General features: G+C 42.4%; 1 protein-coding gene across 1 annotated transcript; it reads right to left on the bottom strand.

Annotated features, from left to right (window-relative positions):
- Positions 1-8,878: 8,878 nt before the first annotated feature.
- Positions 8,879-84,966, bottom strand: mtmr9 (myotubularin related protein 9). Its single transcript, XM_084313980.1, has 11 exons — positions 84,932-84,966; positions 78,421-78,605; positions 77,113-77,221; positions 76,037-76,162; positions 64,046-64,219; positions 48,123-48,340; positions 47,095-47,256; positions 45,708-45,849; positions 37,538-37,758; positions 36,051-36,202; positions 8,879-9,114 (listed from the first exon to the last, which is right to left on the bottom strand). The coding sequence occupies exons 2-11, from the start codon at positions 78,600-78,602 to the stop codon at positions 8,951-8,953; spliced, it is 1,650 nt and encodes a 549-aa protein (XP_084170106.1). The 5' UTR covers positions 78,603-78,605; positions 84,932-84,966; the 3' UTR covers positions 8,879-8,950.
- Between the last annotated feature and the right edge of the window lie 35,568 nt (positions 84,967-120,534).

Below are 120,534 nucleotides of genomic sequence, written 5' to 3'. Positions count from 1 at the left end.
GTATATTGTATGGTAACTCAGTTACTTCTATTCTGCATCGAACATTGTACATATGTCTATACTGAACACTGTGACCTCTATTTCTACTTCTATTTTACATGCTATACTATTTTATTTCATACTTATCTTGTCTAGCACAGTCTCTGGAGCGTAACAGTAAGAAGCATTTTGTATGAAAGTATTCTGTACTTCTGTATGACAACTATTAAAGAAACTTGAAACTTGAACTGATTTAACCTGATTCAAGATTCTCAAGATTCAAGAGATTTATTGTGGGGCGGCTTTGGCTCAGGGGTAGAGCGGGTCGTCCAATGATCGAAGGGTTGGTGGTTCGAATCCCGCTCAAGCCCATGTCCATCCCATTGCCGTTGTGTCCTTGGGCAAGACACTTAACCTACTTGCCTCGTATGAATGTGTATGCATGTGAATGAATGTTGGTGGTGGTCGGAGGGGCCGTAGGCGATGATTATTCGCCACGCTTCCGTGAGTCTGCCTCAGGGCAGCTCTGGCTGCAATTGTAGCTTACCACCACCGGTATGACTGTGTATGAACGAATAATGGACTCTGTAAGCGCTCTGGGGTCACTGGGGTGTCATGAAGAGCGCTATATAAATCCAATCCATTATTATTATTATTAGTCACATACATACACGATACATAGTGTAGTGAAATGAGGGTGGCCATGCCAATAATCTTTTTGATTGTGCAATAAAATACAAATAGAATAAAATAGATAATAGACATGATAAAGGGTACTAAGATCAAATATAATACAATGCTAAGATTAAGAATTAAAGGTAGAGTCCTATATACACTACTATACAATATACAGTTATGCTATATGTAACTGTACTAACTATACAAAAACAGTTATGTTTTTTAAAGTGACCTTTGCTTTTTCCTAAAGTGACCTGTAGTGTGTTTGTGTGTGAGAGAGTGCAGGATGTGTGCTTGTGTGTGGAGAGATCAGTGTTCAGGGTCAACAGATGTCTGTTGTCAGTCTACTGTATGGTAAATCTATGTCTGAACTGTACTTGTCCAATGTGATTGTATACGTCTACTGTATACAGGACGACCTGTTTAAATAAAGGACAAAAAGAAGAAAACAATTTGGAATATTGTAACTGATGACTATGACATTGTTTAATTTTGATATATAAAAAAGAAGCAGGGCTATAACACTGACGAAGGAATAAGAATTCCAAAACATGTTTGTTTCAGGCTGCCATTAAATACTTGAACCTGAGTGCTGGTCCAGCTTCCCTGCTTCTTTTTTATATATCACTTAATGGGATTTCAGCACCCAGTGTCGGATTTTGTGAGCGCGGTCTATCTTGACAATTGTTTAATTTTGAAAATACATTTAAGGCAAATGTATTAATTACTGATAAACGAGTTGAAGGAGTCAATGTTAACTCACAATTTATATTCTTGATAGTTTGAAATTATGAAAATAGCATTGTTTTAGTGAGCATGTACAATGATGAGCACAAGAGTGTCGCACAATGAGCACAAAAAAATCTGTCTTTGTACAGTCAACTTTTAATGGCTTTCATATTAAGTCATCTTAAGTTTTAAACAATAACAATCTGGAGATCAGTGATAATACAAAAGAAAACATTTCAACTTGAATAATTTTTAATCATTTCTTTCATTACACAGATCAGATGAGCACAATGAGAGAAAGTCACAAGAAGGATATTTACCATGACAGTACCGACCTTTATAGAAGCTTTGTACACATTGATCAGGTAAAAAAAAAAGATTGGCCTTGAGGTTAGTACTTAACATATTGCCAATATGAAAAACTAGTTTTACACATAATGACACTGCGTAATCTCACAACTAAAGCCATCATGTATTCATGCATATCAAGGGAACAGGTGACCATTGGGTCACGAGAAGCAGGCCAGAAGCAGGCCAGAAGCAGGCCAGACGCACAATGCAGAGAATGTACACGGCAAGCCCTCGGAATAATATGGAACCCTCCCCTTTACATAATAGTTTAAAGTACCGATTCTATAATGCCATCAAATAGCGATCTCTTGGTAAAAGAGCCTCAGTCTCTTGGTATTGCACTTTATTTACATTTCTTTGTTTTTAGTCTTGATGTGTGGGTTGTAGTTAAGTGGGGGATACAGGGGGAGTTGCTACAGTATTGCTGGGCCACAACTCAGGCTCCGCCAAGAGAGGTCTGGAGAAATTCACTGTATAATAAGTTACTGTAGCTATATTGCAAAAAAACAAAACAATTATATATATTAGGGATGTTCGATATTGGCTTTTTTTTTACCGATATACCGATATTGTCCAACTCTTAACACTTTGGGTGCCGGAAAACGCTTAAACACGTCATTCCCGGCCATGCTCAAGTTGCCGAAGACGCTTTACAGCGTCTTTAATATCAATATTTCAAAAATCTGGGATCGGATTCATATTTCCCCTCCGCTGGCCTGAGATCCACCAGGAGGACCCACTGAGCTCTCTGGCGGTTCAGGAGCGCCATCTGGTGGCCGATCGGCGCAATCGCTTAACAGGAAGTGCCGTAGAGGTTGTGCTGGTCGGCCGTATTACTTCCGGGCACTCGCTATAGGTCCCGGGACTCGATCTCGACACACTACATAGCGATCGATTGCCAATAACTCGATAAACAACATGATTTGGACGTATATACCATTATACAAGCTGGAGATGGACCGGGTAAATCGACATCCCATAATGGTAAAATTTCTACTCTACGATGATCGCCCAACGGCGCGCGGAGACTGGGGTGAGTTTTAGCGTGTAAAATTACCGTCTTCGATACTAACTGCTATTATCAACATTTGACCCACATTAGATGATTGGTATAACGCTGCCCACGGAATTATAAACGCCCCCTAGCCCATCCGGTCAACATCAGATGATGTGTAGTAACTTCTAGAAGTAAGTCTAGTTGGAATTTTTTATATCGCGCTGATTGCCATAAAACTGTATTGCATCATCAATATAATGTATTTGGGGCTATAGATCACGTTCTGGAGAAAGCTGCAGAAAGAGATGAAAACATACTTATACATTAGACCATACTTTACTATGAATATGTGAATGAAAAAGTTTAACGTTGCTACACAATGAACAATACATATAGGACTTTGAATGGGCCCTAATAATGGCAATGTAGCAATAGAATTTAAAAAGTTATAGCCCTGCAAAGAAGGGGACTTTCTCTATAGACAAATAGAGCCGGCAACCTACGGTTGATAATTAATTTAACCCATGGCAGCCAAAGTGTTAATAACCAATACCGATATATGCGGGGTCCCCCATAATAATTAACGTTACATATCTCTTGTCTTGTCGTGGAATTAACACACATTATGCATACTTTTGACAATAAATAAAATATGAATTTGTTCTTACTTGCTTGCCTGGGTAAATAAAGGTTAAATAATTTTTTTTTTTTTTTTTTTTAAACAGATACCGATCATTTCCGATATTACATTTTAATGCTCATATCGGCCGATAATATTGGTAGGCCGATAATATCAGACATCCCTAATATATATAGCTATATAGTAACTTATTATACTGTGAATTTCTCTGAGGTGTGGCCAGACATCAGACCAAAACAACACATGTAAACAAAGCCCAATACCAAGAGAGGCTCTTTAGCCCAGAGGTCAGAGGTCACTGTTAGATGGCGTTACAGATTCTACCTTTAGCCTAGAGGTCACTGTTAGACGGCGTTACAGATTCTACCTTTAGCCCAGAGGTCACTGTTAGATGGCGTTACAGATTCTACCTTTAGCCTAGAGGTCACTGTTAGACGGCGTTACAGATTCTACCTTTAGCCTAGAGGTCACTGTTAGACGGCGTTACAGATTCTACCTTTAGCCCAGAGGTCACTGTTAGACGGCGTTACAGACTCTACCTAAAGGGACACTTCCCAGTATTTTCTCTGGATACGCGACTTGGCCGCAGCTCTTCCCGTTTTGACATTTAAGAATAAAAAATGAATCAAATCATGAGTCTGCTTTTAATTCTTTTTTTTACTTTAGCATGGTTGTTGTCACCCTTGGATTTAACTGAAGCCACCAGCCAGGAAAACTACAGTCAAGCGCAACAAGTCCCATCTCCACAGCCTGAATCACAAAGCAAGACAGATAGAAATCAAGAATAAAGACAGTAGTATTAAGTTGAGAAATATTCTCAAATATACTTTTCCAAGAATCAGTGCTTTGTGGATACAAATTTCTCACAATAACTACCCTCTCCAGTCTCTCAAGGATGACTTGTAGAACGAACTACTCTCCATTCTCTCAAGGATGACTTGTAGAACTACTCTCCATTCTCTCAAGGATGACTTGTACTCTCCATTCTCTCAAGGATGACTTGTACTCTCCATTCTCTCAAGGATGACTTGTACTCTCCAGTCTCTCAAGGATGACTTGTACTCTCCAGTCTCTCAAGGATGACTTGTACTCTCCATTCTCTCAAGGATGACTTGTACTCTCCAGTCTCTCAAGGATGACTTGCACTCTCCAGTCTCTCAAGGATGACGTATTGTGATGCTTTCTTGATAGAACTGCACTATGGGAAGCTAATGTCTATACATGAATGGTAATGAACCGAGACCTTTCAACTTAACAGGAGCAGAATTGACAGTATATCACATTGCTCTGAGAATATCTCTAGTCTCTTAAAGTCTCTATTGAAGTGCTATGGTTACATTTGCAGAAATGCCATGACTTGTTATTGTATGGCTCTTTCCTGAACCTTCACTGTGATGTTGAGCCAAATAATAAATGATGGCAATTGTGGAATGGATATTTTATCAAAACTTTACACAAATCTTTTACGATTTGAAGAAGAAAAAAAAGCTGGAAAACCAGTAGCTCAAACACTTAAAGGACCAAACCAGTATTTTTGACATGTGGGTTCCAAGTCATAACTTTTCACCCCCCCCCCCCCCCCCCCCCCTTTCCCGTTACTGAAAAAGTTATTTTCTCCCGATTCACTACTGCTATAGGCCTTCAGTATCTGAAAATGTCTTGGAACACTAACATTTTGGGGAAATACACTTAATATATATTTGATCTCTGTGTCAGTTTTGTAGTTGTTGGAGGCTAGCTGCTCCCTACTGCTTCCAGTCCTTGTGCTAAGCTAGGCTAGCTGCTCCCAACGGCTTCCAGTCCTTGTGCTAAGCTAGGCTAGCAGGCACCTGGACCTCTCTCTGGGGCTACTGGAAACACACAGATGAAAGTTGATATCCATATTTTCCGACACTGGGGAAGAATAAATGTTCCTTTAAACATCAAAAACACTGGTACGGTCCTTAGTGTAGAGTTAAGACAAATCAAGGTGTAGATAAAGAGAAATATTACTTTGGATGCAAGCAGTTGTGAACAACGTATCTCACACACCCAACATTTTAGATGTTTGTTTTGTCTACGTTATAGATTTAGTTTAAATCACACATTCTATGAACAAAAGATTTAACATGGAAATATCCGTGTATATTATAAAAAAGTATATTGTTAAAAACTAAACACAAGCAAGTTAATTGATATGATGTAGTATGTAAGTGCATTTGTTACACGATTGCATCAATGAACCTCCTGTTTCTTCCGTTCATTATATACATGCTCTCTACATCAATTAAGCTCAAATAAACAGAAACAGCGATACACTGATATATCGACAGACAATCTGCTGATACAGGCTTTTTAAAAAACACAATCGGCATGAGTCCCAATGTATCTTTACAGCCGATACTCGGTCGGTTGTAGAATTGGCATCTTTGTGACCCACATACAGCTAGCGTTATGCTTGATGAACAAGTGAAGAAAATAATAAAAAGCATATTCCTAATTACTAATTAGTGCTAAAAAAAGAAAAGAAAGTGTCTTTAATGCAATATTCAACTTTGAAAAACGTATCTCAACATGGGAATGAAACTCAGTTATTACTAGAACACAACTACCCCAGACATTAGTAATTACTTGCTTTCATTTTGAAAACCTAGTGTATAAATTACAAGTCAGACACATATAAATTACAGCAATGTGGAACCTGACAATATTTGTGATTTTTGTGATTAAAAAAGGAAACTGATGGCCGCTGTTTTTTTTTAAAGAGGAAAGAAAAGGGATTCATTTGGACACACAAAATGACCGCATGAAGGTCAAAATTGGATAAAAAAAATATCCAACCTGATTATTAAGATGAAAACATTGAACTCAATCTCTTTTGGGGGAACAACAGTGGAAACGGGTTCCTTTAATAATGCTGCCCGTGAGGAAACTGGATGTGCAGGTTGGAACTTTTTCCGTAAAAAATTCTCCTTTGCCCACAATCATAATTCCACTTGTTTGCCACGATCAATAACACGATTTGGGGACGAGAACAAGATGCCTGAATGCCAGTGGTACCCAGCATGTTTCCCCAAGGGCAGCTACAGGATCGCTCAGGAGCTCACACTAAAGGAGTAAAAAAAATTGGAATGTAGAGTCTACAGAATCAACAGCAAACCCAAGCGGGTGTCAAAATATGCAGAATCAGAATCACAACGGAAGGGGCCTCCTTCCTACTCGATGCATCGTGGCTATGATGATGATGATGATGATGGTGTAAAAGCCTGCCCGCCCACACGGAGCTGCTAATATCACTTCAACATGGGGCGAAGTCACGCGCTGCCCGCCGGTACTGTACAGGTTGCCATGGTTACCCATGCATTAGCGAGTCAGTGTCAAAGTAAATCAGACCGGTTTAGAGACGCTCACCGTCGCGAACGTCAGAGCTGACCAATAGTTTCTCTCTAAAACGTACGGTAGATCCAGTGCCCAGTGCCCACGGACAATTATGTGTCCAGAATAAACATAGTGCTGTGGTGATGGGCTGAAAGAATGCATCTGGGCAGCCTCTACGCAGTGTGCATCGACTGAGCGAATGCTGGAAAGTACGAGGCGAGTGGCGTTGGAAGGACAATACCAGTGTATTTGACATGTGGGTCCAAAGTTATTCATGCCTCGATATACAATTGATGGAAGGAGGAAAGAAGAAATGGAATTCTTCCTCAGATACTGTATTATATCAAGAGTGGGAGAAAACAAAACTTGACGGGAAAAAAGTTAATGATAAAGAGGTTAGCGTTACATTTGATCCACATGTGGTGATCTCCACGGGTGTACGGCTCCGTTCACACTGCAGGCCTCAGTGCTCAATTCTGATCTAATGCTCAGATCAGGCAGATTCTTTTTGTTTAGCGGTTCACATTATTAAAAAAAAATAAAAAATGTGGCCAACATCAGATTCCAGTGTGAACCGTTTACGCTCCTAAACTGAGCCGCATGTGCAAATGAACAATAACGAAGACGGACGTTAAACACGGAGGACACTGAGGTCACAGTTTATAGTTTCATTTAAAAAAATGTATGAGTGGTGGAAGAAGCCAGCGAATTCTTAAGCAGATGATAACGGGTTCGAGGAGGAGAGGAAAGAGAGACGTTTCTTCTTTCAATATGCTTTCAAACACGGACCGGTTATGATACGTTTCCTCAAGTTTTGCTTGTACAGAAGTGTCACCCTGAAATCTGATTCGGGACAGTGTTGCCTGCGGTGTGAACGTAAGAATTAAGATTTCATTTTCAGACACACTGGAAGCCTATGGCACTGGAATACATAAAAAAATAAAAATAAAGAAATGTAATGACACGACGAAGCCCCATGTTGGATTGACATGTTAGTTTACACATGTACAGTACAGAGTACAGTACAGAGTCCAGGTTTCTTTACGTTAGACATCGATTCAGAATCACAGCAACAATGAACCACATGTCAAGAACACGGGTCCTTTAACAAGGCTTTAGCAGCTGTCAGGACAGGTGTTAACAGTAGCCAAGTAGCTATGTGCCCGTGTACAGTATGTTGCCTGTTGTACGCGCATGGATACACACTGACAGCCAGCTGATTTGTGACACAAGGAGAGACGTTTGGCTTTTAGTGGTGTTCTAAGGAACGACCACGTTGTTTCCATCTCCGCCCCTCTCCCTGCGCTCTGGCAGGACGTCCCGTATCCACGTACTCCACACAAGCCAGGGAACCTCTCTGTCTGTCTTTTAATGAGGCCTACTGCAAACACATTGAAAAATGTACTTCAGCTTCCTCCTGACCTACGCATCGAGGACATCGTTTCAACCCACTGCCTGCTGTATAAACCGTGTGCTCGATAACGGCGTGGTATGATTGAAAAAGTCATCGAACATGAGCTCGGCGGGGCAAATTCCATCTGGTTTTCAGAAATACAACCGTAATGTAACAATGTAGAATATAATGAAAGCAAAAAACTAAAAGAAAAACTTTGGCCACATGTGGTTAGTTGGAATATATATTCTGAAATGATTGAATTGAAGGAGAAATTAATTTGACCCCCTAACTTTGAAGCCAAAAACAGGGTCGGCATTTATCTTTTTCTCGTTACCGCTCTCTTGCTCTCTACCTCTCTTCTGTCCTGCCTCCCTCTCAGGTCCCCTCCTCTGTCTCTCCAGGCCCTCTCCTCCGTCTCGCCCCCCTCCTCCAGGCCCTCTCCTCCGTCTCGCCCCCCTCCTCCAGGCCCTCTCCTCCGTCTCGCCCCCCTCCTCCAGGCCCTCTCCTCCGTCTCGCCCCCCTCCTCCAGGCCCTCTCCTCCGTCTCGCCTCCCTCCTCCAGGTCCTCTCCTCCGTCTCGCCTCCCTCTCCAGGCCCTCTCCTCCGTCTCGCCTCCCTCTCCAGGCCCTCTCCTCCGTCTCGCCCCCCTCCTCCAGGCCCTCTCCTCCGTATCGCCTTCCTCTCCAGGTCCTCTCCTCCATCTCGCCCCCCTCCTCCAGGCCCTCTCCTCCGTCTCGCCTCCCTCCTCCAGGTCCTCTCCTCCGTCTCGCCTCCCTCCTCCAGGCCCTCTCCTCCGTCTCGCCCCCCTCTCCGGGTCCCCTCCTCTAGGGCGTCTGCAGTAGCGGGTCTTCGGTCTCCAGCTGGGCCAGTTGCCTGCGCAGGCTGTTAACCTTGTTCTGCAGCTCCTTGTTATACTGGATAACGTGACTCATCTCGTCGTAGGCCTCGTCCAGACACCTGGAGGTGCGGTTCCAGCGTAGAAACACTCCTGGGGACCACAGGGATCAAAGGTCATCACTTGTTGACCAAGTCACGAAGTTAAACCTAGAACTTTCCAAGTTATATTTAAAGCCAGTCTGTTGACGACTAGCACTGGCCATCATTTCACTGATTGCTTTAGTATAGACCACCGCAACACTTCCAGGATTCTGAAATCATGGGAGAGAGAGCGGGGGGAGAAAATTAATGAATGTGGATGAGAGCCTTGACATTAAGTGGTTGTAGCTACGGCTGTGGGGAGACATGATCCAATATACTTGTATACGCCCTAGTCTCCTGAATACGGAGCGACCAATTCCAAGTCGATCGGCACTTTCTCGGCCGAGCTATAGTCACTTTTGCGCACCTACTCCCAAACTACGCATGCGCAGATTGAGTCTAAGTTCATCAATCTGCGCATACAAAGTTCAGGAGTAGGTGGGAAAAAGCTACTATAGCTCGGCCGAGAAAGTGTCGATCGACTTGGGATTGGTCGCGCCGTATTCAGGAGACTAGGGCGTATACAAGTATATTCGATCATGTCTCCCCCACAGCCGTAGCTACAACCACGTCAAGGCTCTCATCAACATTCATTAATTTTCTCCCCCCGCTCTCTCCTCCATGAGCTCAATGTAACGCGGACGTGCAGAGGTCTATTGAGAAACGTGGCATGTGCTGCATCCTCTCATCAGGCTCCAACACAATTCAACAGGGCCTCGAGTGTTTTAGCTTTCCAAAAACCATGATACATTGTCTATTTCTAAAACAGGAAGCTCACAGTATAATCAAATGTGTCTTTCATATGTTTGACTGGAGGAAAAGATTGTTTGCGATTATACCGTTAGCTTCGTGTTTTGGACATGCGTTGTGGTTTTTGAAGGCTAAAACATTTGCACCATTGTACAGGGTTGTCAAATGACGCGCACTTGTCAAATGACACGCACTTGTCAAATGATGCCCTGAGCTGACCTTTGTCCCGACTCTAGCGTCAGAATGTTATGAAGTGGACGGCAATTTTGGATAATCAAGCTGTTTTTACACACATTACAAAAACACTTTCTACAAACTCATTTTCCGTGGGATTTCTATAACCTATGGACTGTATATAAGACCTCAGGCTATGGAACCGTTATGTTGTCCAGCTCCTACCTCTCACCTGGAACCCAAAAACAGGAATCTGGCGACAAGTCAACATAAAAGTAAGAAAATATATTGAATGTTGAATTAATAGCGTGTTTTGCGTGCGATTGATATCGCAACTGGGATCGTTCCAAAGCAAATAAGTCAACACGTGAATGCAGCGTGACGTGAATGCATAGGGGAATAGGAGCGAGTGTTTTAATGCAACTGATCTCCATTTTGACGCAAATGCAAATACATGAGAATCGTCGTCATTTAGAAATTAGAGATCACATATGTCTATGAATCGAGATCGCAATTTTGTTTTACCATTAATCGTGCAGCCCTAGGTGAAGGTACCCTTTCAGTCCCTTGAAAAGTAACTCCAGGGACTAAGAAGTTCTGGGTACTTTGGGTGGAAAAAACGGAAACCTTAAATACCTTCCGATCCTGTATTTCAAGGTAATTTGCTTTGGTTGAGCGACAGCTATTAACCTCAGTGAGGCTGGATGATCTAGTTTTATGATCCAGAGAATACCAGCGCTGCTGTGCAAAGACACATTAACATTCCATATGTCTCGAGCAGCGGCCGTAAAAACTGCAGCCCACATACGTACAGGAAGGAAGAGCCCATGACTGGAGCCGTAAACACCACCGACCCAGTTCTGACCCGTGTAGAAAGAAAATACACGGGCTAAACTTAACTTATGCATGTTATAGACTAAACTAATAGGATTCAGTGATTTGTCCCTGGTTGACACAGGATATATGCTGAGGATATAATAATTTATAGCTTTTTTTTTTTTAAACTTTGACCAGTCAGCTGGTTCTTTTTAGCGTTTATCGCTTTTTCTGGTCAAGCATGACCGACAGAAACAGGTTGAATAGGATATAGATCGGGGGAAAGACACTGAGAAAATACGGCGAGTCCGGGAGTCGAACTCGTGTACCCCAGATCCGTGACGCGCACGGTTGTCCCCGACGCCGAAATAGCGCCGAGATACGCGGTGAGCTACTGGAGCTCCCCTAATTTATAGCTTTTATAATACATAAGCTTCAGCACTGAAAAGGCTGCCCACAAAGTTTTTTCTTGTGTATATAGACACATAATCAAAACCAGTCAACAACGATGACTGACCGAGTAAGACGGAAGCTGACCCTAATTTATAAAAAGTTAAACTGTTTAGATGCGAAGCAAATGAAACTGTGTTTAGATGCGAAGCACCCCTATGATTGGCAATATCACTCCCCTGCTTCACTCACTCACTCGCTCACTCTTAGCCACTCTGCTCCAAGTGGCAGCTCACGTGCATGCCTCATTGTGTAAGACCAGTAGGGATGGGTACCGAATCCGGTACTTTTAAGATTATAGACCGAATCACTTCGGTACTACCAAGTACCGATTCACATACAGTATATATATATATATATATATTAGGGATGTCCGATATTATCATTAAAATGTGATATCGGAAAATATCGGTATCGGTTTTCAAATGTATTTGATTTTTTTTACATTTCTATAGAAATGATGTCCGATATTATCGGCCTACCGATATTATCGGCCGATAGGCATTAAAATGTGATATCGGTTGATATCAGTATCGGAAATTAAGAGTTGGACAATATCGGTATAAGTAAAAAAGCCAATATCGAGCATCCCTAATATATATATATATACCGTATATAGATCCGATGACGTCAAGTTTCGTTTACCGCGAAAAGAAACCTATGAAGTGTGCCGCACGTTCACGCACACAATACACGCTTACCTAGAATTTGACTTTTGAATTAATGAATGAAAAAGTTTATTTTTGAACATGTATTTTTTTTTTTCTTAAATAAAAAAAACATTAAAAAAATTTAAATAAAGGAATTATAAACAAAAAGTCAAGAGCAATGCATTTAGTTAGCAGACATGTCCAAAAAAGGAGTAGAATTCTACTTGATTCAACAACAAAGCAGTCGAGGCAATGGCAAGCCGAAAACAGTCACAAGTGTGGTTACACTTTACAAAGCTAGATGCAGATGAAACGCTCGCTGCAATATTATATAAAAATTAGTGCTGTCAAACGATTAAAATATTTACCTCGATTAATCGCATGATTGTCCATAGTTAACTCGCGATTAATCGCAAATTAATCTTTTTTTTTTTACCTTAAACAGATCTTTTTCAAGTTCCAAGTTTTAATACTCTTATCAACATGTGAGTCAACAAATGCTTGCTTTGTGCAGCCATTTAACACAAAAGGATGACCCTCATGCATTGCAAATTTGCATCAAATTCAAAACAGAGTGATACACAAAATAACTTAAAAGAAAATAATAATTTAAAACAATGAATAAAGTGTGCATGAAATAATAGGGGAAAGAAAACGTTAGGAACTTGTTACATTCACCCACACAAGGGCTGATTAATCACACACCCCCCTCTCTCCCTCACACACACACTCTCCCAGCTCTTTTTCTCTTTTGCCCCTTCCTCATCTCTCTCACCCCCCTCTCTCTCTATATCTCACACACACACACACACACTTCAGAAAAAAACATAGTATCAATGAGAGCATCAATAATATATAAGCAAAGGAAACAATATAAGCACCTGAGTGAAGTCTAGTAATTTTTTTTTTTTTTTTTTAGTTAATCTTGAGTTAAAGAAATTAGTGGCATTAATAGAATCGGGAGTTAACGCGATATTAACGCGATATATTTGACAGCCTTAATATAAATATATATATTAACAAATTGTTTTAAATAAATAATAATGATAATAAATCATTTGAAGTTTGGACTCATCTTTTACAACTGAGGTAGGTAGATTACATTATTTTTTAGAGACTAAAGTAACAGAAAAAGGTACCGTCGGGTACCGGTATCGATTCACAGGTACTGGTATCGGTTCAAATGTGAACGGTACCCAACCCTAAAGACCAGTTTGACGCTTTGCATCTATGGACACTGTGGGCTAGATCCACAAAGAATGGATTGCACGGTGCTAGTTGCACCCTTACTTACAATTCATTATGAATTGAAAATGGGAGACCCTGATGTAAACAAGACGAAAGTCTTTCTCTGCTCTGCATCCCCTTAACAATTGTGTCTATTGAGCCGTACTGTATTGTACCCATTTTGCAATCTGTTAATAAAATTGTCATTCAATCAATTAGGGCTGACCCCTATTAGTAGATTAGTCGACTAATCGGTCGAAAGGAGCCGTAGTCGACTGCCAACCTCTTAGTCGAATAAAAAAAAATAATAATACGATTTTTTATAAAGAATTTATATTTTTTTTATCATTCTTTCCAAAAGAAAATAGGCCTCTAACGCTAATGGCACGCATACCAGAGGCTAACTGCCTACGAAAACAGGCACAGCGGCACTGAAAGAGGATTTCCCCCATCTAATGAACACACTAGACTAGACAAATATCAAGATGTATCCATCAGTGGACCAATTGCATGATTTTGCAGAGGACAAGAAGCCTTCAGTCGACTCCTTCAGACATTAAGCCCCACAGCCCAAATGGAATGATAAAAAATACAAAATTAAAAATTTTTTTTTTTTTTTTTTTTTTTTTTTGCCAATCATAGTTGACCATCCAAATCCTTAGTCGGGGACAGCCCTACAATCAATCAATCTGCGCGGTAGCCCTGTGTGTCCTTGTTTCAATATGTCTGATGTCTGTTTTTGCAGCGTATGGGAGACAGGTTGGTGGGTGGGGAGGGTATTACTGTTGTTGTTTTGGTCTATTTATCCTTGGAATATTATTTTTAAAAGTATTAATAAAATAATATGTTTGCAAAAAACACATGTGACACATCCAGTCCGTGCCGGAGGTGACAGCAGATTGCAGTGATTTATGGAACTCCTTTTTTACGCTCTCCTGATCAATGCTGTTAAAAAAAAAAAAAAAAAAAAGAGCAGCACGCCTCCACAATGAAGAGAAAAATGCTCACATGCAAACAGAAAAAGAGCCATAAATGAAATCAGCCTGGCTAGAGCAGGACAGGAAGACGCCGTTTCCAGAAACGTCATGCCTGCCCCGATAGTCCCCCTATTTATGCCGACCTACTAGGTTTCTGGACTTTCCCACAGGATGCTCACAGGAGTCCATGAGCTCCTCTGAGTAACAGGAGTCGAGGCAGACGTGCTACATTCCTTACACACCGTCACATGTGTTCCAACCCATATGGAATGTGGGCGTGGCTTTTACTCCTATACGCGTCGAGGCACGCGTGAACCTACTAACCCCCGCCAGCCGTCCAGATGGAGCTCACCGCCAGGACCGTCTGAACTTAACCTATCCTCTAAGGGCTTTTCTTTTTCTGACACTGAGCTGATGCAAGAATCTGCTGAACTTGCCGTTTTTTCCTTCAAAGACCCCCCCCCCCCCCCGGCAATTCCCCAAAACCGTCCCTAAAGTGCCTAACCTATAGAAGAGAAACAGAGAGAACTGAAAACCTTTCCCCCAAGAAAACGTTTTAGGATAGGGACTTTTGAGGAAGGATTTAGGAGGTTTTAGGATGTTTGTTTATTTTAGCCGAATTGCCAAAAAAAAGGAACCTTTCAGTACCTCAGTAAGTTCTGAGATGAGTTCTTGTCCCTGTTCCTGTCATGGTTTGGGACATGGTGTGTGGGAGGGGTCCCTGTCCCCCCTGCTTTACCATTGACATTTATTCCCCTGCTCTCTCTCTCTTTATGTTATGTCTCTTGCTCTCATCCCTTTCTCTCCTTCTCCCTCCCTCTTCCATTCTTGTTCCTTGGTCTAGTTTAGTTATTTTCATATGTATCATGTTTTCTCTTGTCTTGGTTCAGTGTATTTATATTTCCCTGTTTAGTCTGGTTGTTTACTTGTTGGTCATGTATTGCGTTTATCTCGTCTAGGTCTAGCCCTCTTGTATCATGTTCCATGTATTGTGTCCCTGGTCTAGTTTCCATAGTTGTAGTCCTTTTGTTTCCTGAAGTTCTTTGTATTCCGTTTCCCTCCCAGGTGGTATGGTATGGTTTATTTCTTAATCCCAGAGGGGAAACATGGTTTGCCACCAGAGCGAATACAAATACAAACATGAAACAGTTACATGATACAATACAACACAGTAGGAGAGCCTCTCAACACAGTGCTATCGGTGTTAGTTAAAAAATTTAACCGCAGCAGGAACAAAGGACCTTCTCAATCGCTCAGTAGAGCATTTTCTGTCCAGTCCTTGTGGTGTCATCGTCTTCTGTCAAATGTTTGCCGTTCGAAGTTCACTCATGTCATTTCCTCTACTCCATAGTATTTTTGTTGATACCGTGTTTTGGTTTGGTCATCAGCAAGTTACCTTTTGTTTTTCCTGTGCTTGTATTTTTTGTCCTTGGACTTTGTGGTTTGGATTTTTGAACTTTAAATCCACATAAACACCCGTGGTAACTTGAACCATGAAGGTTGGGAAAAGCTAATAAAAAGGTGACCGTTACACTGCCTATGTCATTTAGCATTTCACTCTCTCTCCCCCTCTACATTCAATGATTTAAAGTAGCCAAACGTTTCACTATAAAAACTAACTGGATAGTTGATAATAAACATTTTATTTCATTAGCTGAAATATTCTAAAATCATTAAGTCTGCTATAAGCCATTCTCCCTTTCTGTGTGTGTGTGTGTGTGTGTGTGTGTGTGTGTGTGTGTGTGTGTGTGTGTGTGTGTGTGTGTGTGTGTGTGTGTGTGTGTGTATGTCCCATCTCTGGTCTTTGGAAAGACCAGATGAGGTCAGAGGAGTTTGATAAGGATAAGGATGGCCAGATAATGTTGATATTTAAACCAAAAAATATCTAATACATAATAAATGTATACATAATCATGAAACATAAAAAAAAAATTGTTGTAGGGAGGGGTTTTAGTTTGTGTGATAACAATGTTGACATTGAGAAGTTTAGACTTGACTTCCGGTTTAGCATCAGCATGTAACGGTCGCATTGGTTACAGCTCCTCACCCGTTTTTTTTTTTTTTTTTTTTTTTGCTTCAAAAACCACTTTTTACAACACCAATGTGTTTAAACCTCGACGTATATATTAACTGAGATCTTCAACTAACTATATCGACTGAAAGAATCAAGATGACAACAAGGAGAGAAACAGAAAAGAAACGCGCAACCAAACTAACTCCAGAGAATCCGCCGGTGGATACGAGCTCCGTGCGGGAATTGGCAGGAGAGATTGAGAGAAAAACAGCTGATATTGCCACTTCTTCCATCGTCCCAGCCACCTCATCCGATATAGAGTCTCTTGCTGAGCTAATAAAGATCTTAACCGATAAGGTTGATATGATCGGCGCTAAGGTTGAGAAGGTTGATGCTAAGGTTGACGCTATCAAAGAATCTATCGAATCCAAAATCGAAGATTTGAAAGCAGCAGCTGCAGTACAAACCGAACGCACTACTGTAGTTGAAGCCACCTTGGTTGAACACACACGGAGATTCATTAGGGGCGATGAGGCTTTACATGACGGCATCGGGGAACTAACGGAGAAGATAGATGAGGTCAACGGGAAGCTAACGGATACGATAGTTGATAACAACGAGAAGCTAACAGCTAAGATATTCGAAATGGAACGTCATTCCTGTAGATTTAATATCCGTATAGTAGGACTGGATGAATCAGTTGACTGCACAAACGACTCGTTCGCGACAGTGTTAGCTTAAATTCTAGGACCAGATATCCTCTCTACAACACCTATAGTGGATCAGCGCTACAGAATTGGCATCCGAGACAGCACCAACAATAAAGCGAGAGTGATTATTGCTAGCCTACGTCAAACTGGAATAAGAGATACGATTATCCGGGCGGCACGAAAGAAGAGGGGAAATCTGCAATACAACGAGAAACCAGTGTATTTCTACGAGGATTTCTGCCGCGAGGTAGTATCCCTACGAGCCCGTTACAAGACAGTGATGTCTCGTCTTTTTGAGAAGAGGTTCCCACCTACACTATGCTACCCTGCGAGTCTTTCCATCATGGATAAAAATGGAATAAGGGTAAAGCTTTCCTCGCCTGAAGACGCCGAGGAGTACATGAGGGACCCACTACGCGGAGGAGGCTAAGTCTTATTCTTCTTTTAAATTTTTTGATTACTTCGTTATAACTTGGACACCAAAAGCGGCATCAAACAAGCTTTGATGACATTGATGTAGAGATAGTGTAACTGAGGGGTACAATTCCCTGACTGTATTGATAAGTATGGTATTATTAAACCACTACCGCTTGTACTTTAACTTCTGGCCATCCAGTACATGATATAGATATGATGAACACTTTCCCACCTGATGAAACGAAGTCCACACAAATGTATAAATCGAATATTTTATATAGCAAAGGGTATATACAACGTTCACTTAATGACATTTATGATTTGAAATGCACTTGTAAGGCAAATGAGTATTCGTAGGTAAATCAACATTGAATGTCCAATCTCTGGTTACGCAGGGAGCAAGTATACAACCTGGTTCTTTAGGGAACTATAGCGATGGTACTTAAATGATTATAGCTGGATACACTAAAGGGGGGGGGGGTCCCGCTGGTTGTAAGACAGTAGGGGGGGTTAGGAGAGCCGCTGGCGGTATCCCATCTGGCCGACGATTTCTTGGGAGAATTCAGAGTGCTGAACACGGTGCCCACAGAACCTCGGTCCGCAGATGAATACAGCTGGGCCCTCTGATGGACGGTAGCTGCCGGTCCACAACGAAGAGACGTGAGGCGACCTCACTCGGGGTAGAGCGCCGTCTCACCTGGACTCCTCTCGGGGGGGTAGTTCCAACACTCAGCAGTGTTGGCCGTTATCCATGGAATAATCAAAGCACCCAAAGCATGTAGATAATCCAAGCCGTGGAAGGCTCGCCGTCGTCCGGGTAAAGTAATCCAATGTACAGGTCCACTCGTACTGGCCCGGAGCTCCTCGGATGCAAGCACCACACGTGGTCTGCCCAGCCTGGTTAAGACTCCAGATAACGTCAGGAACGATGGGGGTACTGCTCACTTTATAACTCTAACCGAACGATGCACCATACATAATAGACTATTATTAACTTAATAGAAATACGTCCCACTCGACGGTATAGTGCCAAACTATGACAATTCAACTATTAATCCACACGATGTCTCAATGCCTATTCTGAGGCCAAATAGGCCATACTGCACCACACGTGCGTCGTGGGTGAGGCTTCACGTCTGTTACTAGGTTGGAGGGTAAAGGACTAATGGACTAAAAGAAAGTTCTACTTTACTTGCGCCATATATATATGCGCTGTGAACAAATAGTACCATTCGTATTTCGCCAGACGTATTCCTACGCGGAACCGGGCTTGTAACGACATGTTTGTCGGCACGATTGAACTTGAACCAAGGGGCATGGCTGCTGGCGCCAGGTTCTCGTCCAATTGTAGAATGAAACTATTATGGGCTGTTAGTAGACTAAAGGGATATTCAGTGCATATTGTACAAGGAATATACAGGGGATATCAAACGATATACAAATACTATTAAATATATATCCATAAATAAATATATATATTCGGTTTAATCTGATCCTTCACAACAGATAGGTTAATATGTGACGCTAGATTCTATATGATTGTAAAGGTTCGCTGTTTGGGCCCGCTAGATTTATGGGTTTTATGAAAGTCATGCTATGTTGTTGACATTTTGGAATACTCTGGACTTTTTCAACGCTCTGTCATATTGGAATATTCTGGAATAATATCACACTATGGCAGGGGTGGCCAACCAGTCAGAGACTAAGAGCCACAAAAATTACTGTGGTACCACAAAGAGCCACACCATATACCAGCGTTTCTCAACTTTTTTTTCAGTCACGGCACCCTTCATGTGTTTATAGGTCTCACCCTCTGGCCTCTGAAGTTGCTAATGTCTTTTTTATTTGGGCCTCACAGGGTTAAAAGTACCCTGTGAGACCCACGGTTGCAAAATTACAAAATCACTTCAGCCATTTAAAAAAATTATGTTTATTTAAAAAATGTTAAAGGGGAACTATTTTACTATTTATTTCACTATTTGGGCACTTTTACACAATTCCTGTGAGTCTATGGAACACCTAGGTTTTTTTCAAAAAAAATGCATTGTTTTGTATTTCTAATCAAGTACTAAAAACCGCATTTTTCTACCTCAAGATCTTAAGCCGTTTTGAGGCTGGGCTCCAACCACTGTGTGGCCTGGTGCCAACTGCCACATCAACTGCCACATTATTATGCAGCTGAGAAATCTCAGATATGCACATTTTCAGATGACTCAGTTCAGTGAGGGTGAATATTGTGAGAGGAGAATTGGAAGAATTCACCAATATGAGAATTAGAGACATATATCATATTAATATAAGTCCACATAGCTAAGAAACAATGGTAAACACTGAAAAAAGCCATTTATAAGATAGTTCCCCTTTAAGCACATGTATAGTCAATTGGTCCTGTTGTTCAGCCTCACAATGCTATTTGATAGTAAATGTGTTTATATGTCCCACCCTCTGGCCTCTGAAGTTGCTAATTTCTTTTTAATTTGGGCCTCACAGGGTTAACCTCTTAAGCCCGAGATATACAGTAAAAGTGTATATTTTCAGCATTACGTTTGTTTACCAATTATTTTAACTGTTATTAGTGAAATATAAGATTATAGAAATCTCAGGGCATTGAGTCGGAAACCGGCGCATATTGACAGGAGGAAGTGGCACAGCCAAAAGTGAGTGTAGTCTTTTGAAGGAAGAGACTCAGGGCTTTCAAATTTCGAAAAACTACCCTACCCAGCTCACACCAGCCCCTGTCAATCATCTGACTTCTGGATTTACTTTTTAATTTCTCTTATTTTTTGGGATTATCTCCCACAAACCTGAACGTTATTGCCATAAAACAGAACGCAGTTAGTTTCTCTACCTTTCTGTGAACGTCTTGCAAAAAACGGTGTTGCAATATGATGAAAAATGGTGGAGAAATTTACATTATAAAAAAGATGGCAGAATTCAGTACTGTATCTACAAAACCTTCTGTTTAATCATCTTCCCTTTATTCATTTGCTTAGATTTTTCAGGTCTGGTCAATTTTAGCATGGTGTTATTTACAGTCAAAGATAAAACATTTTTTTAAATAGAATTGATATTCTCCTTTGGTTCATTACAATTTACTCAAGCCTAGTAACAGACACACTATTTCTGACACTGATCCATATATGTCCCTAGATTCAGATACCAAGAACATGCAAATGGACCATTTAAAAAAAAATTGTAAATGTTTATTCTACGTCCTTATGGAATGAGTGACATAAAAAAATTTTTTTTTAAAAAAAAGTAAAAAAAAGTAAAAAAAAAGAAAAAGAAAAACGTTTTAATTTTTTTTTTTTTATGGATAGAAGAGCCGCACATTGACGGGCAAAGAGCCGCATGCGGCTCGCGAGCTGCGGGTTGGCCACCCCTGCACTATGGCATGCAGAAAGCCCTGGAACATAAAGAACAATTTGTAACCATACACAAGAATCATATCTGGAAGAACAACAACCTTTACAATGAAATACTGCCCACCCCTGTTTGGGGGACGAACTGCATACACGTATTTAAAACCTTCATTTTCATCTAGGTGTTTAAGTTTGGCAAAGTCAGATTAAGATTTAAACAAATGCTCTCTATTTTTTGAGGTTTCTATAATTTAGTTCTATACATCTTTCTTATTCTTCGGTGTGTTTTAATTTATACATGTTAGTATAAGGTTTAAGTGAATATACTATGATATTTGAGGCATATTCTTTATTTTTATTTTATTATTTTAACGGGAGAATGGCTAAACCACGGGTGACATTCTATTAAGGTAGAATTAAGAGTTTTAGATCCTATGGCAATTTGCATAGGAAAGTTAAGGATAAATGGCTCATTCTGGGCTGACCGGTCGTGTAAGGGAGGGAGGGGGGCGGGGAATAGGGGATTATATGTATATATGTATGTTTTCAGGCTCGGCTCTCAACAGGACCTCAATAATTGGATATATATCTATTGTGAATTGGTACTCCATACGAATTATACACAAGAATACAACAACATGTTTAGATTATGGCTAGTTTGAATATAATGATTTGGAATACTGGGGGACTAAACAAACAACATAAACGCAAAAGCGTGCTTACACTGATGAAAAACAAACAGGTTGATGTGGCTTTTTTAAGCGAAACGCACTTATTAGTGGATGACAATGTAATGCTAGCGGACAAAATATATCATAACATTAGCTACTCATCTTTTGGAACGAGATCCCGTGGGGTTGCTATAGTCGCGAAACGGAAGTTGAATATTGAATTGCTGGACGTATGGTCTGATGTGGATGGTCGAGTAACCATAGCTAAAATAAAATACAGTAACAGGAAAATCACGTTGGTAGCGGCATATGCCCCAAATCTTTACGACGCCAACTTCTACGCTACACTCACTAGAGCAATGTTGAACCTTCCCGAATATTCATTTATAATTGGCACGGATTTTAATGCTATTTGGGATCCCGTGATGGATCAATCTAATCCCACAATTTTTTTTTTTTTTTATATATATATCCTTTTCCCCCTCCATTTTCCTCCGATTTTCTCCCATCCCAATGTTAGTCGTATGCCAATTCCCAATCCCTTCCTGGTCGCTGCGCACTTACCCCCCACAGTCAGATCATCTGGGAGAGTGGAGGCTATCACGTGCTTCCTCCGACACACGTCCAGCCAATCAACCGCTTCTTTTCACCTGGCAGCGCGGATCCTCCCTGAGAGGGCGTAGCGTGTGGAAGGATCACACTATCCCACTCAGGTCCTATCCGCGCTTAGCAGGCGCCCCGACCGAACTGTAGGAGTCGCTGTTTACAACGACCCGGACCCACCCCGCCAGCTTCTCCCACCCTCTAATACTGCCAATTGTATTAGTGTGAACGGCCAGCCAAGCTGGTGACAACCCCGGAGCTGTGAGATGGATTCGAACAGGCGAATCCAGCTCACAACTCCGGGGTTGGTGACGAACGCAATCTCCGCTACGCCACCTAACCGCCTTAATCCCACCATTTCTAATTATCAGAAACATGCATCTAATGCACTAAAGCAGTGGTCACCAACCCGTCGATCTTGATCGACTGGTCGATCTTTGAGACTGTCCCTGTAGATCTTTCCATGAATTTTTTTTTTTTTTTTAGATCTTACCCTGAGAGTCCACATTACAGTTCTACTTTTGTTTTGATGTGAAAAGTGATGCTGCACTTAGCACTGACTGAGAAAGTACACATACAGTTCTACTTTTGTTTTGATGTGAAAATTATGCTGCACTTAGCACTGACTGCACTTAGCACTGACTGAGAAAGTAAACATTACAGTTCTACTTTTGTTTTGATGTGAAAAGTGATGCTGCACTTAGCACTGACTGAGAAAGTACACATTACAGTTCTACTTTATAAAATGCTAATTGTAAATATGTTTGTCAATGTTAATAATATGAGAAAGTCCACATTACAGTTCTACTTTTGTTTTGATGTGAAAAGTGATGCTGCATAAGATGACTGCACTTAGCACTGACTGAGAAAGTACATAATAGTTCTACTTTGACGTTTTAATGTTGGACCAAAGCATTGCATGTAATTAGAATACAGGCAAATAAAAGTCATTTAGTTTAAAGTACAATCTTGGCTGTCTTTTTCTCTCAACGCTTCAATAGGTAGATCTTGCCTTCACCAAAAAAAAAGTGATCTTGGGCTTAAAAAGGTTGGTGACCACTGCACTAAAGGATTGGGCCAAGAATATAGGTGTAAATGACCTATGGCGATTACTCAACCCAAATGGCCCGAGAGTACTCTTTTCGCTCTGCAAGACACAAGACATTTTCCAGAATAGATTATGTTTTTGCATCCCCAAGACTATTTGATAATTATGACGTGGAAATGGTGCCCAATGCACCATCAGATCACAGCTATTTACTCCTGAAAGGTTCATTTGGTAGACTGTCATCCCGAGCCCCAAGATGGCGATTTAACTCGACACTGCTGAAAAACAATGCATTATACAATTCAAAGTTGAACTTATTAAATTCCTGCGGAGTAATGCGGATTCGGTACAGGACCCCAGAACGTTATGGATGACGGTAAAGGGTTTATATCAAGGATTACACAACAGGCTTTGCCTCCAACCTACGCAAGAATCGTTGTTCAAAATTGGTAGAGCTGGAAACGCTTTACTCGTCGTTATTCTCCTCTTTACAATACAACTACTCGGTTCAATTGGAGTCTCAAATTAATGTGTTAAAAAAGAGATTAACTCCATTTTAAGACAACAGTCTGAATTTCAAATACGTAGCACAAGACAACATTATTACTTTCATGGTTCTAAACCAAGTCACCTACTAGCTATGAAGATACGATCCAACGCAACATTTGCAGATATCCCTACTATTAAGGACCAACAAGGACTTGTTACAGACCACAAAAAGATTTACGAGACTTTCAAAGAGTTTTACTCCAACTTGTACAAATCAGAAATGGTTTTCGATCAAAATAAACTGGATACATTTCTTAATCAAATTAACCTACCAAAACTCTCAATGGAAGACGCTAAACAGTTAGATACACCTATTACATTAGAGGAACTTAGGGAGGCTATATCTGAAATGCAAATTGGTAAGGCTCCTGATTGGGATGGTATACCACCAGAACTGTACCTCTCATGTTGGGATGTAATTGGACCCCTATTACTCGATTACACAACATCATATTACCGTAGTTTATATGCGGACGACGTAATATTGTTCATGCAAAACCCTACCACCTCACTGCCACACCTTCTCAAGTTGATTGATGATTTTGGCAATCTATCGGGATTTAGGATAAATTGGCCAAAGTCTGCCTTCCTCCCACTCAATGTCTCTGCGAAGACTACAATCCTTCCAGAAAAAATACCAATGGTAAAACACTTCAGATGTTTAGGAGTTGAGGTATTCCCTACTATAAGCCAAACGGTGAAGTACAATTACACAAAATTCCAAGATAAGATCAAATACGACTTTGACAGGTGGTCCAAACTTAAAAACTCAGTACAGGCCCGAGTATCAATAGTTAAGATGGATGTTTTACCTAGAATCAACTTCATTAGCTCAATGTTACCGTTACCCCCTCCTGATGGTTACTGGAAAAAATTACACTCCACCGCATATACATTTATTTGGAATAACAAACCTCCACGAATAAAAAGATCCACTGCACAGAGAAACAAAGCCGACGGAGGTTTAGCATTTCCAGACTTTTACCATTATTTTAAAGCGTACTCTTTAAGACCACTGACAACCTGGTTTGACTCCCAAGCATCTGTATCCTGGAGAAACTTAGAAGAAAATATAGTAGCACCACACAGACTGCAGGACATAGTATACACTATATTATCAATTAAGCAATGCAAATTGAAATTTGGCCCCCTTATTACACATGTGATCCGGATATGGCGTGAAACACACAAAAAATATTCTAACCAACATAAATGACATAGCCATACTCCCCTATTCAATAACAATGCACTCCTTATTGGAAAACGACCTATCAGATACCCCAAATGTGAAAAGCAGGGCATACATACATTGGGAGATGTTTTCAACAAACAGGGTTTTTGTAGCCATCAAGATATACATAACAAATTGAACCTCACCAGTTCCACATATTATTTTTACGCACAGTTATTGGAATGTTTGAAGGCTCATGGAGTCCCATTAAGGATACCAATTGAGCACCACAGATATCACAAATTCTTCTATGAAAGAGAGACATCGAGAGGCTTCGTATCTGATTTTTATCATCACTTACTAACGTCTTCGTATGGAATCCTTCCCCTAGACTCAGTCTGGAGGAGGGATATACCAGACTTGGAAATAGATTTTGATTGGCAAGAAGTCTGGGCAAACGTTCGAATTGCGTCACGCAACCCGGAGCATCAACAAATTAATCTTAATTATATTCATAGGACATACCCGACTCCTATAAGATTGAACAGAATGGGACTTAGACAAGATTCTCTATGTTCCTTATGTACAAATGGGGATGAGGGTACATTTATGCACATGTATTGGGATTGCCCACCGGTTAAGATATTCTGGGAAGAAGTGACCCAGCAATTATCAGAATTCTTATTTCTGAACATACCTGTACACCCCTCTGTATTGCTGTTGAATGATGTTTTCAGTTTGCAGCCCCTATACAGCTAAATAGACTAGTTTTATCCGGTCTCACAGCTGCTAAAAAGCTGATAGCATCACGATGGATTCAACCGGATAAAATGTGCCGGAAGGTATGGGTTCTTACCTATCTCAATGTGATTTATCTAGAGATATCTACAGCAAGAATTTTAGGTGTCAGTGGAACCAACATTGCAATCTGGTTACAAGTGGTGGAGAGAATAAAGGCTAGCATACAGGGTACAAAATAGTTACACGCCCAGCGCCACAGGCGTGTAGATTTAATGTTTGGCCGTCATAAATTAAGGCCTGGGCGCCATCTGGCGGCCAACAAAATCCACTGCATGGGTCGGCATTAATATGATGCAGGGAGTAGCCTCCAGCTGAGCGGGAGAAATGTTGTGGGAGCGGGCGGAAGTTGCCCAATCTGGAACAATCTCCGGGGCTGCAGCTGGACCCTATTGGATGCGGGCGTGGTGAGTTGAAACGAAAGTGAAACTGTGTGTGTGTGTGTGTGTGTGTGTCACGTGTCCGTTCTAATGTTTACAAACAATGAACCTTTAAATGTAAATGAGATGCGCTCTGCTCACAAGATCAAGTTTGTAATATGAGACGCACATGAGGTCTGTCTTCATCCGTTCTTTAGCCTACAAAAAAACCCTGCAATCGCGTTTTTGATTGTGCTCTGATATTTAATTTTGCATTTGATTTGACCAAATATGTGGAGGCATATTCCCGGAGTAGCTCCCCCGGGTCCCCCCTCAAAATTAAGAAAAACAGGCGACAACATTAACGTTGACGAGTCCGTTGCTACCACCAGCACCACCGATAACACTGCACCTGCTACTAGCGTCGGTGTAGTTAGGAAATTTAGCCAGAAATGGTACACATCTGATTCCGGGAAACTACAAGAATGGCTTAAATTTGAGGGGGGGGGTAATGTTTTGTATACCATGTCGTGCCAAAGCACCGAATAAAAGAAAACGAAATTAATTTGTCATCGGGACGTCGGTGATGAAACTGGAAGCCATCAAAAGCCACGAGACGTCACGCTGTCACAGGGACTGCTCTGTTAGATACAAAGCACAGTCTACTCCGCTCCTGGCTGCTCCGACTGTACGACTGTTGACCAAGCTGTCAGAGTCGACTCTGGCTAAAATGCGGATACTATTCCGTAACGCCCACGCTATAGCGAAAAAATCAAGACCATACAGGGACTTCGCCTGGATGTGCGAGTAAGTTTATTGTGTTTTTTTTATAACGTTAGTCCAGCATGTTCATATAGGTGTGTCGGCTTTCACTTTCAGCTAATTATGGTTGTAAAGCCTACCCAGTGGAATGCATGATCACCAAGACAAAAACATTTCTCAATTAAATGATCAGAGAATTAATTTAGAATGGTAATTCAAACTTGATATGAAAATGTTACAATTAACTATAATTTGAATATTCAATAAAGGCCAATGTATGTACATTTGTATCTTAATATTGTTTAAAATTATGCTAATATTCCTTATGTTGTTTATGATATTAATTGAAAATAGCATACGAGAGTATTATATAGTAATAATAACACATGGCGATATACTAAAAAGCAATTTATAATTTTTGGCTGGTAAAAAATCTGGATGGCTGGTAGTTTTTAAAATCTACCAGCCAAATGGCTGGTAAGTCAAAAAGTTAAGTTTGTTCCCTGCGTAGCATATGAATTGTAGTGCCTGGTTAGAAACGAATGAAAATGGATGGATTATCCAAGTGGGGGTCCGGGGGGGGAGAGCGAGCAAGAGCATATGTATGTATTAGATAGCAAGTATTAGGTACCGTACTTTTCGGACTATAAGCCGCGGCTTTTCCCCCAATTTTTCGACCGTGCGGCTTATATAACGGTGCGGCTTATATGTGACTCGACGTGATCAAACCCGAAAATGTAAAAATCTAAATATTGCTTTTTTGACTGCATTGAAATGTTATTTATCTGTTCCCTTATTTGCTAAACTTAATACAACTTGTAAATGAGTTAATTCTTGTTATTTGTCCGACAGTATTGTGTCCCAATGCTAATTACATATGGTAATTAAACATTAAAACACCTGCGGCTTATAGTCCAGTGCGGCTTATATATGTACACATCATTCAATTTAGCTGCTGCGGCTTATACACATCATTCAATTTAGCTGCTGCGGCTTATAGTCAGGTGCGGCTTATAGTGCGAAAAGTACGGTATATATCTCGTAAACTACATTTATATTGATTCAAATGGAATGTATAGTCCTGTGATTTACATTGGATGTTTACTGTTAATGCTTGTGTGTCTAATTTTATGTTATGTTTAAAAAATTATAAAATTAAATACAAAAAAAAGAAGGTTAACCCTTTCACTACATACAGTTAACTGTAGTGTGGCAGTGAAAGGGTTAACCTTCTGTAGTGTGTTAGTGAAAGGGCTAAGAGGACTATATGTGGAACCATTCCGTTGGTCATGGAAACACCCGTGGGATCCCGTGAGCTCAGCTCGACGGCACGGGACGCCATGGCACCACGTCTTTACCACCCATGCCCACTCTGAATCCTGAACTTCAAACATCAGTTCATACCTGGTACTGTTCCCATCCATCACTTTTAATGAACAGTATAGTCTTTAGAGACCATTAGTTAGAGAGACCCAACATGCTTCCATGTGTCAAAAATACAGAAAACTAAAGTTGCTTTTTCTGGTGTGATTTCTGTGATGTTTGATGTTACACATGGCTAAAATACCGATATCCTATTCTAGCCTGGTATATAAATACCAGTATCGTTGCATCCCTAATTCAGCCAAACATTTTAACGAGAACCCCGCGTACCAGAGTAATGAGAAACTAGCCAAAGCCTGGTTACCATGAGTTTTAACAATAGTGGTTTATCTGACCGGGTTCAATTACTTTTATCCATTTGTTTGTTTTTCAATCTTTTTATTTGCTTTGTATCATCAGTTATGTCCAGTCACCAGTTTTCTATATGGAAACGTAGAAGAAAAGTCAGCTTGCCGAAAAGCTCCCGTTCAGTTCATTCATTGCTGCATAAGAGATCATTTCATGTCTATTCTATTCTACTACTTATTACACTGCACTATTGCACTATTTTGCTCCGTTTATTCCATCTTATTCTATTATTGTCTATTTTTAAAACTGAATCAAACCATAAACAAGGTGGCCTGTTGGGATGTTAGATCCTAATGTGAAAAAGCTGTGTCTGCACTTTATGTGCTCATTTTATGCCTGTCTTTTTTTCTGTTGTGAAGCACTTTGAGCTGCAGTTTCTGTATGAAAGGTGCTATACAAATAAAGTTGTATATTATTATTCTTCATATGTCAACTTAATGATTATATTATAAATTTACCCTGCGTTTGATAAAAACAGGACAATAAATTATGAAGGGGTTCATGTGCCACTCTATCCTCTCTCTCCCGGATGAGTCTGGATCAGTCTCGCTACAGAAGAATAACTGTGCCAAGGAGCTAAGATTAGCATTTATCTACACACCCGGCGGTAAGTGGGAACCGGCAGTGATCCGCTCCTGCTGCCCTGCCGGAGTCATGCATGCTCGGGTGTCAGTGAGCGGGGAGACCTGGGGGTGCGACCTATAATAAGACAAACCAACTTAACGGCTGCATCACCTGCCAAGACCAGCCGTCTTGAAGCAGGAGAATCAATAGCTGCTGGGAAGAGGAGGAGGAGCTTAGTGGAGTGATGCTGTCATTATGGTCATATTGTGCTGCAGGTTTGTGAAGTGATACTGCCATATGGTCATACTGTGCTGTACAGGGATGCCCCCTCTTCCTGGATTAATCAGTCAGTTTGGTCTGGCCTGTTAGTTGATGAGTGTTGTTTTCTGGTGATGAATGATATTATATTATATTATAAGGGAAAATTACAAGACAAAAAGAAGCAAACATCTGCACACTGAGAAACTCCCTTCACTCTTGTGAAGAAGAACTACACAACTCAAAACATCAAACTACACAACTCAAAACATCAAGAAGAGCCGTTGGTCATGGAAACACTTGAACCTATGCGCTCAGCTTGACGGCACGGGATGCCACAGTACTTTCCAGCGGTGGAAAGGTGCCAAAAGCTAATCCAAATAAAGTCTAGTAGGGACGCAACGGTACCACGTTTTTACTACCAATTAGGCCTGTCCCGACTAAGGATTTGTATAGTGCAGTCCGAGTGACCAAAGAAGAACCCGAGTCCGAGTCGAGTCCCCATTACCCGAGTCCGAGTCATCAAGGTCGAGTCCACTCCACTCTGGCTGTCAAAGAGCTGACGTACAAATAAAAAACAGTCTACAGTCATTCGTTTTGACTATTTAGTAAATGTGACTAAAATGGATGCAGCACCAGCAAAAGTTCCCTCTGTGTTTTTTTTTTTTTATTATTTTTTGTATCATTCCATTTGGGCTGTGGGGGTGCTTAATGTCTGAAGGAGTCGACTGAAGGCTTCTTGTCCTCTGCAAAAGCATGCAATTGGTCCACTGATGGATACATCTTGATATTTGTCTAGTCTAGTGTGTTCATTAGATGGGTGAAATCCTCTTTCAGTGCCTCTGTGCCTGTTTTCGTAGGCAGTTAGCCTCTGGTATGCATGCCATTAGCGTTAGCCACGCTTCTAGGCCTCTTTTCTTTTGGAAAGAATGATTAAAAAAAAAAATTGTAAATAGTTTTTATTTTATTTTTTTGTATTCGACTAAGAGGTTGGCTAGTCGACTACGGCCCCTTTCGACCGATTAGTCGACTAATCGACTAATAGGGGTCAGCCCTAGTAGCTAGTAGTAGAGTAGTAGAAGAACCGTCCGACTACATGCCAGCTGGACCGGCTACCTTCCCCACTCCTCCAGACCATAGCACCAGACATCCTCCCATTCCTAACTGCAACCATCAACTCCTCACTCAACTCGGGGATGGTCCCCACCTCCCTAAAACAAGCCAGAGTCACGCCCCTCATAAAAAAAACATCCCTGAACCCTACCGTCATAGGCAACTACCGTCCTGTCTCTCTTCTCTCCTTCCTTTCTAAAACACTTGAACGTGCTGTATCCAACCAACTTACTGCTTATCTCTTACAGAATGACCTCCTAGACCCTAATCAGTCAGGCTTCAGAACTGGTCACTCCACAGAGACAGCCCTCATTGCGGTCACAGAGGCACTTCACTTAGCAAAAGCGAAAGGCCTCTCCTCTGTCCTGATTCTCCTAGATCTATCTGCAGCCTTCGACACAGTCAACCACCAGATCCTTCTCGCGGCCCTCGCAGGAATGGGAGTGGCTGGCTCTGGTTGTCATGGTTGTCATCATACCTCAATGACCGCTCCTACCAAGTGTCATGGAGAGGGACCCTGTCGGCCACCCGCCCCCTGCGGACGGGTGTCCCCCAGGGCTCGGTTTTAGGACCCCTTCTCTTCTCCCTCTACACTAAATCACTGGGTAACATTATCATGTCTCATGGCTTCTCCTACCACTGTTATGCCGACGATACATAACTCTTCCTCTCCTTCCCTCCCTCAGATATCCACGTCTCTGAGCGGATCTCGGCCTGTCTGTCCGACATCTCCGCCTGGATGACGACCAACCACCTCAAACTGAACCTAAGCAAAACAGAATTGCTCCACCTGCCGGCCAAATCCTCCCCCCTGACCGACCTTTCCATCACAGTCGAGAATGCAGCTGTGACCGCGTCCCCGACCGCCAAGAACCTTGGTGTTGTCCTCGACGACCAGTTGAACTTCTCTGCTCACATCGCAGCGACAACCAGAACCTGCCGATTCCTCCTGAGCAACGTCAGAAGGATCCGCCCCTACCTGACAAAATAAGCCACCCAACTCCTCGTCCAATCAACAGTCATCTCCCGCCTCGACTACTGCAACGCACTGCTCGCTGGCCTCCCGGCCACTGCCACTAAGCCTCTTCAACTCATTCAGAACGCAGCGGCCCGCCTGATCTCAAACCTACCGAAGTCGGCCCATGTCACCCCACTTCTTAGGGACCTGCACTGGCTCCCCATTGCTGCACGAATCCGCTTCAAGGCCCTCGACCTAGCATACCGTGCGGCAAAGGGAACTGCTCCCACCTACCTCCGGTCAATGGTCTCTAACTACACACCCTCAAGACCCCTACGCTCTGCATCTTCTGGCCGCCTCAGATCTACTCCTATCCAAGCTCCGGGAGGGTCATCAAGGAGAAGTCGCCTATTCTCAATCCTTGCCCCACAATGGTGGAATGAACTACCCACCCCAGTTAGGACAGCCGAAACACGTCCAATCTTTCGCCGTCGACTAAAGACGCACTTCTTCAACCATTATCTGAATTAAAAAAAGAAAAAAAGAAAAAAAAATCTAACCCTAACTAACCTTACTGTCATGCACTTGTCCTAATAAACTAACCTACACTGTAGCACTCAACACTTTGATGAACATTGTTACTCAGCTGATAAGAGTTGTGCCCTTCCTGATGGCTTGTCGTACAGAACTTGTAAGTCGCTTTGGATAAAAGCGTCAGCTAAATGACTAAATGTAAATGTAGAGGCAAGGTATTTACTTAGATGACTTAGTTGCAAAGTGCATAACAGTAAAAGACACTACGATGGTTAGTGTTTATCTTTGTCTCTTTCCGATATTGATTGAAGAGATGTGTTTTAGTCGCTGGTGGACATTAGCCGGGTTTCAGCCGTTCTGTGGTTTCAGCTGTTCTGTGGTGGGAAGTTCATTCAGCCATTGTGGAGCAAGGATTGTATGCTTTGTATTATATGCTGGCTCCCCCAAAATGCCAAGTAATTGTAGAAAAATGTATTCCCGCACACACAGGAACCAGCATGGACCACCTCTCCAGTAGGACGTGCAGACAGAGGTGATCCATGTGTGCACGCCTTAGGGCCCGCGTCCACCTAGCGCATATTTCTCTGTGAAACATGCTGGCAGTGCGCCGGCAGAGCTGGCATGAAGCGCATCTTGTAGATGACAGAAAGAAATCTACAGCCATGCCGCGGTTTTGCACATATTATAGCATATTTGAATAACTTTATTGTATATTAATTATATATATAGTTATTGCCTGACACCACAGTTCGCCCTTTGCTTTTTATTAGCTTTTTAGTAGTGTATTCGTGTAGTTATTATTATTAGTTTTGTCGCGAATCTCAATGGTCTGTGGGAGACAGCCAGACAGGCAGGCAGCTCCGGTGTCAGGTTACAAACAGAGTGGTAGATATGAATGGCTGTGATTGGTTGTCTGAAAATGAGCTCAGCGCCTCGCTCTGAAAGTTGAGAAAGTTTCAACTTTCGGCCGCACAAAAAAGCTGAGAAAAGAAGCCGACGGCAGCGCACTTCCTAGAGGCTCCCCATTGGAATACATTGAAAACAGATGCGTTCAGTCAGAAATATGCGCCAAGTGGACGCGGGCCCTTAGTGCTCTATTCTCATCTATTGCTCAGATCAGATTTATTTTTGTTTGTCTGTTCACTTTAAAATCAGATACAAATCTGATTTTTTTTCCATAAACAATGTGAACGCAGTCTGATCACGTCGGAATTCATGCAAACTTTACGTCACTAGTCTAGATTGACACTCGCCACAATTCTGCGGGGGTCACATGGTGAACACAAAGTGGAGGGACAGTGAGGTGTTATTATTTGGGGCGATACTTCTATACAAGCAGGTTCTGCGATGGGTTCTTGTCCCTGTTCCTCATTAGACGGATCCAAGCAGCCAGCGTTGAATCAGGAGATTAAATAATTGAATATGATCAATGCTGCCCCCCTCTGGCCAAACTGCATAATGACTGTATCAACAATGATGAAATATTGAGAGGAAATCATCATGAATGATTCAAGTAAAAGATGAGCGCTTTAGTGTGCCATATTCAAGGTAATTGCATTTCTCCGACTGAGCCATTAATTGTGCAGTTCTTCTGACTCCAGACTCCTTCAGTGTTTAAAAGGAACCATCATAAAGCTTTTACAACGTGCTAGAAGGGTCATTCATACTTTTACTACCACACTACCAGATGGTTAGCCCTTTCACTGTCACACTACAGACGGTTAACCTTAAACTACCCCACTACAGACGGTTAGTGCCCGTCTTTTTTCTGTTGTGAAGCACTTTGAGTTGCAGTTTCTGTATGAAAGGTGCTATACAAATAACGTTTATTATTATTATCCCTAGGTGTCATCACCTGTAGCCACTATGATAGTGAAATACCCATCTCTAGGTGTCACCATCTGTAGCCACTATGATAGTTTATTTGTTTTGTTTATTGTTATTCGCACTTACAAACATACATTCTGGAATAAAATAAGTAAAAGCAGAACAGTTAAAATGTGCAGGAAAGGTAAAAAAAAAAGCAAGGGCTTATAAGCGACCTCCCCTCTTAAACCTATATAGGATAACTACACACAAACCCCCCCCCCCCCCACATTATGCACAAACACACATGCGCATATCCCTCTCTCATACACACAGATACATACAATACAGCATTATCCAACTATTATAATGTTGGGGGAAAAAATAAAAAAGACTTTACACAAATACACATGGATACTATAGACTACAGGATCTGTAGTTCTTTTTTAAGCTTACTTTTAAATATATTTAAAGTGGAACATGTTTCTATTAGATTTTGTATGTCAGTCCACATCACTGCACCTTGATAAACAAATGAGAATTTGGCAACAGAGGTCCTACAGAAAGGAATGCGTAAGTCTTTATTTCTTCTTGTGAGATGTGCATGATAATGAGAATTAAACTCAAAATAAGTTTTAAAAAGTTTTGGCAAGGATAAAGGAAGACCAATTACTTTGTACATAAGAACCCCTGTTTGATACTTGTTGACCTCATAAATTGTGAGTAGTTGCAGTTGTTTAAATAATGGTTTGGTTGGGGCTAAATAAGAAGAGTTGGTTGCAAAGGATTTCTGAGCTCTATGGATTGTTTGTAAGTAAGATGGGTAAGTGCTGGCCCAAATTATATTGCAGTAAGAGATGTGAGGATAAATTAAACGGTAATACAAAGTTAGTAATGTGCTATTTTTTTATTGTTTTTTAACCCTTTTTATAATGCCCAACGATTTTGAAACCTTCTTGCAAACAATTTCACAATGATTCTTAAAGCAGAGTTTCTCATCTCTCGTCTCCCCCACTCATGGAACGGCATGTCCGTATAATACTAGTCTTTTAGATAACGCTAAGCTAGCTGTGCAACAAACCTTTCGCAGTAACGTTAGCGAAGAGGCTGGATAGAGAGGCTGGATACAGGACGTTAGCAGAGAGGCTGGATACAGAGGCTGGATACAGGACGTTAGCAGAGAGGCTGGAAACAGGACGTTAGCAGAGAGGCTGGATACAGGACGTTAGCAGAGAGGCTGGATACAGAGGCTGGATAATTCATGGGTCAGTTCTATGCAAATCTTTACCTTACTACCTCTAACGCATTGTAATTTAGAACTGAAGACCATTTCCACTGCGTTAAGAGCGATGCGCTGCTCTGTTAGGCCGCCTCGACTCATTACATCATCACCGATTATTGTATTGTAAATTAGGGCTATTTTCTATTGAACTATTTTATTGCACTGCAGTACTGCATCGTTTTACTGTCTATTCTATTATACTAACAATTTTATCTATTCAATTTTATTACAGTCTATTTTAAAACCGAATCAAACCGTAAACAGAGAGGCCTATTGGGATGTTAGATCCTAATGTGAAAAACTGATATGCCTTACCTTGCTGCTATCTTTTTATGCTGGTTTTATATGTCTGTAACCAATGAATAATATGTTTTATATGTCTGCACTTTATGCACTGCTCATTTTATGCTTGTCTTTTTTTACGGCTGTGAAGCACTTTGAGCTGACATTTTTGAGCTGCATGAAATGAGGTGGGTGGTCCTTGGTGTCAGCTCCGTTTTCGATCATGGAGCTTAGTCATTAACTCTCGTTTCACACCTAAACAGTCCACTCACATTACATGTATGTGACAACATTTTAGGCAATAAATAGGCCATGCAGTTGCTGGATTTTAATTAGGGGTTCAAGCTCCTTCAGCATTGGTTTTGCAAATTCCTGTGAGATGGTAAATGGTAGCAACAAGTTGTGTATAAATCAGGGTTTCCACAGACATTGCTAAATGAAATTCAAGGACTTTCCAAGCACTATTTTTCATTTTCAAGGATGTCACTCAAAGGATACAATTCACTTTTAAATGCTGTTTTTAAGCAGCTTCTTGGCCTGCTTGCCAGCTAGAGCATCACATGCAAAGAAATGAGGAAAACCTCTTGATTCAGAACAATTTGATCATGGATGAACAAAACTGATTGGTTGATTTGAATTTCAAGGACTTTTTAAGCACCCTGTTAAAAATGTGCTGTTTAAGGAATTCCAGGGCCTCTACCTTTTTTTGGTAAAAAATCTAGCACTTTAAGCACTTCAAGGACCTTGTGCGAACCCTGGTGTGTGTGTCAGGGGAAATAAACAACAAACAAGTGGCATTATTCTCCCCGTCTCTTGAGTGTACCGAGTTGGTTTCCGAAGCCAAGGGGGGGATAGCACTCTCAATGCTGTGCTACACACCACCTTTTTTATGCGATTCCATCATTCTCACCTTCCCACAGCAGCAGGCTCTGAGGGGCGACGGAGGGCCAGATGACCAGACTGTTGGCCTCGTAGAGTGGGTTGGACAGACGCTCCAGCTCCTGAGGGCGGTTCACCCACGACCAGAGAGACACCGTCTTCTCAGGCAGAGACAGCCGGGCCCTGAAGCAGGAGGGAGGAGAGGGTTAACCAAACTATTCTGGTGATGATGCAGCCAGGGCCACATATTTTCAGCAGTGTGTAATTTTCCCCCTCTTACTGCAAACATTTAAAATGATTTAAAAAAAAAAAAAGAAAAAAAAAAAGCTTCTCGTCTCCACTTCTGACGAATAAGCTTTTACACAGTATCCATTATACTTCTGACAAAGTAGAGTATTGATATATTTTGTGAAACATGTTATGCCTTCTTGGATTTGTGGGGCTGAGCACATTACACAATGCGGATGCACAAGCTCTCCAGTATGTGTGGACGCAAGGCATGCGTGGGATAGACATCGACTGGTGCGGGGACAAGCCTATACGGACATGTGCTGAGCAAAGTTTCAATAAGCAACAAAACAAGCCAAGCTCCCGACTGGTTTGTCTTTCTTTGCTCTGCCAGTCTTTCTTCGGTCTAATCTCTACAGTAGGGATAGGCACGAGTCATGTGTTCCCAGATCCAGTGCTTGCATTACCATTTGTAATAATCACATTACCTCCACTCTGTCTGCAGCAGGTCTCTCACGTCCGTATCGATAAGTCTATGAACACTACGCAAAGTGGGACATGTTGTCGGTACAATTTGGCGATGCGCAAACACGAACCGCTGTTCTCATCTTTAAAATAACGCTAAGCTAACAAACTTTTCACGGTAACGTTCAAGTGTACTATATGCTCCACAGCTTCCAACTTTAACTTACACCTCGCGGTTTTCAGAGCGAGATTTCAAAAGGGAGTTTTTGGACGTATTTGGTGGTAACCCAAAAGAAAAGAAGCCCATCCCTACTCTGCCATAGATATATATAACTAGATGGTGCAAGGCGGAGTCTCCAGCGGCCATCTTGCCACAGGCAGCACGCCCACTCATAACATGAATGTCTATGGTGCATCATGTACTATTGAAATAACCATAGCTTGCTTTTTTTAACCGATTTACAAACGGTTTGGTTTATTACAAACGTTATTAACGTGGCTATGATTCAGGATGCTTGGACATGTTGAAATCATTTTCACACTAAAGTCCATTATAAGTATGCAGTATGACAACTACATCTCCGACGTTTATATCAAACCAAACCGTTTGAAAATTGGTTGATAATCGAGCAAGCTATGGTTATTTCAATAGTACACGTGCACCATAGACGTTCATGTTACGAGTGGGCGTGCTGCCTGTGGCAAGATGGCCACCATGTGGCAACGTCAGTCTCCATTGGCCAGCAGCGCGGGTGAGTCATCTAGCCTTTATATATATATACGTCTATGTACTCTACGGCCAGTATACGGCCCTACGAGACTGACCTCTCGGCTGCACCATTACCGATGAAGGTGCCGAACTGCGAGGCGTAGCAGTGCTCGAACAGGAGCACCAGGAAGTGCTCGCTGAACTGGAAGGAGCAGGGGAACTGCCGCAGGATCTGCCACACGCAGTCCAGGAAGAGCAGGAAGACCGGAGCCTCGCAGCGGGGCTTGCTGTTGGAGTAGGCCGACTGGGCGCAGCGCTGCTGGAACGGGTGTCCCGCCTGGGTGGGGGTCACGGGGGGGGGGGGGGGGGGGGGGGCAGGAGGGGGGGAAGAGGTCAGGACCCGTGTTTGTTATTAGGGTCGTCAGTTGTCGCCCAAGAATACCATTCGGACTATGAATAGGAAATAAGATTACATTTTTTAATTAATATTAACCCTTTTCACTACCACACTACCAAATGGTTAACCCTTTCACTGCCACATGACAAAGGGTTAAAACCCTTTCACAACCACACACACTACAGAAGGTTAACCCTTTCACTACCACACTACAGACGGTTAACCGTCTGTAGTGTGGTAGTGAAAGGTTAACCTTCAGTAGTGTGGTAGTGAAAGGTTAACCGTCTGTAGTGTGGTAGTGAAAGGTTAACCGTCTGTAGTGTGGTAGTGAAAGGTTAACCGTCTGTAGTGTGGTAGTGAAAGGTTAACCGTCTGTAGTGTGGTAGTGAAAGGTTAACCGTCTGTAGTGTGATAGTGAAAGGTTAACCGTCTGTAGTGTGGTAGTGAAAGGGTTAACCGTCTGTAGTGTGGTAGTGAAAGGTTAACCGTCTGTAGTGTGGTAGTGAAGGGTTAACCGTCTGTAGTGTGGTAGTGAAAGGTTAACCTTCAGTAGTGTGGTAGTGAAAGGTTAACCTTCAGTAGTGTGGTAGTGAAAGGTTAACCTTCTGTAGTGTGGTAGTGAAAGGTTAACCGTCTGTAGTGTGGTAGTGAAAGGGTTAAATGATACAAATTTACATGTTATTATTACCACATCGAAGTAGGGCTGTCCCCGACTAAGGATTTGTATAGTCGACTTGTAGTCGCCGAAATTAGCTGATAGTCGACTATATAAAAAAAAAATAATAATATTAAAATATTATATATATTTTTTTCATTTGGGCTGTGGGGGGTGCTTAAACACTTTGGCTGCCGGAGGTTAAATTCATGATATACCATCTGTTGCCAGCTCTATTTGTCTATGGATAAGTTCCCCTTCTTTGCAGGGCTATAACCTTTTAAATCCTATTGCTAGATTGCCATTATTAGGGCCCATTCAAAGTCCTATATGTATTGTTCATTGTGTAGCAACATAAAACTTTTTCATTCACATATTCATAGTAAAATATGGTCTAATGTATAAGTATGTTTTCATCTCTTTCTGCAGCTTTCTCCAGAACGTGATCTATAGCCCCAAATGCATTATATTGATGATGAAATACAGTTTGATGGCAATCGGCGCGATATAATAAAATTTCAATTGGACGTACTTCTAGAAGTTTCTACGTATCATCTGATGTTGACCGGATGGGCGGGGGATCGTTTATAATTCCGTGGGCAGCGTTATATCATTCATCTAGTGTGGGTCATATGTTCATCAGAGCAGTTTATATCGAACACGTTCAAAAATAACGCTGAATCTTACCGTATCTTCCTCGCGCCGTTGGACGATCAGCGTGGTGTAGACCGTTTTCGATTATGGGATGTTTATCCAGATGAACCATTTTCAGGTTGTATAATGGTATATACGTCCAAATCATGTTGTTTATCGAGTTATTGGCAACAGATCGCTGTGTGTTGTGACGAGCTCGAGTCCCGGGACATGTACAGAGTGCCCGGAAGTGGTGTGGGTGAATAGCACATCGTCCAAGTGGCTTCCTGTTGGGCGATTGCGCCGATCGGCCACCAGATGGCGCTCTTGAACCGCTGGAGGGTTCGGTGGGGCTTTTTGGTGGGTCTCAGGCCAGCGGATGGGAAATATGAATCCGATCACAGATTTTTGAAATATTGATATCAAAGATGAGTTACGGCGTCTTCGGCACCTTGAGCATGGCGGGGAAGGACGCCTAAAAACGTCTTCTGGCAGTTAAAGTGTTAATGTCTGAAGGAGTCGACTGAAGGCTTCTTGTCCTCTGCGAAAGCATGCAATTGGTCCACTGATACATCTTGATATTTGTCTAGTCTAGTGTGTTCAACAGATGGGTGAAATCCTCTTTCAGTGCATTATATATTTTTTTGTGTGCATTCGACTAAGAGGTTGGCAGTCGACTACGGCTCCTTTCGACCGATTAGTCGACTATTCGACTAATGGGGGTCAGCCCTACATCGAAGCAGGTGTAAAATGCTTACAATTAGCACGTTCACTGTGTTTTGCATTTGCCGCTATGGGTAGTACCAATAGGAAACGATCAGTAGGTCGTTGGGCGGTGCTTTGCAACACCTGCAACATTCCAGCAAATCTTTCCAAAATCACAAAAAACCAAAGTGATGCATGTTGTTTTTTTCTTCTTTTTTGAGAAAGAGATATTGAATAATGAATAGAGACAGAAGCGTCATGCAGGTCCCCAATGGTTTGATTACTATTTCCCATCAAGGAAAAGATATTGTTCCATATTTATCACAACTTGCTCGGAGGCGCGTTGCCGTGTACGAATGTCCATTTTATATACCATAAACTTTTATTAATTTGATCTAGCTCAGAGACAGCCCGTTCTATCTAGCACTTCTTGTACACCAATACATTATTCTATATGTATGCTGGTGTAAGTATGTTGATCTTAAAAAGGTAATTTATTCTGTTTAAATAAATATTATGTTTTCCGTTGTATTGGTTTGCCATCTTGTGGACATAATGCGCAATAATAGATATAAATTTTTTTTATTTTTTTTAAGTAATAGTCTAATGTAATTTTTGGAAAATTTTGCTCTACTGTACTGAAAATAGCTCTGAGCACCAGCATCTGTGCTTTGAGACATTGTCCAAGCGGCAAAAGCACAATTTTATGCCAAAATGGATAAGAAAATTACTTGGTAGTGCATCAGTTACTTTTAATTTTCATACATGATCTCTGATTTTAATGTTTAGAAGAGAAGTCAAGAAGTATTGACTTAATTGTTGCGGGGCTCAGGAATAATATATGCATTCTTAAAACCAACCTTCCATCTGCTGAAGTTTACATGGCCACATGACCTCACCTGCTCCGACCGCTACGTTAGTGCTCCTATTCATAAGACGCTTCATGAATATGTTCCCGGGTGAGGTCAGAAATGTAAGATCTCTCTGTAAGCCGAGTTGGGTCACGCACCCCTGTTCACTTTTGACCAAGAGAAGCTTATCTTAGCCAACGCTCCTGCAGGACATGGACCTAACCGTAAATAACAAAATAGCATTTGACAACGACAGGTATATTGCACGGTATATGTGTCTAAAAGCAACTGTGTTACTTCAGCCTAATAGTGTCCTTCAGACTCTCAGTCCTTGAAATGTGCTATATACTGTCGAGTATCGTCATGGCTCCTCCCACCTATATACTGTCGAGTATCGTCATGGCTCCTCCCACCTATATACTGTAGTATCGTCATGACTCCTCCCACCTATATACTGTCGAGTATCGTCATGGCTCCTCCCACCTATATACTGTAGTATCGTCATGACTCCTCCCACCTATATACTGTCGAGTGTCGTCATGGCTCCCACCTAAATACTGTTGAGTATCCTCATGGCTCCTCCCACCTATATACTGTTGAGTATCGTCATGGCTCCTCCCACCTATATACTGTTGAGTGTCGTCATGGCTCCTCCCACCTATATACTGTTGAGTGTCATCATGGCTCCTCCCACCTATATACTGTCGAGTATCGTCATGGCTCCTCCCACCTATATACTGTTGAGTATCGTCATGGCTCCTCCCACCTATATACTGTTGAGTATCGTCATGGCTCCTCCCACCTATAAACTGTTGAGTATCGTCATGGCTCCTCCCACCTATATACTGTTGAGTATCATCATGGCTCCTCCCACCTATATACTGTCGAGTATCGTCATGGCTCCTCCCACCTATATACTGTAGAGTATCGTCATGGCTCCTCCCACCTATATACTGGTGAGTATCGTCATGGCTCCTCCCACCTATATACTGCCGGGTATTGTCATGGCTCCTCCCACCTATAAACTGTTGAGTATCGTCATGGCTCCTCCCACCTATATACTGTTGAGTGTCATCATGGCTCCTCCCACCTATAAACTGTTGAGTATCGTCATGGATCCTCCCACCTATAAACTGTTGAGTATCATCATGGCTCCTCCCACCTATATACTGTTGAGTGTCATCATGGCTCCTCCCACCTATATACTGTTGAGTATCGTCATGGCTCCTCCCACCTATAAACTGTTGAGTATCGCCATGGCTCCTCCCACCTATAAACTGTTGAGTATCGTCATGGCTCCTCCCACCTATATACTGTTGAGTATCGTCATGGCTCCTCCCACCTATATACTGTTGAGTATCGTCATGGCTCCTCCCACCTATAAACTGTTGAGTATCGTCATGGCTCCTCCCACCTATATACTGTTGAGTATCGTCATGGCTCCCACCTAGAAGGTCTAGGTTCAGTTGTTGCTGCACCGGTTGTGTGAAATAGCCTTCTTCATAATGTTAGATCTGCAGAATTCATTGAAAATTTTGGGATTTTAAAACCCATTTTTACTTAATAGCTTTTAAGTGTGTCCGACGGACCCCAAGCTCGTCCTTTGTTTGTTTGTTTGTTTGCGGTTTACTTTTATTTATTAATTTATCTTTCTCCATTTAGTTTTCTGTTCCGTCTGTGTGCGTCTTTTTATTTTTCATGTTTATGTAAAGCACTTTGGACCTAGAATGGGTGTTCGTAGGCATGCTATAGTTGGTAATAAATATTTCCCCCATACGGCATGTACACCTACATTTTATGTCGTCTCTTGTGGCCTTTTCAGGGTGTGTGTGAGTCACACAAGTGCTTTCATGCAGTTTGTGGTTTTCACTGAGATTGATGTGCTTTAGCGTACAGAAGTTGTTTCCAATAGAAAACGCTAGCGTTTACCGTTAGGTAGTCCACAATTCGAAAACACAACTTTGACTGTGCAACCAGAAGTCTGGAAATCATGTCATTAACTCACAGCATCGGATGGAGACGACATGCTGACAAACTGACTAGTTGTTTCATCCTTATTCCACAAAACATTCTCTCAGAGACGGGTCCCTTCTTCCTCGTCTTCCTGTGCTAGACTACAGCACAATGAAGCAACTCCCAAGTCTTCACACTCAAGTCCCTAGTCAAGACTGGCAATTCCCAAGTCGAGGCGGGCAAGTCTCAAGTGTTGAAACGTTGGGTTTCGAGTCCTAAACAAGTACCTGCTCATACCTGTACCTCCCCCCATACCACATACCTGTACCTCCCCCCATGCCACATACCTGTTACCTCCCCCATACCACATACCTGTACCTCCCCCATGCCACATACCTGTACCTCCCCCATGCCACATACCTGTACCTCCCCCATGCCACATACCTGTACCTCCCCCCATGCCACATACCTGTACCTCCCCCCATGCCACATACCTGTACCTCCCCCATGCCACATACCTGTACCTCCCCCCATGCCACATACCTGTTACCTCCCCCATACCACATACCTGTACCTCCCCCATGCCACATACCTGTACCTCCCCCCATGCCACATACCTGTTACCTCCCCCATACCACATACCTGTACCTCCCCCCATGCCACATACCTGTACCTCCCCCCATGCCACATACCTGTACCTCCCCCCATGCCACATACCTGTACCTCCCCCATGCCACATACCTGTACCTCCCCCCATGCCACATACCTGTTACCTCCCCCATACCACATACCTGTACCTCCCCCCATGCCACATACCTGTACCTCCCCCATACCACATACCTGTACCTCCCCCATGCCACATACCTGTACCTCCCCCATACCACATACCTGTACCTCCCCCATGCCACATACCTGTACCTCCCCCCATGCCACATACCTGTACCTCCCCCCATGCCACATACCTGTACCTCCCCCATGCCACATACCTGTACCTCCCCCATGCCACATACCTGTACCTCCCCCATGCCACATACCTGTACCTCCCCCCATGCCACATACCTGTACCTCCCCCCATGCCACATACCTGTACCTCCCCCCATGCCACATACCTGTACCTCCCCCCATGCCACATACCTGTACCTCCCCCCATGCCACATACCTGTACCTCCCCCATACCACATACCTGTACCTCCCCCCATGCCACATACCTGTACCTCCCCCATGCCACATACCTGTACCTCCCCCATGCCACATACCTGTACCTCCCCCCATGCCACATACCTGTTACCTCCCCCATACCACATACCTGTACCTCCCCCATGCCACATACCTGTACCTCCCCCCATGCCACATACCTGTTACCTCCCCCATACCACATACCTGTACCTCCCCCCATGCCACATACCTGTACCTCCCCCCATGCCACATACCTGTACCTCCCCCATGCCACATACCTGTACCTCCCCCCATGCCACATACCTGTACCTCCCCCATACCACATACCTGTACCTCCCCCATGCCACATACCTGTACCTCCCCCATGCCACATACCTGTACCTCCCCCATACCACATACCTGTACCTCCCCCATGCCACATACCTGTACCTCCCCCCATGCCACATACCTGTACCTCCCCCCATGCCACATACCTGTACCTCCCCCATGCCACATACCTGTACCTCCCCCATGCCACATACCTGTACCTCCCCCATGCCACATACCTGTACCTCCCCCCATGCCACATACCTGTACCTCCCCCCATGCCACATACCTGTACCTCCCCCCATGCCACATACCTGTACCTCCCCCCATGCCACATACCTGTACCTCCCCCCATGCCACATACCTGTACCTCCCCCATACCACATACCTGTACCTCCCCCCATGCCACATACCTGTACCTCCCCCATGCCACATACCTGTACCTCCCCCCATGCCACATACCTGTACCTCCCCCATGCCACATACCTGTACCTCCCCCCATGCCACATACCTGTACCTCCCCCATGCCACATACCTGTACCTCCCCCCATGCCACATACCTGTACCTCCCCCCATGCCACATACCTGTACCTCCCCCCATGCCACATACCTGTACCTCCCCCCATGCCACATACCTGTACCTCCCCCCATGCCACATACCTGTACCTCCCCCATGCCACATACCTGTACCTCCCCCCATGCCACATACCTGTACCTCCCCCCATGCCACATACCTGTACCTCCCCCCATGCCACATACCTGTACCTCCCCCCATGCCACATACCTGTACCTCCCCCCATGCCACATACCTGTACCTCCCCCCATGCCACATACCTGTACCTCCCCCCATGCCACATACCTGTACCTCCCCCATGCCACATACCTGTACCTCCCCCAATGCCACATACCTGTACCTCCCCCCATGCCACATACCTGTACCTCCCCCCATGCCACATACCTGTACCTCCCCCCATGCCACATACCTGTACCTCCCCCCATGCCACATACCTGTACCTCCCCCCATGCCACATACCTGTACCTCCCCCATGCCACATACCTGTACCTCCCCCCATGCCACATACCTGTACCTCCCCCCATGCCACATACCTGTACCTCCCCCCATGCCACATACCTGTACCTCCCCCCATGCCACATACCTGTACCTCCCCCCATGCCACATACCTGTTACCTCCCCCCATGCCACATACCTGTACCTCCCCCCATACCACATACCTGTACCTCCCCCCATGCCACATACCTGTACCTCCCCCCATGCCACATACCTGTACCTCCCCCATGCCACATACCTGTACCTCCCCCCATGCCACATACCTGTACCTCCCCCCATGCCACATACCTGTACCTCCCCCCATGCCACATACCTGTACCTCCCCCATGCCACATACCTGTACCTCCCCCCATGCCACATACCTGTACCTCCCCCCATGCCACATACCTGTACCTCCCCCCATGCCACATACCTGTACCTCCCCCCATGCCACATAACTGTACCTCCCCCCATGCCACATACCTGTACCTCCCCCATGCCACTATGACGCCTGCATTTCCCCAAAGGGATCATTAAAAGGAACATCTCATCTAAAACTGACCTGAAGCCACTCGCGCTCCACCAGGGCCTGGAAGCCTCGGACGGTCCTGCAGGCCGGGTCCAGGATGATCTGGGCCAGGGAGGTGACCTGTAGGGTGGAGTCCGTCCCCTCCGTGCCGTGGACCAGCACCGACGCTACCTCCCTGAAAACACAACACACACAGTCTTATGGACCAGCACCGACGCTACCTCCCTGAAAACACACAACACACAGTCTTATGGACCAGCACCGACGCTACCTCCCTGAAAACACACAACACACACAGTCTTATGGACCAGCAGCACCGACGCTACCTCCCTGAAAACACAACACACACAGTCTTATGGACCAGCAGCACCGACGCTACCTCCCTGAAAACACAACACACAGTCTTATGGACCAGCAGCACCGACGCTACCTCCCTGAAAACACAACACACAGTCTTATGGACCAGCAGCACCGACGCTACCTCCCTGAAAACACAACACACAGTCTTATGGACCAGCAGCACCGACGCTACCTCCCTGAAAACACAACACATGAACACACACAGTCTTATCAGAATGAAAACAAGTTTGCCAGTGCCTTACAGGTCGGTGTTCAGTTAATTATATTGTTTACACGGTTTATTTTTTTCTCATATTTTTATATTCAGATACAATTGTATTGCCTATATTTATGTCTACTAGAGCTAGAAGCCATCCTGGAGAAGCCCTCCCACCCACTCTATGAGGAGCTCGCCAGAATGAAGAGGACGTTCAGCTGAAGACTCACCCCCCCCAGTTACTTCTGGATAATGACAGTCCATTTTATTTTCCTTGTCGCCATGGTAACGGCTAACGCCAAAATCACTATTGGAATGTTTTCTACAGCAGCACGAGAAATAAGCCTAAAGAAATATGAATCAAACATTCATTTTGAAAGTTAGTTCTTCTCAGACAGAGTTGTTCACCACATTCAACCACCGTATTGAAACGGCACGTGGGAAGAATGAATCTTCAATTATTCGCTGATAATTATTACTAATGAAGCTTCGAAGCCCAAATGCCTAAAATGGTAATCGGCGGAAGCCCTAGAAATTGCCAATTTCTCACAATTTCAGTTGTGATCAGTTGTATCGACATCATCATATCCAAGCCTTGCTTCTTGATTCAGCGCATAGTCTGTCGAAATCCCCATTTACTAGTTAACCCTTTCACTAGCACACTACCAAACAGTTAACCCTTTCACTGCGACAATACAGAAGGTTAACCCTTTCACTGTCACATGACAAAAGGGTTAACCGTCTGTAGTGTGGTAGTGAAAGGTTAAGCTTCTGTAGCGTGGTAGGGAAAGGGTTAAACCCCTCCAAGAGATATTCCGTTTCCATGGCGACAGAGTGGTGGGCGTCCCGTCCCCCCTCGCTGACCTGTCGATGCACTGCGCGGCCAGGCAGGCGGTGGTGAGGATCTCCTTGACGTGGGTCTGCCAGTTGGAGGCCTCCAGTTTGCTGAGCCAGCGGTCCATGCTGTGGGACTGGTCGTTACACGCCTCCACCAGCTTGACCAGACTGTCCTGGAGGACGTTAGACCTAAAGAACGCACAGAATGACGCAATATATTAAAAGAGATGGTAAACTATTAGCTGCGGTTAAATCTCGATGTAGTACCACCAGGCGGCCAGTAGAGGGCAGCAAAGACACCAAGTACTTTTTAAGTACTGAAATCAGTACAGTTACTTCCGGATAATGACAACAGTCATTTTCTTTTTGCAAAGCTTAGCTTTATACTTTAGACTTATAGCACATGCATGAGCCTGGTCTCTTTTGAAAGATAACATTCTGAAGTTACTCATGCAAAAAAGGAAAATCACTTTTAGTGCTAATGAAATAGAGTAACAGCAGAGGTTTGAACTTGAGTTGAACTTGTGTAATCACATTTTTCTTTAGTGGTTGCCAGATTCCAGATTCCATTATTCCAGCATAGAGGTATGAGCTGGAAAACACTGCGGTTCCATAGCCTGAAGGCTCATGTAGTACAGGTCCAAATTTGATATAAATCTGTTCAGACATAAAACAGTGTCCCAAAGAAATAAGTTCCAAAATGCTCCGTGGCCATCCACCACCACCACCGTGCGTTCTGAAGTCCGAGTCACAACTAATTTTGGCTCATCAACTTTCACATACTTCCACGTGGGGTATCGTTGGAAGCGGACACTCGTTGGCTACAGCGCTGACCAATCATTTTCAGCTGTGATTGGTCAGTTCTCGAGCGTATACAGTCCGACGTGGTCATTTGACGCACGGCCTGTAAAAAGACTATCGATTGATCTATTTGTGCAACGTTAAATAAATCTGATCGGGGTTAACAGGGTAAGAAATTATAGAATTATCCTTTAAGAAAGAGGGTCCCACTCATAGAATTAAAATCTGTGTTCAAATTCAACGGTCCAGCCCACCTCTCAATAGCCTTGTGGATCCTCTTCCACTGCGGGTAGTTGGCCTCGGACTCCAAGCCTCCACCACGGGCCTTGGCCTGCTGGGCCAGGTTGATGGTTCGCGTGTCGATGATGTAGCCACGTTTTCCCGGCCTCAGTGTGGCATTGATGAGCTTTTCATCCTCCTTGCAACGCCGCCCGTTGGTGCCCGTCAGGGGCTGTCCGGATCGCATCATCACCTAAGGACAGGGTTAAGAGGGTTTCTCAGTAGGGGGCGACTGGGGAGAGTCGAGTTAAGGAACATGCCGACATTATGGGAAACGTGGTTACCATCTTCTACAGAGTCAGACCAGAAGATAGATGCCAATTAACTCTGTGTGTTCAGTAGAAAACTATCCAGCTGGAAGCTAGTCTAGCGCAAATGAATGAAAGCGGATATGGACCTAGGTGTGTTTTTGTATTAGGCTAGCTGGTCCGTATCCCCTTCCGTCGACACAGGCACACAAACACCACATATCGTAGCCATTCTAGAGATGCCCATTCTAAGCACCTAGAAATCCTAATAAATGGAGGAAAAATAATATGATATATATAGTGCTGAAAATATACACTTTGACTGCCGTTTTGATAGGGTTAGGGTATTTTCTCTTGGCCACATTTGAAAAAGAAAACGCAACATTAATGAACACTGACTGTATTGATCCATTTATAGCGTGAAATACATCTCGGCCCGATATCCGGGCCCGTCAGGCTTAAGGGGTTAATATTAGGGATGTCCAATATTATCGGCCTACCGATATTGGCATTAAAATGTGATATCGGAAAATATCTGTATCGGTTTTTAATTTTTTTTTAATAACATTTCTTTTGTATTTTATTTTTTTATTATTTTTTAAACAAACACATAAACAAACATGACAACACAAGATTAGATATACAAGCATTAATTAACAGTGCACATCCAATGAAATCACCCTTTAGATAAATGTCTTATACAAGATATACCCCTAATACCTGCTATCTACATATCTGCTACATATGCTCTAGCTCGTACCCCCCCCACCCTGGACCCCCCAATGGATAATCCATCCATTATCATTCGCTCCTAACCAGACCCTACCATTATATGCTAGCTTTTATTCTCTCCACCACTTCTAACCACATTGACATTTTGGATTCATTGAGACCCAAAATTCTTGCTGTAGATATTTCTAGATAAATCACATCGAGATATGTAAGAATCCAGACCTTCCGGCACATTTTTTCAGGTTGAAACCATCGTGATGCTATCAGCTTTTTAGCCACTGTGATACCAGATAAAACCAATCTCTTTAGCTGTATAGATACTGCACACTCAAAAACATCATTCAGCAGTAATACAGAGGGGTGTACAGGTATATTCAGAGTTAAGAGATTTGATAATTGCTGGGTAACTTTTTTCCAGAATATCTCAACTGGGGCAGTCCCAGTACATGTGCATAAATGTCCCCTCGTCCCCATTTGTACATAAGGAGCATTTGGAGTCTTGTTTTAGACCCATTCTGTTCAGTCTTATAGGAGTCAAGTATGTCCTATGAATATAGTTAAGATTGATTTGTTGATGGTCCGGGTTCCTTGATGCAAGTCGAACATTTGCCCAGGCTTCTTGCCAATCAAAATCTGGTGTACAATTGGTATCCTTAATGGAACACTGTGAGCCTTCAAACATAACAATAACTGTGCGTAAAAAGAATATGTGGAGCCGGTGAGATACATTTTTTTGTGTATTTCATCATAACTACAAATACTCTGTTTGTTGAAAACATCTCCTAATGTATGTATGCCTTGCTTTTCCCATCTAGGGAATCTTATAGGTCGTTTTCCAAACAGGAGTGCATTGTTATTGAATAAGGGAGTATGATTATGCCATTTATGTGGGTTCGAATATTTTTTGGAGGGGGTAACGGTAGCATTGAGCTAATGAAGTTGATTCTAGGTAGGACATCCATCTTAACTATTGAAACCCGTGCCTGTACTGAGTTTTTAAGTTTTGACCACCCGTCAAAGTCGTATTTTATTTTATTTTGGATTTCTATGTAATTGTGTTTCACCGTTTGGCTTATGGTAGGGAATACTTCAACTCCCAAACATCTAAAGTGTTTAACCATTGGTATTTCTTCTGGAAGACTTGTATTTTTTGCAGGGGCGTTCAGTGGAAGGAAAGCCGACTTTGGCCAATTTATCTTAAATCCCGATAGGTCGCCAAAGTCATCAATCAACTTGAGAAGATGAGGCATTGCGGTGTTAGGGTTTTGCATGAACAGTATTACGTCGTCCGCATATAAACTAATTTTGTGTTGTGTGCCCTTGATTACGATTGGTTCTATGAGTTGGGATTGTCTTATATATTGTGCTAAAGGTTCTAGTGATAAATCGAATAGTCCGGGACTAAGAGGGCAACCCTGTCTAGAAGAGCGTGATACCGGAAAGATTTCGGAGGTGATTATACCTGTTGTAATCATGGCCGATGGGTCTTTGTATAATACTTTAATCATATCAATGAATCCTTTTCCTAACCCCATCCTTTCTAATACTGCCCATAGATACGACCATTCCAACCTATCAAAAGCTTTCATTGCATCCAGGGACAGCATCGCCTTAGGTGTGGTGTCGTCCTTGCTGGCATCTAGTACGTATAGTAGTTGTCTTATGTTATCAGTGATCAAGCGGCCTCTTATGAAGCCAGTTTGATCCGGATGAACTAAAGACGTCATATGCTTTTGAAGTCTGATGGCTAATACCTTAGAGTACAGTTTGATATCGGTTCCGAGGAGGCTTAAGGGTCTGTAACTACCGCACTCTGTGGGGTCTTTGTCTTTTTTAAGGACTGTTATGAGTGCAATATTGTCGTTCTTATGAAATTTCCCCTCCTTGATTGAGTATAAAATCATATTAAGTAATAGGGGTCCAATTATGTCCCAGCATGAGAGGTACATTTCTGGCGGGATACCGTCTCTTCCAGGAGCCCTACCACTTTGCATTTCGGATATGGCCTTCCTGAGTTCCTCTAGTGTGATAGGTGTTTCTAACTGTTTAGCGTCATCCTCTGAAAGTTTGGAGAGGTTAATTTGATTAAGATATGTGTCCATTTTGTTTTGATCGAAGGTCGTTTCTGATTTATACAAGTTGGAGTAGAACTCTTTGAATGTCGCGTTTATTTTTTTGGTGTCTGTTACAAGTCCTTGTTGTGCTTTAATGGTAGTTATATCTGCACATTTTGCGTTAACTCTTAATCGCATAGCTAGTAGGTGACTTGGTTTGGAACCTTGAGAGTAATGCTATTGTCTTGTGCTACGTATTTGTACTTCAGATTGTTGTTTATAAATGGCGTTAATCTCTATTTTTAGTAAATTAACTTGAGATTCCAGTCGAATCGAGTCGTTGTATTGTAAAGAAGTAAATAACGTAGAGTAAAGCGTTTCCAGTTCCGCCAGTTTTGAGCATCGATTCTTGCATATTTGAGGAAAAGCTATCAGTGAAATCCTTGATCATTCCCTTTACCGACATCCATAATATTCTAGGGTCCGGCACCGATTTCACATTCTCTAGTAGGAATACTGAAAGAGCTTCTTTGAGTTGTGTAATGAATTCCTTGTTATTCAGCAGTGTCGTGTTAAATCGCCATCTTGGGGCTCGGGATTATAGTATACCAAATGATCCTTTTAGGAGTAAATAACAGTGATCTGATAATGCATTGGGTACCATCTCCACTTCATAGTTATCAAATAGTCTCGGGGTTGCGAAAACATAATCTATTCTGGAAAGTGTTTTATGTCTTACTGATCGACAGGAGTACTTCCGGGTCGTGGGGTTGAGTGATCGCCATAGATCATTTACACCTGTATTCTTCGACCAATCCTTTAACGCATTAGATGCATTTTTTTGTTCGTTGGAAAAGTTGGGATAAGATTTATCCAACCCAGGATCCCAAATGGCATTAAAATCCGCACCAATTATAAATGAGTATTCTGGAAGGTCTAACATTTTCCTAGTGAGTGCAGTGTAGAAATTAGTTTCGTATAGATTTGGGGCATATACCGCTACCAACGCTATTTTCCTATTCTTATGTATAATCTTAGCTATGGTTATCCGACCATCTGCATCAGACCATACTCCCTTCAATTCAATATTCAATTTCCGTTTCACGACTATAGCAACTCGATCCAAAGGAAGAGTGACTAATGTTATGGTATGTGTTGTCCGCTAACGTAGCTTTGTCTCCCACTAAAATGTGCGTTTCGCTTGAGAGCCACATCAACCTGTTTGTTTTTCATCAATGTGAGCATGCTTTTGCGTTTATGTTGATTATTTATTCCACCAGTATTCCAGATCATTATATTCAAACTAGCCATAATCTATACATATTGATTTGTATTTGTTGGTAATACTTTTGGAGTGCGAATTCACAATGGATTTACATCCCACTGTTGAGGTCCCGTTGAGAGCCGAGCATAAAAACATACATATATACAAATAAACCCCTGATCCCCCCTCCCTTACAGAGTCGTACAAGGTACCTATTTGATACCTCCTTCGCGTACAACTTCTTCCTTTCCTGCACCTCCGGTCAGCCCAGAATGAGCAATTTATCCTAAGCTTTCCTATGTATACCATAGAATCTATACTTTTAATTCTAATTTAATAGAATGTCACCTGTGACCAAGCCTCTCTCCCGTTAATGTAATTAAACAAAATGAAAAATATACCTCAATTAGTATACTCATTTAAATTTTTTTTTTTTTTTTTTTTAAACCTTCTACTAACATTTATTGGTTAGAACATTTCAGAATAAAGAAATAAAGAATAAGAAATAATGATGTTTAGAATTAGATATCGAAACCCATATAATCCGGGAATATCTACTTAATTTTTTTTTTTTTTTAAATAACTTTGAATGTTTACACATCTAAACGACAAGGAGATTTTAAAATACTTGTATGCAGATCGTCCCCAGTCATGAGTGATCATTAATCTGCTATGGTGGTCATTGTTCTTCACATCTATTTCATGACCAAGTCTCATATCGTTGTTATTTCCCGGGGCCATCATTGAAAAAGGCATTGTATTCCAGAGTGCTGTCAGCCGCTCATGACTTGCAGATTGTTGTTATAATGTTCCAGTACATTCTTCGTGCCATAGAACAATAACAATCCAGTGTATTCCAGAATATTCCATTATGACTCATAGCCTTCAAGGAAAAAAAGGGAATAGAAAATTCTAGAATGTTCCAAAATAGTCGGTATCAATCATGACCTGCATATTACCATGAATCTATATATATATATATATGGTGTTTAGCGTTTTATATCAAATTACTTATCCCTCAATGTTGTCAAAAGCTTGTATGATGCCGTTTTTGATGTCCATACAATTGCAAAGTTATCCATGAAAGATGAATCTTGTCATCCACTTTTTATATTCTTCATGTAGTCTTCTGCCGCCTCAAGCGAACGTAGCACGAATCTCCTTCCCTCCCCCTCCACAATGGAAAGAATGGCTGGATACCGTAGAATGGGGTGGAGACCTTTCTCATATAGACAATGTACTACATCCTTGTAGCGGCCCCGTAGAGTTATGGCATCTTTGCACATGTCCTCATAGAACCACACTTTCCCTTTGTATATCAGTTTTCCCCATTTCTTGTGTGATTCCCTGATAATCATGTCTCTTGTTACAGTTTCCCGTAAACTAGCAATGATCACTCTTTCCTTGTTGTTGTTGTTGTAGTTTACGGTAGGGCTGGGCGATATGGAAAAAAATCATATTGCGATAACGATATGATAATGTTATCATATTTCTCGATATCGATAATTATCGAATTGTTATAATTAGACGACTACTATACGTACTAGATGCCAGCAAGGACGACACCACACCTAAGGCGATGCTGTCCCTGGATGCAATGAAAGGTTTTGATAGGTTGGAATGGTCATATCTATGGGCAGTATTAGAAAGGATGGGGTTAGGAAAAGGATTCATTGATATGATTAAAGTATTATACAAAGACCCATCGGCCATGATTACAACAGGTATAATCACCTCCGAAATCTTTCCGGTATCACGCTCTTCTAGACAGGGTTGCCCTTAGTCCCGGACTATTCGATTTATCACTAGAACCTTTAGCACAATATATAAGACAATCCCAACTCATAGAACCAATCGTAATCAAGGGCACACAACACAAAATTAGTTTATATGCGGACGACGTAATACTGTTCATGCAAAACCGACAAGGTTAATGATATCGCTAGAGCTGTGGAGAGAGCCGAAGCTAATGCTATCGCATTTACCGTAATTCCTCTAATAGTAACCCCGGCTTGTATTTGTTTCAACTGTAGCGGGTACCAGGCTTGTATTAGGAGGAGGCCTGTATAAGAGGGAGGCCTATATTTCAAATTTTCAAACGGATCATAATGAATAAATCAACATTTTGTGTCAGTTTGAACCCAGTAAAATGTACTGGGTTCATTTATTGAAACCAAGTACTGTATGAAATAGTAAACAGTGCAATTACAGGTGGTCACTGGTCATTTCAACGTTTTCAAAGTGAAATCAAGTAACTAGCTCAGTATGCAGCTCAGTATATTAGTAACCCGGCTTGTATTAGGAGGCCGGCTTATAATTGCTTAGCTCAAGAGCGCACCCGGCCATTAATAGAGACCCGGCTTGTATTTGAGACCCGGTTACTATTAGAGGAATTACGGTAAGTTAGCTATAGAGGCTAAACTTGTTGACATCAATGCACAGGCTGTAGTACAATCCGATCGCATAACGGCGGTTGCAAATACTGTGAACGAATACTCACTGAAACAAGAGGAGAAGAATAAGGAACTATTTGAGACTATCGCCGTAGTATCGAAGGAGACTCAACTGGGAGACAAACGGCTTTGGCAGATGATCCAGGACAACAAGGAGGAAAACTTGGTCAAACTGCTCGAAATCGAACGTCACGCCCGCAGATTTAACCTCCGTATAGTGGGTTTGGATGAATCAGTCGATTGCACAGATGCCAAGTTTGCTGCAGTGCTAGTCGAAATTCTAGGTCCTGAAATCCTACCTACGGAACAGATAGTGGACAAACGCTACAGAATTGGCACCGTAAACTAGGGCTGGGCGATATAACGATAAATATCGCGATATATTTTAATAATCGATATTGAATATCGAAATTAAAAATATTTTTTTTTTTTTTTTTTGTGACCTGCAACAGGTCAGTTTTAAAACCAGAGACAGTGGACAGACATGTCTTTCTTGCCTGCAACTTAAAGTAATGCGCCAAAAGATCGAAAATAAACTAGCAGAGCCAGAACTGTTCAACTCCCCTGGAGCCACAGCCAGCAGAGAAGCCGGTTTACTTTAGCTTTTAAACCAGCTGCAGCCTGAGAACTGGAGTGTGAGGGGATGTAACACTAAAGATGGCGGCAATGACAAAGAATTGCTGCAAAATAAACATACATCTGTTGTTAAAAAATAATTATCGAATTGTTATAATTTTTTGTATGTTTATTTTGCAGCAATTCTTTGTCATTGCCGCCATCTTTAGTGTTACATCCCCTCACACTCCAGTTCTCAGGCTGCAGCTGGTTTAAAAGCTAAAGTAAACCGGCTTCTCTGCTGGCTGTGGCTCCAGGGGAGTTGAACAGTTCTGGCTCTGCTAGTTTATTTTCGATCTTTTGGCGCTTTTTTGGTGGACAAACCACAGCACATGTGCACTGTGACTCGTGACTGGAGACTAGTTCTGCTAGCACACATAGCCTACTGTGTACAGACGGTTTCAAACTGTATTTTAAATTAGAAAGCAAACAAAATAAATGGACAAGAGAAAAATAAATCTCAATTTGGTCAGTATTGTCATTTGGACAAGCAAAGCCATTACTTTAAGTTGCAGGCAAGAAAGACATGTCTGTCCACTGTCTCTGGTTTTAAAACTGCCCTGTTGCAGGTCACAAAAAAAACGATTATTTTTTATTTCGATATTCGATATCGATTATTAAAAAATATCACGATATTTATCGTTATCGTTATATCGCCCAGCCCTAGTTTACGGTGCCAATTCTGTAGCGTTTGTCCACTATCTGTTCCGTAGGTAGGATTTCAGGACCTAGAATTTCGACTAGCACTGCAGCAAACTTGGCATCTGTGCAATCGACTGATTCATCCAAACCCACTATACGGAGGTTAAATCTGCGGGCGTGACGTTAGATTTCGAGCAGTTTGACCAAGTTTTCCTCCTTGTTGTCCTGGATCATCTGCCAAAGCCGTTTGTCTCCCAGTTGAGTCTCCTTCGATACTACGGCGATAGTCTCAAATAGTTCCTTATTCTTCTCCTCTTGTTTCAGTGAGTATTCGTTCACAGTATTTGCAACCGCCGTTATGCGATCGGATTGTACTACAGCCTGTGCATTGATGTCAACAAGTTTAGCCTCTATAGCTAACTTAAATGCAATAGCATTAGCTTCGGCTCTCTCCACAGCTCTAGCGATATCATTAACCTTGTCGGTTAAGATCTTTATCATAGCTGTCAGCGTTTTGAAGTCGGGTGAAGTACTCTCCATGACTGTCTCGGCTGAGGTCATAGGAATGTTGGAATCCATGCGATTGTCAGGCTTTTTGTTCTCAGTAGCGTCTGCCTTTCCCTTCCCTGTGGAGCGTGTCACCGCACCGTCTACCGTTGGAGTATCTGCTTCATGGCTTTTTGTGTTATCTTTCTTTCCTGGCATGCTGCGTTTACTGTTAGTTGAAGGTCTTAGTTAATATATACGTCGAGGTTTAAACACATTAGTGTTGTATAAAGTAGGTTTTTAAGCGAAATTAACAAAAACTGGAGCGGAGCTTGTGACAAATGCGACTGTCACATACTGTCGTCAAACCGGAAGTTTTGAAGTTTTAATAACATTTCTATAACCTTTATTTACCCAGGCAAGCAAGTAAGAACAAATTCTGATTTTATTTATTGTCAAAAGTATGCATAATGTTATGTTAATTCCACAACAAGACATATGTAATGTTAATTACCTGAAATTATTCTATTTTTGGGGGGGGGGGAACCCTGCATATATCGGTATCGGTTGATATCGGTATCAGAAATTAAGAGTTGGACAATATCGGTATATGTAAAAAAGCCAATATCGAGCATCCCTAGTTAATATATAATAAAAAGATAATAATATAAACTCGAGCTTCCGGTATAGGATGTGGTAGACGTGTTTCTCCACGCTGCAACTCCCCAACTTTACAAACCTATGCTAAAAAGCCTCATTGATACTTTATTATTATTTTTTTTTTTTACTTTCTTTCTTCGGATATTTTGCTACTAATGAATTTTTGGCTGTGACAGGCATAATGGCATCGAAATGGCCAAAGAACAAGGACACTAGGGACGCGGATCTACCATTCACAAACGACGAGCCGACGGATTTGACGAGCATTGCCATACAAATTCAGAACCTCACGCTCGAATTCAGAGTCTCCGCCGCCTCGGCCGACTCCAAACTAGATAACCTCCAGTTATCCGTGGCTGACCATGCCAAGCGTCTGACATCCTTGGAGGATGGACTTAATACATGGTCCGATAGGATGGTGAGCTTAGAGGCTAGGTGTTTGACTCTGGAGGAGAGCAACGCCAAACTGAAGAACAAGCTTATCGATGTTGAGTCGCGTGGCCGTCGGTCAAACAAACATAGGGCTAGACGAGTCTATCCAAAGCGACCGACCCAATGATTTTTTTGCCGAGGTGCTGGTGGAAATTCTGGGCAAGGAAGTGCTTGCTACACCACCCGAACTTGATCGCTGCCACAGGGCGCTGACGGCCAGACCAGCCCCTGGCTCCAGGCCCCGGGCGGTGATCGCCTGCCTACACCGCTTCAGAACCAAGGAGATTATTATTCGGGAGGCTCGGAAGAGGAGAGGTTCGCTGACCTACAGGGGGAAACCTGTGCTAATCTTCGAGGACTACTGCCCCGAAGTGTTGGAACAACGCTCCCGCTACCGAGATGTTATGGGATCCCTCTACCAGCAGGGATATAAACCATCCTTATGGTACCCAGCGAGACTCTTCATCAAAGACAAAGACGGCGCAAAAAGACATCTTGCTTCACCTAAGGAAGCTACAGACTTTCTGAAGAAACAACACACATCGACTCCAGCAGAGTGAAACTTTGGGTAACACACCGAGCACCACGACTCTATAGTTATATCTCCGTGCTTTCATCCTTAGACGGCTAAAGTTGGGACATATGTCGCCGGGGAGCCTCTTCTCTCATTTAATTTTTTTTTCTTTTTTGCTCGTTTTGTTTACAACGTTATATGGATAATTGTATCTGCTATTTGCCGTGGTACTAGCGCTATGCTCTCCGTTCCAAGTAAATTGTACATTTGTATTTACTCTGAGCTATGCTTATCGATATTATTTAAATTTTGTATTGCTTTTGTGCATGACACGGTTTATCCTACCCATGTCTACTTTGGGTAACACACTAAACATCACGACTGTCTGTCTATCTCCGTGCTTAGATGGGTGATGTTGGGACATTGTGTGTCGCTCGGGAACATCGCCCGTATTATTATTTTTGTTTTGTTTTGTTTATTTATAATAGTTTCCACTGCAAATCGTGCATTTTGTTTACTCTAAGCTATGCTTATCGATATGATTTCTATTTTGTATTGCTCCTGTGCGTGACGCGGATTTATCGTCTTGTTTATCATGGAGGTATATATATATCTATGATATTTATGACCGTCGCCGAGTTGCTCCTGCTTACTTATTTCATGAATGGGGGTCTTGTAATTTCATTGGCCATGCTCTTTCACTATAGTTAAACGTCACGCCCAGCACCTGGCTGCGTCGGTGACCAGACGCGTCACTATCTGCTCATTTACATGTTGAACTCTGAACTCGCTGTGATGGCGGACGAACTCATGCACATCGCCCCCACCCGGTGCGGCAAACTAATTGCACTACCCCCAAACTGCAGGCAAAGGTTTGATTGATTGGTTGGAGGTTTTGCTGGCGGTTTGCAGAGTGGGTACAATGCAGTATGGCCCAATGGTTGTTGATGGGATGCAGAACAGATAAGGACTGGTCTTGTTTACATCAGGGCCCCCCTTTTTCTTTTTCTTTTTCTTTTTCAATCTTAATTCATAATATTTGTTACATGCAGATATATAGTGCTGTGGCAACCATACATTTATGACATACAGGAGAATACATACATTTGAGGGGGAGGAAACTGTACATTGGCAGGTACCCTCTGCTCTGAGTTTTAAGAGCATACTTTAAGAAATAACAGACTAATAGTCAATGTTGCGCCCTCCCCAGTTTGCAGGATGTGCTGCCCATTGGTTATCATTCAGTTGTGGGTGTGTGTGTCGACTTGTTTAAACTTAATTAAACCACTACGGTTTAACAATAATGATAATAATTATTATTATTGATATTATTATTATTATTATTATTATTATTATTATTATTATTATTATTATTATTATTATTATTATTATTATTATTATTATTATTATTATTATTATTATTTTTTCTCCTCTCTACCTTTTAGAGGCATTTAATTATACTTTTTTTTGTTACTGTTGTGGGAGCGTGGCGTGTAGCCACTGAGAAGGAAGTCTGCTTTTTACCTGGCTGTTTGCATTTTAGTTTGCAGACGACCAGGTGGGATGCAGCTTAATCTCCGGATAGGAGAAGTTATAGTAGTGGGGGGGAGGGGGGAGGGAATGGGGGATTGTGTTTTTTGTTTTTCTTTTCAGTCGACTCGCTCTGTTTTATTTTTGTTTTCACGCTCACGCTCGGTACTCAATGGAACCTTAACAAGTGAATATGTATCTATTATAGTTTTCTACTCCAAACGAATTACATTCAACCAGACTGCATCCCTTTTAGACTATGGCTAATTTGAATATCCTGATCTGGAATACAGGGGGTCTCAATATACCACATAAACGCACAATTGTACTAACGTGGCTAAAGAGGAAGCAAGTGGATCTGGCTTTGCTGAGTGAAACTCATCTTTTATTGGCGGATAATGCAAAATTGGCAAATAAATTTTATCATAACATAAGTTCTTCTTCTTTTGGCACCAAGACCCGAGGGGTAGCCATAGTGGCGAAGAAAAATTTGAATATTAAACTGTTAGATGTGTGGTCTGATGCAAATGGTCGAATCACTATTGCTAAAATAGAATGCTCTAACCGGAAAATTGCGCTGATTTCTGCATACGCCCCTAATTTGTATGACGCTAACTTTTATGCTGCACTAACTTCAGCTATGTTGAAACTACCTGATTACTCTTTAATAGTAGGAGCTGATTTTAATGCAGTTTGGGATCCATTGATCGATAGATCCAATCACACGGAAAACTCTGATCAGAAGCAAGCTACCACAGCCCTACAGGCCTGGTCTAAGGACACAGGGGTAATTGATATGTGGCGTTTGCTCAACCCATCTGCGAGGGATTACTCCTTCTTCTCGTCGAGACATAAGACCTCTTCCAGAATTGATTATGTTTTTTCTTCCCCACATCTCTTTGATAGCTTTGATGTTGACTTAGTGCCCATAGCACTCTCAGACCACAAAGGTATCCTCCTCAAAGGTTCACTCAGTAAAATAACATCCCGTGCCCCTAGATGGCGTTTTAACTCAACACTTCTGAAAAACGGAGAGTTTAACTTGCAATTTAAAGAGAAGCTCACTGAATTCCTACAGTTTAATGTTGGCTCTGTACAGGACCCCAGAATCCTATGGAATTCGGTTAAGGGATTTATCAGAAGTAACACTACTCTCTTTGCATCTAATCTCCGCAAGGGACGTCTCTCCAAGCTAGAGGAACTGGAAAAGCTTCAAGCCATGTTGATCTCTTCCTTGCAGCACAACTACTCTAATCGACTGGAGCTTCAAATTAAGGTAGTGAAAAAAGAGATTAACTCTATTTTAAGACAACAATCTGAATTTCAGATGCACAGAACAAGACAGCACTACTACTTTCACGCCTCCAGGCCTAGTCACCTATTAGCTATGAAGATACGTGCCAGTGAGCAATTTGCGGATATCCCTTCCATTAAGAACCAACAGGGGGAGGTAACCACCAACCCAAAAAAGATTAATGATACATTTCGTTGTTTTTATTCCAATCTGTACAAGTCAGAGGTGGTCTTTGATCATACCAAGCTGGAGGATTTTCTTGATCAAATCAATCTACCAGAGATCTCAGAAGATAGTGCTAGGTTGTTAGCTGCACCTATCACGCTGGTTGAACTTAGAGAGGCGATTGCGGATATGCAACGGGGCAAGGCTCCCGGATGGGACGGCATTCCACCGGAACTCTATCTTGCATTCTGGGATGTACTCGGCCCCTTATTACTCTCAATGATCTTACACTCAATCAAAGAGGGCAATTTTTCTAGAGATGTCAATATGGCGCTTATATCTGTTTTACTCAAGAAGGATAAGGACCCCACCGAATGTGGCAGCTACAGGCCCCTAAGTCTCCTCGGAGCCGATCTTAAGCTATATGCCAAGGTTCTAGCCACCAGACTTCAAAAGCACATGACATCTCTAGTTCACCCTGATCAGACCGGCTTCATAAGAGGCCGCCTGGTTACTGACAACATCAGACGGTTACTGCACGTGATCAATGCCAGCAAGGATATTGCAGCCCCTACAGCGGTCATATCCTTGGACGCAATGAAGGCATTTGACAGATTGGAGTGGTCTTAACGGGAAAGTTCTGTTCGCCACTCTTCTCTGTCTCGCGTTCTTCTAGACAGGGTTGTCCTCTTAGTCCCGGACTCTTCGCTTTATCCCTCGAACCCCTAGCTCAATACATAAGACAATCCCAAATTATGTCTCCTATTTCAATTCAGGGCACACATCATCATATTAGCTTATACGCAGATGATGTACTCCTGTTTATGCAAAATCCCTCCATCTCTCTACCTCATCTGCTCGGCGTGATAGATGAATTCGGCAGCCTGTCCGGCTTTAAGATCAACTGGCCAAAATCTGCTTTTCTTCCACTTAATGAGCCTGCGAAGGCTACCATCTTACCGGCAAACATGCTTATGGTGGAGCACTTTAAATGTCTCGGGATTGAAATATTCCCCACTATAGGCCAGACGGTAAGGTATAATTACTCCAGCTTGGGTGACAGGATTACGAATGACTTTAACAGATGGTCCAAATTAAAAAATTCATTACAGGCCCGTGCATCAATAATTAAAATGAATATTTTACCCAGAATTAACTTTATCAGCTCCATGCTCCCGTTACCTCCTCCTGTTGGTTACTGGCAGAAATTGCACTCTGCCTCGTATAAATTCGTTTGGAACAATAAACGCCCGCGCTTGAAGAGATCAACTGCCCAAAGGAGTAAACTCGATGGGGGCTTAGCATTTCCAGACTTTAAATATTATTTTCAGGCTTTCTCTCTGAGACCTTTGATCACTTGGTTTGATGCTCAAGCAGCTGTATCTTGGCGACCATTGGAGGAGAAGTTGGTGTCCCCATATAGACTTCAGGATATTGTGTATACCAACATATCAATTAAACAATGTAAATTAAGATTTGGCCCTTTAATCACACATGTGATCCAAACTTGGCGTGACACTCAGAAAGTGGGTACAAACCGCCATCAATGGCACACGCATTCCCCTCTATTTAATAACAATCTTCTCCTTATTGAACAACAACCTATTAGGTACCCTAGATGGGAAAAGAAAGGTATCCACACATTGGGGGATATCTTTGATAACTCTGGCCTCCGATCTTTCCAGGATATATCCAACGGATATGATCTCCCCGGAACCTCCTTTTTCTTTTATTTACAAATAAGAGCAGCTCTGAAGGCTCATGGCGTGCCATGGGATGCTCCACTAGTGCATCACCGCTTTCACAAGTTCTTTTATGACAAGGAGACATCGAGAGGCTTTGTCTCTGACTTTTATCGCCATTTACTCATGACCTCGTATAAAGAGCTCCCCCTGGATACGATTTGGAGAAAGGATGTTCCGGAGTTGGATGTAGATTTTGATTGGGATGCAGTCTGGGAAAATGTTCGGTTATCCTCACACAACCCAGATCACCAACAGATTCATCTGAATTTTATTCACAGGACTTATTTAACCCCTAGACGATTGAATTCAATGGGTCTCAGACCTGACTCTCTGTGTACCTTGTGTCCAAGTGGCGCCACAGGTACATTTATGCATATGTACTGGGAATGCCCTCCTGTTGTGATTTTTTGGGAAAATGTTACATATCAGCTCTCAGACATTTTCTCTCTAACCATACCTGTATCTCCTTCTGTACTATTACTGAATGATCTCTCTAAATTACCGACCTCTATACAGGTGAAAAAACTAATTTTGGCCGGCCTCACAGCCGCAAAAAAATTGATTGCCTCACGTTGGTTTCATCCAGATAGACTCTGTCCAAAGGTATGGTTTCTCACCTACCTTGACGTGATCTATTTGGAGATATCCACGGCACGTGTTATAGGGGTTAGGGAATCTGATATCGTAATTTGGTTGGCTACAGTGGCAAAGTTGAGGGAACGCATATAAGTTTGGAAATGTTTGTTTAGATTCTTGTTTTTTTTTTTTTTTTTTTTTTTGCTGAGTATTGTGATGTATTATGAGTGTGACTCATGTTGAGGTCCTGGGGTGAGCGGGGGGAGGGGGGGGGGGGGGAAGAGAACGAGCGAGTGTCCATGTTAGGATGATCACTGTACAGTTGTATCAGTAGTTGTCTTGTCATGTGGTGTTGAGTAAGTCTTTTTATGTATTGTTGTTGTTGTATTGTGATATGTTTTGTTTCATGTTGGAAAAAAGAAAAGAAAATAAAAATATTTGATCAAAAAAAAATAATATAAACTCAATTTCCCATGATGCTCTCTCACCATGGCGTTCTTCTTGTGGTAGTAGCTGAGGACCGGGAAGCGACCGCCGTGACGGAACGTGGCCACTTTCCTCAGGGTGTCGTCGTCGATGTCTCTGGGCACGGCCACCAGCGGCGGGTACGACGGGCACAGGCTGAAGTCCTTGTTGACCTCGCTCAGCCTCCACTCGTCTGTCTGGGAGGAAGGGACAGTGTTGGGTAGTGTTGTCAAAAATATAGATTTTTCGATACATATCGATTCTGAATATTTAAAAAACTGTCTCAATACTAATTTCCCGCAATATCGATATTTAATTATTCATATTTAAAAAACACACACACACACACGTGCATTCAGTTAAGTTGGAATATGACTGTAATACAAACAGTTCAGTTTTGTCAGGTACAGATTACAGTGTTTACTTAATTTCTAAGATTATATCATTTAGTTATTTTTAAATGTGTGATCTAAAGATAAACAAAGGGTTTTAAAAGTGTTCTATTTATCTTCTCTTATAGTACCAGAGAGAAGCTGAGGAGAATCAACCGGCAGCAAAAGCTAAATTTATAAAAAAAAAGAATATATGAATCTATTTTTTTATTTTATTTAATTCTTTACATTTTAAGATTGAACCTTTTCCCCGTGGTATCGAAAATGGTATTGAATATCGATACTTTTCAAGGTATCGTATCGAAGTTCGAAATTCCAGTATCGTGACAACACTTCCACTCATTTACAGCACAGACTCAATAAACCACTCAGCCATCCGTTTTGCCACCGTATAAATTGATAGGCTGGTCCTCCCTCCACACCAAGCGACTTCATCACTGGCTTCTACTTATTTATAAGATTCTGCTAGGAAAGAAGAGACACCGGGTTCGACTCCGGCTGTCGGCGTTGCCTCCGGCTTGGGCCGGCCGTCATACTAACTCAATTGGCGGAGTTAGCGGGTGGGAAGTCGATGGGTGGTAATCTGGACGTTGTGGACAGCGACTCCTACAGGTCGGTTGGGGGACGCCTGCACAGCAGAGACAGGAAGCAGCAGGGGTAGTGTGAGCCTCCCACACGTTACACCTCGCCAATGAGAGTCCGCGCTGGCAGGTGAAAAGATGCGACAGGCTGCCTCCTCGTGTATCGGAGGGGACACGTGATGCAAGGCTTCTATCCTCCCTACGACCGACCAGTGGGGGGCATATGCGAGCAACGTTCAAGACAGGGGAGGGGAGAATTGGCACAATGGAATTGGGATGGGAGAAAAATAGAAAAAGGGGAGAAAAGGTGGATAATAAAAAAAAAAAAATCTGTTAGGAAAGACACCGAAATACCTCTCCGGCCTCCTGCACCTTTCCCGTAACAACTACAATCACTTCATCAATTCCCACACTGGTCTTTGGCCAGAATTCCTTTCATTTTGCTGCTGTAAATGACTGGAACTCTCTTCAAAACTCCCTTGAACTTTCATCACGTGGAACATTCTCAAGCGACCACATCACTTCCATCATTGCATCACTTCCGTCCTTTCACGTGTTTAAGCAGGAACTGCAACGGTCACTAGCTGACTGATGCACATGTCGATTCCCCTTCTCCTCTCTGTGGGGTAGGTGGTGACGTCAGCACAACACGCATCACCAGGACGGGAGCATGTCTATGTTCCCCGGGTCCTATGTTCCTCAGGTCCTATGTTCCCCAGGTCCTATGTTCCCCAGGTCCTATGTTCCCCAGGTCCTATGTTCCCCAGGTCCTATGTTCCCCAGGTCCTATGTTCCCCAGGTCCTATGTTCCCCAGGTCCTATGTTCCCCAGGTCCTATGTTCCCCAGGTCCTATGTTCCCCAGGTCAGGTCCTATGTTCCCCAGGTCCTATGTTCCCCAGGTCAGGTCCTATGTTCCTCAGGTCCTATGTTCCCCAGGTCAGGTCCTATGTTCCTCAGGTCCTATGTTCCCCAGGTCATATGTTCCCCAGGTCCTATGTTCCCCAGGTCCTATGTTCCCCGGGTCCTATGTTCCCCGGGTCTTATGTTCCCCAGGTCCTATGTTCCCCAGGTCCTATGTTCCCCAGGTCCTATGTTCCCCAGGTCCTATGTTCCCCAGGTCCTATGTTCCCCAGGTCCTATGTTCCCCAGGTCCTATGTTCCTCAGGTCCTATGTTCCCCAGGTCCTATGTTCCCCAGGTCCTATGTTCCCCAGGTTCTATGTTCCCCAGGTCCTATGTTCCCCAGGTCCTATGTTCCCCAGGTCCTATGTTCCCCTGGTCCTATGTTCCCCAGGTCCTATGTTCCCCAGGTCCTATGTTCCCCAGGTCCTATGTTCCCCAGGTCCTATGTTCCCCAGGTCCTATGTTCCCCCAGGTCCTATGTTCCCCGGGTCCTATGTTCCCCAGGTCCTATGTTCCCCAGGTCCTATGTTCAGGTCCTATGTTCCCCAGGTCCTATGTTCCCCAGGTCCTATGTTCCCCGGTAGCGATAGATAGTCGGTTATGCTTAGAGTTTATCTTTAGAGCAGGGCGATAGACCACCAGCCCTGATTCCAAACTCTAACATTAACCAACTTCGAAAGAGTCGCCAAGCTTAACCAGTTCGAAACAATTAATACAAATTAATACAATTTCCAATCAACCAATCAATCAATCGGGGAACCTAGAACCTGGGGAACATAGGACCTGGGGAACATAGAACCTGGGGAACATAGAGCCCGGGGAACATAGAGCCCGGGGAACATAGAACCCGGGGAACATAGAACCCGGGGAACATGGAGCCCGGGGAACATGGAGCCCGGGGAACATAGAGCCCGGGGAACATAGAACCCGGGGAACATAGAACCTGGGGAACATAGAACCCGGGGAACATAGAACCCGGGGAACATGGGGATGACCCCACCAGGACTGAGCTGCCAGCCATGGACATCCTCTACACACAGAGGTGCAGAAGGAAAACCGGGGAACATTCTCAGAGACCACGATCACGCCAGTCGCAAACTTTTCACTCGACTACCGTGTGGCAAACGGTACGGGAGCATCGGCACAAGAAGAGACGGCTGTTTCCCCAACGAGTCACAAGACTCCTGAACAAGGACAAGAACAGGAGAGAGCCCTTTTAAAAAACTCTTGAACACACACACACCTCAAACTCTTGAACACACACACACCTCAAACTCTTGAACACACACACACCTCAAACTCTTGAACACACACACACCTCAAACTCTTGAACACACACACACACCTCAAACTCTTGAACACACACACACCTCAAACTCTTGAACACACACACCTCAAACTCTTGAACACACACACACCTCAAACTCTTGAATACACACACACACCTCAAACTCTTGAACACACACACACCTCAAACTCTTGAACACACACACACACCTCAAGCTCTTGAACACACACACACCTCAAACTCTTGAACACACACACACCTCAAACTCTTGAACACACACACACCTCAAACTCTTGAACACACACACCTCAAACTCTTGAACACACACACACCTCAAACTCTTGAACACACACACACCTCAAACTCTTGAACACACACACCTCAAACTCTTGAACACACACACACCTCAAACTCTTGAACACACACACACACTTCAAACTCTTGAACACACACACCTCAAACTCTTGAACACACATAAGGCACATGCACTCTGCACCTTAACCCTTTCACTGCCACACGACAGAAGGTTATCCCTTTACTATCACACAACCGACGGCGATGCTCCATCATTAGCACTTTTACGCAAGACACTTTCTGTATAAACTGACTATTTTATTATATCTTACCTCATTTAGATATTTTATTTATCGTACTACTACTACTTATTGTTCTTAGACACACACACACACACTGCACCTTACCATGCACATACACTACACGCAAGACAATTTCTGTAAATATTTGTATCTTACCTTATTTTATTTTGATCTTACTACTACTACTACTTTGTTACCACTCTTGTATTCATTGCTGTTTCTTAATTGTGCACTGTTGAGTCTGAGCTCAAAACACAAGAATTGCATTACCTGCAATGCCCCTGTATTTGACTAATAAAATAACTTGAACTCTATATATTACACACCTGCAGTTCAGGGACGTGCACAGGACTTTAGAGGGGCAGGTGCTCAAAGGCTGAAAAGGGCACTATACCTGTGTGTGTTTTAACCGAGCGCCCGTAGTGCGCAAGCCCGATTTTTAAGGGCCCTTTTCGGGCGGAGGGGCCCCCTTTTAATGCTTTTTGGGGGGTTTTGGTGATCAAATATTGAACTATAATAATCAGTGCAGGAGCTCACTTATCCTTGAAAGACACTTTTATCACTGACTTAAAAGGCCCATACATCTACATAAATGTTCAGGGGGGAGGGAATAAGTGCTTACCCTACAGACCCCAAGAAGTGCTGTATATTCTGTATTGTTTAATATAAATGCATTTTTTATTCCAATCACGATTTGTATTTGAGATTCCCAAATCCCATCGGACTTGACTTCTTTGTAGAGTTGTTCCGATACCGATACCGGTATCGGAAATGCCGCCGATACTGCCTAAAATGCTAGTATCGGTATCGGCGAGTACACGTAAATTCTAGCCTCCGATCCCATGATGTAATTTATCTCCTGCCGAGTCCTGCGGAGAGTGAGGATTATAAAATGAACATGTTTTAAAGTGTGATGCTGTGTCATTTTAACAGCAGATACACTTTCTTAAATTCCATTGTCCCCGACAGTGCGGTGTGACGGGGAGCTCGGACGGGAATCGGGATGTGTTTGGCTGGTGTTATGATAGCATTAGCTGGAAAGATAGCTAGTTGGAACAACATCCGCTTTTAACGTTACATCAAATCAGATGATCGCCTGTCCTTTCTCCAGGACCTAACACTGTCCGTGACCGTCTATCAACAATAATGCACCCACGGTGAATTGTATTTAAGTTAAGTAGCTACGGACTAGCGTTAGCTGACTATTACTAACGTTATCTTAATGTCACTGCGGGAAGGCGAGCTAGGTCAGTTAGCTTAGCTTGATAACGTTACCGTGTCTAAAGTTGGTGCTATTCACATAATCCAGCAATAATGGCTGCAGACCTGCAAGCAAAGTACAGCAAGTGCCAAAGGATAAGAGTCTGAGGCGGAGTTTCAAAAGAGAATGTTGAATATTTATTTTGCATCAAAAACCACAACATGAACGTTCCATCTGCCACTAGCTTACAGACTGAATAGGGTATATCTGCAGAGCCACTGAGTAGCGAGTGCAACACCGTTTAATGTCCGTGTGGATCATTGGAGTAGGGTATATCTGCAGTGCTGCAGCCCATACTCATTGATTAATGATACTAATACAAATCTATACAATCACCTGTTGTTGAATAAATACCATACGTTCTAGTTATTACTAAAAAACAGTATAACAGTATCTGAAAAAAGAAAAAAAAAAAAAGTATAATTTATATAATTTTTTTTTTTATGCACTGGTATCGGATAAATATTGGTATCGGCCGATACCCAAAGCTTAGGTATCGGAATCGGATCGGAAAGGGAAAAATGGTATCGGAACATCTCTACTTCTTTGTGTCCCTCAGTGAGTGTAATACCAGCATTCAACTGTATGGGCCACAGCGGTTTCTATCATCATCATCATCACCACCCACGCTATGCATAAAATATATAGGTCCGCGGAGAGGCACGCTGAGGAGGCCGTGCAAACTGCAATGGAATATGGGGCATCGCTCTCTTTACCTAATATTTTGATTCTATCCTGACATTTTTCAGTTGGAAGGGCAGTCTATATGCGTAATGGTAAAAAAAAAAAAAAAAAAAAAAGGCAATTTTTTTATGAGGCTCAAAAAGGCAGGTGCTCAAGCACCCCTTGGGCTCTATGTGTGCACGTGCCTGCTGCAGCTGTCACCCAGCCTTTTAACTGTAATTTGACTGTTCTGCTTCATGTAGTATGTAATTTCATTTGGTTGTTTGTTTGATGTGTTTTAACTATTTCCCGTACCACCTCTGTGATGTTTGTACCATCTGTCTCACTTCTATTTTATTTAATAACATATTTTTTGTCCCCTTTCCCTGTTACCCTTTCAAGGGGAAATTTTTTCCTCTCGCCAGGCCATCACTGAAAATAAGAATTTGTTCTTAACACGCCATACCCGATGATAGTCGGGTCAACTCGCCGAACGTTCAGCGCCAGACCCGAGTATAATAGTCGGGTTTTCATCGTTATTTCTTTTATTTGATATTTCCATTCAGTACAGGCACACTGACATCTGGGTAGCAGTATCGAGCACCCTTTAAAACATGATATCTTGGCCTGTGGGTCGATCAGAGGTCTCCAGTCAGATTTCTATTGGTCGGGCAAGGGGACCGGTTGTCCCGATCGGATTGAGAAACGTGAATTGCTCCCGGTCCATGATTAGTCCAGTCATTATAGGCCAGAATTAGGCTAAACCTAGGACAAATTGCAACATTAGCAAACTCAACTGATTTTGTATCCTCAATATGTCTTTAGTGAGAGAAAAAAAGTCCCAAGGAATCCCATCATGGGAAATGTGTTTTTTTTTCAATGTACTTGATTGCTGGCAGGATCACTGACGACACTGTCTTTCAGAGATTGTGACTCGTTCAAATTTTGAGGTAGCTCAAAAGTAAAGATACCATTTGATTCTAGACAACCTCGGGTTTCCAATGAGACCAACCATGTCATGTTACCTCATTGGAAAGGGGGCTACATACCTAATTATTCAAAGTTAAGACGATTTTTTGGGGAGGGAAATATGGCCATCACCATTTTTCAAATGGTCCCTTGGCCTTCTACCTCAATATATGTTAATGGAAATGGGTTACATGGGTACCTACAAGCCTCCCCTATACAGACATACCAAATTTATGTTAAGCCCATGTAGTTTTGTGCAAGAATCATGTAGTGTTTTGCATGCTGTACAAATATGTAATTTCCGCCTATTATAAAAAACCCCATCTCCATGGACCTATCCCCACGGACATAAACCCTTGAGCCCCATCCTCGTGGACTGAGCTCCACAGAGCCTATCTACTAATATTCCAAGAAGAAAAAAATGTCTTTATCAAATGTTTTGATTAGTTCTGGCGTGTATGCTAATTGGTGCATATCAAATAAGATAATGTGTGATTTGCATGAGTAAACAGAATAATTCAATGAAGTTGTGATTGACTTTTTTTCTTGTCTTTGTGTGTGTAATCAGCTTGTGAGTTTTTAATAGTGATATCTAAAAATAAAATTTTCACCACTATGTTATAACAGGCATTTTTCGATATGAATATATATAGGTCGTTTTCAAAACTTTCCCATGATGGGATTCCTTGGGACTTTTTTTCCCTCACTAAGGACATAATGAGGATACAAAATCAGTTGAGTTTGCTACTGTTGCAATTTGTCCTAGGTTTTTTCATATAATGACTGGACTAGATATGTGGCGGATTATGTTGGCGACACGATCGACAGCAATACTGGGACTCGCGATCAGATAATTGGAATATTCTTTTTGGGGTACATCCTAGTGAAGGTAAGGCCTATATGGTATCAATCCTGCTGTGATCCAACCATGATTTCACTTCGATCACAATATATGTGTGTAACGTTACTCCACAACGTGTGCCGTTGGTGACGATCAAAGCATCAAAAAAACTACCCCCCCCACCCCCACCCATGCATTCATGATGAAACATAATACCGATAATATAGATGTGATTTAAAAATAGTAGAGTGTACAGGCGAGAAATTACAACATTTTCAGTGAATTGCACGTATTGCTGCATAGCGTCGTTTTCTGGGATTAGACAGGATTATTCTAAAACTATAGTCATATTCACCACGGTATAAAACGGGAATGTATGGATGAAAAAATCTCATATTGAACGATAGATGGGTGATGTCAAATGGGCGATGTCAAATGGGCCATAGTATTGTATCCATAGCTATAATATAGAATATAGTTATAGCCCTGCAAACACTGCCACGTATTCCTATACTTTAGAGCGTTGCGCTTTTAACAACACATCACGCATATCGTTCCGGCATCCAAAGTGTTAATTGACCTGCCTGGTTAAATTAAGGTTAAATAAAAAAAGAATGTATGGCAGGAGATTTTCAAACCGAGTGCCTCTCAGCTCCATTGGATTGGAGTGAGTCACACAGAAAAACTATCGGGATGGATAGATAGCACGCAGATGCCCCTGTATTGTTGTGTATTTGACAAATAATGCTTGTAAAATAACCTGGAATTCATGAATGAATGGATGGATGGAGTACTACATTTCCTATGTTATTGTTGTTCAAAAGCCATAATATAGCCCAGATATACCTAGTGGCTCCTATAACATATGGAGTGTTAGAATGCTCCAATATATTATTATTAATAATGCTCCCATCATAGAGTCCAAGTCTTTGAGCATTATATTATTAATACGGCTGTCAAAGTTAACGCAGTATTAACGCGTTATCGCCCGATTCTATTAACGCCACTATTTTTTTAACTCACGATTAACTTTTAAGATTTTTTTTTATAATCTTTTTTTTACTAGACTACACTCCGGTGTATTATTGATGCTCTCATTGATACTATGTTTGTTTCTGAAGTGTGTGTGTGTGTGTGTGTGTGTGTGTGTGTGTGTGTGTGTGTGTGTGTGTGTGTGTGTGAGAGATAGATATATAGAGAGAGAGGGGGTGAGAGAGATGAGGAAGGGGCAAGAGAGAAAGAGAGCTGGGAGAGTGTGTGTGTGAGAGAGAGGGGGGGGGGGGGTGATTACTCAGCCCTTGTGTGGGTGAATGTAACAAGTTCCTAATGTTTTCTTTCCCCTATTATTTCATGCACACTTTATTCATTGTTTTAAATTATTATTTTCTTTTAAGTTATTTTGTGCATCTCTGTTTTGAATTTGATGCAAATTTGCAATGCATGAGGGTCATCCTTTTGTGTTAAATGGCTGCATAAAGCAAGCATTTGTTGACTCATGTTGATAAGAGTATTAAAACTTGGAACTTGAAAAAGATCTGTTTATGGTAGATAAAAAAAAAATGTGATTAATCGCGAGTTAACTATGGACAATCATGCGATTAATCAGATTAAATATTTTAATCGATTGACAGCACTAATGATTAATAATGCTCCCATCATAGACTTGGGGCTAGATCGACAAAGAATGGATTGCACGGTGCTAATTGCACCGTTACTTACAATTATGAATTGTAAGTAAGGGTGCAATTAGCACCGTTCAATCCATTCTTTGTGGATCTAGCCCAAAGTCTTTGGAGTTATATATCATTAATAGTGCTCCCATCATAGACTCCAAGTCTTTGGAGTGTTACAATGGGAGAAATAAGTATTGAACACATCAGCATTTTGTCCCGTAAATATATTTCCAATGTAAACATTAAAGTACATACATAAATAAAGTTATGTGTAATAAAGTGGAATGACATAGGAAAAAAGTATTGAACACACTGAATTAACTGAAATTAATTCAATACTTGGAGAAGCCTTTGTTTGTAATGACAGCTTCAATGATGCTTTCTGTATGATGTAACTAATCACCCGCAGTATTCAGGTCAGCGTTTCCGTTAGCCGGTAATTACCGGTATTTGACTGGCAAAATCTGTTGAAGTCCGACAAATTTTATCTCTCCGGTCATAGTGTCCGGTGAAAATAGTTCCCTCTGGGCACAGTTTGATTATTTGAATTGTATTTGGATGGGCTGGAGTTGGGTGGCCTATGCGATGAACGAAACAATCATTGCGTTTGTTGTCGTTGCTTCGCCAAGCAGCCGGTCTGGTAATGACGACGCTGTGTCAGTGAGAGCTTGCTGCTGGATTTGCGGAAGGCATGCAGCTGCAGACCCACAGAACCCACCAGCTTTGCTGGCACAGTGCGGTCCCCAGACCTGGAAAGCTGCTCTGCGGGTCTGCAGCTGGATGCTTCTTGCAAACTAACTGCGGCCGGCTCGCGCTGATATATCAGCTGCCAGCTCGCTGACACAGGATGTCATTGACCGGCTGCTTGGTGAAGCAACGACAAATGTAATGATTGTTTCGTTCATCGCATAGGCTATTTAATTTTAGCCTATTTTAATACAATTCAAATAATCAAATTGTGCTTAGAGGGAATTATTTTCACCAGACATTATGAGCAGCAGCACCAAGTCGTTGGGAGGTGGAGATATACATCACGGCGCAAACCCACGATAATGTTGCCGTCTCTCTGCCAAATTTCTCAGTTCTTCGCTTGATATAATTAATACAAATGTCCAATATAACGGAATTCGTTAGCTCATAAAAATGTGATTATAACAGACTGCTGTTTATTAAGGTCGGGCAGACTGCCCACCGACACCTCAAGTCGGCAGCAGCACGCAGTCTCGAGGGACTTATTTTATTTGGAATATATTAATGACTGTATATACGCAAAAGTAGTCTAGTTTTAAGTTAAAATATTATAAATGCCTTGATGATGTCATTCTTTATATAGGCCTATCAATTGTTTTTAAGCTCAATAAACTCTGACCGGAATTTATCCCATTTGTCCGGTAGATTGAAATCTACCGGACACTCAGACCTGCAAAAAAAATTCTAACGGAAACCAGGTGTGATTTTGGCCCATTCCTCTACAGATTGTCTTTAAATCTTGAAAATTGTGTGGGGGGGGGGGGGGGGGGGGGGGGGCTCTTGTGAATCTGGATCTTCAGATGCTTCCACAAATGTTCAATTGGATTTAAGTCAGGTGATTGACTGGGCCATTCCAACAAGTTGATTTTATTTCTCTGAAACAAACTGCGAGTTTCCTTTGCCGTTTGCTTTGGATCGTTGTCCTGCTGGAAGGTCCACCCACGTGTCATCCTCAGCATCCTGGTGAATGGCATCAGGTTCCTCTCAAGAATTTATCTGTACATGGCTCCATTCATTGTTCCTTCAATGATATGAAGTCTGCCAGTACCAGGAGAGGAGAAGCAGCCCCACACCATGATACTTCCACCTCCAAACTTCACTGTTGGTAGTGTTATTCGGGTAATGTGCACTGCCATTTCTCCTCCAAACATGGTGTGTTGTGCGACAGCCAGAAAGTAACATTTTGGTCTCATCTGACCAGAGTACATGCTCCCAGTAGTTCACCGGCTTGTCCAAATGTTGTTTGGCAAACTTTAAACAAGCTTCAACATGTCTTTTCTTCAGTAGTGGAGTCTTGCGGGCTGAGCGTGCACAGAGGCCATGGCGGTGGAGTGCATTGCCTATGGTCCTTTCTGTCACAGTTGTACCTGCTGCCTCCAAGTCTTTCTGGAGCTCTTTCCTAGTAGTCCTTGGCTCTCTGGCTTTTTTTTTTTTTTTTTTTTTTTTTTTTAAACCTTTATTTTACCAGGTAGTCACTTGAGATCAAATATCTCTTTTTCGAGCAAGACCTTCGAGAGATCCTTCCGACTCCCTGATCAGAAATGTTGCGAGGAGCACCTGTGCATGGCCGGTTGATGATGGAGTGATGTTGCTTCCACTTATGGATAATGCCCCCAATGGTGCTTACTGGAAGATTCTGAAGTTGTGAAATACGTCTTTAGCTAATTCTATTGTCATGATTTGCAATAATCTGTTTGTGAAGGTCTTGGGAGCTCTTTGCTTTTACCCATCATTTGATGTTTCTTGTGTGGTAACAAAAAAAAAACATCTTATAGCCCATCAATATATTCTAAGTTGACATTATTAGCACAGATAGGAGGTAGAGTTGCCTCCTAATTAGTGCCTCCTTGCTGTGGTGTACTGCTTTTTCTTAGTGTGTCCAATACTTTTTTCCTGTTTCATTTCACTTTATTACACATAACTTTATTTACATATGGACTTTAATGTTTAGATTTCATGTCTGGATTTCTTGAGTTAATACCAAAGTCTGGTGCAAATTTAGCTTAAATACGCTCATTGGAAATACATTTACTGAACAAAATGTTGATGTGTTCAATACTTATTTCCCCCACTGTATATCATTAATAGTGCTCCTACCATGGATTCCAAGTCTTTGAAGGCGTCCTCTGGGAGGAAAGAGTTCCAGCCATCTTCTATGACCTCAAACATGGGTCGGTGGAAGAACGGATACATCAGGGAGACCGAGTCGAGAGTAGAGAGAGCCTGGAGGACCACACGCAAACAATAAGGGTTATTATGCTCTTTATATTTCAAATGATAATACATAAGATCTTCATTTGTTTATTTTGGTGACATCAGTTGGTGATAAGCAGTCATTTCTGTTGCATTTGTACACAGTATCGACTTGCTTTCCATCTTGAAGATTCATGCCAACTGCCGAATCATTCCAAACAAACTGCCGTTGATGCAGGCAACATAAAACACATCACTTCCTGTTTGCCAGATGATGCGCTCTGTAATGTTCTACCAGATAAAGCATTCATGAACTAGTTATATGTAGAATCACTATTGTGTTAAATCAACTGGTGATAAGAGTGTCAAAACAGAGTGATATGAATTTTTTTTGAGATTATTACTTTAATAAGAAATAGAATGTGATTCACTGCCACAAGGAGAGAGGTTTAAAAGCACTAACTAAGATTTGCAATGGTTTGAAATGCGGAGTGGGTTGATTCATTAACTACTTAACACTGCACAGACTCTGGCACAGTCTGCCACTACTACAGTCTGCTACGACCATGTATACTATTATCAATAGAACATACTTCCATTCTATTGTTTATATGTTCCATTTTCTTTTTTAATTATTATCGTTTCTATTAATATTATCCGTTTCCTGCCTGGACCCCCTCCCCCATGCTGCTGCTATGACACCTGAATTTGGAACACTTGACTTGACTTACCTGGAATAATAATAAACTGGTAAACTTTATTTGTATAGCACTTTTCATACAGAAATTGCAGTTCAAAGTGCTTCACAGCAGTAAACAATACAGGCATAAGCGAGCATAAAAAAGATAGAGGTAGGTAAGGTAAATCACAGTGTTTTTCATTCGGATCTAACATCCCAATAGGCCTCTCTGTTTACAGTTTCATTCAGTAATACAAATAACAATAATCATCATCATACGGTTTTCAGACCTCTCTCTTACCTCTATAGACCTGGCGATGTTGAGACACTCTTCCATGCCAGGGATGTCGAGCTGAATCACTCTCAGGTCTTTACACTTCACGATGATGGTCCCAAGAGAACCCACAAACCTGAGAGACAATTCATTTACATTTAGTCATTTAGCTGATGCTTTCATCCAAAGCGACTTACAAGTTTTGAACAACAAGTCAGCAGGAAGGGTACAACTCTATCAGCTGAGTAACAATGTTCATCAAAGTGTTGAGTTAAGTGTAGGTTAGTATTAGGACAAGTGCATGACAGTAAGGTTAGTTAGGATTAGAGTTTATTTTTTTTTAAATTTTTTCATTTAATTTCAGATAATGATGAAGTGCGTCTTTAGACGAAGGCGAAAGATTGGACGGGTTTCGGCTGTCCTAACTGTGGTGGGAAGTTCGTTCCACCATTGTGGGGCAAGGACTGAGAATAGGTGACTTCTCTTTGATGACCCTCCCAGAGCTCGGATAGGAGTGGGTCTGAGGCGGCCAGAAGATGCAGAGCGTAGGGGGTCTTGATTGAAGTTTTGTTTGATTGTATTGATTGAAGAAGTGTGTCTTTAGTCGACGGCGAAAGATTGGTCGGGTATGGTCGGGTTTTGGCTGTCCTAACTGTGGCGGCCAGAAGATGCAGATCGTAGGGGTCTTGAGGGTGTGTAGTTAGAGACCATTGACCGGAGGTAGGCGGGAGCGGTTCCCTTTGCCGCACGGTATGCTAGGTCGAGGGCCTTGACGCGGATTTGTGCGGCAATGGGGAGCCAGTGCAGGTCCCTAAGAAGTGGGGTGACATGGGGCGACTTCGGTAGGTTTGAGATCAGGCTGCGTTCTGAATGAGTCTGAATTCAGACTCGAAGGTAAAGTGGTGCATCAGGGTGGGGGCGGGCGCCACGGCATGCGACGGCTGTCACAATATGATGCTACAATTATTGTTGAGGGAATATCCATGTCAAAAAGAATAGCCTATATAGCAATGTCTTTATTATTTTTTGAATATTTCAGCTAATGGTTATTTTTTTTTGCCCTCCAAAAATATGCCTACATCAGCTTCTAGAAATAATAATCAAACGTTAATTTTGATAATCACTTCTTCTCAGATGCCAACATCATATGACCTATCAGAAAACCTGTCTACACATTATTGAGATATAATCTATATCCATAAGAAATGTAATGTCTGAAAAATGTGTGCCAAAAAGGTAGAAAAGCAAGTGACAATGCTTTGATTTCTGATATGTTACATGATAAACCGGTATGGGTTATCGGCGCAGCGCTGGAATCAGAGGCCAGAGAGTCACCTCTTCTCGATGGAGTCGATGTTGGAGTGCAGCAGCCAGAGCTCCTCCGTGTTGTCCTGCCTGGAGGAGAGGATGAGGTGGTGCCCCGTCAGACACAGCGTGCCCTCCACGGTGGGCATGAAGGGCCGGTGGAGCACCACCCCGTCCACCCGGGGAGTCTTGATCAGCTCGACAAACTCCATGATCTGATTAAATTACATTCAAATGTATTGTCAGTATAGATACAGCACAAGTACAGTACAGTAACAGTAACATGCAATAGTAATATACAACGTACAGTAGGGCTGGGCGATTAATACATTTTTCGATTAATTCGAATGAATGATCTAGGACGATTTTGAAAAAAAATTATCGATAAAAATATATATATATATATATATATATATATTTTTAGATTCACCTTTTATTTTACAAAAAAACTGATGTTTGGTGAAAGTTAGATTTGCACTTTATTAATCCCAATAGGGCAATTCATTCTTGTTTGATGATCAAGAGGCACGTTTTATTTGTTTTAAGTGAAGTTTGGTGAAAAAGCAATTATTGCACTATTAATCCCAATAGGGACATTCATCTTTGTTTGATCAAGTTCAAGAGTAACCTTTTATATATATGTGTATATATATATATATATATATATATATATATATATATATATATATATATATATATATATATATATTATTTTTTTTAAGTGAAGATTGGTGAAAGTTAGGTTTGCACTTCAATCCCAAATAGGGAAATTCATCTTGGTTTGATAATTTTTTTGTGTCAAATAAAAACAAAGGTTATTTGAATGATTTCCTAGGCGTTTCTAGTTTTCAAGAGAAAAAAATGGATTAAAATCGGAAATCGGATTTAAAAAGAAATAATCAGAGATTTTATTTTTAGGCCATATCGCCCAGCCCTAACGTACAGGTGATTAAACTGGGTATAACACTAGTTTAATTAGTACTACTGGGTAATAGTGCTAATCAAATGTATGTAGAGTTGTAGTATTGATACAGGTTTAAAGACACTATGGTGGTAGTAGTAAGTCATACTAGCCAGCAGCGTAACTACAGTAGTAAGAGTAGGTAAGGGATATATACAGATATAGTATCTACAGAAAGGATTATGCAGGTATATACAGACAGATGCAGATAGATATATAAACAGTAAGAATATATATATAAATATATAAATAAATAAATTAAATAAAAATTAAATAAATAAAAATTAAATAAATAAATAAATAAATAAATAAATAAATAAATAAATAAATAAATAAATAAATAAATAAATAAATAAATAAATAAATAAATAAATAAATAAATAAATAAATAAATAAATAAATAAATAAATAAATGCGGTATATAGCATTATTGTACATGCTATCATACAGAGTTATATGGGTTATATGTGCAGGTAGGGGCAGGGGCTGAGCTGAGGGGCAGAGAAGAGCCCGGCGATGAGGATTAGGCACAGGCCACCATTATTGGAATATTCTGTGATTTGGAGCGACGTTGTAATTCTGAGATATTTCCCTAAACAATGGTATTAGGGATGCAGAGCCGCCATGCGTTTAAAAATAAAATGCAGTGAAAGCTTGGGATTGATTGATTGATTTTTATTGTGGAGTAAAAGACAGCATCCAAGGGATACAAACATGAGAAAGTGCAAGCACTTATTTCCATCATGGTCCCTGATTTTGGACATGGACAGACATCATAAACATAAAGCATCATAATAAAATATAGATCATCATCATAATAAAAAACATAGAGCATCATAATAAAACATATAGCAAGCAACCCCATAAAACATTAACCTGCATTTCACTTCTACATATACTATCAAGAGACTATAGACAGATACGCCCTAACCTCTCCTTCCTAGACGTGGCTCCTCTCCAATTCACTGGCTAGCCATTTCTTTGTGGCACGTCTAAAGCTTCCCCCCTCTTCAATGTTTTTCAGGGCCACTGGAAGCTTGTTCCACTCCAATGCCGCAGAATATTAAAAAAGTATTCGTGCCCATTAATGAGTTGAATTTTGGAAGTATAAAATCTGTACTGCTCCTTCTAGTGGAATATGAATGATTGTCACGGAAGCGATTGAAGTAATTGGATAGATATTTCGGACCCTTATTTTAACCTATCTTGTGTGTAAGACCTAATTTGATGTGAATTACCCTTTTATTGACCGGAAGCCAGTTTAGTTGCCTAAAGAAAGTTGGGTCCAGCTTAGAAACAGACACATCATTCATAGTCTAATAATGTGATTGCTTGGTCCTCTGTGCGAGTGTGTGTGCCTGTGTATGCATGCATGCATGCGTTTTCGTGTTCAACGTTAAACTATTGTGCAACCTTATACACTGTACTTAAATAAATAACGTTGCTATTTTATTGAAATTATGTTTTAAGTTGCAGGAAATTACAGCAAATGGCTTTCTTTATTGAAAATGTTCTCGCCTCCCACACGGCGGGCACAGCCACTCTCCGGACCACACCCAGTCCCTAGTCAGCACCATCTTGGGGAAAGCCCTGGTTCGGTTATTTTCAACTGCATGGATTCACTCTACTGATTTTGAGTTTGAATTTTCCTCTATGTTTAATAAATTGGATTTTGTTTCCTTATTTTAGTTGATTGCGTTTAGTGGAGGCCACACTTTTTTTTTTTTTTTTTTTTTTTTCTTTGACCAGCCAGCTGGTTCTTTTTAGCGTTTATCGCTTTTTCTGGTCAAGCATGACCGACAGAAACAGGTTGAATAGGATATAGATCGGGGGAAAGACACTGAGAAAATACGGCGAGTCCGGGAGTCGAAATCGTGTACCCCAGATCCGTGACGCGCACGGTTGTCCCCGACGCCGAAATAGCGCAGAGATACGCGGTGAGCTACTGGAGCTCCCTGGAGGCCACACTTTTAAAAATTTTTGTAGTTCAGTTAACGTAATTTATTTTTATAGAATATTTGCATAACTTGATAATAATAATAAACTTTATTTGTATAGTACGTTTCATACAAGAATAATTGCAGCCCAAAGTGCTTCACCGCAGTAATGTAAACATAAAATACATATAATGTTATGAGCTATGAGAAAAACCCTAAGAACCAACCAGTCATTTGAATGTGTAGAATAGATTCCAAGATTCCATTCAAACAGTGTTGTGGTGTAAGAGGCTTTAAAAATAAACAAATACCAATGATAGTTACTCCTTTCAACCATAGAAGGCCAACATTATGAATTGAAAATGGGGGACTGAATGAATGAATGAAAACTTTATTTAACAGATTGCAGAATGGGTACAATACAGTACGGCTCAATACACACAATTGTTAAGGGGATGAAAACCAGAGATACACATAGCATACATTTTCACCATTATAGACATAATTGACACCTCTGCCAGCTGGCTCAAATCAACGGAGGGCACTTGCTAATCGCTCTTACTTACTGACAGCAGCTATGCTGGTTACATTTACATTTATTCGTTTAGCTGACGCTTTTATCCAAAGCGACTTACAAGTTCTGTACGACAAGTCATCAGGAAGGGCACAACTCTATCAGCTGAGTAACAATGTTCATCAAAGTGTTGCGTGTTACAGTGTAGGTTAGTTTATTAGGACAAGTGTATGACAGTAAGGTTAGTTAGGGTTAGAGTTTTTTTTTTGAAGAAGAAGAAGAAAAGCCAGGCGACTGTAACGTTAGCAATATGTCATCGTGTTGGTTCTGTTCACCATGTTAAACTTTGTGTTACTAGTGACATGTTTGCGTTACTAGAAGTTCTGTCTACATTTAGGAAACGGAGGAGAGTGTACAGTCCCACCCCCCCCCCTCCCCCACCCACCCAACCTCCTCCAATGTACAGTTTCTACGTCAAATGTATATACACTCTTTTCTGGACACTTTTTGTATCACAAACAGTACTGTATTTGCAAATCTGGTATGTCATAAATGTATAGATGTAGCAGTACTGTCTGTCTGTATATCATATATGTTATAGATGATGTAATATGATGTATTGTAGCCAATTACTTAAACATCTCCTTCACAAACATAGCCACAACACTGGTAAACAAACTACCCTCCCACTCAGGGCATTATGGGGTAGAACACATAGTAGCATACTACAAAAACCTAGGGGTCCACAAAGACGACTTCAAACTTGAAATGGTAACAACCGATGAGGTACTCAAAAAATTGAGCGCCCTCCAACCTAACAAGGCCACTGGCCATGACAACATCCCCTCCAAATTCCTCAAAGACGCAGCAGCCGCCATCACCCCAGTCATCACACACATAATAAACCTCTCTATAAAACAGGGGCACGTCCCCAAGGACTTCAAAATTGCGAGAGTGACCCCTCTGCACAAAAAGGGCAGCAAATTAGACCCAGGCAACTACCGCCCTGTTTCTATTCTTACCTCCATCTCGAAAGTCATGGAGAAAATAGTCTACGAACAGGTCGAAAAGTACCTGGCGGAAAAAAATCGAATCTACGAATTCCAATCTGGCTTCAGAACGTCCCACTCCACTGACACATGCCTCCTCTATTTGAACGACCACATCAAACAAGAGGTGGACGCGGGCAAATACTGCGGCATGGTCATGCTGGACCTACAAAAGGCCTTCGACACTGTCAATCACTCCATTCTGATGGACAAGCTAAAAGCAATTGGTTTTGATAGCTTATCAGTGAGCTGGATGCAATCCTACCTGGAGGGGAGAGAACAGATGGTAGAGGTAAAACGGTACTCTATCCCCCCCCTCACAGTGAGCTGTGGTGTTCCACAAGGAAGCATACTAGGACCGCTACTCTTCCTAATTTATGCAAATGACATGTCGTCAGCCTGTGACTGCAACTTGTTCCTGTTTGCGGACGACTCAGCCCTGCTGGTCTCTGACAAGAACAAGTTGCAGGTTGAAAAAACCCTCAGCTCGGAACTAGGCAAAATCTGCATATGGCTCGCTGATAACAAACTATCATTACACATGGGCAAAACAGAGTCCATTCTCTTCGGTTCAAATAACAAACTCAGCAAGACCGACGGCTTCTCAGTTACAGTGGGTGACAATATTGTCACAAGGAAAGACGAAATTACCACCTGGGTTCCATCCTAGAGGCAAATCTTTCCTGTGACAAAATGGCATCCAATGTAATAAAAAAAGTCAGCCAACGAACTAGATTCTTGTACCGGATCTCCTCTCTGGTAAACAAGAATACCCTGAAGACTCTGGCAGGAGCACTCATTCAAGGGTACTATGACTATGCGTGCACCTCATGGTACCAAAGCACCTCAAAGGCGCTTAAAACAAAATTACAAACATCACAAAACAAACTGGTCAGACTACTACTTGACCTGAACCCCAGAACCCACCTCACCCCTGCCCACTTTGACAACCTAGGATGGCTTAGAGTAGACGACAGAGTACAGCAACTTGCAATGGGCCTGGTCTACAAGATACACTATACGACCGGGGTGCCCATGTACATCCCAAAGGTCAGTGAATACCACAACCACTACACCAGAGGAAGCTCAACAAATCATGTTAAACCCAGATTCGGCTCAAACAAGGGACTAAACACGTTTCACAATTATGCCACAACAATGTGGATGCCCTACCCAAAGCTGTAAAGGAATGTGAATCCCTGCCCACATTCAAAACCGCTCTTAAAGAGCACCTACGGGAGGCTGCAATTCGAAACTGGCCACCGTAAATGCCCAAAACCCCCACCACCTCCTAATAGACAGTCTCCTCCCCACCGCATGTATATATTCCCTCCCCGCCGTATGTATATTTCTCTCCCACCCACCCACCCCCTCCTAATGTACAGTCCCCTCCCCATCATATGTATATACTCTGTCAGGATCTAGGGGTAACAGTACTGTATATTTGAATACCGTTTATGTCACAAATGTATCAGTACTAAATACCTATATGTCCCTATGCCATAAATGTCATGTATGTTGTGTATGTCATAAATGTCTATATGAATTGAAAATGGGGGACCCTGATGGAAACAAGACAAACGTCTTTCTCAGGTCTGCATCCCCTTAACAATTGTATGTATTGAGCCGTACTGTATTGTACCCATTCTGCAATCTGTTAAATAAAGTTTTCATTCATTCATTCATGATTAATAGAAAATGGGGGACCCTGATGTAAACAAGACGAAAGTATCTCTCTGGTCTGCATCCCCTTAACAATTGTGTGTATTGAGCCGTACTGTATTGTACCCATTCTGCAATCTGTTAATAAAGTTTTCAATCAATTTAGGAAACGGAGGAGAGGCTAATGCTAACTAGCTGTGTGCCTGGCAGGACATTTTGTAAGAGGAATTGAAAACGACGAGGATAGTTCCTGCAGCACCTAGCCAAACACAGACAGCAGGAACAATCCTCGTCGTTTTCAATTCCTCTTACAAAATGTCATGCCAGCCAGGCACACAGTGAGTAGGCTGACATATAAATAACACATTGTTAGAGCTGGTTAGCGGTGTGTTTGTGTGAATGTTAAGAGATAATCTACCTGACTGACACCTTCTTCTTCTTCTTCGTTTCTGTTGTTGGTGCCGCTGGAGACGTGTGCGCTGACAAAAACACGTCGACTAGAACAACTGTATTGTGAGATTTTAGTTCCGCCCCCAAGCGTTGACAGCTATCTGTAATGCAGTGTTTGCCTGCTGCCTCCTTTTATTGCTATTTAAAACTGGCATAACTCTCGTGGATGATGACTAGATTAATAACTCGGTGAGAATCAAAGTCTTGCTTGGATTCTGTCTAGATGTTACTTTCCTGACAATTGTTTTAAAATGGGATTGATAGTTTTATTTAAATCACCATATTTTTTTTGCCCCAGCCAAGACCAGACAATATTTTAAATGATTGTTTAATTAATGTATAGCCTACACTGTCCTTATCTAACCATTTTGGTCATATCTTACAAAGATCAAAAACCAATCACATGCACCACTATCCATTTCAATACCAGATAATCTTTTTAAATGCAGGGTATGATTGGTTGATTTTTTTGATTTATTGAAAACTTTATTAACAGATTGCAGAATAGGTATAATATGTACGGCTCAATACAAACAATTGTTAAGGGGACGCAGACCAGAAAAATACTTTCGTCTTGTTTACATCAGGGTCCTCCATTTTCAATTCATCAGGGATGAATGATCAACTGTATCAAAGGTTTTTGACAGATCTAGCACAGTGTTTTCTATTATCTAAAGCCGGAATTATATATCATTGGTAATCAATGTGGTGAGTTATGTCCTATGAGTTATGAATGTTAAAAAAGCCTTATTTACCATCTACAACTCCAGCCAAGCAGGGGCGGGGCTAGGGGGTGGCTACTTGGGCTCAAGCCCCGAATGTTTTCTGAAAAGCCCTGAATCTATTTAAAAAAAAAAAGAAAAAAATTATGTTTTTTTTTACAATTAATCATTGTTACATGAAAATATGTTTGCACCAGATTTAGCAGAAGCTAATTTCCATCTGTAGTCTATCCAGCTGCTAACTGTATTTGAGTGAGTTAAGTCTTGGTGTTATGGTAGACTCAGACCTAAGGTTTAAATCACAATCAACATGTTGACAAAAACATAATTCTTCCATCTTAGAAACATAGCTAAAGTACGGCCATTTATAAATCAAAACGACGCTGAAAACCAGATCCATGCCTTTATCTCAAGCCGACTCGACTACTGTAATTCACTCCTTACCGGCCTCCCGAAAAAATACGATGATAACTATTTTATTGCAATGCACTATTGCATTACTTTATTCTATTTTACTAACTATTTTATTGCACTGCACTATTTGACTTTGTATCAGTGATAATTAAACCGTAAACAAAGACACATATTAACACTTTCAGCGCCAGATGTCGCTGTTTACTGTTACTGTTGAAAGGCCAGCGCCTTTTAACATGCATGGGGATACGTGGCTGTGTTTGCAGGCCTAAAGCTATATTATATATTATAGCTATTTTTCCATCCATACATTTCCGTTTTATACCGTCGTGAATATGAGTGTAGTTTCAGGGTGGGCTGGTGTCATTTCCAAAAAGACAGACACCAAGCCACATCGTTTCAAATGGAGTGCAATAGCGGCCGCAAGTTGTTAGGCGGTGGTATTGGACTTTTGAGATCTCAGACCCATCCCCAGTGATAACACAGGCTGCCGGCATGTCTTTATGAATGGAAATATCGAATAAAAGAAACAACGATGAAAACCCAACTATACTCTGGTTTTCGGGGGTCCTGGCGCTCAACGTTCGGCGAGTTAACCCTAGATCTTAGATCCTAATATGAAAAACGATGTGATTTAATGTTCTATGTCTTACCCAGTGGCGGCTGGCCACTAGGGGCGCTCGGGCGCCGACCCCCCTGGTTAACCCTGGTTAAAAGAGAGAAGAATAAGAAATATTTTGTTTTGTTTTTTTGTTTTATAGCCCTATAAATAATATAAACATGTTTAAAATGAATAATATTTACAAATTTTAAGTATGTTTGTGTTTCCAATGCACAATATAACGTTAATATATCAAATATAAATAATCGTTTTCCTGAACAGGAAGTGACTCACTGTCTGATAGAGAATACGTTCCGTTACCGTAGCCGCATTCTCCTTACCACATTTCTCTCGGGCTAGACGCAATAGCGCTTTGAGTGCACGTGCACGCCGTGCACTGTTTCATCGCTGTATCCGTCGCAGCCAATCAGTGCGTAACGCGCTGTGCGTTGAAATATGATGTATTATGATGGAACACGGGCGCGTTTTGAAGCGGTCTAAGCAAGAGGCGTCTATAATTTCCGTAGCCGCATTTCTCGGAGACGCTCTCTGATTGGCCGACGCGGCGACGACAGTACTTTTCCGTAGCCGCATTTCTCGGTTTTGCTTAAAAGTGGACGATAGAACGCCAGGTAGTTTGCAGGATGTTCGATGCTGTGTGTTGTGATGCAGTCTCGAGTCTGGACAGTGGGCAGTGGATATACATCGACAACAGTCTGGGGGACAGTCAGTGGACATACACTTTATCAAGCCCTCCGGCTGGACGACGTTTCAATTAAACAAAGTGAGTTAATTCTCTCTCTCTCTCTCTCTCTCTCTCTCTCTCTCTCTCTCTCTCTCTCTCTCTCTCTCTCTCTCTCTCTCTCTCTCTCTCTCTCTCTCTCTCTCTCTCTTAGCCACTCAGCTAACGTTAGCCGCTGTTAGCCACTCAGCTAATGCTAAACTAACTAACTAACTAACTAACTAACTAACTAACTAACTAACTAACTAACTAACTAACTAACTAACTAACTAACTAACTAACTAACACGCTCTCTCTCTCTCTCTCTCTCTCTCTTGCTCTCTCTCTCTCTCTGGAGTGGAGTTTCGTTAGGATTGAAAATAAGTGGATTATTGTTCAATATCGTCTATGTTTGAATGAATGAAAACTTTATTAACAGATTGCAGAATGGGTACAATACAGTACGGCTCAATACACACAATTGTTAAGGGGATGCAGACCAGAGAAAGACGTTTGTCTTGTTTACATCAGGGTCCCCCGTTTTCGATTCATATATATCGATAGTTTAATAGCTAGCCTTGGCTCGTTTAACAATATGCAAAATATGTGTACAGCCCTGTACTCATACTGAAGTTATTCTTTGTATATACTACACATACTAGGTCTGATTGTGTAACGAATCGATTCCACGTCGCGCTGTGTGTGAGAGAGAGAAAGAGAGAGAAGGAGAGATAGAGGGGGATACTAATTAATTCCGCCCCCCCCCCCCCCCCCCGTGAAGAATTCACGAGCCGCCACTGGTCTTACCTTGACTTTGTCTATTTTACTGCTATCTATTTTATGCTTTATGTCTGCACTTTATGCATTGCTCTTGATCTGCCAATGTTGTGCTCATTTTATGCCTGTCTTTTTGTACTGCTGTGAAGCACTTTGAGCTGCAATTCTTTATGAAAGGTGCTATACAAACACAGTGTATTATTATTATTATTATTATTATTATTATTATTATTATTATTATTATTATTATTATTATTATTATTATTATTATTATTATTATTATTATTATTATTATTATTATTATTATTATTATAAATTATAAGATTATAGTTTGCTTCATTAATTAAAGGGTGTGAATTTAAGTGTTCTCTAGTGCCTTTTGTCCGCTTTAAGGTGGTGGTATAAGTTAAAGGTTGTGGTGTCGAAGTAAAAAAAAAATCCTATCTGGGCTAAGCCCCGGATCTCCTACAATCCTAAATCCGCCCCTGCAGCCAAGGTTCATAATGAACTTGCATGCCCTACCTCAACATATAGTTAAACGTTACCCATACAACACTGTATGATAGCCATGTACAATAATACTGTCATGGTTCCAGCCTGCCAGTGCTCCTCCCTCTCTCTGTCTCTCTTCCCCCTTTTCCCGCGCTCATTATGGTCAAGTAGGTACAGCTGTGGTGTCAACGAGGCAGCTGATCTGAGGTCTGTGGGCAGAGTACATCATGGTATATAACCCCCGCCCCAGACGTGGAGAAGCTGTCAGATCGTAAACTCTCGTTACCAGTTAGCCATGTTATATTGCTCGTGTTCATTATTCTGTTACTTCTAGTTGTTCGCATGGATCGCTCGTTCTTTGACCTTGTCTAGCTGCATTCTCATCCTCTCTCCTAGCCCGCACGCGTGGTGAGGACCTGGAGGAGACACTGACCTGCCCGGCTAACACCTGGAGACACTGGCCTGGCTCACAAGGAACTACTCTGACTCATGCCCGCTTGACGACACCTGCCCCTGTTCTGACCCAGTCTGTCTGATTCTCCTGCCCCTGTGTATACTACCCTGGACATTATGATTACCTCCCCCGTGTACCGACCCCTGTCTGGACATTGACCATCCATTAAACGCACCCATATTGGGTTTGCACCAGTTCTGTCTCTGTCTGCATATTGGGTTCAATACTACATCTGTGACAAATACTGTATATAACGTGTGTGTATATATATTTATTTATTTATTTTTAATTGTATTTATCTATATATATATATATATATATATATATATATATATATATATATATATATATATATATATATATATATATATATATATATATATTCATATATTCCAATTATATTCCTGTTTATACTGTATAATTATACCTGTCTATATCTGTATATATCCCATACCTACTCTTTATTAGTTAAACCACTGGCCTGTATGGCTTACTACCATAGTGTATTTATACTTGTATCACTGTACATAAAAACACTGTACATACATCAGATTAGCATGTTATTCAGTAGCTTCATTATATATTCCACTTAATCACTTGTTTACTGTTACCTTTCACTGCTAACTTATTTTTGTTGTACTGTACTGTACTTGTGCCGTACAATGACAATACATTTTAATCTAATATGATCATATAAATGACAGATTGAGCCTTTTATGATGAATAGAGCCATTACAAAGCCATCGTACTCTCGTCAGAGTAGGTAAATAAACTGTTTTTTATTACATTTTATTTTTAATTCAATACTATTCATGATTTCATCAATAGATTTCTTTTTACATTATATATTTCCCTCTTTGATGTGGATGTTTCATTTCATTCGTTCATTTTATTTATTTAAACAGGGAAAAGGCATATAAACACCATAAAAGGTCATTAAATAATATTTAGTCCTACTTGGCAAACAATTCTGATTTACAGAGGGTTCCTATCCTGCAGCAAAAAGAAAAAAGCATAGGGGGTTAGAAAGGAGGTAATTTAAAGTGAGAGATATTTAGAAGATGATAATGGGAAAAAGAAAGGGGAAAGTCAGAAAAAATAAATAGGGAAAATTGAAAGTTTCAGGTCATAAGATAATATTCCTTTATTGATTCCCTTGGGGAAATTCAGATGTCATAGCAGCATGAAGGGAGGCGGGAGGGAAGGTACACAGGTATGGGCAGTGTAATAGAAAGTCACAATCACAAATCACATCTTTCTGTATCAATCACACCGTGGTATATAAAATAAACACTAGGTGGTGACAATGAAACATGTATGGAAGGGATGTACTGTAGCCCAGACAGAGGGGGGGGGGATACAACCCCTTTGGGTTTATGATTCAAGATTAAAAGGCTCAATCTTAAGGGAGTGATTTGCTTGTTAGAAGAAGGCATATTGATGGAAACCCTCAGAGGTAATTGAATGGGTTTCAGGGCATCCCCCAGAAAATGGGGAATAGTTTAATTCACTACAGTATTCCCTTCACTAGACATCAGCCCAATGGGAGAATATATGAGTCACCTTATCATAGGTTTTACTTTCCCCCATTAACTACAGTATTCAAGATTTAAGATTCAAGAGGTTTATTCATCATACATACATACATACATACATACATACATACATACATACATACATACATACATACATACATACATACATACATACATACATACATACATACATACATACATACATACATACATACATACATACATACATACATACATACATGAATAAAAATACAATACCTGAGCCCTACAGAAAGCTAATTCCTTCTTGTTACATTTTGAAAAAAGAATCACTGTTGAAATTGCAATATTGACTTCAGATCCCACCCATGCATTGTAGCCCCTGGCCCTCGAGAGTCAAACCATGTGGGCACCCCTGATCTAAAGACAAGTGGACTTGTGAACAGAAGGTTGCTAGTTCGAATCCCCAGATCCCAATTACTGTGTGGTGCCCCTGGAGCAAGGCACAGAACGCTCAACTGCTACAATGGAGCTGCTCAGTGGCCAAACAGCAGAGGACGGTAGTGGTTGTACTTGGCGGCTCCCAGCTCCCTGACTGTGGTAGACCCAGCACCCAGACTGTGGTCGACCCAGCACCCAGACTGTGGTAGACCCAGCACCCAGACTGTGGTAGACCCAGCACCCAGACTGTGGTAGACCCAGCACCCAGACTGTGGTAGACCCAGCACCCAGACTGTGGTAGACCCAGCTCCCAGACTGTGGTAGACCCAGCACCCAGACTGTGGTAGACCCAGCTCCCAGCACCCAGACTGTGGTAGACCCAGCACCCAGCACCCAGACTGTGGTAGACCCAGCTCCCAGCACCCAGACTGTGGTAGACCCAGCTCCCAGACTGTGGTAGACCCAGCTCCCAGACTGTGGTAAACCCAGCTCTCAGACTGTGGTAGACCCAGCACCCAGACTGTGGTAGACCCAGCTCCCAGACTGTGGTAGACCCAGCTCCCAGATTGTGGTAGACTCAGCACCCAGATTGTGGTAGACCCAGCTCCCAGACTGTGGTAGACCCAGCTCCCAGACTGTGGTAAACCCAGCTCTCAGACTGTGGTAGACCCAGCACCCAGACTGTGGTAGACCCAGCTCCCAGATTGTGGTAGACCCAGCTCCCAGACTGTGGTAGACCCAGCACCCAGACTGTGGTAGACCCAGCTCCCAGCACCCAGACTGTGGTAGACCCAGCACCCAGACTGTGGTAGACCCAGCACCCAGACTGTGGTAGACCCAGCTCCCAGACTGTGGTAGACCCAGCTCTCAGACTGTGGTAGACCCAGCACCCAGACTGTGGTAGACCCAGCTCCCAGACTGTGGTAGACCCAGTTCCCAGACTGTGGTAGACCCAGCACCCAGACTGTGGTAGACTCAGCACCCAGACTGTGGTAGACCCAGCTCCCAGACTGTGGTAGACCCAGCTCCCAGACTGTGGTAGACCCAGCTCCCAGACTGTGGTAGACCCAGCTCCCAGACTGTGGTAGACCCAGCTCCCAGACTGTGGTAGACCCAGCTCCCAGACTGTGGTAGACCCAGCTCCCAGACTGTGGTAGACCCAGCTCCCAGATTGTGGTAGACCCAGCTCCCAGACTGTGGTAGACCCAGCTCCCAGCACCCAGACTGTGGTAGACCCAGCTCCCAGATTGTGGTAGACCCAGCTCCCAGCACCCAGACTGTGGTAGACCCAGCTCCCAGATTGTGGTAGACCCAGCACCCAGACTGTGGTAGACCCAGCACCCAGACTGTGGTACTGTAGACCTGTGGGCCTCTTACATGTGAAAAATAATTATAAAAATTAAACCATTCTCCGCAGGTGATCTTTTCTCTGAGCAGATCCTGTGGTCTCTTCACTTCAGTGTAAGGCCGGGGGTCCTACAGAAAGCTAGTTCCTTCTTGTTACATTTTGAAAAAAGAATCACTGTTGAAATTGCATTTTTTTTTTTTTTTTTAATCTTTTTTTTATAGTTTTTTTGACAGACAAACATTAACAGTAAATATCTCAATAAATCACAATAACATACATTCCTGTATTTGAATCAATAAATGTAGGTTACGAGATATATACCTAATCCCCATTATACAATACAGTACATACATATGCTCTTGCTCGTTCTTCTTCCCCCCCCTTAGGACCCCCCTTTAACAATCCATCCATTATTCGTTTCTAACCAGAGATTACGATTCATATGCTAACCATTATTCTCTCCACCACTTCTAGCCAGATTGCAATGCTGGATTCATTGACACCTAAAATTCTTGCTGTAGATATCTCTAGATAAATCACATTGAGATAGGTAAGAACCCATACCTTCCGGCACATTTTATCCGGTTGAATCCATCGTGATGCTATCAGCTTTTTAGCAGCTGTGAGACCGGATAAAACTAGTCTATTTAGCTGTATAGAGGCTGCTAACTGCGAAACATCATTTAACAACAATACAGAAAGCATTACAGGTATGCTCAGAAATAAAAATTCTGATAATTGCGTAGTGACTTCTTCCCAGAATATCTTAACAGGGGGGCATTCCCAATACATATGCATACATGTACCTATATCACCTCTTAAACACAAGGAGCATAGAGAGTCTTGTTTAAGCCCCATTCAGTTCAAACGTATAGGTGTGAGGTAAGTCCTATGAATATAATTAAGATTAATCTGTTGATGGTCCGGGTTGCGTGATGCTAGTCAAACGTTTGCCCAGACTTCTTGCCAATCAAAATCTACTTTCAAGTCTGGTATATCCCTCCTCCAAACTGAGTCTAGGGGAAGGATTCCATACGAAGACGTTAGTAAGTGATGATAAAAGTCAGATACGAAGCCTCTCGATGTCTCCCTTTCATAGAAGAATTTGTGATATCTGTGGTGCTCAAGTGGTATCTTTAATGGGACTCCATAAGCCTTCAAAGTTGAATAGAATAGAATAGAATAGAATAGAAATACTTTTATTATCCTGTGGGAAATTAGACACTGCAAATCGCTCAACATTTAAACATTTAGACAGGACAGGTCACAAATTAGAATAATAACACAAATCAAATCAAGTTGCCTAGGATAAGAGTAGAGTAAAATAAAATAGGATACAATTAAATGAAATAAAATATACAGAAATAAATACAGTAAGAATATACTGAGCATACTGAGCATGGGGTAAACAATTGTCAATATAATTATAATTTAAATTAAATATGAAATATATATTCCAGTATTCAGTGTAACTAGGTGCTTTAGGTAGTGTATGCTTTAGGTCAGGGGTCAGCAACCTTTTTGACATGGAGTGCCTGTTTGAAATATAGTTGTAACTAGTGTGCCTCAACAATATTCCATGCACCGTAATTTTTTTTCTCATAATCAGGTCTTTTTAATGATAATTTTTACATTATTACATCATTATTGTTATTGTTATTATTAACAATATTATTATGATGGTTGTATCAACCCTAAATCTGAGTGGGGGGGGGGGGGGATGCAATGCAGACAAACAGCTGCATACAGTGCGACCATTTCACTCACATTTGCCCATTCATTTTTGGACACATCACACACCATCGGTGTGTGTACTGTACGTGTGCTGTCATAGCTCCACCTACAGGCCTAATGGAGAACACCAGGAGAACACCAGGATGTGAATGGAGGGTGAATGTGAGGTATATCGTGTAAATAAGTTTTGATTGATCGCAAGACTACACTGTAAAAAAAATTATAATAATAAGTTACCAGAACTAAAAAATATTGAGTTCATTAAGGTTTTCAGTTTTCAATCCATAATAAGTTAACAGAAAAATAAGTACACAACCACATTATTTCAACCTAATAAAACTATGTTTATTGTCATTGTTTTAAGAACACAAGTTGACTTGGTAATACTCACATTTTGAGTAAAAAAATGGCTTTTAACATGTGCAATGTTCAATGAAATAGAAAAATAAATAATAAAATTAGTTGATTAATCCCACTGGTCACAATGGTGACCGTAATAATGTTTTTTTTTTTTTTTTTTTTTAAACACACATATAAACAAACATGACAACACACGATAAGATACACAAGCATTAATATACAGTGTATATCCAACGAAATTACCATTTATACCAATGTCTTATACAGGATATACCTGTTATACCTGTTATCTAAAAACCTACACACATATGCTCCAGCTCGAACCCCCCCCTCCCGGACCCCTCTTTGGATAGTACCTCCATTATCCCTCGCTCCTAACCAGACACTACCATTATAAGCTAGCTTTTATTCTCTCCACCACTTCTAACCACATTGACATTTTGGATTCATTGAGACCCAGAATTCTTGCTGTAGATATTTCTTGATAAATCACATCGAGATATGTAAGAAACCAAACTTTCCGGCAAATTTTTTCCGGTTGAAACCAGCGTGATGCGATCAGCTTTTTAGCCACTGTGATACCCGATAAAACCAATCTCTTTAGCTGTGGATTTACTGCAAACTCAAAAACATCATTCAATAGTAATACAGAGGGGTGTACAGGTATATTCCAAGATACGAGTTTTGATAATTGTTGGGTCACATCTTTCCAGAATGTCTTAACTGGTGGGCAGTCCCAATACATGTGCATAAATGTCCCTTCATCCCCATTTGTACATTGGGAGCATTTGGAGTCTTGTTTAAGACCCATTCTGTTCAGTCTTATAGGAGTCAAGTATGTCCTGTGAATATAGTTAAGATTGATTTGTTGATGGTCCGGTTGATGTAAGTCGGACATTTGCCCAGGCTCCTTGCCAATCAAAGTCACTTTCCAGGTCTGGTATATCCCTCCTCCAGACAGAGTCTAGTTGGAGGGTTTCATACGAGGACGTTAGTAATTGATGATACAAATCTGAAACAAAACCTCTCGATGTCTCTCTTTCATAGAAGAATTTGTGGTATCTGTGGTGTTCAATTGGTATGTCTAATGGAACACCGTGAGACTTCAAACATAGCCGTAACTGTATGTAAAAAAGCCATGTGGACTTGGTGAGATATTTTTTTTTGCATATTTCTCCATAACTACAAAAACCCTGTTTGTTAAAAACATCCCCTAATGAATGTATGCCTTGCTCTTCCCATATAGGGAATCTTATAGGTCGTTTTTCAATTAAGAGTGCATTGTTATTGAATAAGGGAGTATGATTGTGCCATTTATGTGGGTTAGGATATTTTTTGTGTGTTTCACGCCATATCCGGATCGCATGAGTAATTATGGGGCCAAATTTCCGTTCACAGTGCTTGATTGGTAGTTTAGTGTATGCTATGTCCTTCAGTCTATGTGGGGCTACTATGTTTTCTTCTAATTTTCTCCAGGATACTAATGCTTGGGGATCAAACCATGTTGTCAATGGTCTTAATGTGTACGCCTTAAAATAGTGGAAAAAATCTGGAAATGCCATGCCACCGTCTGCTTTATTTCTCTGTGCGGTGGATCTTTTTATACGTGGTGGTTTGTTATTCCAAATAAATTTGTATGTGGAGGAGTGTAATCTTTTCCAGTAACCCTCTGGAGGGGGTAACGGTAGCATTGAACTGAAGAAGTTGATTCTAGGTAGTACATCCATCTTAACTATTGATATCCGTGCCTGTACTGAGTTTTTAAGTTTTGCCCACCTATCAAGGTCGTCTTTGATTTTGTTTTGGATTTTTGTGTAATTGTGCTTCACCGTTTGTCTTATGGTGGGGAATATTTCCACTCCCAAGCATCTAAAATGTTTTACCATAGGTATCTCTCCTGGGAGGGTTATATCTTTTTTTGCAGGGGTGTTAAGTGGAAGGAAAGCCGACTTCGGCCAATTTATCTTAAATCCCGATAAATCACCAAAGTTCTCAATCAACTTGAGCAGATGAGGCAATGTGGTGTTGGGGTTTTGCATGAACAATATTACGTCGTCCGCATATAAACTAATTTTATGTTGTGTGCCCTTGATTACGATTGGTTCTATGGATTGGGATTGTCTTATATATTGTGCTAAAGGCTCTAATGATAGATCGAATAGTCCGGGACTAAGAGGGCAACCCTGTCTGGCTGAGCGTGATACCGGAAAGATTTTGGAGATGATTGTACCTGTTGTAATCATGGCCGATGGGTCTTTGTATAATACTTTAATCATATCAATGAATCCTTTTCCTAACCCCATCCTTTCTAATACTGCCCATAGATACGACCATTCCAGCCTGTCAAAGGCTTTCATAGCATCCAGGGACAGCATCGCCTTAGGTATGGTGTCGTCCTTGTCGGCATCTAGTACGTGCAGTATTCGTCTTATGTTATCAGTGATCAGGCGGCCTCTTATGAAGCCAGTTTGGTCCGGATGAACTAAAGACGTCATATGCTTTTGTAATCTGATGGCTAATACCTTAGAGTACAGTTTGATATCGGTTCCGAGGAGGCTTAAGGGTCTGTAACTACCGCACTCGGTGGGGTCTTTGTCTTTTTTGAGAAGGACTGTTATGAGTGCAATATTGTCGTTTTTATGGAAGTTCCCCTCCTTGACTGAGTATAAGATCATATTTAGTAATAAGGGTCCAATTATGTCCCAACAAGAAAGGTACATTTCTGGTGGGATACCGTCTCTTCCAGGAGCCTTACCACTTTGCATTTCGGATATGGCCTTCTTGAGTTCCTCTAGTGTGATCGGTGTTTCTAACTGTTTAGCGTCATCCTCTGAAAGTTTAGGGAGAATAATTTGATTAAGATATGTGTCCATTTTGTTTTGATCGAAGGTCGTTTCTGATTTATATAAGTCGGAGTAGAATTCTTTGAATGTATCGTTTATTTTTTCAGGGTCTGTTTCAAGTACTTGTTGTGCTGTAATGGTAGTTATATCTGCAAATTTTGCATTCATTCTTAATCGCATGGCTAATAGGTGACTAGGTTTAGAACCTTGGGAGTACTGCTGTTGTCTTGTGCTGCGTATTTGTATTTCCGATTGTTGTCTGTATATGGCATTGATCTCTATTTTTAGTACGTTAACTTGATTTTCTAGTCGAGTTGAGTTGTTGTATTTTAAAGAATTAAATAACGTTGAGTAAAGCGTTTCCAGTTCAGACAGTTTTGTGCATTGATTCTTGCGCATTTTGGAGGAAAAGCTATCAGTGAAATCCTTGATCATTCCCTTTACCGACATCCATATTATTCTGGGGTCTTGCACCGAGTTTGCATTCTCCCGTAGGAATACTATAAGAGCTTCTTTGAGTTGTGTAATGAATTCCTTGTTATTAAGCAGCATCGATTTAAATCGCCATCTTGGGGCTCGGGAAGATAGTATACCAAATGTTCCTTTTAGGAGTAAATAACATTATACTACAACAAAATAGTTGAATAGAATAGTGCATTGGGTATCATTTCCACTTCATATTTATCAAATAGTCTCGGGGATGCAAAGACATAATCTATTCTGGATAATGTGTTATGTCTCGCAGATCGACAAGAGTACTTTCGGGTTGTGGGATTAAGTGATCGCCATAAGTCATTTACACCTGTAATCTTCGACCAATCCTTTAATGCTTTAGATGAATTATTTTGTTCGCTGGAAAAGGCGAGGTAAGATTTGTCCATCCTTGGATTCCAAATGGCATTAAAATCTGCACCTATTATAAATGAGTAATCGGGAAGGTCTAACATTGCATTGGTTAGTGTAGAGAAGAAACCCTCTTCGTACAAATTTGGGGCATATACCGCTGCCAACGCTATTTTCCTGTTATTGTGTACAATCATAGCTATAGTTATACGACCATCTGCATCCGACCATACTCCCTTTAATTCAATATTTAACTTACGTCTAACGACTATGGCTACACCTCGAGTTCTCGTACCAAAAGAAGAGTGACTAATATTATGATATGTGTTGTCCGCTAACGTATCTATGTCTTTCTCTAAAATGTGCGTTTCGCTTAGTAGAGCCACGTCCACATGTTCTTTTTTCATCAGTGTGAGCACGCTTTTGCGTTTGTGTTGTTTATTTATCCCACCAGTGTTCCATATCATTATATTCAAACTAGCCATAATCTATACATGTTGTTGTGTAGTTTTTGGTAATGCTTCTGGAGTGCGAAGCTACAATAGATCCAATTATTGAGGTCCCGTTGAGAGCCGAGCTTAAAAACATATATATATATACAAATAAAAATCCCCTTTTTCCCCCTCTCCCAGAGAGTCGTACAGGCCTGTGTTCCATAGACACATCCTCCGCGTATGACTCCCTCCCTTAGGCCACCGGATTGCCCAAACTGAGCTTTGTAATCCTACTCTTCCTATGCTAATTGCCATAGGATCTAACATTTTCATTCTAACTCAATAGAATGTCGCTTTTGGTCTCGCGCCTTCCCTTAATGTAGTAAAATATTATGAAAAATGAAAAAAAGAATACCTTCATTGATATATTCATTTGAACCTTCTACTAACTTATGTAGGAAACATCAGAAAAAGGAAAAGATTGGAGACAAACACTAACACCTTAAAATGAAGAAAAATAGAAAAGAACAATGTAAGATAAAAAAAGGGAGTGAGAGCTAAAATAAAACTCAACGTGGAGAAACCACTAAAATAAAATTGAATACATAGATAAAAGAGACTTTTAGAGCTACATTGTGCCAATCTCTAAATCAGTGGAGTGATTATTTAAATTATTAGAATAACCTTGTTGTGCTCATACATTTAGGTGTGGCTGATTTTTTTTAAAGCCTTATTAAGGCCTGATTTACATTTACATTTTACATTTAGTCATTTAGCTGACGCTTTTATCCAAAGCGACTTACAAGTTCTGTGCGACAAGACAGCAAGAAGGGTATAACTCTATCAGCTGAGTAACAATGTTCATCAAAGTGTTGCGTGTTACAGTGTAGGTTAGTTTATTAGGACAAGTGCATGACATTAAGGTTAGTCGGGGTTAGATTTTTTTTTTTTTTTTTTTTTATCATTTCAGATAATGGTTGAAGAAGTGAGTCTTTAGTCGACGGCGAAAGATTGGACGGGATTCGGCTGTCCTAACTGGGATGGGTAGTTCATTCCACCATTGTGGGGCAAGGACTGAGAATAGGCGGCTTCTCTTTGATGACCCTCCGGGAGCTTGGATAGGAGTAGATCTGAGGCGGCCAGAAGATGCAGAGCGTAGGGGTCTTGAGGGTGTGTAGTTAGAGACCATTGACCGGAGGTAGGCGGGAGCGGTTCCCTTTGCCGCACGGTATGCCTGGTCGAGGGCCTTGAAGCGGATACGTGCAGCAATGGGGAGCCAGTGCAGGTCCCTAAGAAGTGGGGTGACATGGGCCGACTTCGGTAGGTTTGAGATCAGGTGGGCCGCTGCGTTTTGAATGAGTTGAAGAGGCTTGGTGGCAGTGGCCGGGAGGCCAGCTAGCAGTGCGTTGCAGTAGTCGAGGCGGGAGATGACTGTTGATTGGACGAGGAGTTGGGTGGCTTCTTTTGTCAGGAAGGGGCGTATCCTTCTGACGTTGCTCAGGAGGAATCTGCAGGTTCTGGTTGTCGCTGCGATGTGAGCAGAGAAGTTCAGCTGGTCGTCGAGGACAACACCAAGGTTCTTGGCGGTCGGCGACGCGGTCACAGCTGCATTCTCGACTGTGATGGAGAGGTCGGTCAGGGGGGGGGATTTGGCCGGCAGGTGGAGCAATTCTGTTTTGCTTAGGTTCAGTTTGAGGTGATTAAACTTCAGTCAATTGATCATATGCTTATACACACCGGATGTTAATGTTAAAGTTGCAGGCCTTCGTTGTAATGGTGCATTATATTCTAGAAGGTTGTAGAATACCCTAGTATATACGAACAGACTGCTGTTATGTTCCAGAATGATCTTCCTACCCAGGGTTCATGACTACTAGTATTTTCGGGATATTCCTTAGTGTCCCAGAGCAGTCGGGCGATGAGCCCAGAATATTCCAGATTGTTCACAGTGTCAATGATATATTCTTGTCTCCACGGAGACCAGAAGTCTGTAAATATAATGCATTACGAACCATATTATACACCTTGTGCCTTGCCGGCATGCATATCATCTGCTACTTTTGTTGAGTCGTGGTAAAGTCATTCTAATACTGAAATACAAAGAGAAAGAGAGAGATGAGTAGGCTTATCTGGTGCGAGACAGTGTTGCGTTCTGCCCTGGGGGACCTGCTCCATGTAGATTCAAGTATTCCTCTGCGTCTTTAGGCGTGCGTAATCCTTCCCTCCGGCCGTCTTTTCCCACGATCGATAATAGTGCCGGGTATATTAGCCTTGGTCTGAGGCCACACTTGAACAATTTCTGCATCACCTCCTTGTAGGGGAAACGCTGAGCGATGGCCTCTTTGCATAGATCTTCGTAGATAAATATTGAATTTTCACCATATTTCAGTTTCCCCCTTTGGTTGCGTGCAACTCTGATGATGTCATCTCTTATTGCCGTCTTGCGCAGAGTGACAATGATGACTCTTGGACCGTTGCCTCTTTGTTCTCGAGTACCTATTCTGTAACATTGGTCCACTATCGGCTCTGTGGTTAGAATGTTGTTACCCAAAATCTCTGTTAACACTGTTGGAAACTTGTCGTCTGTGCAATTGACTGATTCATCAAGTCCCACAATGCGGATATTATTTTGCCTGTAGTAACGTTGGGTCTCGAGCAGCCTCTCCATCGCTTCATCTTTGACTTCTTGTATTTTCCTCCGACATGCTTCTTCCACCTTTTTTATCTCCTTCGTTAACTCTATCAATCCATCGTTGACGTTCTTCTCGTTCTCTTTGACTACCCGTGTAATTTCTGTCACCGTATTCTCCACTGTCGTGATTCGCACGGACTGTACAGCGACCGCTTTCATAACTTCTTCGAATTTAGCATCGATGTGTGCGACGTGTAATTTGAAAGCTACCATCTGTTCCTTAATCAGGCTAGTCAGAGAGTTGAAGTCGGGTTGTGTAATTGCACTGCCTGTGTCAGTTGATATTGTAGGTGCAGTGATGGGACCGATGGATTTGTTGGCTATTATCTTCTCAAAATCCTCTGCTTTGTCCTTCACGGTACTTTTTCCTGTCGTTCCCGTATGTTGTCCTCTATTGTCTCCCTCTCGGAGCCAGTCGCCGATGGTCCCGGTATATTCTCCGTTATATTCCCCCCATCAGGGATTGTCAACAACGGATCTGCCGCCGCGTCGCCTGTTATTTTTTTGAATGTGTCTCAATCGTCGCCGTTGGATTTACTGCTTCGTGTTTCTTTCCAACCTTTTTCTTATCCTTACCATCCATGTTGAGTCTTTATGTCTTTTGATATAGTTAGTAGAAGTTCCTATTAATACATAAGATGTGGTTTAATCTCATTGGTATTTGTTAAAATAATGTTTTTGAACTAAATTAACGGTGACGGGAGCGGAGCTGTTACCAAACGCGTGCGCTACATATTGTAGCTAAACCGGAAGTTTTTGTTATAAGGCTCTGCAAATGTTACTGAATGATGTAGCAATGTATTTCCAGCTAAATTGAAATAATAAACAAATAAAGGGTCTCAATTAAATATGTGGTAGTAAAAAGAACCTGTGGGAGGATTTCAACAAGATAAATGCGACAACAGTGCAAAATATTTCACTATAATATTAAAAAAAAAAAAAAAAAAAAAAAAAAAAAAAAATTATGCTGCCCCCTGTGCCTATGCAAATGCCCCCGCGTGCCTATGCAGGCACACATGCCTAGGGTTGCCTACCCCTGCTCTAGGTAGTGTATTGTCCTCCTTGGGTTCCAATAAGACTTAGATCAATGTCTGGCAGCCGTCGCTGCCCCCTGTTGTGGAGCCTGGAGGCCGCTAGTCGCGTCCTCCTGCCACTATTGAGCTGCCGCTCTGTGCTCAGTGATGCAGTGAGGCACAGTGATGCATTATATAGTCTGATGGCTGTTGGAATGAAGGACTTCCTGTGCCGTTCAGTGCTGCATTTGGGTAGTGTGAGCCTAGCACTGAACATGCTCCTCCTGTCAGCCAAGTCTGTGTATAGTGGATGGGTGGGGTTTTCCCTGATGGCCTGGAGCTTAGCGAGGCTCCTCCTCTCCGCCACCCTCGCTAGAGAGTCCAGCTCAACCCCAACCACGCTGCTGGCCTTCCTGACCAGCTTATCCAGCCTGGTTGTGTCCACTGCTCTCAGTCCGCTGCCCCAGCAGGTCACAGCGTACAAGAAGGCGCCCGCCACCACCGACTCATAGAACATCCTCAACATCCTTGTACAGACTTGTGAAATTGCAATATTGACTTCAGATCCCACCCATGCATTGTAGCCCCTGGCCCTCGAGAGTCAAACCATGTGGGCACCCCTGATCTAAAGACAAGTGGACTTGTGACCAGAAGGTTGCTAGTTCGAATCCCCAGATCCCAATTACTGTGTGGTGCCCCTGGAGCAAGGCACAGAACGCTCAACTGCTACAATGGAGCTGCTCAGTGGCCAAACAGCAGAGGACGGTAGTGGTTGTACTTGGCGGCTCCCAGCTCCCTGACTGTGGTAGACCCAGCACCCAGACTGTGGTAGACCCAGCACCCAGACTGTGGTAGACCCAGCACCCAGACTGTGGTAGACCCAGCTCCCAGACTGTGGTAGACCCAGCTCCCAGACTGTGGTAGACCCAGCACCCAGACTGTGGTAGACCCAGCTCCCTGACTGTGGTAGACCCAGCTCCCAGCACCCAGACTGTGGTAGACCCAGCTCCCAGCACCCAGACTGTGGTAGACCCATCCCCCTGACTGTGGTAGACCCAGCACCCAGACTGTGGTAGACCCAGCTCCCAGCACCCAGACTGTGGTAAACCCATCCCCCTGACTGTGGTAGACCCAGCTCCCAGCACCCAGACTGTGGTAGACCCAGCTCCCAGATTGTGGTAGACCCAGCTCCCAGCACCCAGACTGTGGTAGACCCAGCTCCCAGCACCCAGACTGTGGTAGACCCAGCTCCCAGACTGTGGTAGACCCAGCTCCCAGCACCCAGACTGTGGTAGACCCAGCTCCCAGACTGTGGTAGACCCAGCTCCCAGCACCCAGACTGTGGTAGACCCAGCTCCCAGACTGTGGTGGACCCAGCACCCAGCTCCCAGACTGTGGTACTGTAGACCTGTGGGCCTCTTACATGTGAATGAAATAAAAAATAATTATAATAAATAATAAGAATTAACCCATTCTCCGCAGGTGATCTTTTCTTTGAGCAGATCCTGTGGTCTCTTCACTTCAGTGTAAGGTCGGAGGTCAATTAATATTTCATAACGTTGCGTAAATCAAGTAATATTACATGAAATATGAGTACTTCTGTCTGTTCAGTTAAATAATTAGAGAATGATAAAGAACATTCAATGTTAATACATGATCCAATCCATCTGTCCATCCATCCATTCCATCTGTCCATCCCTACCTACTAGCCTCCATTCATCCATCTATCCATCCATCTATCCATCCACCCATCCCTCCCTCCCTTCATCCGTCCATCCAAAGACACATATACATGCATGTGTTATTTACAAACACACACACACACACACACACACACACACACACACACACACACACACACACACACACACACACACACACACACACACACACACACACACACACACACACACACACACACACACACACACACACACACACACACACACACACACACACACACACACACACACACACACACACACACACACACACACACACACACACACTTTGCATTCCAGTCTCACATTGCCAGACCTCCACACAGCATTTTAGCACCAACAGAGCAGACTCCATGTGATCTCATATTCTAATTCAAGACGTTTTATTCAACATATGCCTCCTGTCTCTCTGAAGGAGGCCCCGCCCCCAGCCTGTCATCCACTCAGCAAAAGGGTAACGCACACACACACACACACACACACACACACACACACACACACACACACACACAGAGATGCATGCACACATACACACACACAGATATGCCACACACACACACACACACACACACATGCCACACACATGCCACACACACACACACACACACACACACACACACACACACACACACACACACACACACACACACACACACACACACACACACACACACACACACACACACACACACACACACACACACACACACACACACAGAGATTCCACACACAGAGACGCATGCACACATACACACACACAGATGCCACACACACAGATGCCACACACAGAGACGCATGCACACATACAGACACACACACACACACACACACACACACACACACACACACACACACACACACACACACACACACACACACACACACACACACACACACACACACACACACACACACACACACACACACACAGATGCATGCACACATACACACACACACAGATACCACACACAGAGACGCATGCACACACACACACAGATATGCCACACACAGAGACGCATGCACACATACACACACACATCTTGAATGAGAGAATCCCTGATTATGCAGAGGGGGAACACTTGTGTGAAGACGCAGAGGAAAAGCAGATGGCTTGGTTGGTGGAGGCTGAGGCTTTGTAGACAGGAGCTTCTGTGTCAGGGACTCCCTCTCTCTCTGTGTTTGTTTGTTTGTTTGTTTGTTTGTTTGTTTGTTTGTTTGTTTGTTTGTTTGTTTGTGTGTGTGTGTGTGCGTGTGTGCGTGCGTGCGTGCGTGTGTGCGTGTGTGTGTGCGTGCATGCGTGTCTGCGTATGTGTGTGTGTGTGTGTGTGTGTGTGCGTGAGTGCGTGCATGTGCGTGCGTGCGTGCATGCGTGCGTGCATCTATCCGTGTTTGTGTGTGTCTGTGACTGTGTGTATCTATGCATCTTTGTGTGATGTATTAGAAATCATCTCAGTATTTGCTTCAGTTGCAGGCTGTCTGGGCAGAGGATAGATGGGCAGCGGAGAGCCGTGCCAACATGCATCACACGGAACGGGGACGGCCCCACGGAGAACGCCAGAGGAGACGGTGGAGCTCAATTGAAAGTGAAACCCAGCATCGCTTTACAAACCAAATAACTGCCCCCTCATCTCGGGGAAAATGTGCTTTGCTTAAGACTTTCTCCCGAGTTTGTAAGAGACGGTTTGAGAAGGGGAAAAAACAGCTTTCAAAGCAGATCCTCGCGACACATTAAGACACGACAGCGCGCTACATGTTTTATTCAACAGGAAGCGCAGACAGATGTACTCCTGTAGGAGGTGACGGTTTAATTTAGCATTTGATAATAAATGTTTAGCACAAGAAAGGAGGGAAAAAACCTATTCATTTTCTGACTGTATAACTTGGTGCAATGTTTTGGGATGTGACTGTAGCAAACGGACTAACATTTGTACTGTCTATTACTATTATGCACTTTGCTACTATCTTGCCTATATTACTACCTACTATATGTAGCTGTAGCACTCAAGTTCAACACTGTTTGACCAACAGTCTTACTTACCCTTAGCTGCCAGAGTTGTACCCTTCCTGCTGACTTGTTGTACAGAAGTTGTAAGTCGCCTTGCGGCCTTGCATAAAAGCTTCAGCTAAATGACTACATTTACATTTTCATTTAGTCATTTAGCTGACGCTTTTATCCAAAGCGACTTACAAGTTCTGTACGACAAGTCATCAGGAAGGGCACAACTCAAATCAGCTGAGTAACAATGTTCATCAAAGTGTTGAGTGCTACAGTGTAGGTTAGTATATTAGGACAAGTGCACATTGACAGTAGTTGACTTACTTGACTTATTCCTCTTTACCCCGTTGGGGGGCATATAGGCGTCCACCAGAGCTCTCCATCTCACTCTCTTCTGGGCCAGGGCCTTTGCTTCTTGCCAGCTCACTCCGATTTTCTTTAGGTCTTGGAGTGTGGAACGTCTCCAGGTGTTTCTCGGCCTACCGGCTTTCCCCTTCCCCTGCGGGTTGTAGTCCAAGGTCTGTCTAGTGATGTTGTTTGAGTCCTTCCTAAGGGTATGCCCTATCCAGTTCCACTTTCTCCTTTTGATGGTGGTAGCTATGCTGTCCTGGTTGGTTATCCTCCACAGCTCTTCATTTGTGGTTTTTTTTTACTATCTTTTTTCCCCCCTCCTCTTTTTCCGATTTTTCTCCCATCCCACTGTTAGTCGTTATGCCAATTCCCAACTCCCTTCCTGGTTGTTGCGCACCCCCCCTACTGTTGGTCCGGGAGGCCGGAGACTATCACATGCTATCCTCCGACACATGCGCAGCCAGCCGGCAGCCAGCCTGGCAGCTCAGTTTCTCACTGGGAGAGTGTAACGTGTGGAAGGTCACACTACCTCCCTCCAGATCCTTCCTTCGCTGAGCAGGCGCCCCGACCGAACTGTACGAGTATTTTTCTGTTTACAACGCCCAGGACCCACCCATCAGCTTTCCCACCCTCTAATACTGCCAATTGTATTAGTACGGACGACCAGCCAAACTGAAAACAATGTGGAGAGCTGGGATCGAACACGCGAACCCAGCGTCTCCAGCATTGGTGGTGAGTGCCTTGCCCACTGCACCACCTGGCCGCCATTCATTTGTAGTTTTGATGGGCCACCACAGCTTGAGGATGTAGCGCAGGCATTTGTTGACAAACACCTGGATCTTGCTTGTGAGGCCCTCGGTAGTCTTCCACGTCTCAGAGCCGTAGAGCAGGACAGGCTTCACATTGGTATTGAAGATCCGTAGCTTGGTGTTGTTGGAGAGTTGCTTGGACAACCAGATTGGCCTGAGTATCCTGAATGCTACCTGTGCTTTGCTGATGCGTGCCTCTATGTCTGCTCCGCCATCCGTGCTGATGTTACTCCCTAGGTAGGTGAAGTGCTCCACGTCCTCTATGGCCTCTTCCCTCAGTGAGATTGGATCATGTGTTTTTGGATTTAACCTCATGGTCTTGGTTTTTCCGGTGTTGATCTTGAGTCCAAGCTGGTCACTAGTTAGTCTGTAACCTATCTGTCTTCTGTTGCATGTGTGTGTGGTTTTCAGAGACTAGCGCAAGGTCGTCTGCGAAATCCAGGTCCTCGAGCTGGGTAAACAAGGTCCACTGGATTCCTGTCCGTTGATTTTCAGTTGTTCTTCTCATGATCCAGTCAATGGCAATGAGGGAAATCAAAGGAGAAAGAAGACAACCCTGCCGCACCCCTGTTGTGATGGCAAAGGTGTCCGACAGTTTGCCCTTGCAGATCACCCGGCCATTGAAATCCTGGTACATGTTCTTTATTAGGTTGATGATCTTAGAAGGTAGGCCATAGTGACCTAGGAGTTTCCAAAGCACTTCCCTATCTAGGCTGTCAAAGGCTTTTTCAAAGTCTACAAAATTCATGCACAGGGAGTTTTGCTACTCAACACACTGCTCGATAATCATTCTTAAAGTAGCAATATGGTCTGTGCATGACTTATCCTTCCTAAAAACCTGCTTTCTCTTTCCTCAACTGACCGTCTAAGGCTGCTTGTATCCTATCTAAGATAATCCTACAAAGAACCTTGCTAGGGACGGACAGGAGCATTATGCCTCTCCAGTTGTTGCATTCACTGAGGTTTCCTCTTTTTGGAATGGTGACCATTAATCCCGTTTTCCATTCTATTGGGATTACCTCTGTATCCCAGATCTTGTTGAGGAGGTGGTATAGAACCTCTGTGGTCGCTTTGGGATCAGCTTTCAGAATATCAGGGGGTATGTTGTCAACTCCTGGTGCTTTCCCAGCCTTCATCTTTTTGATGGCTCTGGTTATTTCATCCTTAGATATCATCCCACAGTTGACCTTCAAGGCTTCTGATGGTACACTGCTGATCTCTGGTGTTATTTCTGGGGGAGGTCTATTTAGGAGTTCCTGGAAGTGTTCCCTCCAGCGGTCCAGCTGTTGGGCTTCCTGTGTGATGAGTTGTCCCCGTTTATTCTTCACTGGTCGGCTAATGGTTCTGTTCTTCCCCGCTAGTTGTCTTGTGATTCTGTAAAGATCTTTCATGTTCCTCTGTCCGGCTGCTACTTCTGCCTCACATGTTCGGTTGTCAACATATCTTCTCTTATCCCTTCTCGTCTTCTTCTTCACTACCCTGCTCTTTTGTTGGTATTCTTGCCTCCATTTTTCTTTCTTTGTCATATCTGGTTCCCTATTGCACTTGTTTTTAAGGTTTTTCCTTTCCTCTATGTCTTGGCAGGTGTCATCTGCAATCCAGTCTTTTCTTTCACCTTTCCTATAGCCCAAAACCTGTTCACAAGTGTCAATGAGGGCCTTCTTGCAGCTTCCCCACTGTTCCTCAACATCTCCTGTTTCTGCTAGTACTTGAAATCTGTTTTTAAGTGTAAGCCCCGCTTCCTGTCTAACCTGGTGATCCCTTAGTTTTCTGATGTTGAATTTTCTCTGTGCTCTATTTTCTTCCCTTTTCCTTACAGCTAGTTTGAGTCTAAACTCTCCTATCAGCAGGTGATGGTCAGAGTCAATGTCTGCTCCCCTCTTTACCCTAACATCTAAGAGTAGTTTTCTCCATTTTCTTGTTATTGCTATATGGTCGATCTGGTTCTCTGTCTTTAGATCGGGAGAGATCCACGTAGCTTTGTGTGTGGGCTTGTGTGATAATAGAGTCCCTCCGATGATTAGTTCATTAAAAGTGCAGAAGTCTGCAAGGAGGGTTCCATTCTCGTTCATTTCTCCGAGACCTTCTGTTCCCATGGTGTTCTTCCAGTGCCTGTTGTCCCTTCAAACCTTGGCATTCATATCTCCCATGATTATCTGGATGTCTCTCCTTGGGGTCTTCTGTACTTTCGCTTGCAGTTGTTGGTAAAACTTCTACTTTTCTTCAGTTTCAGCCGAGTTTGTCGGTGCATAGCACTGAATGATGGTGATCGACCCTTGGATAAAAACCTGGCAGTGATTATCCATTCAGAAACTGGTTCCCAATCAAGGAGGCTTCTTGCAGCATCTTTAGAGAGAATTAGGCCCACACCTTGCATATGTGGATCCTCTTCATTCTCCCTCCCTGAATACAGAAACCTCTCTCCTGTGGCTGTAGTAACTTCCCAAAAGGTGTTCCATCTACACTCACTAACTCTCATTACACTGCCATTGTATCTTCTCATCTCCTTTGCTAGTTGTGCTAGTTTTCCTGCTTGATGAAGAGTTCTCACATTCCAGCATCCTATTCTGGTCTTGGACTTGAACTGCAGCAGGCCTTTCCTCCCTTGGGCTTCCCTCAGGGTTTGGCCCAAGGAACTCATTCGTCTCCTACTGGTAGGGTGGCATGCTTGATTCAGGCGAGATTGCTTTGTTCTGGTTTCGGATTCTGTAATAATTTATTACGGCTGGGTGGGTGATTGGCCCAAGCAGTCGGTGGAGATGGTCTGTTAGTCCCCTTCCCACGCTTAAGTCTTCCAGGCAAAGGGTTACAGCCCCATGCCACATGGGGCCAGACATTTCATAGCAATGGGTTGAGTACAAGCCGTCCCGGCACGTCAAGCCCGGCCAACTCCTGCCACTGTATGATGAAGGCACGAATGCCGACACCACCCGCAGCATGGGACAAGTTTATTTTTCACATACATACTCAAGTTTATTTATTATTTGTCAGAACAAACTACAGAATACTTTATCATGAAATGCTTGTTTCTGTATGAGCCCCTGAGAGTGTTCTACATACAGTAAAAAGAAAGTAAGTAACATTTTCTTTTTTAAATAAGAAGTAAAAAGTAGGCAACGTCAATATATATACAATATACAACACAGAGTAAAATGAGTAACAGTGAGGTAGAATGCAGAGGTACAAAACTTGGGGTAGGGTGCAAATGCGGTATGAATGTGGTGCAAATCTCTTCAATAATAGATAAATATAAAGTGTGTTAAAGTGTCTAAAGTGAAATAATGTGTAAAGATAATCACGTGTGTATATAATATGTGTGTGGGGGGGGGGGGGGGGGGTTGCGAGGCCCACGCAGACTCCCCTGTGTATTTGTCACCGATTACAACTAATGCATTATTCAGAACACACTACATGTTGTGCCTCTTGAACCACACGCCTCTGCAGAGTATTCCCCTTCATCAAACTTTCATGTGGTTTGTAGAATGGGTGGGGTGGGGGGGGGGGGGGGGGGTAAGTCAAATTAGGATAGATACAGTAAGACAGTCTGTTGTTTGAAATACAATTAATAATAATAATATCTTAGATTTATATAGCGCCTTTCAAGAGCCCCAAGGCGCTTAACAGGAGGGGGCAGCTAGGGGAAGGGAATGAGGGAACAATGTAACAATAAAGTAAAAAGGAAAGAAAATAAAAACAAAGAAAAGAGGGAAATCAGGCAGAGTCATTTACAAATTTGGTGAAGAGGTGGGTTTTGAGTTGGGATTTGAAGGAGTGCAGGGATGTAGCACTATGGATGTTTGGGGGGAGTGAGTTCCAGAGGGTGGGCATGCGGCCACAGAGAAGGCTCTGGGACCTACAGTCCGCAGGTTGGTGGTGGGGATGGAGAGGAGACCGGAGTATTTTATACAGGATTTGTCCAATGTAGTGTTAATAATGTGATAGGCACTGTAGGGGGGGCTCATTGAGCTCAATGAGTAGGCCTGTACAGAGAATAGGCTTTGATAGTTTGGTTTGTGAACATCAGAGCCGGTGTAGTGGAAAATGTATGGTTACTAATATACCATAAAATCATAATTACTATTAATCTACGATTTTGGTGATATTGAAGTCATGTAAAGACACTATCCTCCCCTCGAGCTCTGCAAACACTGACGTTTACAGACCTCTGTGGGAAGGGTTGTGTCTTTACTTACTTACTTACGCCTTTTACCCCGTTTGGGGCATCGGCCGCCAACAAGGGTTCTCCAAGTGTTAGATCCTGATCAAACTGGCCAGTATCACGTCTTCGTCTGTTTGGCCCTCCATCCAATTCCTCTGCGTTGTGTCATTTTAATGGTCCTGACGTCTCCGATACTGGTAGATAAGATCCTTATCTCTCCCCGTTAGTACCATCCGCAAACCATAATAATTCTCCACCTCCGTAAGAATCCGACACTTCGACAACGTGAAATACCTTACAAGGAAAAGCGTGGTTTTATTTGATAAACAGAAACCTCAGCTCAGATGTTAACAGATTGTATTGTCCTTGAAGAGTCTATTCTAATGATCTTTCGGTGTGTTCGTCTATCGTCCTTTTGTTATTCAGTCCAATAGTGTTCAGGCCTGGTCTTTAGCCTAACCCTCCTCGCGTTAGCCGAAGCTAATGATGATGTGGCATTCTTCCCCCCCCCCTCTCTGTGATGGGAGGAGAGAGCGTCTTCTGTGTGATCTCAGTCCTACTCGCTCTTAGTCAGATTCTAGTCTGCCTTACACCCGGAAACACCGTTCGACTTATAGATCCTCGCCGTAGCAACGATAGCCCACCCCTTTCTGGTTGTCATGTGCCACGTTGTCATGACAACTGCGTTAATAACCTTTCACACCATTAAACGTTTCATTCACTGTTGCATTAAAGAGGTCACCCCTCTCCCTCCTGCTCTGGGAGACACTCGCTCTTATCTCAGATGTTCTTACAAGGAATGCAAAACATTCGGCTGGCTGCTAAACATTCTGCTGGCTACTGCCTCTGAACCGCTTCTTCTATCACCGTCTTCCATGCACATTTCGATCACCGTTTTAGCTGTGATCATCTCCCCCCAATCTATACATCACATACATTGAAAAAGCACCCCAAATCCTTCATTCCCCCCTTTGATTCTTAATCAACCTTAAGAATCAACAGACTACTTGGTTTTTCAATTAATTATACACAAAAATAGACTCATAACAATTAGGGCCCCGCCGTCTGCTGTTTGCCTTATTGTTTTCCATTACCCGCATCACACCCAAACCAGAAAGGATAAACAACGGTCATGGAGGAGAGAGAGAGAGAGAGAGACAGAGAAAAACACAGATTGCAACTTTTCAGACGACACACCTAAACCCTTCGGCCCCCCTATTAGGTACCCCACGTCCAAATCAGAGCACTCCCTTCCCTCTCATAGTACACCTCCCATCTTGGGCCGGTCCCGTGTTCTAGGGCAAGGGCCCCTTTCAGTGACGGCTCCTTTCCTGAGCTGGTCCCCCTCCCAGGGCGCGGTCCCCTAGGCAAAAATGTCTCCCCTGGTCTGCTACTGCTCAGTGTCTCTGGCTGTCCTCTCCACATCTGCATCTCCACCGCCGCCGTCTCCTCTCTCTCGTCGTGGATGATCTGTGTACCAGGCTGCGGTGCCTGGCCCCTGCGGCTTCCTCCTCCTCCAGTCTGTCTCCTGGTCGTCTCCACCGCTGTCGGTGTCTCCCCCCGCTGAAAGCAGAAACACAACACCGGCAGTCGTCTGTACATTCGACTTCCCTTGTTTTGCTATTAGTCTACCACCTTCTCCACACCTATTATCCATCTTACAGGGCGGTTCCCTGTTTGTTGTCTTCCGGCGTGACACTTGCAGCTTCCGATACCCACTCCGCGCAACTCTTCATCCCAGTTTGACCCCCAGCGCGTGCCAGTTCTTCTGGTGACGTGTCTTCTGAAGACCCTGCCTATCTATTAGGTGTGAGAAGGCCCCACTGGAATTCGAACTCCCTCTTTATTCCATAATTAACCCATTCAAATAACTGCACCATCTTTCTGTGCAATTCTTATTTAATCCATTGTATAATTAAACTCTATATCTAATATTATTATTATAATAATCCACTCTCTGTGCTAAATATTCCCCTATGGGTAATGAAAACTCCCCAGCACTACCCCCCCTCCGCCACTAGGTGGCGACCTACTCCTCCTCGATGGTGTTTTAGTTGACGTGTCACTTCCTGGTTCTTATCTGTTATCTCCTCGTGGCTCACGGCCATCTTGTATCATCCTCCTCGTGGCCCCTTTTGCGGCCATCTTGTCTCGCTCAGAATGGCTACTCTCTCAAACAAACGGCCGCTGCCCTCCTTTTTCAAGGCCTAACAACAAACAACTGTTTCTTAGAGTCTCGTCGGCCTAAACAGGTCATAATTTTACTTTTTTTTACCTTCTGGGCCGCAGTAAGTAATATTTGGATCGATTCTGTCCTTGCTCCCTGTGCTCTAGCACTTATCCTTATCTCTCCCCGTTAGTACCATCCGCAAACCATAATAATTCTCCACTTCCGTAAGAATCCGACACTTCGACAACGTGAAATACCTTACAAGGAAAAGCGTGGTTTTATTTGATAAACAGAAACCTCAGCTCAGATGTTAACAGATTGTATTGTCCTTGAAGAGTCTATTATAATGATCTTTCGGTGTGTTCGTCTATCGTCCTTTTGTTATTCAGTCCAATAGTGTTCAGGCCTGGTCTTTAGCCTAACCCTCCTCGCGTTAGCCGAAGCTAATGATGATGTGGCATTCTTCCCCCCCCCCCCCCCTCTCTGTGATGGGAGGAGAGAGCGTCTTCTGTGTGATCTCAGTCCTACTCGCTCTTGGTCAGATTCTAGTCTGCCTTACACCCGGAAACACTGTTCGACTACTCGCCGTAGCAACGATAGCCCACCCCTTTCTGGTTGTCATGTGCCGCGTTGTCATGACAACTGCGTTAATAACCTTTCACACCATTAAACGTTTCATTCACTGTTGCATTAAAGAGGTCACCCCTCTCCCTCCTGCTCTGGGAGACACTCGCTCTTATCTCAGATGTTCTTACAAGGAATGCAAAACATTCGGCTGGCTGCTAAACATTCTGCTGGCTACTGCCTCTGAACCGCTTCTTCTATCACCGTCTTCCATGCACATTTCGATCACCGTTTTAGCTGTGATCATCTCCCCCCAATCTATACATCACATACATTGAAAAAGCACCCCAAATCCTTCACCAAGCATCCCGATCCTGAGCCAACCTCTCAAGCTGGAGAGGTTGTGTCTTTACATGACTTCAATATCACCAAATTGTAGATGAATAGTAATTATGATTTTATGGTATAGTAAGTAACCATACATTTTTCACTACACTGGGAAGAAGGCAGCCTACACTCCAAAGCCTACATGCTGTGATTTCCACAGTAAAAGATCACAGCAATTTGTTGTTTCACATAATGACAGTGCATTACTGTGTGAACTGCAATACATTTCACGTTTTTGCTACGATTTGTTCCACTTCACAGTAGAGTGTCGCTTTGTGCCGACAGAAATTTGGAGTGAACCATTTCCACAGTATAATACCTGCTACAAATAAACATTACATTTCAAGTAAGGGGAAGGTTAGGCGAGGTGTTGTGGTGCTACACGTAGATTCGGGAGCTGAGTTGGATTTATGATTTGACGCAAGTAAACACTGTGGACGTTTAACAGAGTGTAAAACATCTACATTTTTAAGCTTTTATAGAATTATTTTCCATCATTCTTTTATTTGTTTTTCTATTATTATGGCTATTAGTTTGACCAGACTATATAGTCAAGACTCGAACTGGGGCTGTTTGCATACAAAAGCCTTTGAGCTATGTGTTTCAAGCAAAGTAATGTACTGTATTACTTGACCAGTGATCAGGCATGCGTTCTTCATGGGACGAGGCTGCACTCCGTGCAGCCAAAGATTTTAGCAGAAGTGCGTGCACACACACAGGAATGCGCTGCACTCGCCAACTCGCTATAAGTACCCACCTGGGCTAGTTTGCATATCAATAGCGCCGGTCGTCAGGTGTGTTAAATACGTTCTCAGATACATTCACACCTAACTTATGAATGATATGTGTTACATTCCATTCGTAGAGGCAATTAGGCACTGTCTTTAGTCTGTGCTCAAGCGAGGGGAGCGCGCGTGCACGTGGCGTCATTAGCGTGCGTGCAATCAGAGTTGATATCAGGAACGCACCGCTGCCAGTGATACACTTGTGACACTAGCACTATTGAAAAGGCACTAGAGCCTTTTGGTAATGATTAATAATTGTGTTTTCTAGGGATGTCCTGATCAAATTTTTTTGCTCCCGATCCGATCCCGATCATGTGATTTTGAGTATCTACCGATACCGATCTTTCCCGATCCAATCAAAAAAAAAAAAAAAAAAAAAAATTCAATATTACATTCACCCTGAATGTTGACGTTATTCAGGTGAAAAGTTAACTTCATTCAAGCAAGGCATTGCAATCCTTGACATAAATCATTTGATGTATAGTTAAATCAAAGGAAATGCGTTTGGGTCTGAGAATGTGGCTGGTCTGCTGTTCTGCAGATGGATACTATTGGTTTGTTTTGGCAAAATTCTTCTGCTCTGTGTGACAATAAATAAATGAATGATGATATGCAATTTAAAACCAAAACGAATGCCTCAGTATGAGTTTAAGACGTGAACATGGTCATGTTGGTTGAATAAAAAAAAAAGGTAAAATCGGAAAATCGGAAGAATCACGTGATCGGATCGGGACATCCCTAGTGTTTTCCTTCGGTCATGGCATGCTTTATCGGGGTGTGTGTCTTGGATGGGGATGTGGTAGGGATTGATGTGTGGGGTGTTTGGGGGACTGACTGTTCCGGGGGGGGTTCACATGCTTTCAAGCGGCATTGTACTTATTTTATGCCTATTCTTAAGTCTGCACGTTTACATTGCACTACTTTTATTGTCTTTTATACCTATTCTTATGTCTGCAATTTATGCATTGTTTTTTATTCTGTCAATTGTGTGCTGATTTTATGCCTATGTTCATTTTATACTAATTGCTGTGGGGCACTCTGGACTGCGGTCCATGTGTGAAAAAAAAGTACTATATAGATAGTTATTCATATTTATTATTGTTTTATTGTAGAAATGTGTGCATTGAAATGTCTGTAAAGTCTCGACAACATTGAAAATGAGGGTGACCTCAATACTCTTTTCCGGGAATAAATAAAGGTTTGAAAATATGTGGTAAACAAAGGCTAAACAGCTCCTCCATCACCTGAGACAATTAACACTTTCAGATTTAGTGCTTGAATGCCCATCATCCACTTCAATGTTAGCGTTAATAACGCCTAATCTATGTTTTAAATTATGGCTATGTGTCTAATCTGCCCGTTGCTTATCAATGACTCATTTTCCAGTCAACATTGTCAAAGCGGATTGTTTTTTTATCGGTTCATTTCCGTTTTATAGCATTTTGAAAAGCCCTCGTTTTCAAGGAAAATAAAAATATTCCATAATAAACGCCCTGTACTGGAATATTCTAGAATACACAAAAACGTTGTAATTTTTCGGCCTATTTATGAATCGTTTTCAAATAAACGCTAGATTATCGATAGTATATGTGTACGTATGCACGCTGGGGCCGCGAGCTGAAAATCGATTACCTCATTTGCTCAACATCACACACACACACATAGGGCGAACGCTGAGAGCTCAGCGAATACAACTCTGATTATCCCAAGACTTGTAAAATAGATTCCTTACCTCAGATCAGATGTTCTCCAAAAAGATCATTCCAATTCCTGATCGCCATTCCAAAAATGTATCGCTTTTATTGATCCAACGCTGGGTGCTCGAAACACATATTCCACGCTGTTCTGAGGGACCAGAATGACTGCAATCGGCTTGGATTACATGCCTGAGAAGTAAAATGTGGATTCCGGATGTTTCTTTTCTCATCCATTTTCATTGAGTCCATTCCAAAAGGGTGCATTACCATCTGGGAGATGATAGGGGGCGCTTTTTTCACATCTGAGCTCCTGATGGGTCTGGTTTCCCAACGAGAGACTCGGTTGATGAAATATGAATTCAGATCGCTAATAAAAAAAATAACACGCGAATTGTCGTGGTGGGCATTCAGGGGGCGGGCTGATAACACGCGTTATGTCGTGGTGGGCTCTCAAAGTGTTAAGGAAGTACAGAGTATCGGGGAAAATACTCCACTCCTTCTGGCTGACAGGAGGAGCATGTTCAGTGCTAGGCTCACACTACCTAAATGCAGCACTGAACGGCACAGGAAGTCCTTCATTCCAACAGCCATCAGACTATACAATGCATCACTGTGCCTCACTGCATCACTGAGCACAGAGTGACAGTTACCATCTTCCTGGACTCTTACTTTTGAAACAGCACTGTGCAATATTACACTAGACCTCAGTATATTTTTACTGTATTTATTTACTGTATATTTTATTCCATTTTTATTCTATTTTATTCTACTCTTATCTTATTCGTGACCTGTTCTGTCTAAATGTTTAAATGTTGAGCGATTTGCAGTGTCAAATTTCCCTCTGGATAATAAAAGTATTTCTATTCTATTCTATTCTATTCTATTCGGGGGCTGTAGAGAGCATCCTGACTGGGAACATCACTGCCTGGTTTGGAAACTGCACAGCCCTACAGAGAGTGGTGCGCTCAGCAGAGCGTACTACGGGTATTGCACTACCACCCCTGCAGGACTTATACAATAGGAGGTGCAAATCCAGAGCCTGCAGAATAATGAAAGACCCCCACCACCCCAACAACAGCCTGTCCAAGCTGCTGCGGTCAGGCAAGCACCTCTGCATATACGCAACAAGAACAGAGAGACTAAGGCTCAGCTTCTTCCCCCAGGCCATCAGAACATTGAACACTGATCTCTCCACACACAAGCACACAAGCACACACACACACACACACACACACACACACACACACACACACACACACACACACACACACACACACACACACACACACACACCCCACAGGTCACTTTAAACACATAAGAAAAGGACACTTTAAAGGAAGGAGAAAAAATGTCACTTTAAGGAAAGAACTTGTTGTGGTTCTTGTATAGAATAGTTAGTATAGCAAGTATAGCATAGGGACATAGAGTAAAACTGTATATTGTATAGTGTACAGGACCCAGTGCCTTAATTCGTAGCTTAACATTGTATTGCATTTTATCTCAGGACTTTTGTCATGTCTATTTTATTATCTTCTACTCTATTTTATTTACTATTGTATTCTTGCACAATCGAAGCGGGCATGGCCACCCGCATTTCGCTGTATGCCTTGTGTATGTCTGTGACAAATAAACCTCTTGAATCTTGAATCTTGTTGGCTATAAGTCTAACATTTGACCATTATTACACAAAACATGTGGTCGGTTCCAGAACATAAATAGTTTGGAAACAATATAAACATGTCTCTATTTTCTTCTTTAAAGGTGAAACCCATGTATAACGTCACACTTTTTCAAGATATAGCATTCTTAAAAATAGGTGCTATAGATAAAAAATTTATTTAGAGTAATCTACTGTAAATTAAAAGAGAGAGAGAGAGAGAGAGAGAGAGAGAGAGAGAGAGAGAGAGAGAGAGAGAGAGAGAGAGAGAGAGAGAGAGAGAAGCTTCTCGCAGGTTTATCACCACCTTCACTGACCATGTGGTAACCGGGGTAACGTGAGAGAAAGGTTCCTCTTGCTCCATCATGTATTGTCCAACTTCTTCTGGAGCTTCTAGAGAGCTGCATTATGAACACTGATTACTAAGAAAGTGTGAAGTTAATTTGAGTGGGAAATCATAATAGCTGAACGTTGGCATTTTTTCAGATGTACACAGTCAATCTTGCAGTGTCAAATTAACACTATTCCCGAGTGTATTTGGTTCCACTCAGAATTGGTGTTAAATTGACTTTTGCTCTTACACAAGAGCAAGAGTCAATTTAACACCAATTCTTAATTTAACTCTAACACAAGAGCAAGAGTCAATTTAACACCCAATTCTTAATTTAACTCTTACACAAGAGCAAGAGTCAATTTAACACCAATTCTGAGTGGGACAAAAATACACTCTGGAATAGTGTTAATTTGACACTGCAGGATTTAGAAGTTGTCGTGTTGTATGTTTCGCATGACAGCTGCTGATGTTGAAGAAGCAATGCACCTCCCTGCACATCCATGGCTGATCATTAAAGGTAATGATTCACATCACTTTTAAGCTTGGATGAGTACAAGCTTTGTTTATAATTTTGGGGCAATAATAAACAATATAATATACACAAAATAAAGAGAAGGCAATTTACCCCTCTTAGTATTTTTTTTTCTGTATTAAAATGAGAGGAAGACTGAGAGGAAGATAATAATAATAATAATAATGACTTGCATTTATATAGCGCTTTTCTAGACCCTCAAAGCGCTTTACAATGTAGGGTGGAAATTGCCTCCTTTACCACCACTGGTAGCACCCAACCTTGGGCTACGCAGGCTCAATGGCTACCATACACTGACACCCAGCACACATCACACTACACAATGGCTGAACGGCTCAGGAGACAGGGATTGATATCAGTCAATTATACAAAGATACACAAAGGGAGACAGAAGAGATGCGTCTGTCAGGTTTTGATACCAGTCCAGCAGTAGTATACAATATTGCAGGGATCTTGTCCACTTACAAACTATATTGGTTTACTAGCCTAAGTGTGATGTTGTGATTTCTTCATTTGTCACGTCACATTTCTCTGTTTTACATTTGAACTGTTCAATTCAGCCAAGTTATATCTACGTATTTCAGATGAAGTAATGGATACCAAAGACTATTATCATGTTAATTGAAGAAAAAGTGGTGATATCTTCTTGTTTTACAACTCCACAATAGGAGGCTCCTCGCTGTTCAAAGTGTAGTTCGACTTAGCCCTTTCACAACCACACCGTCTACAGTGTGGTAGTGAAAGGTTAACCTTCTGTAGTGTGGTTGTGAAAGGGTAAACCTTCTGTATTGTCGCAGAGAGAGAGAGAGAGAAAGAGAGAGAGAGAGAGAGAGAGAGAGAGAGAGAGAGAGAGAGAGAGAGAGAGAGAGAGAGAGAGAGAGAGATATCATCTGAACTACCCACCCCAGTTAGGACAGCCGAATCACGTCCAATCTTTCGCCGTCGACTAAAGACGCACTTCTTCAACCATTATCTGAATAAAAAAAAAAAAAAAAAAAAAACAATA

The sequence above is a fragment of the Notolepis coatsorum genome (assembly GCF_963971535.1).
Source record: "Notolepis coatsorum genome assembly, chromosome: 5".
Classification (NCBI taxonomy): domain Eukaryota; kingdom Metazoa; phylum Chordata; class Actinopteri; order Aulopiformes; family Paralepididae; genus Notolepis; species Notolepis coatsorum.
This window is presented reverse-complemented; position numbering and strand designations above follow the sequence as displayed.

Excerpts from the sequence above, each read along its gene's own strand:
- mtmr9 (XM_084313980.1), bottom strand. The coding sequence starts at position 78,602 with ATGGAGTTTGTCGAGCTGATCAAGACTCCCCGGGTGGACGGGGTGGTG. Across the intron at positions 76,163-77,112 it reads ACATCGCCAGGTCTATAGAG|GCTCTCTCTACTCTCGACTC; the intron begins GTAAGAGAGAGG and ends GTGGTCCTCCAG. Across the intron at positions 45,850-47,094 it reads GCCGCGCAGTGCATCGACAG|GGAGGTAGCGTCGGTGCTGG; the intron begins GTCAGCGAGGGG and ends TTGTGTTTTCAG.